General features: G+C 40.0%; 1 protein-coding gene across 1 annotated transcript; it reads right to left on the bottom strand.

The window, feature by feature from the left end:
• Positions 1-13,236: 13,236 nt before the first annotated feature.
• ISYNA1 (inositol-3-phosphate synthase 1) lies at positions 13,237-89,754 on the bottom strand. Its single transcript, XM_044053845.1, has 12 exons — positions 89,663-89,754; positions 89,457-89,550; positions 80,396-80,528; positions 76,230-76,391; positions 75,074-75,203; positions 59,777-59,970; positions 55,068-55,217; positions 38,143-38,358; positions 35,209-35,373; positions 34,365-34,478; positions 18,469-18,686; positions 13,237-13,871 (listed from the first exon to the last, which is right to left on the bottom strand). Exons 3-12 carry the CDS (start codon positions 80,507-80,509, stop codon positions 13,676-13,678), a joined length of 1,659 nt encoding a protein of 552 aa, XP_043909780.1. The 5' UTR covers positions 80,510-80,528; positions 89,457-89,550; positions 89,663-89,754; the 3' UTR covers positions 13,237-13,675.
• Positions 89,755-144,179: the final 54,425 nt, after the last annotated feature.

Raw genomic sequence — 144,179 nt, forward strand, 5'->3', positions numbered from 1 at the left:
TAGCCAAAGTCCTATCCTCTGAAATCTAAGTGGAAGGTAATAGTAAACTCTGCTTCTGATCCAACTTCCTCAGATCTGAGGACCGAGTAGGCTCAAAAGGGGTCAAGGCAGATAATCTGGGTGAACCTGGATCCAAAGGACATAATGTCCTTGGCGTAGGCCCATACGGATCCAAGAGGCCTTTTGGATCTGCTGGAGCTGAGCCTGGTCTGGGAGCTAAGGAATCAGAAGATTTAGGATTTTTGAAGGAGGTTCTGATGACACCCTAGAGTACTTATAAGGGCACTTCTTAGGGTCTGAAGCAGAACTTGGTATAGCATGTTTGGGGGGGTAAACCCCTGGAGAAGAAAGCAAAGAGGGAGTAAGGATCCCTTTGAGAATCAACTTGTTTTGCCTATCTGTGATAGCTCTCGGGTTGAACCACTCACAAATAGCACACTGTGACTAAGTGTGCTGCACCTAAAGAGTAAACACATCTATCATGTGAATAAAAATGTGGAATTGTATGACCACACTCCGTACACCTCTTAAATCCAGCTGGCTTATCTATAGCAAAAATTGTACTAAAGGGGTAAGAAGAAGAACAAGAACCCTAGAAAGTCTAGTAAGCTAAGAAATCTTAGATGACTCTACCACTAAGAACACTAACTATAAATTCTACCGCACTACCCTAACTATAAAGACTAAAGGAACTATACAGAAAGTAGGAACCACAGGGAACCTTAAAAGCTAAATAAACAAAACAACTCGAAAGACTACAAACTATTGCAGGAAGGGTAGCCATAACACCAGCAAAAGGCTCTGTATGTGGGAGAAAGAGAAAGTAATAATTATAACAAAGTGACACACACATTTGTAACTAGCTGCTCAAGTACTGGACAGCACGTCAAACGCAAATGGTGGCAAATGAGATCTGGAGGGAGCTGTGCTTAGTACAGGGGATTATGGGTAAGGGAGGAGCTTGAGCCTGTAATCTGAAGTCTGTAGAAGGCAGTCGAGTCAGATCAGAGGATCAGATCTGTAACCCAAGACTGAATCAGTGCGAGACGGACATCAGATCTAGAGATAAAACATGGAAATAGTGGCAAAAACTTAAAAACCCTTCAGACCTATTGAGATACAAACAGCTCTATAAGACTAGTATCCAAAGACAAAAAATATTTAAAACTTCAAACAAACCACAATCAAAATCCCCCAAAATGTTGTTAATCTACAGGATCACTTCTAAGCTATGGTACAAAAAGCAACCCATGTCTCCACCATGATAAAACAGCAGAAGAAATAGCCACTCTTTTCAACTCACACTTCATAAAAACTCAAGTGCAAATCCCACTGGAATAGCCACCTTATCACATCTCTCTCCATCCCCACCCTCCACAACATCACTTCAGATGTAACAATAAATCCCTCACCCACATTCATATTTACTACAATCCCAACTTTTACTATAGATAAACTACTTCACAAGCTAAAACCCAGCTTTAACACAGCTGACAAACTTCCCATTGAGTATCTAAAACTTGCTGCAGAAGCTATTGCCTACCCTGTTAGTATATTAACATGTCCATCCAACAGTCATATATCCCAAAACTTTAGAAACAAGCTTTTATTCTTCCCCTTCACAAAGGAAGAAACTCGACCAATATCTCTAACTACCAACCCGCAGCCATATTGTGTCCCATTTCTAAACTCCTTGAAAAATGTCTACACATGCAATTTCTGCATTTTCTTCTTAGTAACCAAATCCTATCTCCAACTCAACATGGATTTAGACCAGGTCTTAGTAATACAACTGCCCTAATATCCTTCATGGACACAATCAATAAAGCTCGAGAATTAGGAAAAATTGTATCCAGCCTATTTCTTGACTTATCAAAAGCCTTTGATATAGTATCTCACTCACCATTTCTTTCTCAACTTTCAAATACTGGTCTATCACCTCCCTCTTTTCGCTGGTTTTCCAGTTACTTATCAGACAGACAACAAGCAGTTAGATGGCAGAATTGTTTATCTCCATATCTTCACACCCCTACTGGGGCTCCCTAAGGTTCTATATTACTGTTTAGTATATTTACTAATCACCTTCACTCTTCAGTCAGGGGTCTCTCCTACAATATGTGGATGACTCTACAATTACATACTCTGCAGACACTTCATCAGATCTTCAACAAATCACTCAATCGACATTTACCTCCACAGAGACATGGTTAAACAAGGTCTCTTATTCCCAACAAAACCAAACTTATTACATTTACCCCCAAGAAAAACACCTCCATTAACAAATAGTTCACTATACTTTCCCAGAGTAACACAAAAATTGAAGTAGTCACACTAAGCTGCTGCTGCTTCTTTTTCTTTTGGCTACTCCCATTACGGGTCACTACATTAGATAATCGGTTTCCATTTCTTCCTGTCCTCTGGATCTTGCTCTCACACCAACCACCTGCATGTCCTCTCTCACCACATCCATAAACCTTATATTGGGCCTTCCTCTTTTCCTCTTACCTAGTAGCTCCATCCTTAGCATCCTTCTCCCAATATACCCAGCATCCCTCCTCAACACGTCCAAACCAACGCAATCTCACCTCTCTGGCTTTGTCTCCAAACTGTCCAATCTGAGCTGATCCTCTAATATACTCATTTCTAATCCTGTCCATCCTCGTCCCACCCAAATCACACCTTAACATCTTTAACTCTGCCACCTCCAGCTCTGACTCCTGTCTTTTCATCAGTGCACCGTCTCCAAACCATATAACCTAGCTGGTCTTACTACCATCTTGGAGACCTTCCGTTTCACACTTACTGGTACCAGTCTGTCACAAACCACTGCTGACACTCTTCCCCACCCCGCCTGCACTCTCTTCACCTCTCTTCCACACTCACCATTACTCTGAACTTTTGATTCCAAGTATTTAAACTCATCCACCTTCGCCAACTCTATTCCTTACAGCCTCACCATTCCCCTGTCCTCCCCTCATTCACACACATATTCTGTCTTAATCCTGCTGACCTTCATTCCTCTCCTCTCTAGGGGTCTCCTCAACCTGTTCTCTAGTCTCACTACAAACCACAATGTCATCCACAAACATCAGTTCACGGGGACTCCTGTCTGATCTTGTCTGTCAACCTGTCCATCACCATTGCAAATGCTCAGAGCTGATCCTTGATGAAATCCCACCTCCACCATGAATGGATCAGTCACTCCTATTGCAGACCTCACCACTGTCACACTGGCCTAGTACATATTGTTTACCACTCTTACATACCTCTCTTTCACTCCCAACTTCCTCATACAATACCATAACTCCTCTCTATGCACCCTGTCATATGCTTTCTCTATGTCCCCAAAGACACAGTGTACCTCCTTCTGACCTCCTCTATACTTCTCCATCAACACCCTCAGAACAAACATTGCACCTATAGTGCTCTTTCCCGGCATGAAACCATACTGATGATCACTAATCACTGCCTCCCTTCTTAACCTAGCTTCCACTACTCTTTCCCATAACTTCATGCTGTGACTGACCAATTTTATCCCCCTGTTGTTACTACAGCTCTGCACATCACCCTTATTCTTAAAAATTGGTACAATACACGTCCCCGCTCCTCAGGCATCCTCTCACTTCCCTGAACTTCGCCTTAGTTATCTTTTTTCAACTTCCACCATTTGAACCTTGGCACTGCCCTCACTCTCTTCTTCTTGATCGCCAGTGTCATACTACACACCATTCTATGCTGCCTAACTACGCTTTCCCCTGTCACCACTTTGCAGTCTCCAATCTCCTTCAGAATGGCCCTCCTGCATAGGATATAATCCACCTGTGTGCATCTTCCTCCACTCTTGTATGTCACCCTGTGCTCCTGCCTCTTAAAATATGTATCCACCACAGCCATTTCCATCCTTTTTTGCAAAATCCACAACAATTTGATCTTCTGCATTCCTCTCCTTAACACCATACCTACCCATCACCTCCTCATCCCCTCTGTTCCCTTCACCAACATGCCCACTGAAATCTGTGCCAAACACCACTCTCTCACCCTTGGATATACTCTCCACCACTTCATTCAACTTGCTCCAAAATATTTCCTTCTCATCCATCACACACACAACCTGATTAATGTTGGTAGTGCATATGCTCCGCATCACACCATCAATTTCCAGCTTCATAAACATCACCCTATCCAGCATGCATTTTACCTCCAAAACACTCTTGATATACTGTTCCTTCAGGATAACCCCTAGCCCATTTTTCCTCCCATCCACACCATCATAGAACAATTTGAACCCACCTCCAATACACCTGGCCTTAATCCCCTTCCATCTGGTCTCTTGCACACACAGTCAGTCACACTAACCTGCTAGGAGCACTAATTGATGAGAACCTACACATACAAAACATAAAAAAAATTCAGAAACTAGATATTCTATATAGGCATTACAAGCATAAACATTGAAACATTTCCTCTCTCCTTCCACTAAACAAGTACTTGCTATACCTACTTCACTCTGTTATCTACGTTGCTCCTTTGCTTACTAACCTACTATCCTCCCTAAAAACTAAACCTAAAACATGTTATAACTAAACTGCAACCTTTGCAACAAATGCCATACATTCTACCCATCACTGCACATCCCTAAGCTCACTTAACTGCCTTGAGCTCCTACACTATCTCGCCTATCTGCAGTTACAGCACACAAAATAATTTTCAGACCCTCAGCCTGTCCTGCTCTAAATAATTTACCCAATATCTTCCAAACAGACCCCTTAGATATGAAAAAGAGCACCTTCTGCAAACCCACCAGCCCATGCTTCCTGCTGGTCAATTATTTACTCTTGCAAAAGCCTGGAATGCCCTTCCATTAGCAATTCATACCACTCAGAGTCATGCTTCTTTCAAAACCTCACTGCGTCAACACCTCTCTACTAACTGGCACTGTACTTGTGGTAAACCTTCTCCATCTAGAACATGACTTATATTTTCCTCTTGCTTATATTCATATTTTCTAACTTTCTTTACCAAGTAAATATCCAGAAATACATCTTAGCTACACATGTAATTCAAAATCTTGGTCATCATATCCTTCTACTATGTTACTTCTTATAATCTTAATGTATTGCTAATGTTTTTCCTGTGCTTTTATTTTTTTTATGTCAATCTTATATTGTTAAATCCTGAGATCATACTACATTTTTGTGTATTTTTTTAAATTGTTAATTTTTTAAAACTGTAAATTCTGATTATTCTATGTTTTTATGGAGCTTTTCTACCCGGGCCTCCACTGAAAATGGGCTCTTCATGGACCAGTTGGACTATCCTGGTAAACAAATGCCAATAAATAAACTGCGTACTTTGTCATATTTAGTTGCATGCAACACACAGATTAGTCAACATGGCCAAAGAGCCTAACTAAACGGAACACAAGACCAAGGTATGCAAGGATTAGCTGTAAAAACAACTTGAGTTTCTCCATCTTCATAATCATACAAACAACCTTAGGATCCAGTCCACAGAAACTGGGCAAGCATAAGTACTGATTCAGGGTTGTGATGAGCTCTTAAGATATGAACCAGTCCTGATACAAGGTGCAATGGGCTCACTAAAGCTTAACTAGTCATAGATATAAGGTGTGGTGGGCTCAAGAAATAGGAACTGGCTCTACCTAGAAGGTGAGATGGGTTCACTAGATACATATAAAGTGTGATGGGCTCAGATACTAACCATCCAACATATAAGGTATGATGGCCTCACTAAATACAAACCAGTCCTAGAAACAAAGCTGGGATGGGCTTACTAGATAGGAACCTGTCCTATATATAATGTGTGATGGACTCACTAGATATGAAATTGTTCTACATATAAGATGTGATGGGCTCACTACAAAAGAACCCATCCAATATACAAGGCGCAATGGGCAAATACAAATGACTGCTGATGGATGGCCTTCCTATTACAATACACTCGGACTCCCCAGTGTTCTCTGAAAGAACAACTGAGTATAGGAACCCAATGTGGCAGCAAGTGTCAATAAAATATCACATCTTTTAGTATTACACACAATGCTCTCTCTTATCAAGCAGACAGAAATTGACATAGATATCAACAAACAAACTACACAATACAGTATCTTGAAATGACACTTTCATTTTTTACTCAAATCACACAAACATCAATAAATAGCTAGACAGTATGCTATTTGTATCTTGAATTTATTTTTATTACATTTCCCAACTTTCAGTAAAACACAGTAAGTAGTTACAAATTACATTGTCTATATGCTGACATCAGCATCATACTTTAAACTATACACATCTTCAGGTACAGACAGCATTTATTTCATATCACAACTGACTGAGTACTCCTTTAAATAAACACATTTTACAACTGTAAAGTACTTTTGCAGGGAATCTACAAGACATATGTGGAAAAAACGTTCTCTGTTACAACTATATTGTTCTGTTTGTGGAATGTCCTTAGGCATAATTTCACAACCATCACATTTAACTATGTCTGCAAAGTAGGGCCTTTTCTGGCAAAGTAAACATCCTAGTAAAATGGAAATGTTAATGAGTCTTTGAGAAACAGGAGGCCACACATGTAACTCACAAGTCAGTGGAAGTTAAAGAAATCTGCATCTCTACTGATGGGCTAAAGATGTAGTGACGCATTATGTAGGAGAGAGAGACAAGTGAAAAGTTACTGATGCACAACCAACCTATGACCAGTGAGAATAAACTACAATAAGTCATTGAGCCCTTTGTATTAATAATCACTTGAGAATAATGAAAGTTCAAGGTGGCAGTGTAACACCCCCCCCAAATACACAAACTGCTACACACGGGTGCATCAGTGTACTTGTCTGGAGCCCAATACCCATGTGTCTGGAGCCCAATACCCATGTTTCTATAGTTCACAAAGTTCTTTCTAAGCTTTATGAACTAATTTCTTTACTGCCCTGTAGCTGACGCACTTGAGAAAATACAAATCCATTCCTGTAACATGTGTTTGCCAAGGAATAATTTGATAAAATAAATAAATAATAAATAAATAAAATAATTTGCATGGGAATGGGAATATGGCAGCCTTATTTTCCAATCAAGGAAACCAAAGGTGGAATCATACCCACTACGTTCAGCTTGCAGTTTGTCACTAAAGTTAAGACCACTTCTTTGTTAAACTTCAGCTGACTCCAGACCTGCCACCTCACCACTTACATTCTCTACCTACCGACAAGAGGGGAATAAATCTTTGTGACACTGCCATGTGACCAACTAAAGTGATAGATAAATGGCCAGTCCCAGGAAATGTACTGCTAATCAGTCTGCAGATAACATAGAAAATGTGTTGGTGCGGAAATAATGAACATCAGGATCACAGACTATAGCACAAGTGTTTCAGATATGGTACATTAAATGGTTCTGGATACAGAATGAAATTCCAAAACAATTTCTGAAAAGTTAACATTTTACTGATTAGGTCTCATGTGCTTTAATGCCACATTAAGGATGATTGCTTATAACAGAAAAGAAATGGTTTCACTTCAAAATGTCAAAAATTCATAAGATCTAATTTCAAAACAGCAAGACCATAACATCGAAAATTCAAAATATCTAAAACTCATAATAAAGAATTTCACAACATTGAAATGTTACAGTTTATTCTGTTAATCTGTATATAGTGTTTATTATGCCACTCTGTACGTGTTTTTAGGCCATACAGGTAAATGATTTAGACATTATGTGTACATTCTTTATGGTGATCGTGACATAGTGAGGTTACGAAATTAACTTTTTCTCCATTGTAGTGCGATCTGGGAGTTGGCATTATTAATTTACAGGGTGTGGGGGGGGCCCACTTGAGGGGCTTGCACCCCTGCAGAAACGTAGTAAAAAAAGTGTTTTTTTTTTCATGTGGTGTTGTTATAGGTGGAGGGGATGTTATTTATATTTGTTTTGTAGTTTTCAATGTTGTGAGATTCAATGTTATGAGTTTTAGATGTTTTGAATTTTCGATCTTATGGTCTTGCTGTTTTGAAATTAGATGTTATGAGTTTGACATTTTGAAGTAGAACCAAAAGAAACACCTCTTTTAATAATTAAAAAATTACAAAAAAATAATCATTATGTATATACTGACATACACACATGCAAATACATATGTGCATAGGCAAAACTACAGTTACAGTAAGATTATTGTTTAAATGCCCAAGTACTGCTGAATACCAGATTGGACTCTGATAACTGCAAGTGCAAGGAATGCTGATTTAGCGATCCCCACATGCAGAAATAATGTAATGCAGGTTTACAGCAGAAAAGACCAAATTAGTTAAACCAGTCTGCTCACTGTTTTTCATTTTCTATAAGCTAACTGCTGCTAGGTAAAATTGTTAAGCATGTATCTGCATTCACTGTCCTTCTAGGATGGTCTTTCACCTTGTTTAAGTCATTCCTGTATTTACACACCAGTTCAGAAGTCACACTTTGGGGAGGCCATTCTTCATGTCCTTATTAAAAATTTGACTTCTTTACATGAACTATGATGCCTCTTTCCCATATAATACCAAATACAGTGTTACTGATTAAAATTTGAGTAAATTGTATTTATAGTTGCAACACCAAACAAGTATTTGCCCCCATCAACACAGAAGGAAAGATAAATGTCATAAACAGCCATGATTAAAGGCCTATTTCTGTACATCTGTATGAAAGTACCCCTTTAATCATGGCTGTTTTTGACATTTATATTTCCTTCTGTGTTGATGGGGGCAAATACTTGTTTGGGGTCTTCTGCAACTATAAATACAATTTGCACAAAAAAACACTGCATAAAAACAAAGACAGACTGCTAACGAATTACACAATTCAATATCACCTGACATAAAGATACAAAATACTGCCTCAGTTCTTCAGGGTTTTGCACAGACACGTCCCCTACCCTTACACAGTATTAAAACTTTAGGCTGCCAAATTTTACCAACATGTTTATAACAATGACATGTTTTGCGTAATTTTATTAACTTTTTAATGTTTCATAATTGCAAAAATGAATTATAAATATCTTTAAACAGTGTAAACAACTATGTCACATAATCCTTTGATAAGTAAATATATATTTATGTGTGTGTGTATATACATACATATAGACACAATGTTTTGTTTGTATAATGTGGTTCTTATGAAGTAGGATGAAAGAAGTAAATAAATTGTGTGTTGGTGTTCACAGCCTCCACTACTTCAATGCTACTGGTGTGGTTTCAAGTACTTTTAGTGCTGTAATTGTTTCTCCTTTTTTTGTTTTTTTATCCTCTAAACGCCCCTTATTTGTTCTAACCGAGGCTGTGTTATCTCAGAGTAACAGCATGCTTTCTTTTGAGCATACTGCTGAGTTCTCCCCATGCAACCTTGAAGTCAGGAGTTCCTCCAACCTCCACCTAGATAAAGGGATGCAGGGAGGCTTGATCCCTGCAAAACGAAGCAAACTTTACTATGTTGCTAAATTCATACGTTTGAGTCTTTCGGCTTTTCCCAGTTAGGGGGGGCCACAGCGGAACTCCGGTCCACTAATGATTGGTAGTGGATTTTTACGTACCAGGTTACCAGCCCTGATGCACAACCTTCAATGAATGCCTCCACACAGAAGACGCTCTAGCTGGGAATTGAATGGGACAACGTCTTGCTGTGAGGCGACAATGCTACCGCAGCACCACCACGGCTGTAATGCTAAATTCATAAGTATGAAAAAAAAAATTCTGTTACTTTAGTATGGGTTAAGGCACTTGAGGCATACCATTAATCAGTTTTATGCAAATATTCTGTTTACTGAAGCAAGAGATTTGCTAAAACAAATAACATTTTCTGCATATGAATTTCCTGTCATGTAACCAAGCTTCAGGATAGTTTTTTTTAGTTCTCAAACCGATTAAACTTGGTGACACATTCAGTATTTTCATATTTTCTGCTTGAATAAATTAATTTCATCCAAGTATGATTCAGTTTTGCACACATCCTCAAATCCCTTGCATGTTATTAAAGATGCCTCCTTCTTATACTTACTTTCTGCAGATGGATGTGTAAAGTTTTCTTAATGCCCTTTAATGCTTTCAGAAGCAGATAAACCTTCAGATTCCAAAACAATCTGCAATCAGAGCATGAAACTGCACGAAGTCATGAGTCACAACCATTCTGTGACTGACACCTGGATGCAGCATGTAGCATCATACCCCAAGCACAAACTATTTTAGCATCTCAGAAAATGACATTTTGTAAGCATACAACCACATGTGCCTCAGAAAGGCATAAAGTCTAGTGGGAAAAAGTATTTGCAAGTCTGTTTTTTTTAACTGTCAACAATATCCTTTACCAGATTCATGCATGCACTAAATTTGTTGCGTCAGGAACAGATTCAGAATTACCAGTACAAGAAACAGAATGAATAACCTCTCTTCTCTGCCTCACCTATCAGCAACATTAGTTGTGTACAATACTAGATGATAAAGTCTCCATGGGCTACCCGTTTTGGTCTACTCCATTACATCTATTCCATTAACTACTATTGACATCCTCAAAGTTTTTTTCCTCCTTACCTGCGCTTCAGATGTGTCACCATTCCTGATTACACAGTGCATAAGGAAGGGGACAAAGGGACAGTTTACATATATGTTGTACGAATCTAACAGAAAACTAAAAAAGTAGCGTAATAAATTTGTGAAACCATTATTATGTTAAGTATCTTACTTGTTCAGCTTAACATTTAAGACATTTAGTTTTCACAATTTGCCGCCATAGCCTGCAACTCAGCAAAGCCAAGTCTAAACGGTATGCAAACAAAGCAAAAAGGCAACACACCTCCTCTTGGATGTGAAACACATTGCATTGTATTTTTTCAGTCAAGCTCAATTTCTTTACTCAGTATGCTACTAACCATCTAGCTTTAGAACTGTTACATTCAGTTAAACATAACAGACTACTATCTTGAGATTTCACTTTCCTGCTGCAAAAACAATCATATACATGAACAGATGATGATATACAGAAATCTCCCTCTCATACAGAAATATAGATCCTGGAAACAGGACAAGCAGCAGAAAAAACATGAAATCTAAGCAACATGTCTGATGCATAAAAGAGTCTTCAGTAAATATACACAGTTACTTGGCATGTGCAAATTCCACTGACCACCATCAGGGATGAGGACAATTTCACAAACTACCACTACAATTTATATAACATATGAACTAGTGCAAAATAGGTTTGCCCTATATAAGTAAACAGTTTTCTGTGCAACACTTCAGCCCCTGTGCTTCAGACAATGGTTATTCTCAGCTGTGACACCACAAATGTCATATTTTGAGGTCACAACGTCAGAACCATTTTTTTTGTTTTGCAAAAATTAATGTCTTCTACCTTCTAGTACAGTCTGAGATAAAATGATGTCTTGATATTCAGCCTAGGTGAAATGAAAGAGTCACCCCAGCTGTGCATGTTTAACTATGAATATTTAACTGCATATCAAAATAAAACATTATAAAAAATTACAATACACTTAAATTAATTGCATATTCTGACATACAAACTACTTCAGAATTCACTCAGTGGAATATTAACAATGTTACAACCCTGTAAGATACTCCTCGGTCATGGGTGTAGCCAGCAATTTGTATTTTGTACTTGTTTGTATTCTAATTCTGCACCACTAACTCAAGTTAAAAAAATGTACTCATCTCCAGTAGCGTAGCTAGGGTGGGGCAAGAGGGACAATTGCCCCAGGCGCAAAGTACTGTAGGCACGACCAGCCAATCCTGATCTCTCTTTAATGCAATAAGAGCATTTAAAAGCAGATATTGCATTTGCTGTCAAATGAACATTGTAGCTCTCCATGTGTGGTCTAAACTGTAGCAAGTAGTTTGCTTTTTTTTTTCTCTCAACTAAAACCTAAGTACTGCAGCCCTATGTGCAGGCAGGGTATAAACTGCAGCAACTGTCTGCTACATTTGCAGCAAGCGAGTTTTTTTTTTTTTTTTTTTTTGTTAAAAATGAAAACAAGAGAGTGCCATAGCTCTCTGTGCAGGCAGGGTATAAACTGTAGCAACTGTCTGCTACAGTGTAAAAGACTGTTTTTATTTGTATTTTTTTTAAATACAATAAGTTGAAGGAGAGTTGTGGCAGGGCACAACAATGGGACCTGTGTGTGTGTGTGTGTGTGTGTGTGTGTGTGTGTGTGTGTGTGTGTGTGTGTGTGTGAGATGCATCTGGCCACCTGTTTGATATCTAACTATACTAAGCCAATTGTTACACTCAGCTTATTACAAATTTTTGCTCTTCTGAGTGGGTGGTGGTGCTGGTTGAACCAGCTACACTTCTGCTCACCTCAGTCAGGTTGTTGCCCCCTGAAGTAGAAAATGAAGTAAAGTTTTCTTTGTTTTTCAGAACTGATGCCCTGCTGGCACAAGAACACAGTACAAATGGCAGCTCTAAAATCAGGGGATTCAGTGACTGACACCAGTGCTTGATGGGCTCGAGATAGATTGCTACAGGTCTGCCCCATACCTCTCAACCTCTTAGAGCAAGTAATCTGGACAAAGCCATAAGTAAGAGGGACAAAGTCCCAAAAATAGGGACAATTTTTAAATATTGCTCTTAAAAACTTAGAAAGTTGATAGAATAACAGGTTTTACATTAGTAAAAAAATTCTGAAAGATATGAAGTCTGAGACTCAAATTTCTGTCATTAATTTATAACTTCAGTCATTAATAATTTACGACTAATTTGCCAGAACACCACAATTTTATTATAAAATGGACCAAACTGAGACCAAAATCTGGACATTCTGAGAAAATCTGTACAGTTGAGAGGTGTGGCTCTTCCCTCTTGTGGACTGGTAGATGCTGGCACTAGTTGCTTTCAGGGATCCTTATACCTAGTATTAATAATGATACCCAGTGCAAGGGTGTACAATGGAAATATGGCATCACTGATTACGTAGTACCCTCCCCCTGCGCCATCATTCAGATTTGTCTTACTTCCATATGTCCCATGCAAGGCTGTACCATAGAAATAAGACAGCTCTGAATGATGGTGCAGGGGGTGGGCATTACATAATCAAAAATGTGTGTGGCTTTCACTGTGATGGTCCGAGTAGCTGTTCTCGAGTCATGGCTAGTAAAAGTATTCTTTAAAGACAGGCCATCAAAAAGTTAACCCCCACCTGCATGAGAGGGTCTCCACATGGACTGATGTTGGGTGTAGGTTATCCTGGGGGGGGGGGTATAAACAGACCAGTAAGATATGTAGCACTATAAGGGTCAAAGCTTACAGAGGAGACTCAGACAAAACAAAATTTCTTGTGATGACAAAAGCCATCCTTAAATTTTAAGTTCTACATCTCTAGACAAATATTGATGCAGTCAAAAGACATTATATAGTATCTAATACTTCTGCTACTATTCAAAATGGAAAGAGCAGTGGTTAAATTAAAGGAAAATCATATTCAGTCAAGCAGTCCTCTGCCCATAACCCCCAAAAAGGCTACCCAAAAATCAGAGTACAGAATTCCTGGCTACATCCATGCCTTTGTTACATTCTAAATATAAAAAATACATAAAACAAATGTTTCACATCTTATCACATTGGGTATCCGTTATCAAATATGCATAAAACTGCAAAACTTTTTTTTCCTTTCAGTTTTCAGGTTCAATGTATCCATGTGAGTGTTGTTTAATGTGATTTGTGTTGAAATAGCCATTGGAAATATCGGAAACTTTCTTTCCAATAGGGCAGGTAACACCATTGCTTTCTCTTTTTTGCAACATGAAGCTTCTCTGCATCTTATATTCCAGAAGCATATGATTCTGTGGAGGAAGTCCAACACAAGCCCTGTCAGAAGGAAAGCAGACAAAGACAATATCTTAGCACTTTGAATCTAGCACCAGCCATGCTTGAGATTACATATTTCCTCATTAGCAAAAAGTCAGTAGAACCACAGACGTTTCATTAACTAACTGGGACAAATGCAGAACAGAAGCCAGCAACATCAAGTATACTCAGAAAACATGAAGGTGTTTTTCTTTAGGTTTTGAGTAGTGAGCAGTGTGTGCGCCAGGTTTTTAATAGTATACTACACTACACTTGATCTTGGCCAAAAGGTCTAAGTGAATATGACAGCTTGACTATGCAGAAAAGTTAACATACTCCAGATTAAGAAAAGTGTGGGCAATGCAGCTGTGTGTGTGTGTGTGTGTCTGTCTGTCTGTCTGTCTGTCTGTATGTATGTATCTCTAGGCAAAAGGGCAAATCTGAAATGAACAGATTCCAGCAGACAGCCACAGGTACAGAAGGTTTCACTGTTTCAAAGAACAAACAACTTGTGTGAAAAAGCATTTAAGTGTGTGATAAATTACATCCGTAACAGGAAACATGCTAACACAGATTAGACAGTTGTGTCACCTGATGTAAAAACTCCCATGTACTAATACAGTCAGTAGATTTTGAACAAATCATTTGTCCTGGTTTTGACAATGAAGCCATCCCAGCCCTCAGTGGTGGGAGGGGGCATTCACAGAAAATATTGATAGTGCACTACTAGTGCTTCATTGTTTAGCTCTAGTAGCACTATGACACTAAGAAGCAATTCAGACAGATGAAAGAGTTGCATGAGAGCAAAAGCTCATAAGCAACTCATTTGCATGTCTCTGAATCAAATACAACACAGTTGGAGTGAACGGAAATACTGCGTTAAGTGCTCCCTGCACAGGCACCTACAGAGACACACATGTACACACACACATTCTACATGACTAGGGGACATTCAAACACATGCACATACAAATCCAACACACAAACACACATACACACACACAGCCTCACAGTACTTACCTGCTATGGCAATGGGTGTACACTTTAAAACAGCTGCATTCAGTCTGCACTGCTCTACATAAAGTAGCATTGTACAGCTGTTCTCTGAATTGCACTACACTGCTAATTTGATCACGGTATACAGCTCCTGGGCAGAACACATGGCTAATTTACATTAACTGCACCCATCAACTCCTGCATTTGCATGTGATGAAATCTAGCAAGACTACCTGCTGCTGCCTTTATACTGCTGTAGCATTATAGTAGTCTTTGAATCACTCCCTCCATAATGCACTGAACAATCCTGCTAGAATCAGGATTTTATAAAACATTATGCACTTTTAAAAAATTCTCTGTGTTCTAACATTACTCCACAAAAAGCAGTGCACACAGTCATCATGCCACCAGTGTACTGCAACATACACCTCCAAACCAGGGGTGCACCAAGCAAAGCAAATTGCATTTTGTACTCACAAGTCCTTAGTGTTAACCCCCACCCCTTGGAAATATGTCACCTAAAATTGTACATCTCTCAAAATGCTGCTGCCAAGTACTTAATAAATGCAAGTAACATTTTCAGCGGCTCCCCCTAAAACTATTACAATTTTTGTTTTTAGATTAGCAATATTGCATTTATTGTTAAGTGCATTCATTTAGACAGTAGTAGACATCATATGACCAGAAAAAAGTCATGTTGATATGATGCTCCGAAAAAAATGTACTCAAGAGTACAAAAAGTATATCTGGCTACACCCCTACTCCCAAATGGGTAAAAAAGGCACAACTTCAGTGTTGCAGTGATCAATAGTGAAAAGGGAGATTACAAATCAAAACTCAGTAAAAATCCTTTTAAAAGTATTTTACTAATTTTACTAGTTTTACCTAATTTGCTTTGGTTGACCAGAGAGCACTAATCCACATGGAGCTTTTAGCAGATGGAGCGTGGGAGCACTGTTTGATTAAGCAATGCTCAGAGTCACACAGTAAGCAAATGAAGGCTGAGGGAATCCCACTAGGAAGTACAGGAATCAGCACATTGACAGCTCATAGCCTTAATCCTTTAAAAATATACACACACACACACACACACACACACACACACACACACACACACACACTAACTCAAGACCGCTTTACATCACAGAAAGGAAAAATTCTCCAAGATACTGTAACCTCAGTCTTCGGACACAAAACTAACTATTCAGTTTTGTGACCCTACTTCTGAGTGTCTGTCCCTACTTCCTCTCACCCGGATAGTATCATGCTTACTTTAAATTTGTTTGGTATGATAAAGCCAACAAATTCTAACACTCATTTCCTTTTTACTATCAGTAAACTGCATGCTTCCATCTATTCTTTTCAAGAAAGTGCCACAGGTCCAGTATGACCTCCTGTCTACTTCAAGCTACTGTTTGCAATTTATCCTCAGTAGTAGACAGGTCACCTCAATGTACATCTACTTGGTCGTTAGTATCTTCTGTCTTATGTGGGTAAATGTGGTACTAAAGGTGCTATCTAGCAAAATTGCACTAAGTTAACAAATGATTACCCTTGCTTAATAAGCAAGTTAGACACCATGATGGTAAGGCAGCTATCATCTCTTTGGCTAGAATAATGTTTTTCTGCTTTCTGTTTACAGACCTCAAATGTCCTTCAACAACAGCACAGCGTACACAAGTACATAAGTGACTAATGTGTCCAAGATCATTCTCGTTTTATGAAACAGAATTCCCTCTGTGACCTGCAGTACAGCAAACTTCAGTATAGCATCATCCTCAATGCCCCCTAGCTGCTCCTGAAATGTAAACCTATACATGGGACACTCAGACCTTCTCCCATTCTTCACTTCTGGCTCACCTTCCAGAGTTCTGTCTGTGACAGGCCTCATACACACCCTGCCTCTATCCTTCAGGCTGACCATCTTAGATTTTAGAAGAATATAGTAAATCAGCCCACATTACCATGTCTCACCACCTACAGCCCATGCCTTTTCCCCCTGTTTATTTTTTCCATTTGTACATATTCCCTTTCACCTTAAGAAATCTGTTTTCAATGCCACAGCTGGGACACAGAAGCATAGTTATTCAGATGACATTAAAGTCCTGAAGCACTGACTCAGTGAGACAATGTTGACATTCAAAAAGAAGCAGATTAGATACAATTCCAAGTAAACTTCACATGAAAGCTTGTAAAGTTTTGATACCCACTGTAAAAGTATTCATTATAAAGTAGAATAAAAACGTTATGTACTCACCATAACGTTCCCTCTGTGTTGTCTATTTTCATTCCTCCTTAACTGATTTGACGCCTTGGATCCAAACCCATCAGTTGAGGACGAATGAAAATCGACAACACACATGGAACGTTATGGTAAGTCCATAACTATCTGATGTTGTAAATTTTAATTCCATCCTCGACTGATGGGACAAAGTCCCCAGCTACTTAGAACCCCTGGGTGGATTCAAGGAAGGATATTTCTGAGCACCATTGAGCCAAAGGATGCTCTACTTCTGGATACTAGACCCAGTTTATAATGCCAGATAAAGGTGAGCAGTTAATAAAAATACCTAAACAATAAGACATGACAATGTCTGCAATACAGTGGACCAATCATGCCGTCCAAGTACATTGTTAGGCACAATGAGCAGCCGAGTGCCCTGGATTGTATAAGAAAGGACAGATACTGCAGTATGAATACCACATACTGTATTATCTGCACTCCAGATCCTCTTACTGACATCTAACAAAATGTCACTTAAAATACAATCTACTGAATTCAATTGGAATTTCAATACTTAAAAAACGGTCCTTTTTATTGAAACAGGTTTTTATTCTGATTAGAAATAGATGGTTGTCTAACAGCCTGATTTGTCTAATGTCTTCCTTTCCAAATGTGGTAATTTATTGTGTGTTATTAATATTTAATCATTACTATAAGTGCATTAGTCTTAGAAAGCTACTAGTCCAATTTCTGTATTAGCCAAGATACTGTAATCAGTACTTCATTAAACATGTGCCAAGAAACTATTTATATAGGTCACATTTACAAGAGTAAATATATGGCTGCAACGTATTTGACTGAGATGAGCTAAATCTCACATATTTCTGTAACCATGCTCTTCTAATAGGATAAAATCCACAAGCTTGTAAACAGCTACTGACATGTTAGCACAGACTCACCCACTATTAGCTTACTCTGCAAATATACACACTTTTTGACAGTAAGTGATTTTTGAAAGACTTTCTGAAGTGGAACACTAACTTAGTGCAGCATGTCAGGAGTTACATCTGCACCTGTATTGCATTAGGAATAGCAGTTACCATGACCCTTGGTTTTGATAAATGCAAAAAATGCCACAATGAAAGCTACTCAGGGGATCCAAGATCTCTCTCTCCATCTATGGTAACTTATTCCTGTTAACAGTATGCATGGTTCTTTATGCAAAAATCAAACAGCCAGAAAGTTGTAGTTAACTTTCACAGCTGACCTACTTCAGTTGTTAAATTACTAGAACTGTAGGCCTGTACTAAAACAAATTCCCAAGCTCTCTAAAAATAAGAAAATACACATCAGCCTAATACTAAACACACAACAGCAATTAAGGGGAGTTTGACATACCTCAGTATGTTTTCTATGCAGCTCCTTTGTCTGAAAAGTGCATTTACAACTGGAGTCCCATTTGGTACAAGAGGAGCTTTGCACAGGAAGCTGAGGATAGACAATATGCTGTGAAAGGTCTGAAATTTAGGGTCGGACTCAGTTTGGAAAGTTATCCTCTGGCACAGTTCTGTTAGGATGACTAAATCCAGGATGATGGGGCTGGCAAGCAGCGAGTCCTGTTGGCAAAAAAAAAAAATAAATAAAAAAGACAGATGTGTTAAAAGATTTAACCAAACTAAAACAAGAATCTATATATCAGCACCACACAATTCAAATGGAATCAAAGCTAAACTATTTGTCTTTATGCCCCCTTTATCAATAGAAAACAGAAAATGCTAAGCCCTGATACATTAGGTCAGTGAAGGCTGTAATAATAAAAATAATTTGTTATTAAAATAGTTCTACACTGTAAAAAATACAATTCTAATACCATTTTTGTAGGCAGAGTCATCACTGAAAAGGAGTCAGGAGGTTTAGCCCATTTACCCAATTATCAGAAAGTGCAATCCTAGAACACAGTAGTGCCAAAATGAACATAAACTTATTCTGGAATGGTTTTAACTCTTAACATTAATGAGCAACTCACCCAAGAGTACTTCAGCCAAAAGGCAGCTTTAAAGGTTCAATGAGTTGCCAAAGTAACAGAACCTCAGAACACAATGCCAAAACTTAGGATTGGAAATTAACTTCAGTTACTGGAGCAGGTTCAATAGGAATGAAGCCTGATGGAATGTGTCATGACAGTTCACTTTTGAGATGCTGGGGGTGGACAGTATAGGCCAGGTAATACTACCTTAAGGATCTGTTACACAGGCCAGAGGACTTAGCCTCAATGATGCCTTGTCCATGTACCCAAGAAAACAAGTCAGTGTGTGTTATTGCATGTATCGCTTAGAAACAAATATAGTCATTGTAAACCACCTTTACTGTAACAAGCTTCAATCCAGTGCTTAGGGCTTGAATTTATGACCTACTAAGAAAGGTGCATTTCAGCTGAGGAAATTGTGAACAATTGTAAAAACCTATTCTAAGGACATGAAAGTCTATTGCATTGGGTTTATTACTGAACACTTTTCCTAAAATAGATACCAAGTGGTTCATGGCATGAATACTGGGTTAAAACAGAGTAAAATGCAGTTTCATGCCAGGTTTGATCCTAAACCTCCAAATAAAAAGATAATCCATGATGTACACAACTGTAAATCCCTGAGCAGTCTACCTTACTCATCTCACATCGCAACAAGTCTTTCTTAGATCTGTATCATAAGTGTGGCAGCTATCTAAACAAATTTATGCCTGCATTCTAAGTTCACTTCTGAGTAACTAATGGAGTTATGGATCTCACCATTAAGGAAACTACTGCCTGAAAGCATGATTAACTTGTTTAATCAATATACCTTTACAAAGCCTCAACCCAGACTTTTCAGACTAAATTTATCAAACTTAAGACAGAAGTCTCTCTGATATATGGTTTACTCCAAGGCATACAAAAAAAAAAAAAAAAAAAAAAAAAAAAAAAAAATCAGTAAATTACTTGCTACTAATTAACAGATTAAGGCATCCAGTTTATGATCTGGCTCCTGTGGCCTGGAATTTGGCTGGGTTACACAGCAAACACATTACAGTGAAGGTCAGAGTTATCGGAATTGTTTTAAATAGCTGAAAGAGTAAATCCCTCAGGGTTCTTCTAAATCATGGCCAATTACATGTAATCTACTTTTGATAATACTAAAAGAAAGAAGGAAGTCTAACATCACTAAACATTCTAGACTTGAAAAAAAAAAATTGTTGTGGTGAACAACCATGATCATAAAGCAAACTAACATATCTATTTCTGTGGAATCTAGCCTTTAATAAATCAAAGGGTAAAGTAATACATTTAGAAAGCAGTACATTGGAGTTTAATTCTTAACTACTCAATAAAAATACAGCATTAACTTTTGTAAGCTGACCAAAAATTATGACAGTCTTTTTTTGGATTTTTAAATACTGTACAATCACTGCCTGATCAATTATAAATGTTAAAATGTTTATTTTTTTATGTATGCGTATACATTATATATATATATATATATATATATATATATATATATATATATATATATATATATATAGATATACACATACACATATATTTATTAACCAGGGTAGAGCTCTATTCCAAATGGACCCTTTTCAGGTTCTTCCCAGGAACAGATGTGACAAAATACAAAATGTATCTGTATATCAAAAAAGCATAGCAAGTATGCAATAACACACAAAAATGGCATTACAACTGAATGTATACAGCAATGTTAAGAAGAAAATAGGCCTGGTGAATATAAAAGATAGAACTATGCCCTTGAAATCTTACATCTATGGCATAAAGTAAGCAGGATGAATATTTAAAAACACTCACATGCATAAAATATGACCAGGTACTCTTCACTTTGCCCCTCCCCCCCTCCTTCACTTATACAAAGCCTCATTTGAAATTATTGGATTTTAACTTTGCAGTAAGAAAAATGCATAGAAAATGGAAAAAAAAAAAAAAAAAAAAAAAAAAGAATTTTGGGTTCTGGCATCTGTTACATAAACATATGCTAAGTTACATCTGGATTCAGCACAGACTTGACAGAAGTTTACCTGTGGGCTAGTCTCATTTTTGATGCCATTAACTTAGGCTACAATACCAGACTTGTACACGGTATGCTGCACAGCTATTCTTTAGTGAAAACAGCAAATGCACGCTGTATGCTGCACAGCTAGTATTCGGTGAAGCACCACAGATGCACACTATGCTGCACAGCTAGTCCTCGTAAGCACCACAGATGTACACTGTATGCTGCACAGCTAGTATTCGGTGAAGCACTACAGATGCACGCTGTATGTTGCACAGCTAGTCCTTGTAAGCACCAGAGATGTACACTGTATGATGCACAGCTAGTCCTCTGAAGCACCACAGATGTACGTTGTATGTACAGCTAGTCCTCTGAAGCACCACAGATGTACGTTGTATGCTGCACAACTTGACCTCTGTGATGCACCACAGATGCACTCTGTATGCTGCACAGCTAGTCCTCTGTAGCACCACGGATGAACACTGTATGCTGCACAACCTAATCTCTGTGATGCCCCACAGATATATGCAGCTGTATGCTGCAGAGGTAGTCCTCTGCAACAAATCACAGATGTATGATTAATCAGTGCGAGTGGCACTAACAAGTAGCACACTCTCCTTTGGTGTTAGAAGACCATAAGGCTGTGGGTTCTTTTCCCACCCTAGGTGATTGGCTTGTTGACACTGTAATGCAGCATTAGGGGGAATGCTGCCCTCCTGAGTATGTCGTCTTTCAGGTTAGATATTAAACCAAGTTCTCATCTGTTTGAAGTGGTCGTAGCTCAAGTGGGTATAAAAGATCCCAAGGCACCCATCAAAAAGAATAAGGGAATTTTCCTGATGCCCTGGCCAAATTTCCTCCTAGTAGTACAAATAGAACGTTGGGTCTCCCCTGAAGTGGCCACTAGCCTAGTGGGACTAATTTGGTCATTACAAGGATAAACAAAAAAAAAACGCTGTATGCACAGTTAGCACCTGTGAAGTACTACAGTTACAGACAATATGCCACAGTGTAGCACTAGTCATGGGTGAAGTAGCACAATTACCTGCAGTATGCTGCAGGACTTAACAGGTGACGAAAAGTCCAGTAACACACAAACTCTGCAAGGCATAAGTAAAGCTGCCTAACCTCATACAGTCTGCAGCAAATCTTCAGTTATTTGTGTCTCCAAAGGAACAGAATGTACTCTCCTTGAAGACAGTTGTACCATAATTAAGCAAGATGCCCACTTTGTGTGCTTTCATGCATAACATAGATGCTTTCACATACACATTTCTGATGATTCAATGGCCACATTCCTGGCTGTAGGCACTTTGAGTTGCTTTAATTTTTTTTATTTTTCCTAGGTCCATTCATAGGTTCATACTAGGCTATCTGCCCGAGGGCATTTACAAGCCTAGCCCATCGTTTTGTGGCTTACGCCACCCCTTTAGTATGGGGAACTATACCCATTATTTTGCTGTGCCTCTATCGAGCAGTGACACTGAGGTAATCCCTGGGGTATATCTGCGATCTCCCATCCATTGGTCAGGATTTCTCTTGAACAAGGCCAGCGAGGTGCTCTGCCTCACATATACCGGGATTTTGTTCCACAGCATAGGGAGTCTTTGGGTGATGAATCTATCCCTCCAGCACGTCCTATTAATAGCCGTGTCGAGGTTTAAGTCTCCCGCCCTTGTGGTTCTGATGGATCTAGATTTTGAGGTGAAGCATATTCATCAAATCTGGGTTTGACATGGCCTTGTATGTTAGGCAAAGGTCACCTCTGAGCAAGCGGTAAGCGACTGAATAGAGCTGGAGTTCTTTCAGTCGGGCAGCATAGGACAGATTTTTGAGACCCTTTATCCTTTTGGTGAGGAACTTTTGTGGCCTCTCCAGCTGCTGCAAGTGTCGGGTCAGATACATTCCGAATGGGGCATTGTACTCAATCATTGGTCTGATGAGTGATGAGTAGAGGGAGACAATGACCTCCCTTGATCTAGATGAGAATCCCTTCATGATAAGGTGGGCAATGTAGAAGGTCTTCCTAACTACTTTAGCTACATGGGTGTCGAATGACAGACTACTATCAACCTGGGTCCCCAGGTCCCTGATAACTTCTTCTGTGCTCAGTGGATTGCCACCTATTTGGTAGCTAGGGGGAACCTTTTTTTCCCGAAGGGTATGACTATGCATTTTTTGGCATTTAACTTTATGCCATGGCTCTGGCACCAGTTATCTGTTTCTGTGAGACCCTTCTGAAGGATATCTGTGTCAGATGTGTTTTCTACTATGGCGCCCAGTTTGCAGTCATCTGCAAACTTTGTCAGCCATAACCCTCCTGTGTTTGCTTGTACTTCGGAGAAGTAGATGCCAAACAAGAGTGGGCCCAGGACTGAGCCCTGTGGGACACCACTTGTGACAGGCTTTGAGTCTGACATGGCGCCAGCAACTCTGACCCTGTGGGTTCTGTCACTCAGCCAGTTTGCAACCCATCTTGTGATGTATGGGTTAATATTTAAGCTGATGAGTTTTTCAATGATACCCGAGTGGGGTATTGTATCGAGGCCTTCGCCAGATCGAGGTAGGCTGTATGGACTGCCTTTCCTCATCAATGGCTTTGGTGACTGTTTCAAAAAGTCAACCAAGTTTAAAAGGCATGATCTGCCTTTGACAAAGCCAAACTGGGTTGGATCCAAAGTCTGCAAATTCCTATGTCTTTATTTATGAGGTCCATTATGATCCTCTCCATGGCTTTGCAGATAAGGCTTGTCAAGCTAATGGGCCGGTAATTTCCAGGGTCGGTGGAGGCACCGCCTTTGTGAAGTGGGACCACAGTTGCAGTGCGCCACTCCCTGGGTACGTATCCAGAGGTAAGACTTTGATTAAACAGCTGTCCTAGCTGTGGGTTTAATTCCTCATTGAGTTCGTGGAGCACACAGCCGGGGACACCATCAGGTCCCATGGATGCTGTGTTTTTTGCTTTGGAGAGAGCAGTTCTCACTTGGGCGTTGGAGATGTTTGGGGGCTGCAATCATTTGGTATAGATATCTCTCCTTTTGGGGGGGAGGGGGGGGAGAAGTTTGTACTGAACCTGTCAGCCAGTATGTCGGCAATGTCCGTAGGATCAGTAATCTTCACATCATTTTGAACTAGTTCTGAGCATATCTGGGAGTTTCCTCCCAGGTTTCTAACATAGCTAAAGAAGGCCTTATGATTGTCTTTTGAGTCTTTAGCTATTTTTCTCTCAAAATTTGCTTTGGATGATTTTATGAGAGCTCTTAGTTTTTTACTTATAGTGATCAAGGGTGTCTTACCTTTTAAGGATTTTGCTCTATCTTGTAGTAGCTTCCTCCTTTTGTTGTAGAGTTTGTTTATGGCTGGGGTCCACCAGACTGGACGCTTGCCTTTGGTACAAAGAGTCTTTGTTTTGCTTGGGATTGCCTTATCCATGCAGTCCTGCAGGTGCTGGTAGAAGGCATTTGTAAGTGATTCAGTGGCATGTGTACTGTTTTCCGCCAGCTCGCGGGCCTTAAAGGAGACCACACTAGTCTTTAGAAGTGTGAAGTCGGCTTTTGAGAAGTTCTTTACTGTGGTCTTTTATTTCAGGTGGGGTGGGATGAGGACCTCCAGCGAGATTAGTTTGTGATCTGATCTCACCAGTGAGGGGTATACTTCCGGTGTTGAACATTGTGCTCCCATGTTCGTGATGATGAGGTCAAGTATGTTATCTCCTCTTGTGGGGATGGTAACTAGTTGTTCCATGGCATCTGAGTTTATGAATTCCAGGAACTTTTGGGCTAGGGTGTTTGGGCTTGAGTAGTGTTCCCAGTCTATATTAGGGTAATTGAAGTCACCTAGTATGATGGTGTTTGGTGATACATTTATCCCCTCTAGTGTTTTCAGGAAGGCCATGTGAGGTTCCTGAGTTTGTGAGGGTGGCCTGTAACATGCTACAATTTGCAGAGCAGTCTTGCCTATGGTTAATTGCACCTGGATGGTCTCCGATGCATCGTGCATTGCAACCAGTCTTGAGGTGTGGGTGTCCTTGATGAATATGGATACCCCCCTCCTTTCTTGGTATTGTCCAGATTTTGGGGCCGGAACGCATGATATGAGGTAAAACCTGATAGTGCTGGGGTGCTCTCAGGAGCCTTGAACCAGGTTTCTGTCACAGCACAGACATCGATGTTCTCCATACTGAGAAGGGCCTCGAGTGCGTGCATTTTGAGATTCAGACTTCTGGCATTGAGCAGCATTACCCTTAGTTTTTTTCCTTTTGTGTTCTAGGGTGGTAGGTTTAGAATTTGAGCCTTGCCTAAAAAAGGCACTATGGGGGTGGCAAGAGCCTTTGCCAATATCTGGAATCCCAGGGTGACAGGTGCAAGCCGCCCCTTAGCAGCGTGGCTTGTCCAGCATGTCATCCCAGGCAGACAGACACTGGATCCCCTTTGAATGACACCAGTGTTTAAGCCAATTGTTAAAGCTGATCATCTTATCTCTGTATTGTGGCATCATTCTTGGTGAAGGTAGGATACTGCTCAAGGTCAGGGTCATACCTGCATGGGCTACATAATCAGAGAGCTCCTCAATGTCTCTTTTCATGTAGTCCAAGGAGGTACGTCTCAGGTCGTTTACACCAGCGTGGACAATGACTGAGTCGTATTTGTACCTGCTGTTGAGAGACCCGAGTGCTTGCGTTATGTGGCGGATTCTAGCGCCTGACAGGCGGCTTACTGTGACCTTCTCCTTACTCAGTCTGGTGAGCGGGATGTCAGTGTGTCTGACTATGGAGTCACCAATGACTAGTGTGTCTGGCAATTTGTTTGGCCTTAAGGGCTGTGACTGTTTGACACTCTGACTGTGAGGTCTATGTGTTGCAGGTGATGTGTTCTGAGGTGGTGGTTGTTTGTGTGTCTGCTTTGGTGGCCTCTGCTGTTTTGGTAGATTTTTGATCAGAGCCTCCGAGTATGTCTTTGTGTGTTTATGTGTATGATTTGAGGTTGTGATGGTACTATGTGAGACTGGGTCTATAGTGTGTGTGGTAACCTTCTCCTCCTGACTGGTCTTGTCAGTCCTATGTTGAGAGAGCTCAGCCTCCAGTTTGGCTGTATAGTTGCATGATTTTTATATGCCTGCATTTATGTACAATGAATCTCAACTGCCAAGTGTCTTACCATTCTGTCTTCATAACTTCATCTTCCTATTATTACGGGTACCCCGTGAGTGTACACAACTCTGCTGCTGCAGTAGTGAATCATTAGGAAACTGCTGAGCACAGGAATGTACTAAATCAAGCACTAGGCCTGGGAAAAGACATACTAGTGTTATTCTCCGTCACGTTCACTCTCGTTGAAATAAGGGTGCATCCACTCATCAAAACTTCCATGTTTGTCTAGTGCGCTGCCTGAAAAATGCCAATGACTTTTACTGATCCTGCTCTGGTGCGTTTTTCTCCTTGGCTTGCCACTTTGGAGAGTATTTTCCCCATTTCCCTGATCTGGAATGTTTCACATGCAATCTGGAGGTTTGTTGGGATGCATTCAGTGTTAAAGCAGTCTGAAAATATGACTTCTCTTTATACATTTACCCTTACATCTGACCGATATGTCAAAAAATTACAGACAATCTCCAGATGTTCTTCATGTTTCACTGTTGCAGTCATTACATTCGGGTAATCTGCTGGCAGGTTGCCCTCAGTCGGCCTGAGTTCCAAAGTTTTGGGTTCTGCGTTGGTTGCCGTCTCCTCTTCCATGATATCAGGTTGTCAGGGGTATAAAACAAGCAGCTGACACCATTTTCTTTCGTCTTTCTTGCTGCGTGGTATCCGAAGCAGAAGCATTTCGCAAGTGCCGGTCGGCCGACTACTGAAATAACTGAGTTTGAGTTTCAAAACCGAAGTCTTCATTAAAGCGAAGTACCCCATTGGGGAAACTTTTTTCTTGCTCCATTCCGATGTCAGAAAAATTTAATAATTGTATTACTTGCAGGAAGCAAATACCTCATAAGGATTTCCATTTAGGATTTCCATTTATACTGTATTCCTTGCCTAGGCCCGGATCACAACGTGCCTGGCTGTCGGTTTTGTGCTAGATTTAACCAACGCACTATTAAGCGTCAGTATATTTTCGCCTCAAAGTATTTCGGAAACAGATTTAACTACCCAGAAGTGTCGTCGGATAGCAGTCCGACTACTGGACTACATAAAAAATGCAAAGAAAAGGACAGAGAAGAACATTCGAGGTCCAAAACTGACGACGAAGCTTCTCCTAAGCCAGTCGCCGGTACCCAGTGAGGCACTTTCGCAGCCCCCGATACCCACAACTTTCGAGTCGCAGGCCCCTACCGACACCCATGTGGAGTTGGGCATGCAGCGAGATACTCAAAAGTATTGGACCGACGGATGTATCCCCTCGGATAGGTCCGGAGCCGCTGAGCAGGCACCGGCTTCTGAGGGTGTATTCAGGCCTCAACATTTGTATATCAAACCGACAACAGCTGCAAAGCCAAAGACTAAAGCAACTTCTAAAACTAAAAAATGGACGCATGAGCCACGTGCACAGGTCTCTATGCCTAAAAAACAGATTATCAAAATGGATGAAGACCTCATTACCTTGATCAGAGGTACCCATCCCCCTCCAGAAAAGAGGCCTAGGCAAGACACTGACTATGAATCTTCAGATCAGGTTTCTATTTCTTCTGATTCCTCTTCTGATCAGGAATTATCTATACCTCCCTATGAGGATTCAGATGCAAAGGAGTCTATACCATCTGCATCTCCTCCTGAGGATTATTCATTTGGAGAAACTTTGCATACTTTGAGGGAGCATTTTCACTGGGAGAGTCAAGATTAATCAGAATCAAAAAAGGGCTCAGGGATTTCCTTCTCCTTCAGCACAGGCCTTTAGCTATACCCCATTTTAGACATTGTGGATGATGCATTTTCAGAGTCAAGTTTGACCCCCGATTCCTTACCTCCAGCTCCCAGCAAGCCTGACAGATATTACAGGGTCCCTGACTCACACAAATTTTTATTTGGAAACCCTGCTGCTGATCCTGAAACTATTTCACAGGGTCCAAAGGGAGTAAAAGCCTCAACAGCAAAAATCCCACCCCCTCTGACAGAGATTCAAGGGCACTGGATAGATGGGGAAAAAAGGTTTAGACATCGCAACCTTGGCAATTAGGGCCTTAAACTGCCAGTTTCATATGCTAAAATATCAACATGTTATGGGATTGCTGAAACAGAAAATTGTTGATTTCTGAATGTGCAGAAAATAAAGAATTGCAGGAATTAGTGCATGCAGCTGAACAGGTTGGAAAGCATACTTTGCAATGTGGTTTTGATTCTTTAGAGGCCTCCTGCAGGGCTGCAGTTACTGGATGTGTGATTAGGAGGCATGTCTGGTTAAAGGAACAAAATTTGCCTGATCATGTTAAAGCTAAATTACTGGATGCACCTTTACAGCATGATACTCTGTTTGGTATTAAGGCAGAAGAGGTTTTAAAGAAAATGGAAGACAAAGCTAAGGCTATGCAAACTAAGACTTCTTACAAGTGCAGTCACCAAGATTCAGTAGACACTGGCGGACAAAAAACTGGTCCTTTCCTGTGTCAGACAGAGCTCAAAGGGGTAAATCCAGACGCCCTAAGGGTTCCAGATACCAGGCGCAAGATTCATACAGGTCAAAGCAATGGGGCGCATCCACCTCCAAAGCTGGAGGAGATAAAGCACAAACCTACAGAACACAGTCCCAATGACTTCCCTCTGCCTTCATCAAGCACTTATCTTTTGGTAGCACCCCTAGGGGGAAAATTAGCACTTTTTGCTCAAAACTGGCAGTTAATAACCCAGGACAAGTGGGTGCTAAACATAGTATCACAAGGATACAGATTCCATTTCCATACTCTGCCAATGGCAAACGGTTGGCCAGATCCGCCAAAAAATCAATGTGTAGAGGCACAGAAACAGGTTACATCCCTCATGGATATGGGAGCCATTCAGCCAGTACCAGAACAGGAAAAAGGACAAGGTTTTTACTCAAGACTGTTCTTGGTACCCAGAAAGGACAAGGCCAGGTGGCCAATACTGGATTTATCGATTTTGAACACATACCTGGACATTCCAAAATTCAAAATGCTGACTTTGCAGCAGCTGCTGCCCATGCTGGACAAGAATGCTTGGCTGGTGACTTTAGACCTAAAAGAGGCATACCTGCATGTCCCAATAAGGCAATCATGCAGAAGATACCTCAGATTCAAGGCTGGCTTAAATGCATTACCAATTCTCTGCACTGCCCTTTGGCTTATCTACTGCGCCTAGGGTCTTTACAAAGTGCCTAGCACCAGTGATTGCATTTTGCAAACAAAGTATACAAATATATCCTTACTTGGACGACTGTCTCATTCAAGAAGAGAACATGGACATTCTTCTTCAACATCTGGCATTTGTGAAAAAGGCTTCTAACATGCCTAGGGTACACAATAAACGAAAAGAAATCATAACTGGTACCCTCTCAAAAGATAACATTCCTGGGTGCAAGCTTGACTACAACTGCCCAGATGACTTTCCTCACGCCAGACAAGCAAAGGCAATTGACTACTTACTTCAAACTGATGGCAACAAAAACCCAGTTATCTGCAAGACAAATTCTGCAGGCTTTGGGCTTCATGGCATCCTGCATCCTATTGATTCCATATGCAAGACTGTATATGAGGAAACTTCAATGGTACCTAAAAAGTTTATGGAGTCAACATTGTCACAGTCTGGAAACAATGATTCCTCTCATTCCCTGCCTACAACAGGAATTTCTATGGTGGGCAAAGGCATGTCAGCAAAACATGCGACGGCCCTTCACTCTACCCCCTGCCAGTCAAACCTTAACAGACGCATCAGATTATGCATGGGGGGCCCACATGGTGGGAAGATGCATTCAAGGCATATGGTCCCCAAAACAAATGCATCTACATATCAACCAGAAAGAGATGCTAGCTGTTCAAAATGCCCTGATAGCCTTCAAGGACTTACTTCATCCAGGACAACTACTGATAAAGACGGACAACACCACAGTCATTTGTGACATAAACCAGCAGGGGGGCACACAATCATATCCCCTTTTGCAGATTAGCCATGGCACTGTGGGACACAGCTTTGACTTACCAAATACATCTTCAAGCTCAATTTCTGCCAGGAAAACAAAATACTCTGGCAGACGACTTAAGTAGAAACCTTATGGATCCTCACGAGTGGAAACTAGATCCACAAGTCTTCAGCATGATAAAGAAATGGGGGAGCCCAGACATAAATCTATTTGCCTCTCCTCAAAATTACCAATTGAAAAAATTCTACACAAGGACTTGTCACAGACAAGCATGGAAAGTGGACGCCCTATCCTTCAGTTGGAAAAACCTATCAGTTTACGCCTTTCCTCCTCTGCCTCTTCTTCCCAAGGTCCTCCTAAAAGTCAGACAAGAGAAACCAAAGATGATACTAACTGCCCCGGACTGGCCCCGCCAATACTGGTACCCGGTCCTAAGGAACCTGTCAATACCCAGCTTGGACCTTACCTCAAAGATCTCAACTGTTGTCCCAGCAAAACAATCAGATCCTGCACAATCAACTCCAGACACTGAACCTGGCAGCATGGCTGATCATACAGTTATACAAACAACACCTCTCAGTAAAGCTGTGATGGATGTCATTTTGGAAGCCAAAAGGCCTAGTACTAGAAAATCTTATGCTGATAAATGGAAGAGATTCTGTGCTTGGAATCAAGCACAGGGAACTGATACAACAGAACCAAATATTCCTCAGATATTACAATACTTGACTGAGATGCTTGACAAAGGCCTATCTTTCTCATCAATTAAAATCCATGCCTCTGCCATTTTGTCTCATTACAATACGGAGCCACCAATCTTTTCTCATCCTTTACTAAAGCAGTATCTTAGAGGAGCCAAACATTTAAGGCCCCCTAGAAGATCACCATTACCTGCATGGGACCTCAATTATGTGTTGGAAAAGCTCACCCTACCTCCATTTGAACCAGCTGCTACCGCTGATATAAAGTTCTTATCATGGAAAACAGCTCTGCTACTAGCAATTACATCAGCAAGAAGAGTCTCAGAGCTACAGGCCCTCATGGCTGTGGAGCCTTTTATCATATTTTACCCAGACAGGGTGTCTGAGGACAAATCCTACTTTTATGCCTAAGGTGGTTTCCAGTGTGGCTCTTAACCAAACAATTCATCTGCCAACCTTTTATCCAAATCCGCAGAACAAGGCAGAGAGAATTCTGCATTCCTTGGATGTACACAGACAGCTAAGATTCTATTTGAGCAGGACTAAAGCTCTAAGAAAAACTGAGCAATTACTACTGTCATATGCTGCAGGATCAGAATGAAAGGCTATTTCAAAGCAGACTATTTCAAAGTGGATAAGCCACTGCATTTGTTTCTGCTACTTACACCATGGCAAACCTGTGCCCAAGGACATTAGGTCTCATTCCACCAAAGCTGCAGCTACTTCAGCAGCCTTTCTCTGAGGAGTACCAAAAGACATTCTAGAGGCTGTTACTTGGAGTTCTGTTCACACTTTTAAAGCATTATCATTTGCCTCTCTACTCCAGGGCAGACTTTGCCACTGCAGTTCTGCAGGGCCTTATAGCCGCACCTAATGCTATTTAACTCCAGCCTCCCATCCATAGCTTTGGGATTCTACCCAAATGTAATGACTGCGACAGTGAAACACAAAGAACATAGTACAGTTGTGTATACTTACCATAAATGTAGATGTTACGAGTGTATTCACTGTTGCAGTCCAGGTTACCCACCCGCCATCCCCTTTTCATTCTGGACTTTATCTTTCCTTCTCTAGCTTCTACAACCTATGTGGTGTATTTGCTTGTAGATGAAGGTAAAGTTTGTATTGATGCATGTACATATAGTTTTTACAGATATATATTTTAGCCACCTTATTGGGGTCACCTGACATCTGGGGCAAGAAAAACTAAAGAAAATGGCGTTGGCAGCTTGTTATATACCCCCTGACAACCTGACGTCATGGAAGAGGAGACAGCAACCAACGCAGGACCCAAAACTTTGGAATTCTGTCCGACTGAGGGCAACCTGCCAGCAGATTACCCGAATGCAATAGTGAATACACTCGAACATCTACATTTATGGTAAGTGTACACAACTGTACTTTATTCTTCGGTCAATAAATAAGCATTAAAACTAGACAGAGTTTTTGTTTGCTGTACGTTTAGCAGCAGATGTAATAAAAGAAAACTGCCAGGTATGTAAAAAAACTCAAAGCCCACCACTTATGCCAGAACGAATATTGTACTTAGACCTACTATTTAGGCCTACTGTCCTCCAAAATAAAGTCCAACACTCATGCCAGACAGAATGTTGTATTCAGATCTGCTGCTCTCCAAGGCTGTTCATCTCTAGTCTTGTCAGACATTTTGTGATGTCTACTCAGGACTTTCTCCCTTTAAGGGACAAACCTAAAACACAAAAGTCAGGTAAATATGCAAGGGGCTAGCAACAACCACTTCAGGAGGTGTGACTATCAAGGCTCTACAAAAAAGGCAAAAGTAACCACATGGCCATCAATACTAGTTGTACTAACAGCTATAATACACAAGGAGTAAACAAGGGTAATTGTCATCACTTTTCCTAGCTTCTGGCACCTTGGCAAAGAAGTATTCCAGGGAGTATAAATCACAAAGTTAGCAGAAAGTCAATTAAAGGGCATTCAATAAAAAACAACTCATCATCAGATAATATGTAAAAATTAGCCTGAAAGCTCTGTCCCAAAAGTCATTGTGATACAGACTCCTGAGGGCTGATCTCTGTTAGCTTTCCAAGTTATGAATGACCCAGTACTCTGAATTCCACCTAAACAGAACAAGTGGTAAAGCAAACACCTACTCTAGAAACTTAAACCCACACTATTTCATTCATATTACATCCATAACACCAGATGGTGTGACAGACACCAAATGTATTACCCTTTTCTGGGAAAGGCTTTTACATACCCAGCAGGGTGCTTCCCTGGCAACCTTTAAAATCATTCTGGATGACTGGGTGTGTGACTGCAAATTTCCATCAGGAAATTTGGAGAGTCTATTTAATAGGGGACATTGCTAGTCTCCCACCAGTGTTGGGCAATGTGGCTGAGCTTCACAGCCTCATCTAGCTGTAAACTTAGTAAAACCCATTACATTCTGAACTTCTAATCATGTTCCACATTCATATCAAATTGTCTCAGCATGCCAAATATTAAAATAAACATACAGTCTTTAAAATCCAATAATTGTTTCAATGTTTTATTTCTTCTAACACGCTGATCAATTTTTCTAACATTTGACTAGTTATAATTCCTACAGATCATCCCATCATCTTATCAGAAGCCATTAACCCACAGGGTAGGTCAGAATAGTTTTAAAGTCTCAAACACACACTGCTTAGAGTAGTCCAAGAAGCTTACGAGCAAACCTGCTAGAGCAAAAAAACAAATTATCTGATGTCTGTCTATTCCCAGTATCTATCAGTTTGTAGTATGGCAGTTTATTAAAAGATAAATTAGTAATGTGCTTGTAATGAGAAATAATGCCAAGGGCAATGAGCAGATTACACCTACATCGGCCAATACATTCCTGACAGATGCTTCATTCAATGAAGCACGGATAGGAGAGAAACACCACCTCCACCACCCCTAAAAAGTGGTTTTGTCACACACACACCCTCCAAAACATACAATCTCCAGGCTTGTGTTGTTAGATCCAGCATTAATCATAATCCCCTCTGAGCTATATAAAACGTGTCAGAACCATATTTTAGTTATGGCACACAGACATATTGGCCAGCAGTGCACCTACCATTCCAATGAAATAAATGACATGCACAGTGTATACACTAGGTACAGGAATGGCAAATATACCCCTTTAAGGCTCTCAAAGGCAAGAGTTTAAATGAATACCAATAGAAAAGTTCAAAAACAGACTATTAAAGCAAGAACACGAGTGCTGAAGCAACAGAGAACCTGATCGAGCAAAAAACAAATTATCTGGTGTCTGTCTATTCCTTTAAATATGTCAGCTGGTACAGGTGCCCATTTCTGGGGCAAAACACCACTTTTAAAACTCTACATTTACATATAACCAGAAAGCAATGTTTTAGCACCTTTTAATAAGTGACTCCAGCTGGCCACCATCCATCTCAGCTATTCTGGGTGAGACATGTAAATTATTAGCTAGCCTCACATACCTCGCATGTGTTGTGCAGCACAATAGTGTTGGTGCCTCCCATCATGATTTCAGATGTATATTCATCCATGGCTCGTTTACTGTCACCCACATAAGGGACATACTTAATTACCACCTGGGGGAAAAAAAAACAAGAATACCATGCATAAACAAAATGCTCACAATCAGTAGAACTTATCTTTTAAGGACTTAATGAAATCTTTCCTGTCCACACTGAAATGACATCATTTAAGACAAAACACTAAAGACAAAGAAAGGATTATAATAAAATCCTTGCTAAAATAAATGGATACAAACAGCTTTTTAATTTTTTGAACTTTGTTAATTTTTAGTATACTATTCAACACTAAGGTTTCTAAATAAGTGTAAACGGAAGGAATGTGAAAACAAAGGATAAGCAATTTCAGAGAGCATTCAGAAAGCCTTATTCTATCAGATAGCAGTTACCAGGACCAAACATGCACACAGCTCAGGCTTAGCTATCAGGGAGAGATATGCCTACAGCTCAGGCTTAGTTACCGGGGCTAAATGTGCACACAGTGTGGGCTTAGATAATACAGCCAGACTGGCAAACGGCTCAGGCTTAAACAGGGCCAGATATGCATACAGCCCAGGCTTAGTTCTTGGGGTACACTTGCCTATTACCCACACCTCCTTGGTCAGTGACAAGACAGGTGTCATACTGTTCCCTTACTTATTATATATGCAGCATGTATCTCATGCCACAGCTGAGTACTAATTTCCCTGGATCCCAGTATGTAGCCAACATTCAAGACAGTGGAAAGCCTCATATAACCAACTCAAAGTGTGAAGTGAAGAAACACAAACTGAAAAAAGGCACTTACACAGTGGTCAGGTTTTTCCCCAGGCCTGTACAGGATGGGATTAGATTGTACCATGTCATCAACAACATTACTCTTCGAAATTTCCTTTGAACGGAACTGTGCAGGTGCTGACAGGTTCTTACCATCATTGTTTCCAAGGTGATTGTAGCTCACAATAGAGGTGGTCTGTAAAAGAAACACAGTCTTACAAACAGTCTAGCCTCTACAGTTAGACAAAGGCAATATGTGAAATGCAATCTTGCAATGTAGCCATTTTATCTCTCTACTGTGTTTACTACGGCAAGCATGGCGTCAGAAAAAACATCTTAGAAGGGCAACTGCCTTAAATAAAAGTGGAAGTGTATAATCATGCAATATCTAGGGGATGTGGTGTAAACTTTATCATAATAACTACCATTTACTGGGTACACAAATCCATAACAAATGCAGCCTTAAATATGAAACTGTCTTATGATAATGTGCATCCTAATAACTGTTGTTACCAAGTTATACAAAGTAAAGGGAATTCAACGTAGCTGCTTTTAGTGATGATGTCACACAATAATTGGTGAAAATACTGAACTAAGTCACTGAATAATAGTGATCATTTAGACACTCCAGACATGACTGGATATTGCATATTATCACTAGCTGGACCATGAAAAGACTCTGCTGTGCATCATTTAACAGCCCAATATTAGAAGTGATATCACTGCACAATAACACAGACCCAAGTGTGCTTGTACTGTAATAATTACTGTAGATACAGTCTGTATACCCGCCATGTACAAACAGTGTGCAAAGATAACCATGAATGTTCACTTTACACCATCATTTAACATACAGCTAGAGTTCTGAATTCCTGTAGCATATCTCCAAAACAGTCAGCATCCTCTCATAGCTGGAACAGAATTTTGTCATCATTCCATTCAAGAACTACATGTTTTGCTATATGTTTCAGTGACACATACACAAGGATGATTACACAGTATCCTTTTTTACCTTCTGCCAGTGATGTCACTGGCCATGTGCTGTGCAAAAAACACTGAGAAAACAAAAAACACGAGAGGACCAGGGAAATGGAGGACTGGTGGTGATGCCTGTTTAAAAGGAACCCCCTCACTCATAAAAGCACTTAGAATGTGTGTATTAGTGTCACAACCAACACTTTTTTATTTCCAGGAATGGGTTACATTACCTGTCTAAAGGAATCTCTCAACTACGTCGCTTAGTACATCTGTATTAGTACAACATCATACAAATTATCATTTCTGTACCTCGTCTACACTCAAGGCTTAAGGAATAAAGAGAGAGTTCTGCTTATGTATGAAGATTGCCACAAGGTTTCTTTTGACAGCAGCTTCGAATGACCCCTATCTTATAAAGTGACATTTATCTAAGCAGGTTGGTGAAATGGATCACTGGGTCTCCCTTACAGTCACAACCTATTTAGAGAATGAAAAGTTAAACAAAATGATACAGTGGTGGACATACTTTTAAGTAATCTTATTTGCTATGTAAACAATATTAGAACTACTAAAGACTGACTCATGGGAAATCACTCGTGTTTTTTCAAGTACTACATAATCACTGCACTGACTTACTATTAAATGAAGCCTCACAGCCAGTTGCAGAGATAAACAAGGCTTCTGTTAGTAACAGATATTTCTGAAGACAAGATAAAGAAAAAAAATTATATATATATATATATATATATATATATATATATCTTAGGTTAAAGTCTTAGTAATAACATATCAAACCCTGCTTACATGAGGCACCCGTGAAATTCAAAAAGGTCAGTGAGACTAGGGTACTGTTTGTTTCCAAGGACTTTTTTTTCTTTCAAGATCTGATAAGAATTACCTATACAAGCATTTTCTTCATTACTGACGTATCCTGAGCATGTGTAACTGCCTCCCATCTAGGCAGTCTGCAAAGAGTAGAGAAACTAATTTATTTTTAAACAAACTGCATTACTGCTCCAGTATCACTACCAGGCTTGTACGCTCTAGTTTCATTGTGGCAACAATTTCCCTACTGCCAGCACCATCCCTACTCTGTTCATTTTTCCCTTAAATAGTACAACAGATGCGAAGCTGATCAGAGCCACTACAAGAGTCTGGAACAATGAGAGTGGATGGCATCTCTCTAGCATTATCATTAAAGTAGTGCCACAGTGCAGGTCCTGCTTGTATATGTACCTTACAAAAGCAGGCATCACAGCTTTGGTGCCGGTCGATTTGTCGAAATTAGGTCAACTGAATGGTGCCAGTCAATTATTACTATTTTTAGGGTACAAAGGTACTACACCCTCACACACACACAGTGTGGATTGTACCACCCTATTTATAATCAGCTCTGAGGTCACCATAACCTGAGAGAAAGGATGTTTTCTCTTTGCCACAACCACCACCAGAGAATTAAGATTCAGTCAAGTAAACAATATCTGTATTGCATGCATCTTGATACAAACATAAGTATGTACGGTAAGGGTTGCTGTCTATCCTACAGGTAACATTGGCACAACCAGAATCACTCCTCTAAGCATGGAAAAGTTGGCCATTGTTTGTGCAATTCCACCCTTCTGTGAAGCAGCTTGCTTATTAAACTAAACTCACCAGTATCATAATCAGTAAAAAAAAAAAAAAACTATACTAAAAGCCCACTTAAGGAGCTGGAAAGAATCTTTATGGATAATACCTTGAAGTTCCTCTTTCTCAATACAGACTCATTTTGGAAATAGTACTTAGGTTGCAATATGTGGACTATATCCCATGTGGTTGCTTCATATAACACTTGGCAAGACACACTTATTCGAACAGTGACAAAGCAGGAATGCAGATGGACAAAACTCGTTACTCTTCCTTCAGTTTGTTTGCATTTTTTAGCAGCTGAACTAAACGCAGTTCACCATCCATTTACAAAAGAATGCTTAGAAATTAACTTGCATACCTTCAAACCAGCACTAACAAGGAAGTCCACCAGAACAGATTTGAGTTTGGTCTGTCCTGACTTGAAATCATCTCCTGCGATGAACACCTTGTGCTTGACAGCCAAATCAATAACTCCTGGGACAAAGGTATTTTGAGGTGATCCGTTGATATAAGCACAGCCCTCTTGGATGCTTGCCACAGCAAACATCGTAGACGGAGATACCTCCAATCCATGCTAAGATGGGAAAAAAAAAAAGTCCATTTACAATAAATCTACCAATCTGAGGAAATTCTAAATACATATCTGTCAGGAAAAGTAACCAGATCTAATGTTTCTTGCTATGTCATAAATTATAAGGCATGAATACCATAACATGATTTTGTTTACAACAGCTTGAATTCAGAATATGAGCACATATGGTGTAAGAACAGAAATATAGCACAGTTAAGCACATTAATCACATCTGTACTGCATAAGTGCAGCAATTTAAGGTACATAAACAGCTCTTTCTGTAAATGATGTTATGATTAGAAATACAGGATCATTCAAAAAAATGGAGGTCATGCAAACATGTGACAAAGCACATCATCAGTAAGAGATGAGGGGTGTGACACACACGGAAGAAAGTTGTAGGATCATACCTCTCATGATTCAGGAATACAACTATAATTTTTACTGCTCAGAGGTTAAAAGTTATGAGTGGGTTACTCATATGAATAGGAGATGAGAGGTGTGTTGTACACAAGAAGTAGTAGTGGGCAGTAGCGTAGCTAGGACAGAGTAAGAGGCACAACTGCCCTGGATGCAAAGTGTTGAGGTGCGTTTAACTGATCCCAATCTCTCTAATGCAATACCAGATTTTAAAAGCCGGTTGCATTTGCGGTCAAACCTGAGAGCTGCAGTGCTTGGTTTGTGGTCTAAACTGTAGAAACTGCTAATACAGCAAGCAGTTTGTTAACTAAAACCCGAGTGCTGTACTGTGCAGACAGGGTATAAACTTTAGCAACTGATGCTACATGTATAGCAAGCAGTTCGTTACAGTTTAAAAAGAAAAATTGTTTTAAATGCAAACACGAATGCAGTAGCGCTTGTGCAGGCAGAGTATAAACTGCAGCAACTACAGTTTAAAAGAATACTTTTTTAAATAAAAGTTGAAGGTGAGATGGAGGCAGGACATAGAAACAGGACCTGAACAACTGTGGGAGGGTGGAATGTCGTGCATCTGGCCATCTGGTTGGTGTGCCAGTAGAAGTAATGTTAGTTTTTTTTGCACTTTAAATTAATGGAAGAGCTGGAGGGGAGAGCTTTAACTGTAATAAGCTGAGTATTGTGATTGGCTTATTACAGTGAAGTTTTTTTTGGCTATTCACTAGAAGAGCTGAGGGTGTGGGGCTCTGGTTCACAGCACCAGACCATGGCATTGGATGAACCAGCTACCCTTATGGTAGTGGGTCATGTGCTTATTATGTGTCATCAAAACAGCAGGCAAATGGTGGACAAAAAGAAAAAGAAAAAAGTCCTCCGATTCTGAAATCTCTATTCACCTTACTGTATTATGTACTCACCCTCCCCTTTGGTGACTTCTAATGAAATCTCAAACTGAACTGAAAAACTAACTACTCAAGCGGACAATCAGCACAATGCCATAAAATCAAATCCATCAGAACAGCAGGGACTTTTACAATCAGCTACAATTCCTCTCCAGATAAAGAATGTATCAAAAACTATCGCCATGTGGGAGGCAAAGCTCCTTCTAAACACTCATGTAGACAGCTATGTCCTTGTACTCTCATAACCATTTTAACTAACTCCAAGGTTGCCAGCAGTCACAGTTAAGTTCTATCTTATTTGATGTTCACAGTTTGGTCAACTGGTTTGAACCAAATTGGCTTTGGTGAGTCATTTTTCAAGTAACTGTACAAATATCCTTCACGGAAAACCTGACAATATCATCTGTTATTCTAACTATGCCAACTCTGACACACAAACTAGGAGAAGAAAAACCTGGCAAACACAAAAAAATCTTCTCTAACACTTTGCTACCTTGGAATTGGTATACTTACAGTACCACTTGCCTTCACAAAGAAAAATATTTTACAGATAAAACAAACCTACATCCTGTAGGTAGTATACAAAACAAAGCATAAGCTCAACCAATCATGCTTTCCCAAGACTCAAGAAAATTATTCCTTAACCCTAACAAAACCAAGTCATGCTTTTTGGCATCCCTCAAAAATCTAAAATTTATACCATCAGACTTAGAAATACAGTACCATAGCAATACCTCCCCTCAGAGACAACCATGTCATTCTAATACCTGGGACTCTGGCTAGACCAAAACCTGAACCTCCAACTTCACATCAAAACACAAAATCTAAACTCAATCTAGGCATAAATGATCACCCTCTTCCTGGCCACAGCAGGAGGAAAAGCCAGATAAAGGGAATACTCCTAGCTCAGCTTAAGTATGGACTCCCAGTTATCACAACATCAGTGAAAACTCTGAAAGTGCTACACAGACCACATCCAAACAAAACATGCTGGTTTGTTTCACTGGTACCTACATGCAACCACCACCGCCATTTTTTTTTTTCAAAAAGCTCTCAGGCTCCCTAACCAACAGACTCAGTTTCTTCTTGGCTCCCTCCTGTTTAAACTTTTGAACCAATACACCTTCCCTTATGCGACTGGGAGACTAACTATTCAGGAAGGGGAACCTATAACCCTCAAGTGTCCAACTACCATGCTCCCGGTCTCCACTTCACCAAATTAACAAAAAAATTACAACCTAAAAACAAAGTCCCAAAATCTTCTCTATGAAGTTTTAGCCCTGTCTGCCTTGACAGTTACCTTCACAACTACACCTTCTCTGCTCCTTCTTTCCTCATGACCTTACTGACCTTACTGCAGTCGTAGGATCCCACTTCTTTCTCTTCCCTTTACACAACTACACCTTCTCTGCTCCTTCTTTCCTCATGACCTTACTGACCTTACTGCAGTCGTAGGATCCCACTTCTTTCTCTTCCCTTTACACAACTACACCTTCTCTGCTCCTTCTTTCCTCATGACCTTACTGACCTTACTGCAGTCGTAGGATCCCACTTCTTTCTCTTCCCTTTACACAACTGCACCTTCTCTGCTCCTTCTTTCCTCATGACCTTACTGACCTTACTGCAGTCGTAGGATCCCACTTCTTTCTCTTCCCTTTACTTCCTTTGGCTGCACTCAAGCTTTCCGCTTAAAGATCCATCAGGATTGACAGAGGCTGCCACAGTTAACTAATATTTGAACAATGCCCACCATCAAGCTCATACGAAGAACCTATTTTAACAAATTTTAAATTTTAAATCTTGCAGTGTTACTTACACCAATGTTTTGTACTTTACACGTGTTTAACATTTTTATATTATGTTGATCTGTGTATTTATGTGGATGTTTTCACACAGGGGCTGAGCCTGAAATAGGCCTAGGATGTATCAGTGCTCTACCCCAGTTAACAAATTTAAATAAATAAAATAAGAAAAATCTTTCAGCTACTAGCATTCATTGGTACAGTACTCATTCACTCACTGCATGATGGTTCCCAGACAACCACAGTGTTGATTCTAACAGTCACACACTTAAAAATGTACTACTTTCACCAAGCTGCTAGAACTTTGTTGGTTGTTACTACCAAAAGGCTTCTGCAAAGTTAAATTTAAATGCATTTTCTACACAAAATGCCAGTTATTTCAGTGGCTATTGCCTGTTGATATTTAGAATGATTTCCAGGAGAGTTCCACTTCTGCCCATTTACACAACCATCCAAGGTCAATGAACATTTCCATCTTTTCTGACAAAAACTTGAATATATTATGAACCTGACACATCAACTCAAAGTTATGCCTTAGCAGTATACAGAGAATAGTTTTATGTGGTCGATGTCATATAAACTGTTTCATAAAGTGTGAAACAGTAGTTCTGCTTAAGACTAAAATTAATGTTACGACTGTGTGACAATAGGATAGAAACAAACCCAGAAATTACAGGTTCACGGAATTATAGCCTCTCACCACTGCTACAATTACTGCATGTTTACAGTATTATATAACTGATAAAGTTATGCTGGAACCACAAAAGCAGGACTCAGTACATGAACAATAATAGACACAAAATTGTACAACTATGGCAATAAAGGGGTGACCTGCCTGCCTGGCTAAATGCAGAACCTCTACTTCCTTTTGTCAGGAAAACCAAAAGAAGTTTCAGAAAAAAGAATACATGAATATTTATATGATTCAAAGGAGGAGATCAATGCTCTTTACAGACACACGTTAGAATGCAACACAGAGGGATATTTTTTTTTGCATCTTAGAAGATGTCCCATCTGTCACTAGGGAAGATCCTTGGGAGCGAAGATTTAAGATCAGAGAACTTGCCTTATAGCTCAATATGGATGTAGGAGCACACTCAGGCCTAAATGACTGTAATTCAATTGGCAGCTTATTAAAAATGACAGTTGCAAAGTTAAAGTATTTTAGTAACAGACTTGACACTTTTAAAAAGTTATGTTCTTACCAGAACGTTCCATGTGAGTTGTTCATCTCGCCTTTGTTCTTACACTCCCTCCCACCTTCCCCCTCCCATTTCTGGAAGAACGGGTATGACTGGTGGCCTGGTTGGTCTGACTAGTGTCCTTCCTTTCAGCCAGGATATCTCCTGGCTAATTGTAAATAACTATGTATATATGTACATATTGTATTTTTGGTGCTTAGTTGTATTTTTTTGTTGCTGGGTTCAGCAAACTAGATCTGGGGTTGGTAGGAGAGCATCATGGGATAGGGACTGTGCTTTGAGCTACTCAAAGATCTTGAGCTTGGAAAGCAGCCGGCTCTGAGCCAATGGTTTGGCTCCGTACCCACATGTAAGAACAAAGGCGAGATGAACAACTCACATGGAACGTTCTGGTAAGAACATAACTTTTTAAAAGTGTCAGTCTGTTACTAACTTTGTTCTTACACATGGGTACGGAGCCAATCCATCAGGGAGTGTAAGAACAAAGGCGAGATGGAACAACTCACATGGAACGTTATGGTAAGAACACAATTTCTTTATGTGAAGTTGTTCAATCGCGCCGTTTGTTCTTACACATGGGTAGCGTCCCAAGCACCCTACTCCTGAGCGGCTCACGGCAGTACATTCCTGAGAAAGGTGGAACCAAAGGAAGCCCTGTCCACTTTGTAATGAGTGATAAAAGTATGAGGTTTGGACCAAGTAGCAGCTGCACAAATGGTGTCCCAAAGGTAAACGGGCTGTGTGAGCGAGGGATGTAGAAACAGCCCTGGTAGAATAAGCTTTCACTTCATGTTCTAAAGGTTGGTTAGCTGAAGAATATACAAATTTTATACAATCAGAAAGCCATTTAGACAATGTAACTTTGGATACAGAAAGACCCTTCTTATTATCTGCATAGGAAACAAAGAGTTGATCTGATTTCCTAAATTCCTTTGTTCTGTCCAAATAAAACCTCAACTGTCTGTGAACATCAAGCTTATGTAACATGTATTCCAATTTATTGGAATGATGTCTGAAAAAGGTGTGAAGCTCAATAGATTGGTTTAAATTAGTCTTGGAGCAGACCTTAGGAAGAAAGGTAGGATTTGTCCTGAGAGAAAGACCAGATATGGAGGTTTGACAGAAAGTGCATGCAGTTCAGAAATTCTGCGCACCGAGGTAATAGCCACCAAGAAAATTGTCTAAGAAAGAAACTTCAAAAGACAAGATGACTCCGGCTCAAAGGGGAGGAAGCATAAGTTGAGACAGCACCAAATTTAGATTCCAGGGAGTAACAGGATGTCTGATGGGTGGCCTAAGGTGATGAGTCCCTTTCCAAAAAGCTTTACATAATCTGTGGGACATAATGTTTAGAACCTTTGCATCCCACATGAAAGTTGGATATAGCAGGCAATTGAACCCTTATAGTAGCAGCTGCCGCACCATCGTGAAAAAACGAAGTCAAGAATTCCAAAATACTATGAACAGGAGTGACATAGGGATCAATATTATGCTGAGAAGCTAAATGAACAAATTGCTTCCATTTGCTGTTGTACAGTTTCCTGGTAGAGACTTTATGAGAAGAAACTAGAATATGTTGTACCGCAGAAGACAATTTATATGACCTGGCTAGGTTGGGAAGTGGAGCAGCCAAGCTGTCAGTTTGAGGGAGAAAAGAGAGGGGTGAAGAACTCCCGACGAATGAGTCAGAAGGTCTGGCACTGGGTCCAGAACCCAAGGTTCTTCCACTTGGTATTGCTGAAGGAAGGGGAACCATGTCTGCCGAGGCCAAAACGGGGCTATCAGAATAACAGTCCTTCCCAAGCTTTTGGCTTTCTGTAAGAATCTGGGGATCAGAGGAGTTGGTGGAAAGGCATACAGGAGACCCGAGGGCCAATTGTGTATGAGCAAATCTCTTGGGCTGTCCCCCGGTGGAGGGTACAGGGCAAAGTAGCTTCTGCATTTGGCATTCATCGGGGATGCAAAAAGGTTGCAGCAAGGCTGGCCCCATCTGCGGAATATCATCTCCGCCACTTGTTCTTTGAGGAACCACTCGTGATGCAACAGAATGGCTCTGCTCAGTTTGTCCACTATCACATTGGATGACCCCGGAATGTGCGTTGCTATCAGAAAGCACCTGGTGGATACAGCCCACTGCCAAATTCTCAGGGCCTCTCGGCATAAAGGGTAAGAACTGGTTCCCCCTTGTTTGTTCATGTACCAGACTACCGACATGTTGTCAGTCTGTATTGCAATAGTCTCTCGAGGTAGAGAGTCGTGAAAGTGTTGCAACGCTAGAAACACCACTCTCAACTCTAGGACATTGATGTGCAAATGGGATTCCATCTCTGACCAAGTGCCTTGGACAGTTCTTCCCTGAAACAGCCCCACCCTATCAGGGAAGCATCAGTGGTCACAGTGGCTGGGGGGGGGAAGAGAACAAATGGGCAACCTACCATTACCTGGTGGCTGTTCAACCACCAAAGAAGGTCCTTTTTGTAAGCATTTGTCAGTAGAATCTTGTGTGACATTGGAAGCTGTTGATAAGACCACTGTGTGAAGAGTAATCATTGGAGTATCCTCATGTGCATTCGTCCCAGAGGAACCGCTATGAGTGTCGCTGCCATGGTGCCTAACAGCTTCAGAACCTGGAATGCAGGAACTCTTCTTTCCATTAACAAGTGGGACACTTGACTTTGTAGAGAGATTATTCTTGCTTGAGGCAATCTGACCAAGGCGGTGGTGGTGTCTAGATCTGCTCCTATAAAAGGAAATATGCTGCGATGGCAATAAAGCAGATTTTTCGAAATTTATGGTTATGCCTAACTGGGAACACAGGTTGATTGTGTAATCTCTGGAACGAATCAGTTGATGCCTGGTGGTGGCGGTGAGGAGCCAGTCGTCCAGATATGGAAACACGCGGAATCCTAAACGTCTCAGGTGAGCCGTGACCACTGCCATGCATTTGGTGAACACTCTGGGGGCTGTGGTGAGACCAAAGGGCAGTGCTCAGAATTGGTAGTGACTGGCCCCCAGCCAGAAACGCAAGTGATCTCTCGATGGTCTGGCCATTTTGATGTGGTAGTACGCATCCTTGAGAGCTATAGAGCACATCCAATCGCCTGTTTCTAGAAACGGTAGTACCGATTGAAGCGTGACCATCCAGAACTTTTCCTTTTTGACAAAGGTATTGAGTTTGCTGAGGTCTAAGATGGGCCTCCAGTCCCCCCATTTTCTTTGGAACTAAAAAGAACCTGGAGTAAGTTCCAGATCCAATCTGGTCTGCCAGGACTGGCTGGATCTAGCAGCTTGTGAATTTCTATGGCTGCTTGATCCTGCAGACTGGGTGGAATGTCTGGGACTCTTGTACGAATAGAAGGGGATTCTGAAAAGGGAATGATGTATCCTCTGGTAACTATGCTTTTTACCCAAGAATCTGATGCAATTCCTAGCCAGGCGTCTGGGTATAAAGCCAAGCGACCCCCGACTGCCTCCAGAGCAGGACAGTCGGTCCTCCACTCAGGAGCTCTGATAGGGCTTGCCAAGGAACTGCTCCTTGTCACCCTGGTTTTGTGGACCCCCTCTGCCGCCTGGGCGGTGTCTACCAGTATAACCCCCTCCTCTGCCCCTGGAGGGGGGTTCACTACGTGCGTTTTGGAAAGCTCCTCGGGGTTTCCGGAACCACATTTTTCCACCTTTCTGCCCTTTAGAGTATGGTCTAGTAGGGGTGGAAAAACAGACTCCTACGGCAGACAGTCTTTCCCTCCTGCTCACACCTAGTGAAAGTATCCTTGACTTTGGGCCCAAACAAGGAAGAGCCGTCAAATGGGGTGTTGACAAAGGAAGACTTGAAGGCTTTCGCAAAGGAGCATAAGCGCATCCAGGATTGTCTCCACAGAGACATCGCTGAACCTGCTGCTTGGCTCAATCCATCGGCTGCAAAAGAAATGAGCCACATGGACGAGTTCACAATAGAATTAAGGGTGTTAAGTTGCCTTCTCAGAGACAGTATCACCTGTGTTGCCCTGTAGAGTATCTCCAAGCTCTTTCAGGAGATCTCATTGAAGATGGGTAAAATGGGTTAAGTAGTTAAGCGATCTCATTGCAAATGTTGCAGAACTACAGATGCGTTTCCCATATATGTCCATTGTCCTACAGTCTCTGTTAGGAGGATGGACAGAAGAGGTTTCTGACATCTCTTTCTTGGTGGCCGCCACCACCATGGCATCAATGGGAACTCCCCTAGTAAAAAAGGACCTGTCTTGGGGGGAGGTGATAAATTTGTTGGGTCTCCGAGGGACCGGTTCCATGGAATCAGGAGACTCCCACGCCCTTCGAGCGACCAAATCCATTAATTCGTCAAAGGGCGGAGAAACCCAGGAGGTGGAAGGTTGATGCCTTCAGGAGCACCAACTCATTCTCAGTAGGGGTAAGGGACTGCCAGTCGCCCCTCTGCCTTAGTATTTCCAATATGTCTGCAACGAGACATCCTCTGAGGGGGACCGTGGGGACCCTTCTGATTCCTCTAAGTCAGTGTCTGATGTTAAGGATTCCTGAGGGGAATCCAAATGCCTCCTCTTGCACACTCTTCCTAGGGACCTCATCAGTGGGGGCATCTGGTGAAGTCTCCGTCGAGCAGGGGTCACTCAATGGGGTCACCTGAGGCTCTGGGTCTCGACGCTTGGTAGGAACCTGTGATGTAGACAGAACACGGCCCTTTATAGGAGGAAGAGGAAAGATCCGAAGAGGTACAGGTCTTTGCAGACATGACCCTCCTCATGGCATTGAAGGCACCAGTGTCTTGGCCCAAGGAGTCCGCCAGTTCGGAGGAAGATGGCAACCTCCCCGGGGCCAAGGCCACGGGCTGCAAACCAGAGGACGGAGCCAAGCTCATCTGCACCAAAGCCCTGAGAGGGAGAATCAGAACCGAAGCCTCAGTTAGACTCCCCCCCCCCCCGGAACCAACAAGAGAGTGTCGGCTCCGAGATTCTTCGATCAGAACTGAAGAAATCAAGGTCGACGGGGCCGAGGGCACTGGAGCAGGCCTCAGCTCCGAGGGTTCCACAACTATCAGATCTTCTCTTTCCGGCTCCGAAGGCTCGACTAGCCTCGCAGGAGGAGTCGAACTCGTAACAGGGAGGGTCGCTGGCTTCGGAATCAGTTGAGACGAAGCAGAAAGCAATTTGGCCAGAGCTGGGTTCTCTAAGAGCATCTGCACCACATGGTCCACATTGATGTCCAAAGGGGTCCTGGAAGAATGGGTCGAAGGAGCCGAAGAAGCCACCGACCTAAGGATTGGAGACTTCAACACTTCCAACACCGGTTCCAAATACTGGGATTTGGCTCAGAGATATGAGTTCGGTGCACGGCTCCGAAGACTGAGGAGTCGGCGACTGAGTCTTTCCAGAGGTGCTTGGAGCCGAGGACCTGGGCTCCGAGGACACCTTTGAAGACTTCCACCCCTTCGAGGACTTGGAGGTCTGGTCAGTCTTGTCCAATGCTTCCTGAAAGTCTGGCTTTAACAGCCCTCTATCCACCTACTTTCTTCACCTTTCTAACATAACCCTGCCGCTGAAGGAGTTGCAGATAGAGCAATCCTCTTGTAAATGTACCGGCCCCAAGCAATACACACAAGAAACATGATTATCGGTAATGGACATTTTCTGCCCACAGTTACACCTCTTAAACCCAGACTTATGTTTTTCAGACATGACAGAATCAAACACAAATTATCAGATCCCTGATAAGATACATCTAATAACAGAATTATCAAGAAAGTTCAATCCCTGAACAACAATCTAATAATATTAATTATATAAAACGAGAAAGTTCAAATCTCTAAAACAGAAAGAAAAATATCAATAGCAAGTTGAACAACAAATCTAACTGTGCACACTATGTGACAAATAACAAGGGGATAGGGAAGCAACCTGACAGAGCCCTGTCAAGTAAAACGCTAACTAAAAAGGCCAAAGGCCTAGGAGCAACCGCTCCAACAATATAAACACTGCAGTTAACTCACTGAAATGCAACTAATATCTGTGATATGTCTAAATAACCTATATCAGATCCCTGATGAACTATATCTATAGAAAAAAATTGTCCAAAGACAGGAAAAAAAAAAAAAGATTACTGGCCCGAGCTTCTCCGAAGATCATGCGATCCATTGTAGTGGCAAACTAGATCTGAGGTTGACAGGAGAGCATCATGGGATAGGGACTGTGCCTTGAGCTACTCAAAGATCTTGAGCTTGGAAAGCGGGCGGCTCGGAGCCGATCCCACGTGTAAGAACAAATGGCGAGATTGAACAACTTCACATCTATGGTTTTATGCCACTGAGAATTTTCTAAAAAGAGCTTTTATTACCATTATTTTTGCTTTATTTATAGTCTACATTGTTTTTACTACATGTTTTTCTCGGTTTTAATATTTTAAATGATTTTTAATCTGGTGCCTTTAAATTTCAGTTGCCATGAATGTGACATGATTGTTCCTTTGTATAAGTGTGTGTGTTTGCAAGCTGTACTCAGTTCTGAAGTCCTTTACCTGGATGAAAGCACTAAACCAGCGATTCTGAAACTGTGGTCTGTGGACCCCTAGGTTCTGTATGATGAATTTTAGGGGTCCGTGGAGTTACATTTCTCACTTCAGCAGCGACCGACCACCTGTATTAACAAAGAAAACAGACTTCCAGGTCTTCCACGTTTGCAACTAACCAGCTGCTTGCCCTGCGCTTTTACAGAGGAATAAGTAACCACTTCCGGGTTTGCGGCTGACGCAGAACAACTGCTTGCTTGACCTATGTTTTCTGTCTGGCCTTTAGAACTTGAAGGGAAATTTAAGTGAACTGTTACTTTCCTTCCAGTCAGTTAATGTGCTTTTATGCTAGTTGGTTCCTTTTTCCAGTATGGCAGACATGACTGAGATGATCTTTTCAAAAGACCCTGAAGTTTGTTTTTTTTTTGTAAGGCTTGAATAGAAATAGTCTGTCCACTGTCCAGATTTTTGCCTCACAGTTTTGGTCGGCTTCTCACAAAATTGAGTTTTCCTGGCAAATCGATGGCAATTCATTGAGGACTGAGGGACTGAGCTTTAGACGTCATATCCTTCAGAAAGAAAATTCGTAGTAATGCACAGCTTTTTGCTGTGTGCACGCTTGTAAGAAGTCGGTAGTATGCCCCTCAACTGTACAGATTTTTGCAGAATGTCAATATTTTTGCCTCATAGTTTTATTGGTCAGTTTCTCATAAAATTGTGCTTTTCTGGAAAATCATTGAGGACTGATGTCAGAAAATAATGGCAGACATTTGAGCCGCAGACTTCATATCCCTCAGAAAATTCATACAAATGCAAAACTTGTTTTTCTATCAACTTTCTAGGTTTGTAAAAGCAATGTTTAAAAAGTGTCCCTATTTTTGGGACTACGTTCCCCATTTGTGGTTTTGTCCAGATTTCTTGGGCTAACCAAGAGATCGAGAGGTACAGGCAGCAATGTTTTTAAGTGGAGAAGTTGTAGTCTCATAGCACATGGCCTTGTCTGTGGGTGTGTGTTTTAGAAGGAGAGAGGTGTGTGTGTGTGTGTGTGTGTGTGTGTGTGTGTGTGTGTGTGTGTGTGTGTGTGCAAGAGAGAGGGAGGGAGGTAGGTGTGTGTTTAACTGGGAGGGAGGCAGGTAGGTAGGTGTGTGTGTGTGTGTGTGTGTGTGTGTGTGTGTGTGTGTGTGTGTAAGAGGGGTGTGTAAGATGGTAGGCAACACACCCTTCAGCTCTCCAGGTTTTTGCAGAATGCCCAGATTTTTTGCCTCATAATTTTAGTCTGTTTCTCATAGAATTGTGTTTTTCTGGCAAATCATTTAGGACTGAAGTCATAAAGTAATGCAGACATTTGAGCTTTAGACTTCATATCCTTCAGAAAATGTTTAGTAATACAAAACTTGTTTTATTAACTTTCTAAGTTTATGTTTGTGTCTTTTGGCTTTTCCCGTTAGGGGTCACCACAGCGGAACTCCGGTCCGCTAATGACTGGTAGTGGATTTTTACATACCGGGTTACCAGCCCTGACGCACAACCTTCAACGAAGGCACACCTCATTCACGTATGCCTCCACACAGAAGACGCTCTAGCTGAGAATCGAACGGGACAACGTCTTGCTATGAGGCGACAACGCTACCGCAGCACCACCACTTTCCAAGTTTATAAGAGCAATAATTAAAATAATGTAGTTTCAAGTGCATTTTCAAGGAATTGTGAGCTTCAAGGGAAGAGAAGTTTACTGCTGCTCATGCCAAGTCTGTTTACAATGTGCAACTGTTTTGTTTAGCAAATGGTATCACTACTGTGGTACAGAATTTTAAAGCAGTGTTAGTAGCACAATAGGTAGCATACTTGCATTTTAATGCAGAAGGCTGTGGGTTCTACTCCTACACCATATTGATAGATTGCTGATACTGTGTTGCATTTTCAGGGGATGGAGTGCTGAAGTCCTGAATAAGTCCTCCTTTGGAAGAGATGCCTAGTAACTATGAACCTGGTTTTCAGTTTTCCATCCATGCAATATTACCAGCTTACTATTTTTTTAATGTAACATAAGTAGGCAATTTATTCTTCAAGGGCTGCAGGCACTGAATTTGTAGAAGAAACAGTGAAATATAAAGCTGTGTTAGCAGCAACCTTTTCATTTGTTACAAATCTGTTTAAAGTGTAATTATTCAGATTTACTACTGCAGAGATTGTGCAAAATGACTGATCTTGGTGGATTGTAATGGCAAAAGTTTGAGTGGCCTTTTATGGTTGAAATGTTCTGAATTGAGCAGTTTTGTCATTATTGGTTCATATGTTTTGTTTTATTGCTTACTGGAAAAAGGAGCAAAACTACACATTTAAAACACGCTCTACCAAGTGGTGCTGTATTATACAACGGATAGAATTTAATTATTGTGTATTAAAATTTAATTATACAATCAGGGAGGTAAACCAAAGAACTTTTGCATGGTCCTAAAAATGTTCGCAAGGGACCCATGCTTTGAAAACAGCCCAAAGCATAACTTTAACTCTTTGGTTCTTGGTTCCTACAGTTATGCCTTCTGATTTGGTTCATTGTATAACTGATCACTAGCAGAGGTGATGAGAAGTCATGTTGCAACAATACTGCCTGAAGAGAGGGTGGTCATTTTTTATCCATTCTTACTACGCACATCTGCCGATTTTCCAGAGTAAATCAGGAAGGAAAAGAGGATTAACACTTCAAAACACTGCACAAAACTTTATCACTTCTATGAAACTTAAATAAACTGCACTGCTTAAAAAATATGATGTATACAGTATGAATTTATGAAAACACAAATGAGTAGCTAAACGTAGGAACGACTCATTTCAAAGTCAGATTTTTACTTGTTGCCCCTTGTTCTCATTTCACACTTTCCTGCCTGGCCTCCTTATGTTCTTATTCACTTCATATCAGTTTATCAGTTTATACTGCCCTGTCCCTTGTCTCATATTGCAATCCCCTGGAAGTCACCATCTGGCACTGACAAATGCTGGTCTTATTTTATGTGTGTGTTTGCAGATAGAATAAAGGTTTTTTTTTATATACACTCCCATCATGTATGCAAACAAAATCACTTCAGTCTGACAAATTAAAACATTTCCTAACAGTGAAGCTATCACTTCAGTTCTGGCACTTCTTTAGTCAGTCACCGGGAAGTAAATGACACTACACTACCCATTAGATTTAGACAAATTACATTTTAAGACATTGTGTACAGCAAAAGTAAATACTTCATGCATAAGGGCATCATTAGAGAAGAGCCACACAGCTTAACTTTTCTTACTGTATGGTCAGTGAAACCAGAGCCAAAAATTGTATATGTATAGAATCTCTCAAAAAGCAGTAGTGCAGACAAACATTTACTGGCATATGTCTGAAGCAACTTCACTACTGTAAAGGTACTTTGTAATATACCCCATTCTGTTAACAGAGTAAGTTTCACAGGATAAAAGTCCTGTAATGGAGAAAGCCACACATAGAAAAGCCCTAAACAGCATTAAATTTATATTGTGAAGATACCACTACTACACTTGTATGTAGGCAGGGGAAAGATACCAGATGCATACAGAATAATTTCAAAACTTTTAAGTGCATTCCTGATGAACAGGTTAGACAGAAGTCTAGAATGCAAACAGTTTCAATGTTTACAGAGCATACAGTTGGTGGTGACCTGCAAGACAGGTGCAGCGTAGGTCTGTTTGTTTTTACAGTAGTCTTAGTATTGCGGCTTCTGATGTAACTAAAGAAACACAAGACTTCCAAAAGAGCACAAAAGGACAGCAATATCATAAAAAGCCAGTCGGTAGTTTATGGCAAATACTTTACATATGTGGAACTATTCTAACTTTTTGAAGTATCCAATTACTAAATGCGTACCATTCAGATTCAAGGAAGTTATTTTTATCCTCTGCTCCTCCCCTAACTGACCCATAACAAAATATAAATGCCCATTCAACATGCAGCTATGCCAGCATCTCTCTCACACACACACACACACACACACTCCTAACAAGGAGGACATAACCAAGATTTTCTTTAAGTTACCCTGAATGACTGATAGCCATTTCACTCCGTCTTTAGTAAATTCCTGCACAGAGACCTCTGCTTCACCTTTAAGGCAAGGAAGGACCTTACAAAACATGTAAGAACTCTAAAAGTAATAAAAAAGGGGAGACATGATAAACACCTTTTTACTCCACTTTCATGGCAGAATAACTCAGGCACTGGTTTAGCAATCATAGGTAAACAGGCAACTGCTAATCTGGGAAATCTCAACTCAAAGGTGAATGCATAAGATGAACTCATACAAGTAGATGAGGAAACAGGTTCAATGGGGCAGACTTCAGAGTACTGAGGAGTTCAGCAGTTGTGAACATGTAACTCTTCCACAGACAAGAAAATTCATACAAGGGAAATGGACGGCTGTTCAGGAGTTGGAATAGAGGCACCACAAGGAATTACAGACCAATGTACTTCAGCTCAGTCGAGGGGAAACCAAAGAAAAGGGGTGTAAAATTCATGGGTGCCAAAACCTGGAAATCAGGATATGGAAATCAGGATATGTACATGCAAGACTGTATTCAATGATTTAGAGGCTCCAGATATGGTCTACCAAGTTTAGTAGGGCATTTAATTCTGCCTCTACCTCCTTAACAAAAAAGGAAGACTTTTGAAAAAACTAAACAGTTTGGAGGATAAAAAATAAAACAGTCATTCTGGCAACCAGCAGAATGGAGGTCAAATATCACATGGGGGTACTAGTCAGTGGCAAGCAAGTTATCACGTGAGGGTACTATTGTGTGACAAGTAAGGAAGCAAGGTATCATAAAGGGGTATGGCTCATGCCCGAGTGCCATTTCTGTAACACGTCACATTAGAAGTGGATTTGAAACTGCACAGGAAAATCCTGCAGTCTGTGCTTAGCCAACTACGTTTTCTCCTAGTAAAACAGGAACTATTTAGAGACCATAAACACACCCGTGAAAAGCAGTAAGGTCTATTCCCCAAAGAACACAGTGAGTTAACCTAAAGTTTGGGAAACTAATATTGATGACAGTAGTGACAATAAGGGAACTATTAAAGGCAGTCATAAAATAAGTTAAAGCGAATTTGTACAAGTATGATAGGCCTTGCCATGTTGGAGAATTTTAAGTGTATAAAGACACCTGTGGAAATCAGTAAGGTCTGCTCCCCATGGACAAAGGGTTTTTATCTAAAGTATGGGAAATTAATATAGATAGCATTAGTGACAATAAGGGAATGGTTATAGGCAGTCATGATTGAAGTTAAGGCTAATTTGTATAAGTAAGATAGGCCTCTTCATGTAGGAGAAGTTTTACGTAAACAAGAATAGACACCAAAACTACAGTGAATAAATTGAGAAGTCAGTTGGAAACTAGAACAAGAAATGAAATTACAGCGCACATGAAGATGTCACTGAACTATGCTAGAATGAACCATGGAGTTTAGGACTGTGAATGAACTAGAGAAACTCAGAAGTACAGAGTCGAAAAGAAATTCAGTATAAACTAGGCTGTTCAAATAGCCAGGAAGAAGAGAGCTCTCACTTGCAAGCAGATACTTTTTTCACAGTAGTCACTCACACCTTGAATTAACAGCATCAGACAGACTCAGATGAGCCCATGGACCTAAATCAGCTTAAGTATTTTGGACAAATTGTTAACGGTTGACTTTTTATATTTCAGGATTAGATGCACACCCAAATTCCCAGGGAAGCAAAATAGGGAGAGACATAGAATCTGCTGGCAAGACTGTCTAATGTTCAGAGCTCACTTTTCAGCATTATGAAAACAGAAGTTTCTCAGCACTAAGTGTACACACAAGTTCTGACGGTGGAATTCCTTACCTCAATTGCACTGAGTAAGTTCTCAGCAGTGTCATGGATCCCAGGAACAACATCGGTAAAGCGCTCTGTATTAGCAGTCCACAAGACAATCACCTTATCAACGCCACTCTTCTTCTTAAAGTCACGTATGTCCTGGCGAATCTGCTTTACCTATTAGAAAGTATATATACATCTAATCAGAGACAGAGATAAATTCACTGGTGCTAATTTAGCTGTTTAGCATGATTGCCAAAATACTTACTTTAAAACATGCGATCTGCTTCACTGCATATATCAGACATCTCTTTCACAAAGTGACTTGACTACAGATGAGATAAAGCCATGATACATGATACATATATTTATGTATTAAAATAAAAATAACCGGGTAGCAAAGGATAGGACTCTACCATAGCTAGGGTGGAGTCAAAGGGAGCTGTGAAAGTGAAAATCTAGGATTGGTAGCTCAACTGCACAGCTGAAGAGCACTTGGAAAAACTGGTTCCACTAATGAATCAAAAGTCTTGAACAGACAGAAGTAAATACTATTGCAAAGAGCAAAACAGTTCAAAGTGTAGCTGTGCAGTTTTACAAACTAATTACAAGTTATCACTGGCCCAGTACAGGTTAGAATTATTGCCTCACATCCCCTCACACCTCTTGGTTCTTTGATTTGGCTCCTGGTTGGGATATCTTCGTGTAGAGTACACGTCCTTTCAGTGTCATTATGGAGTTTTACTGGATGTTCTGATTTCCTCCAACATCTCAAAGACATGCCATCTTGCTTGTAGGTGTGAGTACACTGTGCCAACACGTGTATGCATCCAACAATGAACTGGAGTCCAATCCAGGAAGTTTCTTTCTACATTACTTCCACTGCTTGTTGGGACAGGCTCTAGCTCCCCAGCAACTGAATATTAAACAAATCTCAGGGAACAAAAGCTAAATTTACAAGCCATTTAATCAGGTTTAGCATGCCCAAAACCAGTGGTGCACAACCTTTTTGTGGGGAGGGCCACTACACGAACTCTTAATGCATCTGTGGGCCACCTCAAAACATAGTAAGTCGTTAAGAGTTAACAATACGTACAGGTTACTGGCATTTTTACTTAAGACAACAGTCATGAAATTGCCCGTTTTCTACATTAACTTTGCGTTTAACTTTATTCTGGCTTGCAGCCATGACTTATTACAAACTTTTGCAGAAAGTTACTACTGTTTACAGACTACAAGTTATAAACAAAGAATAGTTACTTCCGCAGCTAAAATTAGAGGTGTGCACAACTGCAGTCAATTAGGTAAGCAAGCATGTGCTGCAAAGCTTAAGGCATAGCATTTTTCACTTTTTAAAAAAAGTTTTGGTTACTCTCTGGGGGCCAGATGGTGTTGCTTCGTGGGCCGGATTTGGCCCTGGGGCAGGACTTGCTGTGTGCACCACTGCCCTAAACAGACAATCCTTTACAGCTTCACCCCAACAATTGGTCTCACAAAGATGATAAATCATCTCACATCTGACCAGATGGGAAATCTATTCCTCCAAAGATGAAACAACCATCCTCTCACCCCCAATTTCTGACTCAGGATAACATTATGGGAACAAGCCGGTGATGGTAAAGTGGCAACGGCGAGAGAAAGAAAAGAATATTGAACACCTGGTGTTGCAGGTGAAAACTGTACCAGTGTAAGGTCAGAGTATGTCCCGTTAATATTCTCCTACCTATGAACTCATCTTGCCAAAAAAACAGCTAAATTCTTCCTTTCATTTTGTAGCCCCCTACTCCAATGGCACTTGTGTTTATCCCTGTGTGCACCCATAATACCTACTCATGTTTAGGTGAGCCCTGCAACATAAAGAACTTTGCATGTTACGCATTACAATACAGCTAACTATACCTAATCCAATTAACTGTACTAGCAGACAAACACTAAAAATGTTACTATGAGCAGTTACGATTTAATTAACCAGACAATTCTTCCAGGCTGTCCTACTTGTGCCCAGTGGACTTACCCAGTTACTGCGTATACTAAAATTAAAAAAAGTAAACACAGTAAACAAGATTTCCACCAGCCAGTATTCTATCAAGCAGAGACTTCAGTACAGTTTACTGATACAAGACACTACCAAAGGGCTTTGGCTGACTAAGTTTGCAGATGACTAGAAACTAAGAGCAGCCATTCTGCAGGAAGGCTGGTCGCAAAGTGATTTGTGTCAAATTTATGGTCTGAAAACTAAATACCAAAAAATGCATTACTATATCTTTTGGGATGTCATCTACTCCAGTGACCTACCACATTGATAAAACATCCCTAAAAGTTGACCTAGCTGTTTGGGATTTGGGAACATGTGGATGGTGACCTAATTTTTGATTAACATGCATCTCTGCTTGTTAGAATGTCCTTCTATATTGCACAGCTTTTACACAAAAAGGAGTGTGTCTAGGCCTAGGGATGTCCCCTTTACTCAGCCAGTCACTGAATATAATGATCCCTTTGGCATGCACTGTCCAGACACATGTAACAACTGGAATGCCTACCTTACTAAAAGGAAACAAGGCCTAAACATGGCCTATACGGACAGACTCAGTCCCGTCACTATACTTGTCATCCTACAGACTGCCAAGAGGTGACCTGTGTCTGGCATACAAGGCATCCTCCAAACCATCACTGATGGATTTACTGCACATCAGCAAGTTAACTAGCATCAGAAATACTCTGATAGGGTCTAAACCTCTTCTGCAACATCAAAAGAATGGTTTAGAGAGACAGATACATGACGCAGAGGATACTGCTGCTGTAGAACAGACTCCCCATCCACATAAAATAAAGATTATCCCTGTCCATTTTCAACTGCACCTTAGATCTATGAATGGGAAACAAAAAAATGTACCATAGAACTGTCCCCTGTAGTACTAATGGACAGAGACAGCTCCTAAATGTTTCATCCCATGCATGGGTCCCATCAAATTATCCATGGTATGATCCCAGTTATTCTTATTCAGGGTAATATACAATTGTCAACTATGGGAAGGGTAAGGTCAATCGATAACCAAATAGGCTATATTTCAAGTACTAAAATAGAAAATGTATTTTATATATATATATATATATATATATATATACACACACATACATACACACACACACATATATATATATATACACACAAATATATATATATATATATATATATATACACACACACACACACACACACACACACACACACATACATACATACACATATACACACAGACATATATATATATATATATATACACACACACACACACACACACACACACACACACACACACACACAAATATATGAACCTATGTTTTTTTTCTCCCTCATGCATCACCTCATGGGATGGAATTCTATTGAGCTACTATTACATTGTTCCTGTAGACACATCCAAGAGCGGTTGGCTGAGTATGGCGCTACAAACTTACACAAACACTGACTGACTCTACTGTTTAAAAAAGGTTTCAATCTGTTACCAGAACTGCTTTACCAAGATCTGTCAATATCAAAGGCAAGCATGTGTTTTAGATAGTTCACTGTGGGCATGGATAAAATGCAGCTGGCAAAACCATCTCTATGATACCGCTATTCATTTACTAATTTCTGAAAAAGAAATTCCCCATTTATTTTTTATCAGAGAATAACTTAAATGTTACCTTAATTACTCAACATTTTGCAACACTTAAGAGAAACTTTCCCAGAAATTATTTTGTTGTAATGAAACAAACACTGCTGAAGTAGGTTCGCTTCACTGACTTCTGAGTCATAGGAAAGACGGAGTCAGTCCTGCCACTCAATGTGTGAAAGAGAAGCCAATCCCGAACAGGTAGCCTGCTGCAGGATAAGCACGCTCTTGTGCACACACACAAACAAGCTTATGACTATTTGCAGGATCATTAGCTCACCTACAGAACCTCTTTGGGAAATGAAAGCAAACTACAGCACTTGTAATGAAAAAAAATAAAAAGGCAAAAGAAATCGTGAACATGGGGAAACAAGCAAACTGCACAGAGAATGCTACATAATCAAGACATGAACTGCAGATCCCATGGTAACAAGGCAAAACTAAAACAGTCACCGTGTACCCTGATAACACTTAATCCACCTAAAATCAACTCTGACAAAGAAAATGTCAGTCATTGTTGCTGTCATATTCTACTGTGTGAAATGCAAATGCACAACTTTTTCATCTATAAATGAATAACACGCTGCACAGAATTTTCCAGAGTTCTTGTTACAGCATCTTCCATTGTTTAAAGGGCCACACTCGCTCAGTGCTCCCCAAATTCAGCAAGATTGCCACGTTAGTGCTAAATATAACAGTTCCACTGCAATGACATTAGGCTTTAATACAAAGAGGAAGCTATGTGGCATGTGAAGATCTCTAGTTTATAATGGATACCCCAGTTTTAATAATGGACAAAAACATTACGTATCAAAGTAAGAGCAATTCTTACATTTCCTCTTCAACCCTCATGAATCAGGAAATAGCAATATTTAATACCCCATTCTCAGGTTTCTGATAAACTACTTCATATTACTTTGGAAAAGCAGCACACACACCAACTAATACAGTTCTAATTAGTTTTTCCACCACAATGCAGCCTACCAAACTAGCTATCAGCTACAGAAGATCTCAGAAGTCCCTTATAAAAGCATAGTTATTGATTCTCATGGGTCCCTATGAAGATAGTTATTTTCCAGTTACCTGTTCTGCTTTGGTTCCATGGATAACATTGGTAGCGCGGTCTTCCTGGTTGGCTGCAATGAATTCTGGGATGTAGACTGAAGGCCTCGGAACCATTTTCTGCATGAAAGGTTTGAGTTGTTCTTGAAGCTGCCAGTCAAGGACCTGTGCTCTTTTCATGGCATCAGCCAAGTTTAGAGAAGAAATATCCCAGCCTTAAAAGAAAAAGGAACATTTGCAATTTGCAGTTCCATCACGTGCTCATATACATGCATACATTATACATACTATATAAATTTCTTTAATATACAAATACTAGTTACTAAGTGGCACCAAACAGTGGAAACTAAATTAAAACAATTATGCTTTCATAAAATGTCTAGTAGCTAAAAAATAATGTTCAAAAGTTAGGATTCAGATTCTGGACCAAGAGAATATTTTAGCACAATTATCTGTTTAGATTTTTACAATTTCCCTCAACAGAGCTAATTTTACAAGAGAAAGGAGGAGAGATCAACCAAAACTGACAATTCACCATACATTTTTCCAGTTGTACAATGCAGATACTACAGACAAACCTTGCATGAAATGCTGAAGTCCCCATTTACTTGAAGCTAAACAACTTCTAACTCTATGTATGTTTTCCTGAGTCTCAACTGGAGATGGGCTCTGCCCAGTAAGGCCAACCAACCCAGTCAATAAAAATGTACATAAATGAACAAAAAAAAATATAAAACCTGGTAATAATCTGAGATTTATTAATGCAAGTCATGGAAGAACGAGACTAAATGAGCTGAACTATAGACTTACATATACTTAGTCTGACACTGAAATTTCTCAGGATACTCCCTTGTCTCCAAGGCATGGAAATCCTGGCATTGCTGTATATCTTCAGGGGGTGAGGGGTGCAGGAGGCTTGCCTCCCCTGCAAAAAAAAAAAAAAAAAAACTTAAGAGAACAGTGCTGTTCAACATTCACTGTTCTCTTGTATGTTTGTAATTCAGTGTCCCTCACTTTTGAGTCTCAGAATTACAACAGGGAGCCATAACACCAAGTACAGCAGTAATTATGCATTCGGATCAACGGAATTAGCTGGGCAACACTGCACTCACTAACATCACCACAAAACACACTGAACTGTCACCATCATCGATTTCACAAAATAATAAAACAATTGTTTTCATTGGGGGGGGTCAACTCTGCACCCCTCCAAAAATCTAAACATGCAAATTCTGAGGTAGCTCTATTTAGGGGGTAAGAAAATTACCCTTTACACCAAATGTTTAGCCACATCAAACAATGTTTAACTAGCATCCCCTCACCATTTATAGCAAAAATACTAGAAAAACTAAAATTTGTTCCTGAATGAACTAAGCTTTTCTAAACACTTTGCCAATAGGCCAAAGGTTTGAGGAAACTGATGTCATAGAATGGTGTATTAAAAAGGGGGGGGGGTACACATATAGATATATAAACCATATCCAAAGTCCATAAAAAACTTGGAACCCTATACAGCTGCAATATATATATATATATATATATATATATATATATATATATATATATATATATATATATATATATAAACATAAAAATTGGAACCCTATACTGCTGCAAATCTATCTAACCAAAAACACCAAAATTACTATATCCAGAGCTCACCTTCTCTCTACATTGCTTTATGTATCCCCTGTATTAACAAAACTTAAGGTAGACCTACACAAATTGTCCATGTGCTATAATAAAATAGCTAGATTTGCGACCAGCTCTAATTTCCACTCACACCACTGTCACTCACTAAAACCATTAGGTTGGCTAGAACTCCCCAACTTACTAAACTATAAACAACTTACCATGTACCACCCAAACAAGATTCCTAATCTCTCAGGCTTACTCAACTTTCACAATTCTGCTCGTCAACTAAGATCCACAAACAAAGCCCTTCCTGAAGTAGCTAAGTGTAGATACAGTGCTGGTGCATCCCTCTACTCCTACACAGTTGCTAAAATCTGGAATTCCCTTCCACCAGATATCAGATAGCAAAACAGCAGTCCCATCTTTAAAACCCAATTAAAAGCCCACCTCAGTCTCATCTGGCAATGTACCTGTACTAACCATGGCTAGCCCTACTACCACCATTCAGATAAATCTTCCTCTGGCACTACTGAGGTCAAACACAGAAAAGAAAACTGCCATAATGAATTGTAATTTTAAATGTATGTACTGCATAAAGTATTACTGGACTTTCTTACTCAAATACATTACATTTTCTCTTTTACTACTGTACACTTCTGTAACTTCTCATCATACTATGCTATGATATACTACTGTTTGCTCTATTAATTTGTAGTGTCTCTGACTTTTGTAGTTTTATCATGTATGTGGAGCTTTTGTATTCTGTATTTTTTTTTTATAAAAGTGTCATGTATGTGGAGCTTTTCTCCCCGGGTCTCTGCTGAAAACGGGCACCTGATTTCCCAGTCAGACCAACCCAGTAATCAAATATAAAATAAATAAATAAATAAATGTAAACTTAGATGCAAGTAGCACAAACTCTGCAAAAAGAGCAGCTTATGAATCAAAAAGACGGATCGCACCAGCTGCAGGCAAACGTTTTATTGAAAACAGTAGTGAACGCTTGTAAGTGCTTCACTTACAAGCTTTCACTACTGTTTTGAATAAAACATTTGCCTGCAACTGGTGCAAGCAGTCTTCTTGGATTCATTGGTTTGTTTACCTTTTTGCTGTTTAAAAAGTGCAGCTTACTGCTTCACCAACTCATTTTGCTCAAATTAGTAAGCACATACTGTGAGAAATAACACAATGGGTCAAGTGACAGTTTGTATCTGCAACAAGTACGCAACATTCTATATTGTGAGAAATAACACAATGGGTCAAGTGACAGTTTGTATCTGCAACAAGTACGCAACATTCAAGAATCAGCATAGGCTACTGGAAAGACCACTGCCTACGGGAAGAATTACTCAACTGCTAGTCTGCCACTCTTATTACAGGATGGGAAATGGCTGAACTTACTGTGTGGTTAATAGCAGACAGCATGGAAGTGTCAGAGGGAACAGGAAAGTAGGATCATGGGAGACTGTACACTGTCACTGCATTTCACAACCATAGTGGCTGTCCAAAAGCAAGCACCCCCCACCAAGGGGCATTACAGGGATGAAATGTACCCTCCACAATCATGGTACCTAGGCCTTGCCAGTATCATGGGGGGCAGGAAAGGCATCTTTTATTTCAGAATCACTGCAATGTTAGTAATGGAGAAATGGTCTATAAATCCAGTACAGGGAGTCACATCTTTATTTAGCAGTACGAAAAGAATACCACTATAAAAATTAAGGCAAATGAAGGTTATGGGAACATATTAATCAAAAAAAGACATGCAAGTGCATAAAGGAGGTGGGAGGCACAGAAAATGTACGTTGTGGTTGGGTGATGCTAAGCAGGACACATGGAAAAGGATAGTATAATGCTTAACCCAAATATACAAGTTACAAACTATAACAAAATAGCAAAATTTGCTGCAAACCATAAAAATATGTCATCACTTTGCTGCAATGCACAAGCTTAAATGAAAATAGAGTACAATATCTTGAATAAACGTGTTAAATGTCCATCTGCAAATCACCTAATTCAGAAATACTTGCCACCTAGACAAGTGAGATATCACAATTAGATCTTACTAAAAATACAAAAATCAAATAACCGTCACGGGGATGCATTAGTTGTTCTTTCTATAGAAAAAGAAAATTAAAATTTGATATAAATTTAACTTCGGCAAGAACTAAACATTAAACGTTTTCAGAAACAGCTACAATCTATCAAATGGTCAACTGATCTGCTATTGGCATGTACCACCATAATTTCCCTATCTTACTAGGAAAGCTCAACAATTCCATTATTTCAAATGACTCTTTCCCTTCTACAATACATTATCAAATGTTCCTATCCCTTATTCTGCCTTGTCTAAACTCATTCTTATCAACCTACCTCTCCTCACATCTCTTCCTATCTCCCAAGTTTCTCCAGGTCTCTTGAATCATCTGATTTTTTCTACTTCTACTACGACAAAGTAATAGGATATCTCAAAATAAGTGTTTTTTCATACAGGTGCAATCTCTCCAGCACCCCTGAACATATACACCAAGTCTACAATAACACAACATTGTGGAAGAAAGAAAAAAAATCCTCAAAATGCAGCACAGCACTCTTAGACAATTTGTTGTTTCACTTTAACATGAATAATCAAGTGATTTCCAAGACTTTATAAAGGACACACAAGAGCCATTTTCTCCTGGCTAACCACCTGGCTTCTCCTAACTCTTAAGTAGGACTTTCCCCTCCCTTGTCTCTTCTCCCCATAAGTTTTCTCCTTACTTCCACAAATACAATTTCACTCGCCTCTCACCAACATTTCCTCTAAACTCATAAGCTTCACCTAACACTTCCATTGCTAATTAAATGTCACTCGCCTCTCACCTACATTTCTCTAAACTCAAGTTTTTCCTAATTCTTCCATTTCTAACTATATTCATCTATCCTTTTCTCTCTGCCATATCCTCCAATGTTTATTTACTTGCATTTGTTTACCAGGAAAGTCCACTGGGACAAAGTGAACCCATTTTCAGTGGAAGCCTGGGGAAAAAAGCTCCAACACAAGTACAAACAATATACATACAACAAAAATTACAAAGTTTTTTTTTTTTTTTTTAGAAATTCCAGAGAACTGCAATAAAGCATTACAATTTAGAAATTGCAGAAAATTACAATACATGTACATGCAAATCAAGAGTACAAAATTCAGTTGTTAATATATTTTATTGGATGACAACTGGTTATGTTGGGGTATGGGTGACAGGACAGTTATATTTTCATTCATGAAATAAGATTCCTATAGTTAGTTTAGCATATTACTGAAAGATACAGTAATAAGAGGCATTTATAGGACAGTATATTAATGTGCAGCAGTGAGTGTGATACAGGAATAACAGGGAATATTAATGTGAGTAGAGTACAGCGGAAAAGCTAGGAGGTATAGTTATTTAGGTGGATGAACATATTGCTTCATTATAGTGTACCCGTGGGTGGATTAGGTTAAAAGTAGGTTAATAGTTTTGTACAGGAGTTCAGGTTATAGAGTTGACAAGAGGTGTAGGAGCAGTGCCACTAGGTGGTGAGATGGTGTAGAGACCTTTTGAAGGAGGAAGCATTGCTAATTGTTCTGATAGATGATGGGAGCGAGTTCCAGAGTTTGGCTACAGTGAAGGAGTAAAGTGTTTGACCAGATGGAAGTTTTGTTTTTTCTACCGGTGACAGAAATTGGTTTTCGCATCCGAGAGGTCTGTTGGGTTGGTACAGAGTTAGCACAGAGGAGAGGGCTAGGCAGCTTGAAGGCTTACAGATGATTTTGTGTGCTGTAGTTAGTTGTAAGTATGTGAGGTAATGTGGACGTTCAAGCCAGTTCAATGAGTGGAGAGAGTACCAGTGATGGGAGGAGTATTTTGCATTGGTTGCAAATTTGGCAATTTTATTGTAACAAGTAATTTTTGTTTTCAGAGAGGGCTGAATGTTGGTACGGAGGGGAGTGCCACAGAGGACGGAAGGTAGGAGAAATGTTGAAGCAATGGTTTAGAAGAAAGGCTTAGGAAATGCTTATGCCTGTAGGGAGTGCCCAGTTTTGTAGGGTCTTTTGACATTACTGTGGATGTGCACATCAAAAGTTAGGTTTTCATCTATGGTGATCTCTAAAAGTTTTCAGTAGGAGACTACTTCTGATATTATTATTGAAAGCAAATGGTGAATTCAGACTTGTTTAACAGGTAGTTTTTTTTGGGGGGAGATGAATAGTAAAAGCTTAGCTTTGTTGGGGTTAAGGGCAAGATGGCTGTTAATCATCCAGGTTTCAGTGGATGAGAAGGCATCTTGGATAAGTGATTTAAGTTCAGATGTAGAGTTGGCAGTGCGAATAATTGTTGAGTCATCTGCATATTGTATTACTGACCCATTTGCAAGAGAAGAGTGGAAGTTATTAATGAATATGTTGAAAAGAAGGGGCCCTAGTTTGGAGCCTTGGGGTATGCCTGTAGATGTATTTAGAAAAGGTGAGTACCATTTGGTGGATTGTTGTCTACTTGTGAGGTAACTAGTGAACCAATATAATGGGGGAGGGGGGGACCACCACAATTAGGTCAGTTTAGTGAGACGCAGAGAATGGGAAACCGCATGGAATGCCTTGGACAGGTCAGGGAAGAGTGTGGATACAAGTCTACCAGAGTTTTAACCTTGATTTACTGTTTCTATGAAGGATATAAGGGCTGTTCTAGTGCTATGCCTGGACCGGACACCGTGTTGGATAGGTGAGAGAAGTCTGTTTTGGAGTAGGTAGTTTACACGTTGGGAGTGTATACATTTTTCAAGGATTTTAGATACTGGAGAGAGTATGGCTATTGGGCGGAAATAGGAAACATCAGTATTATTGCGCTTTATGTAGTGGGAGAATGTATGCTATTTCATGTAGTGGGAGAAAGTATGCTATTTCCAAATGGTAGGTACATAGGACTCTTGGACAGACCAGTTAAGAAGTATGCTTATTGAGTAAGAAATAGCTTTGGCTGCAATCTGAAGATATTCAGGAGGAAGGTTCAGGGGCATTAGTCCCTGGCTTGAGCAGATATCTTGTTATAGTAGAGGTGGATATAAGGGAAAAGGTAAAAGCGGGAGTACAGGAGTTGTGTGGACTGTTCAGAAGGTGATGGGCTGGTACTACTGGCAGTCTGGGGAAATGTTTTGAAAGGCTGGCTATACTTTCAATGAAACATGTGTTGAAGAGGATTGCTATCTCAACTGGTGTTTTTTTTTTTTTCTAGAATGGGACAGGGATTATTCTTGGTGCCAGGGATGAAGAGAGAAGAAACAGAGTGCCAGAATTTTTTCGGTTTTGTTTATAATTGTTTTGGAGGCCGAGGCAGTAGTTTCTTATTAATAGCGTTTTGTTTAGTTACGAAGTTGCCTATATTGTAACAGGTCTGATTGTTTTTTTTTTTTTTTTTTTGGGGGGGGGGGGCTTGCCATTTTTTCCATATTTTATCCTTGGAATTCATGAGCTGCTTTATGTTTTTAGACAGCCAAACGGCATGATTTTCTTTTACTCTTTTGCTGTAGGGTGGTCAGTCTGTTTAGAATGGAGAGAAAGGCTGAGTTAAAGAGCTCAACTGCTTTATCTAGTGGAAGAAATTTTAGTCTGTTCCAAATTATGTTGCTCAGAGTTTCACAAAAGTTAGTTGGTTCGAATTTGGTTAGATTTCTAACAAGTTTATATTAGTGTTGAGTGGGTATAGGAGACAACTTACATACTACATAGGCAGGTAAGTGGTCACTAAAATTACAGGGTATGGTGCCTGCTGAAGAGATTACTGCGCTGGCCAAATATCCTTTTTTCTTCCAAACTGATACGTACACCCGTTTTCCATCCTTTCATATTTTTAAGGAAAAAAAAAAAAAAACAGCCACTCCTTAGCCAATATCTGGAACAAATTACCTCTGCACTTACGTTCTATTACCAACACTAAACTTTTCAAAAAAGAACTAAAAGCCCACTTGCAAAACTCATGGTCATGTTTATGCCATGATCAACCAAACTTTAACCTCTACTAATTACCTTCCAACCTCCTACAGCTCTTCTAACATGCTAAACTATTATTTTGCCTCCTACACCTTATATTTTTCCTTTGCTTTCTTCTCTTACACTACCGAACCTTGTAACTTCAGATTTGTATATAGTATCATTTTCGCCTAACTTCAGATTTGTATATAGTATCATTTTCGCCTATCCTGTTTTACTATAAATGACAGTCTGACTATTCATAGTACCTGTAACTCCTCATAGCTTTGCTGAAGTGTGCCAACTGTATATATTTTTAATGTCTTTTGTTCATAGGTTCATACTAGGCTATCTGCCCTGGGGCAATTATAAGCCTAGCCCGATTCTGTATGGCTTACGCCACCCCTTGATTTGAGTATACTGTGCCCCTTTTTAAGGTTTAGTTTACTGTGCCTCTGTCTAATAGTGACACGGGAGTAATCCCTGGGACAAACCTACGATCCCCCATCAACTTATCGAGATTCTTCTTGAAGAGATTCAGTGAGGTGCTCTGCCTCACATGAACTGGAATTCTATTCCAGAGCGAAGGGAGCCTCTGGGTTATGATCCTGTCCCTCCAGCAAGTTCTATTTATTTCTGTGCTGAGGTTCAAGTCCCTCGAGCGTGTGGCTCTAAGGGATTTAGATTTACTGAGGTGGAGCATGTCCATTAATTCTGGATTTGACATAGCTTTGTATGTCAGGCATAGATCGCCTCGAAGTAGGCGGTATGCAACTGAGTAGAGCTGGAGGTTTTTTTAACCGAGCAGCATATGGCATCTGTTTGAGACCCTTGATCCTCTTGGTGAGATACTTTTGGGGTCTTTCCAATTGCTGTAGGTGTCGGGTAAGGTACATCTCAAAAGGGGCATTGTATTCTATGATGGGCCTGATGAGGGATGAATAAAGGGGCACGATTACCTCTCTTGATCTAGATGCGAAACCCTTCGTGATGAGGTGGGCTATGTAGAAGGTCTTTCTAACCACTTTGGCAAGGTGGTTTTCAAAGGAGAGATTGCTATCAACTTGGGTCCCCAGGTCCCTAATAACTTTCTCTGTACTTAATGGGTTTCCGCCTATGTGGTAATTTGTGGGCACATTGTTTTTGCCAAAGGTATGACTATACATTTTTGGCATTTAGCTTTAAACCATGGTGCTGGCACCAGTTATCTGTCTCTGCGAGACCTTTTTGAAGGATGTTTGTGTCAGCTGGAGAGTTGATTATGGCGCCCAGTTTGCAGTCGTCTGCGAACTTGGTGAGCCATAGTCCTCCCACGTTTGCCTGTACCTCAGAAAAGTATATACCGAACAAGAGTGGTCCCAGGACAGAACCCTGTGGGACGCCACTTGTGACCGGTTTCGAGTCTGACATGGCTCCAGCAACTCTCACTCTGTGGGTTCTGTCTTTGAGCCAGTTTGTGACATAGTGACATAGGGGTTTATATTTAAGGTGGCTAGCTTATCTATGATGCCCGAGTGGGGTATTGTGTCAAATGCCTTTGCAAGGTCCAGATAGGCTGTGTGGACTACCTTCCCTTCATCTATGGCTTTGGTCACTGTTTCAAAGAAGTCAACCAGGTTCAAAAGGCAGGATCTGCCCTTGACAAAGCCAAACTGGGTAGGATCTAGTGTCTGTAGGTCCCCAATGTCTTTGTTTATGAGCTCCATGATGATCCTCTCCATAGCCTTGCAGACTAAGCTAGTCAGGCTTATGGGGCGATAGTTTCCAAGGTCCGTAGAAGCTCCACCTTTGTGGAGTGGGACCACTGTTGCTGTACGCCATTCTGTGGGCACATATCCTGTAGTGAGGCTGAGATTGTATAGCTGTTTTATTTGAGGGATTAGTTCATGTAGGATGCAACCTGGGATGCCATCTGGTCCCATGGAAGCAGTGTTTTTTGCTTTGGAGAGGGCAGCCTTCACCTGAGCATCTGAGATGTTTGGGAGGCAGCCCTCTGCCGGGATAGATACTTGCTCTTTTGGGGGGGAGGGGGTGGAGAAGTTTGCACTGAACCCGTCTGCCAGGATATTGGCGATGTCTGTGGGTTCAGTGTATTTTTTGTCGTTTAGAATAAACTCAGAACAAGTCTGGGAGTTGCATCCCAGGTTTCTAACATAACTGAAAAAAGCCTTAGGATTGTCTTTGGTGTCCTGTGCAATTCTCTTGAAGCTGGCCTTGGAGGATTTTATGAGGAATCGTAATTTTTTGCTAGTACTGATCAGAGATGCCTTCCCTATTAGGGATTTTGCTGTATCATGTAGTAGCTTCCTCCTTCTGTTGTACAGTTTATTTATGGCAGGGGTCCACCAGACTGGACGCCTGCCTTTGGATGATTGGATTTTGGTTTTGTTTGGGATAGCATGATCCATGCATTCCTGGAGATGTCCGTAGAATGCATTTATATAGGATTCTGCAGTTTGGGCTGTAGTTTCCACTGGTCCTGGGGCCTTGAAGGATTCCACTTCGGTTTTGAGAAGTGAGAAGTTCGCTTTTGAGAAGTTTTTCACTGTGGTTTTCTGGGCTGGGGGTGGGGTCGGGATGTGGACATCCAGTGAAATTAATTTATGGTCTGATCTTACCAATGAGGGATATACTTCTGGTGTGGAGCATAGAGTCCCCATGTTGGTAATGATCAGGTCTAGTATGTTGTCCCCTCTTGTGGGAGTGGTGACTAGTTGTTCCATAGCATTTGAGTTTATAATTTCCAGGAATCTTTGGGCTAAGGTGCTGGGGCTTGAGTAGTGTTTCCAGTCAGTGTCTGGGTAGTTGAAGTCACCCAATATAATGGTGTTCGGAGAGATCTTAATGTTCTCCAATGTTTTCAGGAAAGCCGAATGGGATTCCTGACTTTGAGAAGGTGGTCTGTAGGATGCCATAAACTGAAAAGCAGTCTTGCCCACTGTTAGTTGCACATGGATGGTCTCCGATACTTCGTGCAATGCCACTAACCCTCCTTTGGTGGTTCGGTCCGGGTTTTGGGGCCGAAAAGCATGATATGAGGTATAGCCTGGTAGTGCTGGGGTGCTCTCTGGAGCCTTGAACCAGGTTTCTGTCACTGCACAGATATCGATGTTCTCCATACTGAGGAGAGCTTCAAGTGCGTGCATCTTGAGGTTAAGACTTCAGGCGTTTAGCAGCATTACCCTTAGTTTCTTGTTCCTTGTGCTGTCTATGGGGGTGGGTTTGACTTTTGAGCCTTGCCTAAAAAAGGCACTATGGGGGTGGCAAGAGCCTTTGCCAATATCCGAAAGCCCAGTGGTGACAGGTGCAAGCCGTCCCTAGCGAAGCAACGTGGCTTGTCGAGCATGTCATCGTCATCCCAGGCTGACAGACACTGGATCCCCTTTGAATGACACCAAAATTTTAGCCAATTGTTAAAATCGATCATTTTGTCTTTGTACTGTGGCATCATTCTAGGTTTGGGTAAGATGCTGCTCAAGGTCAGGGTCATACCAGCCTGGGCTACATGATCAGAGCTCCTCTAGGTCTCTTTTCATGTAGTCCAGGGAGGTACATCTCAGGTCATTTACACCAGCATGTACAATGACGGAGTCATATTTGTATTTGCTTTGGAGTGACCCGAGTGCTTGCTTTACGTGTCGGATCCTAGCACCCGACAGGCAGCTCACTGTGACCTTCTCTTTATTCAGCCTGGTGAGCGGGACGTCAGTGTGTCTGACAATAGAGTCACCTATAACAAGAGTATCAGGTGTGTTATTCAGCCTTAAGGGCTGTGGCTGCTTGGCACACTGACTTTGTGGGTTATGTGTTGTGTGTGTTTTGTTTTGAGGTAGCGTTTGCTTGGATGTCTGCTTTGGAGGTCTCTGTTGCTTAGGTAGAGCCTCCGAGTATGTTTTTGTGTATTTATGTGTTTGGTTCGCTGATGTGGTGGGACTATGTGATACTGGAATTGTGTTGTGTGAGGTTACCTTCTCCTCCTGACTGGTTACACCAGTTTTGAGATGAGAGCTCAGCCTCCAGTTTGGCTAAATAGTTGCATCTCTCACATATATTTGAACCTATTTGGAGGAGGAGAGGGTTGTCGTGTACATGAGACAGTTGTAACATTGCCTCAAAATTCCCTGATTCACCAGCTGGACTGGAGAGGAAACCATTGACTGACCTTTGGACATGCTAGAGTAATAGGGAAACTGAATTTAAGACGGACCAATAGAGGACAGGGTAATCGTAGAGAGTATAAGAGTAAGTAGTGCTTATGGTTTAATAGTGCTAACTTGTAGGATTAGCTAATTGGACCAGTGAAGGGCCTTAGAATGAGAATATGGTGTTTAAATTGAGAGATAGAATAGGGAAAAAGTGAAGAGCAGACTTTGTGGAGCCAGGAATAGTTTAAACCCAATTAGGCGGCGCTTCCCGCTGTTGCGCTATGCTCAAAAACGCGCAAAAGAGGGTTTTAAGAGAGGAAGATGAAGGAGTTTTGGAATTGACCCAGAATGGCCAATAAAACTACAGTTTCAAGTCAGTAATCACTCCCACAGGGGCAGGTAGGCTGCTCAATGTTTTTCACTGCCACTGATCAACAGAGAGACTTTCCTTTAGCCAAAGCAAAAAATGGCCTCACAGAAACTTACACAAACAGTTCAAGAACAGCAAGCCTGTAACTGAACTTTTTGAAATCTCAGAAAAGTGGGAAAAAAAGCAAGATTTTTTTTGTTTTTTTCAGAGATTGTAAGAATGTAAGTGTGTCTAATTAGAGTGGTGCATCTACTATATGGTATGTGAAATTTGCTTTACTGGTGCTGTTTGTATCAACTCTGTATATTAATGTTTACTGTAATTATCTTAACTGGAACGCTTTTGTAATTTTTTGCTTAATCTGGAGCTTTTCTCCTCCGACCTTCCTTTTTAAAAGGGCTCCCCGCACAGACTAACCCGGTCAACAAATCTAAAAATAAATACAATAAATAATATAAGTATTAATTCATTTCTTTCTGTGTCCAAATTGTAGGAATGTATATAGTGTGTACAACTATTTACAATTACTACTGCATAGTCTTTCTCCATACCTAGTGAAGTTAAACATTTGTTTGCTTGGCTAGCTAATAAGCTACATACTGTTATTATAGAGATTCATAGGTAAGTACTAGGCAATTGGTCTACAGACCATTTTAAGCCTAGCCAAAAAACCCTATTCAAAATTTCCCCTCTAGCCTCAAGGATGTCAAGACAAGATAGACTGGGAGAGAAGAATTTGAGGCTGCCAACTCAGTTATCTTGGTTTACCTTGAAGGTGGCAAGGGTGCTACTCTGCTTGGCATGTAGTGGACGTTTGTTCCAGAGGTGAGGGACATGTTGGTATATGATCTATCACACCAAAGTGTCTTAGTTATCTGATAAAGGTTTAGTTCCTTTAACTAAGTATTTGATCTACTATTAGTTCTGCAAAGGAATAGGAGATCAAATAGTGTTGTATCTCTCATGGCACAAAAGGCTAGACATAGATAGATCTCCATGGAGCAATCTGTAAGAGACCGAGTACAGGGAAGGGTTGGCAGGGTCGCCTGATTAAAAAGATCAGTGGCCTCAAAAATTGTAATTATGAATCTCCGATGGCTCTCAAGTTGTGTGATATGTTTAGATAAGCAAGTGCTTAAGGGTGCATTATAGTCAACAATGGGTCTGATAAGTAAAGGGGAGTCCAGGCTTCTTTGTATCAAGTGGATATGCCTTTGGACCAGATAAAATGCTTTCTGAACTACTGGGGTGAAATGATGGTCAAACAATATTGAATTAACAAGAGTACCCAGATCCCTTACAACAGTGTCTAGAGTGGTGCATCTACTATATGGTATGTGAAACTGTTTACCAAAATGAACTAAACTACATTTTTTATATTTAATTTGAGACCACTGCCCTTGCACCAGTTTTACAATTTAACATGGTCTCAGCTGAAGACTGAATAACAGCCAATTTACTGTCATCTGCAAACTTAATTAATCATAGGCCAGAAAGGCCGGCTGATGGTCTGAGAATATTCCAAATAGGAGAGGGACCAAAACTGAGCCCTGTGGTATACTACTGGTAACTGTTTTGCTTTCAGAAGTGGCACCTGCTACTCTAACCACATGGGCTGTGTCAGGCAACCAGTTAGCTATCTATCACACAATATAAGGATTTATATTCAGATTTACAAGTCTGTCGATAACACTTGCATGGGGAAGAGAGTGTTAAAGGCCATGGCCAAATCTAGATATGCTACTTACTGCATAACCATTACCCACTGTTTTAGTTATTTTTTTCAAAGAAATTAACGAGGTTAAAGAGGCAGAACCTTTCTTTGATAAAGCAAATTGATGAGGGGCCAAGGCTGAGAAATTTTCAATGTCCAGATTAATGAAGTCTGAGATAATACGCTCCATCCATGCTTACATGAGGCTAGTGAGACTAACGGGTCTCTAGTTAACAAGGTCAGTGGCTATTTAAGTATTCCCTGAAACTTATCTCCCTGAAATTCCACAAAAATCTGGTTATTTTCACTTGGTCTATCTTTGTATGCAAATAACTACATGCATGTATAAATAATGACCATAAGTTCAATCATGTTATGCAGTAAGGAAATGCTGGTCAGTAAAGATTCTGGAATAGACTTCAGAGAGGACATCTTTTCATTGCATGTGCAATTAGGCCGATTTCTACAGTCCACAGACTGGAAGAAAACTGGGCAGGCAAAAATAAGGTTACACACTTACATTAATTAAAAAAAGGCATGCACTAACTGGGGTAAGACAACTAAGGTATGCATCTATCATGACAGATGAAAAGGGGGTTGGGAGTGAAATGCATCCTACTGCTTGACAGCAAATGGGAAAGGAGGCGTTAAACACAAGTAAAGAGGGAAGGAAGGGGAAATGAGCGCGAGTTGAAAGGGGACAGTTCAAGTTAGACCATGGCAGGAACCAAAAATGTACTGCCCAAGACAGCAGCACAGTGCAACTCACAGGGAGCTCATTACTGCTTGGGACAAAAGAATCAGTGAGAAAAGGCAGAGAAGAGACAGCCAAAGAATTTGATAGTAACAAAGTTAACTGGCTACCCTCAGTACTTGAAAACAAATCAAAAGATCAATTAGCATCCTGTATGTTCATTCAGGCATGTTTTGTCAGTTGAGGAACAGAAGGTTAATATAGCATTAAAACAGGATGGCAGTACTAATTTATGTTAACTGTAAAGTAGTATTACCTCACTGAAAGCGTAGTAATTTGCACCATACACAAGGTAAGCACAGCCGAATAACAGGAAACCAAGAGTGAAAGAGGAATCATGCATGACCCTTACTAACAGAGCACCTTTAGTTAGTACAGTTCATAACCCAAAACAAGCAGCAAAGGAAGTAAGTATCCAGACGTCAGCCTCCTATTCAACACAGCATCCATTAGTACTGAACAAGATTCATGCAGACTCTGCAGCCTGCAATACTGAGACATCGGCTTCTGTTACAGATACTCAAAAATGGTAGTGTCCTAAGAACATGCTTATTTAAGAAAAATTTGGTTCAACTTTAGCAAAAAAATAAATAATCAGAACAAAACCGAAACGGATCTTACTAAAGATTATTCTAGTCAATGCACTTGTTATACCTCTGCTCTTTTCAAAGTAACAAGCTAAAAATGATGGATTTTAAAAGAACGGTGACTGCTTACCATCAAACACAATATCATTTGGATGCACCATAGGCAGCAGGTCACGGAAAGGAATGTAAACATCACTGTCGGGGCCAGTGCCCAGACACACAGTGGAACTCTGCAGCAATGATCCATAGTAATTTGCATGCTGTTACAATAAAAAGATAATAGTAAATGAAAACTTGATAAGATATAACCTTGCCAGCAGACTAGGTTGTTAAATATTAAGCTGAAATGATAGGTTACAAAAGTTGCAGAACTTCATTTTTTTTACATCTGCCTTTGCCACCAATGACAATTTTAAACTGGATTCCATCAGGTAGGATTATGTCTTCTCATCTCTACAGTTTACCCCGTAACTGGGATTATGTCTTCTCATCTCTACAGTTTACCCAGTAACTGGGATTATGTCTTCTCATCTCTACAGTTTATCCCGTAACTGGGTTTATGTCTTCTCATCTCTACAGTTTACCCCGTAACTGGGATTATGTCTTCTCATCTTCATTTACTTGTCTCTTTGGAGTAGACAAATCTCACCTTTTGCAGTAAAGGAAAAAGAATGGAGAGGAGATCTCCCCAGTATGCAAATGGCTATACATAAGGTAATTCAGACCATGGAGCTACTGCTTCAGGGTTCTGGTTCCCACAACTACAGGCTTCACTTACTCTGTCACTCAACTCAGTCTTTCAGAATTGAACAAATTTGAACTTGGACCCAAGTTTCTTGAATTCACAATGCATGGGAATTCACTTAAATGGCATTCCTTTATAGCCAGTCCAGACAGAAATGGTCTGTCAAAGGCAAAAAGCCTGTCTGCCCCCCCCCCCCCCAGTCTACAGGTGACAGTCACAACAATCGTTTAATGGCAGACTATAATTTTCACACTGTTTTCCAAGGTATCAATGTAAATAACTTGTTGCTGCTTTTAAAACAAAATAAGCAATTTGACAGCCTACAAGGTGTTATAGTGATCACAATGGTTGTAATGATAGCTTGTCAATATCAAGCTTTTTGGCACCCCCTACAAGATGATACTCAAGGCAGCTACTCCCTCTTATCAACCCTTTCAATGGCTCTGAGTTCAGGGAAACCTACCTGTATATTGCAGTGGCTCAATACAGCTAACAAGTGCACCTGTTAATAAAGGCGCATGTATCCAGAAAAGTAAATTACCTTTTCCCCAGTTCGAGTCATCCAGCTAAGTCTTAGCTTATTTGCCAATACTGCCGCTGTAACTGTAGTGCCATTGTTGCCTCCCCAGCCAACCAGCATCACTCCCAGCTTGGGAACACTCCTTTGAGTGCGGAACACAAATCTTGTTGAATGTGGTTGCACCTAAAAATAATGAAAAATGTAGTTACAAACTATATTCAAAACCAAGAAGAGTGAACTTGGTTTTAACGCAAAGGACTATACACATTTAATCATGTACAGTATGTCATTTACAAGCAAAACATCTTCCAACCAGATATGCAGACTTGCTTAAAGCAACACTAAAGACTATTTAGCCATCCCCCAAGCAAAATCCTGAGGGAAATGAAAGCACATCTCATTCTATAGTGAATGCTATCAAATACATTTTACTTCAAAGAGTTATCTTTTAGCATTTCATTAATTTCTGAGTAACTTAAAATGACCACACCTGATAATAGATTCTGCATGCAAAGGGTACAGACCAAGTGTAATTTCTCAGTTCTAAAGTCTGCATGTACCGGAGAGAAGTGTGTGGATCACTTACTGTAGTAATTAAGGATTGTTAGTCTATTCTACCTACAACAGATGGATCCCTTAAATGACAAAACGTTACAATGTTTCAAAATCAGGTCAACACTTCTGATAAACAAAAAAGTTGTACTTAATGGAAATGCAGACAATCCTTGGCACAAATTCAGAAAGCAAAATGCCTTGTTATCAATCTCTTAGAGCCATGATAGTGAATAGAGGCATTTTCTGAATGTGGAGTATAAAGTAAAGATCCTGAAATTAACAGAAGCAAGACGTCATACGGCAATACTTTACTTTAGAGGTGTGAAACATGCAGCAAAGTCCTTGGCTGAAGACACATTTAACAGTTCTTAAGCAGAAATAATACCAAGTATTACTGAAATGTTCAAGCCACAAAGCAAGCGTATTTAAAAACTCCAGTTCATTTACTGCACTATAAATCAGCAGAAATGAGGCAAAACCTTCAGTTGACCACAGTGCTGGAAAATTATAAAATGACACTTGCTGATGCCCTCTTCTGCAATGTGGTGGATCTGCTATAGCACAACTGTCAGGCACTCTATTACATTTAATACAGTTCAGAAAAAGTCTCAAGTTGTAGACAGCTGCCTGGCATACCTGGTCTGGCCATTTTCCCCACTTTATTTCAGCATGCATCAGGCTTCTGAACCTTATACGTCCTGTTCAAGTACTGTCTCCCATTTGGCAGTATAAGGGTAAACACTAACTCTTCAGAGTAATCAACTCTAAGCACTAGTTTAAAAATGTGCTTTGTAGTCCTCATCCCCTGGGTATTGCCTAAAATATCTAGCTACTTCCTTCTACACATTCTAAAAGTGAGCATCTCAACACAAATATGTACAAACAAGCTAGCACAGACACACACGGCACATTCATGTACACCTACACACATACAAAAACACATGCAAAGTTCTCAGGTCCTAATCAGAAGAAGAATATTTATACATTATTATGCTGAATTTAAACTCTACCCCTCAAGCTTGGGTTTCATATGTACAGCACAGCACATCACTGAAACCCAGTATTTTTTCTCCATGAGAAATCAGTCATTCATTGCAACTGTCACCCCAGCCTCTCAATGAACATGGGATTATGAGTTGTTGTACTTGACCATTCCCCACAACTGCAAGTAAAATCTAGGACACTGCAGTATGAGTGGAGGTCAAGAGGATCCATACATTCATGAAATCCCTCTACCAACTCTGAATCCCCAGAAAGACACTGCATGCAGAGAAATACATAATTTCTGTAGATCCAATTTTTAGCTATTTCCATCCATATTTAAGGTATATATTGCATGCACACACACCCTGGGCTGCCAACCCAATGCACGAGATTCCAAAAGACTTCCTCTCATTTAAGTGACTTATCCTGAAGTAAGCTTGCCCCAATTCTGAAAGACTTGCTCTTGGTGTAAGTGACATACTCTGGAATAAGGTCTATATACAAAGCAGGCTTACACTAGGACCAGATTCCAAAAGACTTTCTCGGATTTAAGCAACTTAATGGATTAAGTCACTTACACTGACAGCCACGTCTTTTGGAATCGGGATCAACATCTCAATATTTTCTATGTCTAGACACATGACTGAAGAAAACACCATTAAGCATTCACTAATAACTTTAAACAACCAGCCTTCATTTTTTACATTTCCAGAAGCTTATTCTTCCTTCATCTGTCTCAAGCCTCATCCCATCATAGAAAGCATTAATGCCTGCTACCTAGTCACTTTTTAAATAAGATGCATTAGCTATTTACAATAACTGCCATGCAAAAAAGACTAAACTGCTGGAGCAGACACTACTCTTAATATTACATAAAACAATGTTTTATTCCATTAATAAATACTGCTGTATACACTTTACCTTGTATTTCTGATGAAGAAAAACATCAAGTAAGTAGACATATTAACAGAAGTCAGTAGAAAATAAGTGTGTAGCTTCCCATGCATAATACAATAAATTTAAACATCTAATGCCCACATTTCCCCATAAGCATAAAACACATAGCAGCAAAATTACTTGTATACTCTGTGAAATAAATAACTCTAAACATATAAAATAATCTGCTTACCTTTCAGATGACACCAGGCTTTGTATACTACCAGGGAAGTGGACTTTGTTGAGGTCTGTTTTATTGTATTACAGTCCAAATTCCCCTCCTCCCCTTTATATAGATGCAAAGAAAAATATACAGATTCCTTTATAAAATTACTCTAAAATTTAAAACATTCATGGCATAACCAAAAGTAACTAAAAAAGTCAGGAAACATTATGGAGGGATTCCAAAAAGAGCTCAACCCTTATCCACATTTATGACCATCCTTTTACTGGATATTTTGCCACTTCATATTCAAGCTTACAGATGGCTTAATGCAGACAATTGCAGCACTTATCTACAGGAGGAGAGTTAAACAGAATCCTCAGGTATACTGGCAAGGAGTGCGGAGTTAAGGGCCCCTGCCTGTTTTAGTCAGATCTTACCTGTTTGAAATATACTTCCTTCTCTCTTTACAGGTAGAACAGCAATGGAGATGTAAATTAAAATGATGTACTGCAAGTTCTTTGATGACTCTGTCTTCTGAAAGGACTTGTGCCCAACTATTTCCCAGTGAGTCACAATGCCCGTATAAGATTTTTTATCCTTCCCTCAAACAATTATTAATTCAATTTTATTTTACCATCTCATATTAGAATTACAGATATGTATTGTCTTCATTCTAAGCGACAACATAAATATAACAGCTAATAACACTACCGTTTCAGCTACGTGTAATTCACAAGAGGCATTTACAAATGACACTTGCTATTTCCACATTTTGGATAAAAACGTAGCTTACACTGAAACAGACAAAGGGTCTAGCCAATCTGCAGCTTAGCCCTTGCAGCAACTTAATATTTCCACTTTTATTCCATCCACCCTCTGTTGGTTTAAACAGACACGTCCCAAGTGCCATTATTTCAACTAACCTGTTGCAGCCTCTCTATCTTCCCATGAATTAATGCTTTCATATATGAAATCCAAGTGTAATTCTTTCTACCTATCCAATAAATCCATTCTGCCCGTGAACTGCAGACCTCTCACCCTTGCCTTCACTTTCTTATATGTCCAGACATGAAAGACCACTCATCTTTTCAAAAGTGAAAATTCCCAGTCTCTGTAGGCAGATCTCTTTGCGACAGCTATTTCAGCCCCCTTATTTCTGAAACCTTCCTGTTTCCTGATGCTATTGTGCTCCCCTATCTGCCTTGGAAATCAACTCTCTCTCTTTCATTCACCATCTCTCCCTCTCTCTCACTACATCATTCGGACTTATTACCAGCTTAAGTATGAGAACAGCATAGATTGCTCCTTTATGGTAGTTCTTGTTTCCATGACCTCACCCCCAACTGTGCTCATGACACATTTGTGTCTAGCACATTCTACCCTACTGGACAATGACTGCCTTTAAATGTCCTGCCCTGCTATTACATTCATGTTGTATTAAATCGTGCATTATTAACTGTAAGACTTTGTGCATTATTAAACAAGACTTAAGTGACGTGGGCAATGATGTACAATGAAAATAGAAATGAAATGTAAACACAAATACCTTGACATGACCATTTTCTTCAGTGACTTCACTAGTCTGATAGGTATAGTTTGCCTCAATGTAATCAGTAGTGTATTTCACATCGGGACTTTGAACAAAGAACTTTTCTGCCATCTTTATGATTTTTGTTGGCCTGCAGTTAGGAGGAAAAAGAAGAAAAAAGAATTGTAAGTATTAACAAACTGTTTAGTAGTAAATCAGTACAAGTGCCCATACGACAATGGTCTCACTTTTTGCACACTACTAAACAATGCCCTCCCCAAAACATTAAAATGCAAAGCATTTCCATACCCCATATGCCTTTCAGATCAAACACTCTACCAACAATCGACCACACAGTGCAATTATCACTTCCTAGGAGAAACAGCGCAAACTCAGTACACTTCATGTGTTTTTAATGACAAAAAAAAAATTGATAAGGAGCTATCTTGAAAAGAGTCCTCATTTTATAAACAGCATCTACACACCTTCTGGTGAAAACTTGAGGAAAATAAGGCTAAACTGCTGTTTCACTATTGTTAAGTAGATCTTTCTGTTTCAGTTTTCTCATTACAGAAATTTTTTTCAGCTTGATTTGTATAATTTGCACAGAAAAATGCAATCTACTAAGTTAAGATGTGATCTCAAGGTGAATTTCGTCATCCATGTCTCAAACGCATAAACTTCTACTGCAACCCTGGTGGATTAGCGATCTAAACTGCAGACTAATGACTGGATTTGATGAAAGGTTATGCAAAGGTTAGGTGCACACACTGCTGCCCTGCCCGCAACTGTGTGGGAATGGTAACTGTAAACGGCAAATGATTTGGCAGTAAATGCCATCTCCAGCCATATTCCTCATGATACGTGTGTGTGTGTGTGTGTGTGTGTGTGTGTGTGTGTGTGTCTCTCTCTCTCTCTCTCTCCCAGAGTGCTTTATTTTCCAAGGAGAGTGGGAAGAGGTTATTGTCAAAACAGGTTATGACCTCAATGACAAAATGAAAATTTAGCATCAGACCCCATGTGTGTGTGTCTCTCTCTCTCTCTCTCCCAGAGTGCTTTATTTTCCAAGGAGAGTGGGAAGAGGTTATTGTCAAAACAGGTTATGACCTCAATGACAAAATGAAAATTTAGCATCAGACCCCATTCAACAAGCATCATGCAATGCTGTGTACTACATGTATTCTTTTCATTCTATACCAGCGACTTATCCATAGATGGTAACACCTTCTTTAAAACTGGAAACTTGCTTTATGTTGCATCTGACATATCTAAATTATGCAATACCTTCAGAAACCTTTTTTTCATAACTGCCTGGTTCAGGAAGCACTAAATCAAGGTTTATTAGACCAAAAGTAAAGTGATACTGTTTGGTAATACGTACAACCTTAGACAATTTTTGCATGAGCAACTGCCTAGAAATTACTCAGGCCCAGGTGGTCCAGTATACATAGCTAGGCTATATGACCAGTGCACCTCCTGTGTCTCAATCTGAGTGTTAATGCAATTGCTAAAAGATCCCAGTAAGGTTAAATGTCAGCTCTAGTTAACAGGCTCTTCACTTCTGAAGCTGGAATGTCAGAGGAATGATAGTGACTGACAAGCATTATAGGCATGCAACAGGGACAAGTATGGCCTTACACCAACTGGCCCAACAGGAGGCCCCACATAGGTTATGATAGAATCATTATGTTTTACGTGATCTACAAGATTTGCACGGCAACCATTACAGCAAAGTGCAAGGCATTTTCCTACTTTAAGTCTTGCCTTTGCAGCAGCTAGGAATACTGCTGCTGGATTAGACTACATTATCTGTCATTATCTTCACTAATGGCTTGTCTTGCATTATTAATTCTGCCATATCACACCACTCATTTGGTTCTCAGGGTTAGCTGCTTGTGCCCTCAGAGTAATCGGTCACTACTGCTGAGTGCTCAATGGGGTTTTCAACCCAAAACTAAGACTGGATTAACCATCTGAATTTGTATATCAATCACTCCAGTTATTGCTGCAGAAGAGAACACCAGGTTTAATTTAAAGACTAGACAATGGCTTTGCTTTAACACGCACACGCACCAGAGACAATGATGTGAGACAATTTGATAGAATGCTACTGGCTCAATATTTTGGAAGAGATACACTTACTGCAGTTGTAGAACTTGCATACAGGAGCGATATAATTCTAGGTAAGTGAAACATTAGGTAGGTGTGTTTAGTGGAGGAAGGCAAAGGTGAATTAAAATATGCCTCACCTTGACTAAAAGAAGGAAACCGTAACGTTCTCTTTACATTCATGTGTGTTTCTTTAAGGCATTCCGATTTCCTCCCTCTTACCAAAACTTTCTGCTCAATGGCTACTCTAAATTATCCCTACGCGTTTCCTGTGTGGCCTGGGCTATGGCTAGAAGTTATCTGTAAGCATTAGTTCAGTTATCCAGTTTAGTAAATAGGTAACCAAATAAAAATTTACTTTCAGAAATAAATAGCTGAAGTGGGGCAGAGTGTGTGCAACATTGCTTCTAAGCAGAGACCTGAGATGATTATTATTATTATCATTACAGTGTATGGAGCAGTGTAACTACACAAGTATTTGGAAAAAGACAAATCAGTTAACTACTACTATAGAGCATGACCCAATCTTAACAAATGTTGAGCACCCCCTACTTCAGTTATTAATGTCAGGTCTTGTGCTAGGCAGTCACATCTGCCAGTACTGACCAGCAAAAGACAGTGGCAGAAAACACACACACACACTTGTTTCTGCCTGCTCTCCATACTGATAAGGTGTATCTTCCTCTTATAAACTTGGGAAAGTAGCTAGAATAGCAGGATGTATGTTCACCTGCATTTTCTGAAGGATACTCAGTCTGAAACTCAAATGTCTATTGTTTAGTGACTTCAGCCCTCAGTGATTTGTCCAAAAACCAAAGATTTCTAAGAAGCAGACCAAATATTTATGGCAAACATGAAGGAAGAAAGGGGTAATACGAGTTGAGAGTATGTAATAAAAGTTTAGAAAATGTTCAAGCTCTTTTTGATCCCCAATCTCTCCACAGCCATTAAAAGCCCATCCAAAATAAATCTGTCCCACTCTTCCTAGCACCTGAGGACACTGGGCATGGGGGGTGAAAGTTGGGGACTGCGATGAACGAGACGATTTTTACCATGATTCACATTTCAATTCTGCTTACCTCAGAGTAACATTGCCTGCTCTTGAAGTTGTCTACATCACTTCCCAGAGGTAGTGGTAGGTGCACCATGTTTAATTTACCAAGACAGATTGACAGTTTACTTACTTCTGTTTAACATGCTTTTGACAAACTATAAGCTAGTACAAACATTGGCTTGTTTTTCATATGCAGTAAATACATATATGTCTGCTACCCAACTTGAAATTATCTTAAATCCAGAAGGCCAGCAGGTAGAAGGGGTTAGGTGTGTGTGTGTGTGGGAGGGGGGCAAGGGATCAGCTGGGGGGAGGAGCAAACAGAACAGTCCAAATTGGTTCCAACAGTTGCCAAGGCCAGCCCTGGCCAGGCACCTACTAATAACTGTGCTAAGCAGAGGTGGGCGAGCACTAGGGCTTTCCTTCCAGTGAGCTAAGCCATACTTTACTGATTATTTGAGCAAGGTTACCTATACTGAGGCTGAAGATATAGCCAACCTATTGGCCAATAAATTCAGCTCTAACCTTACCCCTCTCTCTCTCTCTCTCTCTCTCCTCCAGCTGTCCCTTGAGATATAACTGAAACTAGCTAGCCTCCAGCTATCACACAAGACCAAGCCCTAAAAGTGCTATCAAAAGCTTAAAATATTAAATAGCATGAAGCAGCCCCCTCCCAACTACACTGTTCAATGTCAGCCTCCGTACAGGTTTTGTACCAAGTGAATGGAGAACAACTACAGTCATTCCCCTGCATAAGCTAGCATCTTCTACAGAGCCAGAAAATTACAAACCAATAAGTCTGACCCACCTCATATGCAAAGCCATGGAACTAATCAATAAAGACATAGGGAACCTCCAAACACTGGACCCATCTCAGTTTGGATTCATCAAGGGCAGGTCATGCTTACTGAACGTTTTTTTAAAAAGATCACCAAAGCAATTGTTGAAGGTAAAATGGTACACACTGCATACCTCAACCTGGCTAAAGCTTTTGACACAGTCCCTTACGCAGGCATAGAAGAACGTCTATAAACTGGAAATAAACTCCTATGTCAGCCTTTGGATTGCCAAATGTCTCACAGATAAGACACAGGAAATCAAAATAGGGGAATTTACCACCACAAAGAGACCAGTCACTAGTGGAGTCCCCCAGGTTTCTGTGCTGGGACCTCTCTTGTATGGCATTTAATTCTCTGAAGTAAAAGCCAGTACTATAAGTGCTCTGGTTAACTAAGTTTGCAGATGACTGCACCACAGGCACAGTCATTGAATCCCCACAAGATTTAGCTACCCTGCAGGAAGTTTTGTCCCAGATAAAAATCTGGTGCCAAATCATAGACGGAAACTAAATGGTAAAAAATGTCCCATTATTGATGGATTTACAGCACATTAGTAAGTCCAATGGCATCACAAATACTTACTCTGTGGATCTAAATCTCTTCTGCAACATCAACAGAACAGCAGGCCACTGTGGTGCAGCAGTTAGCACTGTCGCCTCACAGCCAGAGGTTCTCCGGTTCGATTCTCGGCTGAAGTGCCTTCTGTGTGGAGTCTGCATGTCCTCCCCACGTTCGAATGACGTTTAAAGACATGCAGATAGGTACGTGCATGAATGGGTGTGCCGTCATTGGGCGTCAGGTTGGCACCTCGGCACCATAAAAATCTACTGCCAATCATAAGTGGACTGGCGTTCCGCTGTGGCAACCCCTAACCGGGAAAAGCTGAAAGTCATTACTAACATAAACAGAACAGTTTGGAGGAACAGATTTATCTGACAGAGGATATCACTGATCTGGAACAGACTCCCCGTCCACATAAATCAAAGCTCATCCCTGTCAATATTGAAGCCCAATTTGGATCTATGGATGGGAAACAAAATGTACCACAGGATTGCCTGTTGTACTACTGATGGGCAGAGGCAGCTCTTAAAATGTATTATCTCATGCATGGCTGCCTCAAATTATGATATAATCCCAGTTATCACTAGAGATAAATATATAATTACGGACTACAGGACGGGTAAGGCCAATCTAACACCAGATGGGATAGGTTAATTCAAGCACCAAAAGGGAATTTGGCTAGGCTTAAAATGGACTGAAAGGGCAGATAGCCTAGTACTTAACCTACCTATTGTATCATATGGGAAGGTGCAGCCAGCAGTAAAATGGAAACATCTACTCAAGTGCACCGATTTTACATTCAGTGACATTATGTTTCAATGGGGTGGGGTAGCAGCCTCTTCCCCATGTAAGAAGGGATGTACCTGTGCATGAACAGTTATGGACAGACCTAATTTATTAAGTTAGCTTCATGATTAGCATGTTCAGCTGTGGAGAATTTGATGATTCACAGTAAATTAGTTATCTTCATGAAGCATTTACTAGATATACACATATTTAACGTTTATTCACATCGCACTGCTCATAGCAGGCACTAAAGTAAATAAATCACTTCATCGCACTGTTTAGGCACAGTAAGTAAATGAGTCAGTCAGAAAAGCTAGTTTTTTTTTGTTTGTTTCCATAGATTTTTAAAATAATTTTTACTTTACAAATAAGTGATCCAATACATCACTTTTAAGTATGCGTGAACAAGTCCTAGCCTCTCAACCAATCAGGGGCACTAAAACAGTACTATTAAACCGAGACACTGACTTATTAAGAAAACGTGAATTAATACACATTTTCTGAAGTAAAATAAGTCTATCAATACTTATAAAAGCGCAATTCCCCACCTCTTCTCCAAAAGTCACCAATTTTAGAGAGGAATTAAGAGGGTCACAGACAAAAGTGTAGTCAAAACCCGGAACACGATCACTTCATACGTAATTTACTTTATTTTCTACGGTGATCTGCTCATTTTGCAACGTTAAGTTGCGTCATTAATGGGCGTGGGAAACAATAAGGGAGGACAGAGGGCGGAGTTTGGTAAAGCACAGCCAAGCGGTACTGTAAGTTTAAAGCTACAGACAGGAATGGGGCGATCGCAGGTAAAGTGTTATGTAAATCGTGGATGCATTTACAACAACAGTAATAGGGAGAGTGCACTTAGATTATGTCGGCTACGGATGTACTCATCAACAACCATAAGTGGGTGACTAGCTTGTACGCAGGTGTACCAAATCTTCACAGAGCACTGGCTTAAGTTAACAGCCACTCCATCCCTCTAATGCGTTGTGTCCCACGATTTAAAATTAACTACCTCCACGCCTCTCGAAAGTATAGTAAATGGCGTTGCATCTGTCACTGCCCAAAACCAGTACATCTGAGAGCATGCAACTCTCACCCTCAGTCATCGCAAAGGACCGAGCACTTTTTTCTGACAAAATAAAGGCTCTGTGTTGCATAAACTTCAACTGCTTCCACTTTTCAATATAACGTGGAAACGTCTCAGACGCAAATACAATTTTCTACAGCAATTGCAGGATTAGGAAAAACTACTGTGATAAATGACTGCAATTTAAACTTTAATTTCTTTATGTCGCGTAATATTTTGCACACCACCGAATGCAGTATGTTTGTAGGTGTCTTTCGGCTTTTCCCGATTAGGAGATGACACAGCGGAATTCCTGTCCGCTAATGATTAGCAGTAGATTTTTACATACTGGCTTGCCGGGCCTAACGCACAACCTTCAACTAAGGAACGCCCATTCACGTATGGCGCTACACAGAAAACGCTCTAATTGAGAATCGAACGGGCAACGTCTAACTGTGAAGCAACAACGCTACCGCAACACCACCACCGCGGTATGGAATATGCAGTATGACAACATAAAACTAATGGAAATAACCTCTCAAGTGTACCTCCTTACGAGGAACGTACCTCATCTGGGGTCTTAAAAAGTTCACGTTCCTCAAAGTTCCACAATGAAAGACTGTCACACATTCAGTGTTAGGATTTTTTAAGTGAAATCAATTGTAAAAATAGATATGAATCATATTAATTAATTAAATGATCTTTATAAATAAAACCAGCATATTTTAACCATCCTGTGACCTTCCTAGTTGAAGTTGTTAGTAAGCCATTAGTATGTGTTCCACATTTTGCCCATTTGTTCCACATTATGAGGGCAAGTGTTCCTCATTTTGGAGATGGAAGATTGAGAGGTATGGAAAACAAAAAAAAATCATATCTTTTCCTTATAGATAACGCGCAAAGACTAGCCAATTAAAAGCCTACGCTTCTATGCCTGTTAGGTCATATACTGTTCGTGCGAGCTCCTATTGATAGCCCACATTGTCTATGCTCAATCCTACCTCTGTGCACTAATAAACACCGAAAAGGATTTGCTCCATGATGCATCGAGCAGCCGTTTCCAGGACAGTGCATAGAGGACGTCACCCTCTTCATCTAGCTCTTAACCTATTGCTCAGAATTGGGGGCAAAGCCAAAAATAATAGGGAGACAGAATCCCCAAATCAGGAACAACTTTAACTATTACTCCAATACTCTTATCTGAGCAATAAAGGTGTACGAAGGTCTAGTCCGGCAGTAATGACTGTCTGCAGTCCTCTGTGATTAAAAAAAATGTAATGGGGCAGGGTAAAACACGAGACAAAATCACGGGCGTTGTGCAAAACTGGATAGAGCTGAAAGGTATGTCTGCAGTAATTGCCCTCATGTGACAAAGTGTCATCAATACAGTGCCTGCCACTTCTGACAAATAAAAATGATTCCGAATCCCAACAGCAACTGTCAGAAACACAGTCATGAGCTGAGACCTACTGAGGAAATGCTCCAGAAGCCGCATCTGCACTCAGAAATGTGCCCCACCCTCGCGATCTCTACACCCGCCACCTACTGCTAAGCAATGCACTCAACGACACTTACAGTATCCCGTCAAATTCCATATTTCTCAACCTCTAAGCACAATAAATCTGGACAAAGTGTAAATTAATGGTGAGGCACAGAGGCCCAAAATATGCGCATATTGTAAATACTGTTTTTATAAACTTAGAAAGTTGCTAGAATAAAAGGATTTTTGTTATGCATTTTCTGAAGGCTATGAAATCTGAAATTCAAATGTATGTTATTTACTGACTTAAATCCTGACTGATTTGCCAGAAACCACATTTTCCCAGGAACAGGTCAAAAATATGAGCCAAAAAAATCTGGACATTCTGCGAAAATCTGGACAGTTGAGAGATACTCGCAGATTGTCCAGATTACCTCTCAACTGTCCAGATTTTTTGCTCATATTTTTGGACTGTTCCTCAAAAAAGTTGTGTTTTTTTTGGCACATCACTGGGATGATCTGAGACATGAAGTCACAATATAATGACATACATCTAGTTTCAGACTTAAAATCCTTCAGAAAATGTATGTTAAAACAAACCCTGTTACTATAGCAACTAAATTTATAAGAACACTATTTAAAATATGTCCCTACTGTTGGCTGTTGCCCCCACATTTTATCGGGGTAAATCCAGATTTCGTGCACTAAGAGGTACCTCGTGTATTTCGGGGTCACCTACCAAGACTAATTTCACTTTACTGACAAAAGAAGGCTGTGTCGTGGAATGTTGGTATTCATATTATACCCAAAGTCAAATATGGCTAGTATGTTCCTCTAAAACATCCCATCCTTTACGCTTTCTGGTGATGCGCAGAATATAACCGCACAACTCAATCAAGAGTATCATGCAAAAAGAAAGCCGTTGATATAGCAACGTGATACAGGCCGCTCATATTACACAGTACAGTAATGAGATTCCGCCGGCCGGCCCCTCCGGTGTATGCAATTCATAAGCATTCAGATGTTAGCAAACGCACACTGCAGTCCTAAAAATCATCCACTGCTAACTACTTGCAAGTTCACTCCAGCCTCACAACTGGAGATGGTGCACGTTCTTGAACCCTGCTACTTCCTCACCAAAGCTATTGTACTCTTCTTGCTAAATATTATAAATGTCATACCTGTTGCAACTGTTATTAATTCACTTCAAAGTGTAATACGACCTCGCTCGAACGGTTCACAGTCTTGAGCCCAGAGACACGCAATCCTTGCACACTGCAAAATATGAAGCCAAACATTAAAATATATTTATGATATGCAGCTAATTGCCTTCACATTATTTTAATTTATTTAGCAACATTCTTCTACAAAGCTACCTAAAACTTACCTGCACCACACTGAAATATACCGAAACCAAGACTCTTCCTTAGCAATAGTACAACAGCTCACCCTCGCCGCTTTAAAAGGATAGTTCCTCGTGTTTGGCCCCGCCCACAGTAGCCGTGGTCTGAATAAGGAACAATGAAAAAATTCCATCACGCCGTTATCACAGGATATCTCCTGAGGTCTGGGTGAGCATCTTGCAGCTTAGCGTCCTTGCACTTCTGGAAGGATCTTCGTTGCGAGAAAATACTGGTACTTTTCCATCACCGAGGATGGGATGCGGGTTGGGCGGGGCTGTTGTTCGCAGGAAAAAGTCTGACCTGTGCTCCCGAAAGCAGCCAAATTTGTACAGTGATTGTGTGAGGACGGAGAACAAATTTAGTTTTAATGTCTTAACTGAAGTTCTTTGGCAAGCAGTCTAAATGGAATAGGGTTGGATGCAGATTAAGAGAAAGACTTAATTGTAATGAGAAAATGACAGCAGTTACTGCTACTGGGTCACTTCTTTTGTGGTATTGTGCTTGACAAGGAAGGAAAAGGGGTAACAAATGATAAAAATAAACATAGTCATCAAATGCAGCAGTGATTCAACTATTTGTGAGGTACTGAATATAAACCTCTCAGCCTCTTAGAATAAGAAATCTGGACAAAGCCATAAATAATGGGGGGGGGGGGGCAAAGGATTCAAAAGCAAGGACACTTTGTAATTATTGCTCTTACAAACTTAGAAAGTTGATAGAATAACAGATTTTGCATTAGCATGGATGTTCTGAAGGGTATGAAGTCCGAAATTCAAATGTCTGTCATTATTTTCTGACTTCAAACTTTAATTGCCACTGATTTACCAGAAAACCATAATTTTATGAAAAACAGACAAAAATAGGCGAAAATCTGTCTTACACAGTTACACTTTAAGTGTAATTGGTAAGTGTGCCAGATCTCCTAGTGGCACTAAAAATCTTTTAGAACCAGTACTTATGTGGATTCTTCTTTCGGCTTTTCCCGGTTAGGGGTCGCCACATTGGATCACCTATTTCCATTACTTACTATCCTCTGCATCTTGCTTTGTCACACCATCCACCTGCATGTCCTCTCTAACCACATCCATAAACCTTATCTTAGGCCTTCCTCTTTTCCTCTTACCTGGCAGCTTCATCCTTAGCATCCTTTTCCCAATACACCCAGCATCCCTCCTCAGCACATGTCCAAACCCACGCAATCTTGCCTCTCTGGCTTTGTCTCCAAACCGTCCAACCTGGGCTGACCTTCTAATATACTTATTCCTAATCCTGTCTACCCTCGTCACACCCAGTGCAAATCTTAACATCTTTAACTCTGCCACATCCAGCTCTGACTCCTGCCTTTTTGTCAATGCCACTGTCTCCAGCCCATATAACATAGCAGGTCTCACTACCCATTTATAGACCTTCCCTTTCACTCTTACTGGTACTCGTCTGTCACAAATCACTCTTGACACTCTTCTCCACCCACTCCACCCTGCCTGTACTCTGTTCTTCACCTCTCTTCCACACTCACCATTACTCTGAACTATTGATCCTAAGTATTTAAACTCATCCACCTTCACCAACTCTACTCCCTGCATCCTCACCATTCCTCTATCCTCCCTTTCATTCACACACATATATTCCATCTTGGTCTGGCTGACCTTCATTCCTCTCCTCTCTAGAGCATATCCCCACCTCTCCAGGGTCTCCTCAACCTGTTCCCTACTCTCACTACATATCACAATGTCATCTGCAAACATCATAGTCCACGGGGACTTCTGTCTGATCTCGTCTGTCAACCTGTCCATCACCAGTGCAAATAAGAAAGGGCTCAGAGCTGATCCTTGATGTAATCCCACCTCCACCTTAAACACATCTGTCACTCCCAATGCAGATCTCACCGCTGTCACACTACCCTTGTACATATCCTGTACTACTCTTACATACTTCTCTGCCACTCCCGACTTCCTCATAAAATACCACAACTCCTCTCTAAGCACCCTGTCATATACTTTCTCTAAGTCCACAAAGACACAATGCAACTCCTTCTGACCTTCTCTGTACTTCTCCATCAACACTCTCAGAGCAAACATCACATCTGTAGTGCTCTTTCCTGGCATGAAACCATACTGCTGATCACTAATCATCACCTCCCTTCTTAACCTAGCTTCCACTACTCTTTCCCATAATTTCTTGCTGTGACTGATCAGTTTTATCCCTCTGTAGTTACTACAGCTCTGCACATCACTCTTATTCTTAAAAATCAGTACCAAAACACTTTTTCTCCATTCCTCAGGCATCCTCTCACTTTCCAAGATTTCATTAAACAATCTGTTTAAAAATTCCACTGCCATTTTTCCTAAACATCTCCAAGGTTCCACAGGTATGTCGTCTGGACCAACAACCTCTCCATTCTTCATCTTCTTCATAGCTATCCTTACTTCCATCTTGCTAATCCATTGCATTTCCTGATTCACTATCCCCACATCATCCAGCCTTCTCTCTCTCTCTCTCTCATTCTCTTCATTCATCAGCCCCTCAAAGTACTCCTTCCATCTGTTCAACACATTCTCCTCACTAGTGAGTACGTTTCCCTCATTATTCTTTATCACCCTTACCTGCTGCACATCTTTCCTAACTCGGTCCCTCTGTCTAGCCATGACAGGTCCTTTTCTCCCTCCTTAGTGTCCAACCTTTCATACAACTCTCTATACGCCTTATCCTTAGCCTTTGCCACCTCTCTCTTTACCATGCACCCCATCTCCTTATACTCCTGTCTACTTTCTTCATCTCTCTGACAATCCCACTTCTTCTTCGTCAACCTCTTTCTCCGTATACCCTCCTGTACTTCCTCATTCCACCACCAAGTCTGATTGTCCTCCTTCCTCTGTCCAGATGTCACACCAAGCACCAACCAGTACTTATGTGTAGAACGTGCCTATGGCTCAGCAAGCCACACATCTGTTTTTGACTCCCGAGTATTAGAAAATACTGGAAGCTTAGCCTCATAACCAGGCAACTGCCCTTTGCAAGACTTCCACATCTCTCAATTGTCCATATTTTTGCTGCATGTTTTTGGACTGTTCCTCTTAAAATGTGTGGTTTTCTGGCAAATCATTGAGAGTTGAAACTTCTAAAAATGGCAGTCATTTGAGTTTCAGACTTCACACCCTTTAGAAAATGTTATTCTAATAACTTTCTAAGATTATAAGAGAAATATTTAGAATCTGTCCCTATTTTGGGGACTTTGACCCCCTCATTATTTTTAGACTTTGTCAAGATTTCTTGTGCTTAGAGATTAAGTATGAAGATATGCCTTCTTTGAACATGTATATCATATGAACAAATGTTATATAAAAATAAGTGGAGATATATAATAAATAAAATGTTTTAGAGCAAAATATGCATCTGGTAACAATGCATTATGGCATGAAATAATAGATGCAAAACGTGTACTGTAGTGAGTGTTGATCTTGGTTGTTGTTCTTTTTCTTTCAGCTTTTCCCGGTTAGGGGTCGCCACAGCGGAACTCCAGTCCGTTAGCGATTGGCAGTCGATTGTTATAGTGCTGAGGTGCCAGCCCGAAGCCCAACCTTCAACGAAGGCACGCCCATTCACGCATGTCTTTCGAATGCCACTTGACTGCGGGGAGGACATGCAGACTCCACACAGAAGGCGCTCCAACCTAGAATCCAACGGGAGAACCTCTTGCAGTGAGGCGACAACGCTACCGCTGCATCACCGCGGCTTCATGAGTCTTGATCTTGGTAATAAAGTAAAAATAGTTCAATTATATTATCTGAAGGAATGTCCTGTCCTACAAAATCTCACATTTCAATAAGAAAAGTCTCACTTTGGGCATCTGAAATGTTGAGAGCTGTAATGGATACAATGCATTACTTAGAGCTATAGTAGCAATTCCATATTTGTGAAAAGAAGACCAAATTGTCTGTATATATCTGAGGCTATCTGGCCCCTGGATGTGATATGTGAAGGTTCTCCATTTCTGTCTTTAGCTTGTCCTTACAATTATATACTCCTTTACTCATTCTTTTTACTGCTGAAATGGACTTGACACCCCATCATCTTAGTCACCGAATTATTTCTGACCAAAACAAATGAGTTTGAGGCCAGTGCTGCCATACGGACTCCAACTTCTAATGTACTAAAAGCAATTACTGTGTAATCAGCAACTGGTGTATATAATTTACTCCAAAATTATTGAAAATAGCATTAGGATGGTCTAAAAACCTTGTGTACTACTCTAATTTCCCAATGAGCTGTGCCTGTTTCATGCCCAATATCCCTAACCATAACCAGACTTTATTTACTATTTGTTCACCAAGTAGGTGGGCTCCATTGACCCTTTTTAGCCACAATCCAGACTCAATGAATAGCAATACACATATAAAGTACAGAATACGCATAGAAATAAATACATAATTAGGAAAAAAGCAGGTCACAGCACATAAAGTCTAAGTACTAGTACTTTATCAAATAAAGTTACTAACTAGTACAAGAACACTGGCAAAAGACCGAGTTCTAAACAAGAGTTGTGCACATATACACAATAGTGAAACACATCAGATAAGGTTTAGAGCGATATGTAAGGATTAAGGACTTTCTGACCTTCAGTTCTTGTGCTGCAATATTCACAGAAATTCTTTAAAGCTAATTGCTGTGTAAGTAAACTGTATAGGTATTTGACTTCCATCAACCTAACTTTTCCAGAGAAGACCCTGCCCACTGAACAGGTAAAGCTGCACCTATTCAAAAGCATTATGCTTTATTATTTTTATTTTTTTTACATTTGTTAATCAGGTAGGTGGGATGGTCTGAGGACCATTTTCAGGCACAACCTTGGCTCAGTGGGAAAATATAAAGTACAGGCAAAAACATGTATTTCAAAATACAGAGTAAATACAATATATTGCAGTGTTATGAACAATACAAATACATATAAAGAGGCAATAGAAAACATATACTCATCTGATAATCAAATACGTGAGAGATGTTGTTGAATTAAAATGAGATGAAGTGTATATAAGCCAAATCTTCAGAAATAAAAAAGTAAACAATATATTTTTTAATGTCCAGGCTACACTCCCCCACTGCTTTGCATAACACTGCCCTTACTTGATAAAAGGAACATACTGTTGATGACAGGAAAAATGGGGTCCTTGCTTATAACCCCTCTTGCCTGATACTGACTTAAGGCAATATGTATATCCCAACAACAACCTGCTGGTGGCCGTAATCACACCGGTTGTTCCTTTGTCTCCTGATTTGTTCTAGGCCTGCCTCTGCCTAAGTATACACTGTAACAAAGGGAGATGCTGCCAGCACAGCTATCTGGAATAGCTACACAAATAGCACTTTATAAGCACTTACACAAGTGCATGGATCATGCTATCCCCAATAGAACCAAGATGATATCCTCCAAAAAAAGGAAGCCAATCGGGTGGTCCTCTGCCATTAACAAACTCTACAACAGAAGAAAGAAACTGTTGCAAAAAAGAGTAAAATTCCATGACTGGAGTTACTCCCTGGTAAACCTCAGTAAGAAGCTGAGATCCCTCATAAAATCCTCCAAAGCTAGTTACGAAAACAAAATAGCCACTGACTCTAAAGACAACCACAAAGCATTCTATAGCTATGTCAAGAATCTCAATGGCAACACTCAGATCTGCTCTGTTACAGCACAATGGCACTAAATATACAGAACCAACTGATATTGCCAACATCGTGGCAGATAGGTTCAGTGCTAACTTTACCCCCCTCTCAACCCCTAGAGGACCCATCTCTATACCGGAAGAATGCAAAGTTCCTGTAATCATGGCTGCACAGGTAAAAGCACACTCTCCAAAGCCAAGAACACAGCATCCATGGGACCTGACAGTATCCCAGGCTGCGTTCTACACAAACTACAGAATGAACTGGCACCCTACCTAAGTACCATGTTCAATCATAGCCTCACCTCAGGCTTTGTGCCCACTGAATGATGCACCACAACAGTTATCCCACTCCACAAAGGGGGAGCCATGACAGACCCTGGGAACTACCGCCCCATTAGTCTGACAAGCCTGGTCTACAAGGCCATAGAACGTATCATCATGGAACTCATAAACAAAGACATTGGTAATCTCCAAACTCTGGACCCTACCCAGTTCGGGTTTGTAAAAGGCAGATCATGTCTCCTAAACCTGATTGACTCCTTTGAAGCAATCACCAAAGCTATAGATGAGGGTAAGGTGGTTCACACAGCTTATCTAGATCTCGCCAAGGGTTTTGACACCATCCCCCACTCTGGAATTATAGACAAGCTCACTAAACTATAAAGCCATGTCTCTTCAAGAGGAATCTTGATGAGTGGATGGGAGATCGTAGGTTTACCCGGCTATCACTAAACTAGGTATAAATCCCTATGTCACAAGATGGGTTGCCAACTGGCTCATGGACTGAACCCATACTGTGAAAGTAGCAGACTCCAAATCCAAGTTCAGACCAGTGACAAGTGGAGTACCACAGGGTTCAGTCCTGGGTCCTCTCCTGTTTGGTATCTACTTCTCTGACGTACAGGCTAATGCTGAAGGTCTTTGGCTAACAAAGTTTACAGATGACTACAAACTAGGAGACATAATCAAAACTCCTAACGATGTGGACACACTACAAAAGGGCCTCACTGAGACATATGCCTGGTGTCAAAGCCATGGCCTGAAGCTCAATGCCAAAAAGTGTATTGTCATCCCCTTTGGTAAAAACTCTGTACCCATGAACTACCACATAAGTGGTAGTCTACTTAATGCCAAAAGTGTGATAAGAGACCTTGGGACGTAGGTGGACAGTAATCTCTCCTTTGATAATCACATCACCACAGTGATCAGGAAATCCTTCTATGTGGCTCACCTCATCACAAAAGGTTTCTCATCCAGAAAAAAAGAGGTAATTGTTCCCCTCTACTCATCACTCATTAGACCCATTATAGAGTACAATGCCCCTTTTGGTATGTACCTCAAAAGACATCTACAACAACTGGAAAGGCCACAGAAATACCTCACAAAGAGGATTACTGGCCTCAAACAGATGCCCTATGCAGACCATCTCAAAAAACTCCAGCTTTACTCTGTCGCATATATCGCCTACTCAGAGGCAATCTCTGCCTAACATACAAAGCTATGTCAAACCCAGAGCTGTTGGACATGCTTTACTTAAAGAAATCCCAATCCCTTGAAGCTACACGCTCTAGGGACCTAAACCTTGTCACCACAATAAACATAACATGCTGGAGGGATAAATTCCTGTCCCAGAGACTTCCCATACTCTAGAACAGACTACCTATCTATGTCAAACAGAGCTCCTCATTAGCACTCTTCAAGAAAAATCTTGATGATTGGATGGGAAATCGGAAATTCACCCCAGGGATCACTTCTGTGGCTCTGCTTGACAGGGGCACAGGAAAATAATTTTCTTGGGTGTCGAAAGCCAAGGTACCTTTTTGGCTACGCTTATATAGGCCCTAGGGCTAATAGCCTAGTACCTACCTATGAACCTATGATCAATGAATTGCCTATTTTCAACTTAAGTGGACATTCCTTTAGTACTGATGAACTTAGTGTTTTGTCTAAACGATTTTCCCTTATTCCCTGTAACAGAACTGATTATAGTAATCTAATTACAGATTTTAAAGTATTTGTTGCTAAATTAAATTTCAGATTAATTTTACATGATGTTAACATTAGTAACATCACTGTAAAAAAGCCTAGCTGTTACAATCCACCTTTGCAGAATACCTTACAGTTTTTTGCTAAAACATGTAAAAATAATTTCAATTCCATAGTCCACAGGAAGTCTACATCTAAATTATTCAATCTTAATGTGAATGAGCACCAAGCTTTGCAGTCATTAAAACAGGCAAAGCATTTAAAATTCATGAAGGCAGATAAGGGGTGTGCTATGGTCATCATGGAACAACATACTTATAAAAATGACGTGGAAAATATGTTATCAGATCAAAGTTATCGTAAGGTCAGTCATGAATTTGTTGTGAAAAGCTTTAAGGCTATTGATACAAAATTGTTTGACATGTTTAACAATGTTTTTTAAAGATATAACTTTACGATTATTTTACTGTGGATCAGCCAGAACTGTGGAGTATATTTGACATCTCCAAGATCCACTAAGACAAACAATGTCCATCTTTTCTTCCCATAGTTTCATGTCCTAAACATAAGATGGTGACAGTCTGTAGGTACCGTGATGAGATTTTGAACCCCTTAGTACAAAAAAGTACTTTTTATTTAAAGGAGTCCTGAGATTTTTTTCATCGTTTGAAGCAATGCAATTTTACAGGTGAAGAAACATTTCTGGCTACTATTGATGTTGTAGCATTATACACGAGTAATGAACAGTCAAGGAATTGGTTTTGTTAAATCATCTAATTTTTGTGAATTGGATCATTTAACAATTCATTTGGATGGATCACTATTAGATATTGTATTAAAGAACAACTTTTTTCAATAAGATCAAACTTTATAACGGCAAATTTCAGATGTGGTTATGGGTGCAAACGTGGCACCTGCATTCCCCAACCATGTCTTATGTTGGTGGAAAACCAATATTTTAACAAAATTACCATCCTTCCGGTATGTATGCTTTTATCATTGTTACAATGACATTTTAATTTTTATTTGGAAAGGAGGTGAAGGCATGTTCAAAAATGTTATTACTGAAATGAATCCCAGTATTACATGGTAGCTTTTACTTTAAGTGATATAGGGAAACTATTAACTGTTTAGATGTCAAGACTGAAATGGATATTGCTGAGTGGAAATTTACAAATTCTATTTTTAGAAAAAATACATTTAGAAATAGTTCCTTACATTCCTGCAACAACCATCCCAAATTTATGAAATTAAATATTTTCAAGGGAAGTTTATTAGAGCTAGCCATTTGACTAGCTCAGACGAAGGTTTTTTAGATGAGGTGCAATTCATTACACAGTTGTTCATAGGTTCATAGGTAAGTACTAGGCTATCTGCCCATGGGCATTTATAAGCCTAGCCACAGAGTGATGGCTTTCACCTCCCCATTAGATTAGTAACCTGGACCTCTGTCAACAGGGCTCCTGAAGTGATCCCAGGGTAGAACTTACGATTACCCATCCACTCATCAAGATTTCTCTTGAAAAGGGTCAGAGAGGAGCTCTGTCGAATATGGATTGGGATTCTATTCCAGAGTGAGAGGAGTCACTGGGACAGGAATCTATCCCTCCAGCATGTCCTGTTTATTGCTGTACATAGGTTCAAGCCACTAGAATGAGTGATTCTGAGGGATCTCGTTTTTTTGAGGTGAAGCATGTCCATTAGTTCAGGGTGTGACATGGCCCTATAGGTCAGACATAGGTCACTTCTGAGAAGACGGTAAGCGACTGAGAAGAGCTGGAGCTATTTTAGTCGTGCTTCATAGGGTAATTGTTTAAGGCTCTTAATCCTCTTAGTGAGGTACTTCTGTGGTATTCCTAGTTGTTGTAGGTGTCTAGTGAGGTACATCCCAAATGGGGCATTGTACTCTATTATGGGCCTAATGAGTGAGGAGTAAAGGGGCACAATCACCTCCTTGGATCTGGATGAGAAACCCTTTGTGATCAGGTGTGCCACATAGAACGATTTCCTGACCGTTTTGGCTAGGTGGTTATCAGAGGAGAGCATGCTATCTACTTGGGTACCCAGGTCCCTAATTACTTCTTCTGTACTTAGTGGATTCCCATCTATGTGGTAGTTTGTAGGTACTTTGTTTTTCCCAAATGGGATTACTATGCATTTTTTGGCATTTAGCTTGAGGACGTGATTTTGACACCAGATGTTTGTCTCTGTGAGACCCTTTTGCAGGATGTCTGTGTCAGCTGGAGAGTCAATTATTGCACCCAATTTACAGTCATCTGCAAACTTGGTTAGCCACAGTCCCTCCGCCTTTGCCTGTACTTCGGAGAAATATATACCGAACAGGAGGGGTCCCAGGACTGAACCCTGTGGGACTCCGCTTGTGACTAGTTTAGAGTCAGACATGGCGCCTGCCACTCTTACCGTGTGGGTTCTGTCTGAGAGCCAATTGGCAACCCATCTCGTGACATAGGGGTTAATATTTAAGCTGGTGAGTTTGTCTATAATTCCTAAGTGTGGGATGGTGTTGAACGCCTTAGCGAGGTCCACATATGCTGTGTGGGCCACCTTCCCTTCATCTATGGCCTTGGTGACTGTTTCGAAGAAGTCGACAATGTTCAGGAGGCAAGATCTGCCTTTAACAAAGCCGAACTGGGTGGGGTCTAGTGTCTGGAGGTTCCCAATGTCCCTGTTAATGAGCTCCATGATAATGCATTCCATGGCTTTGCAGACCAAGCTAGTCAAGCTTATAGGGCGATAGTTCCCAGGGTCAGTTGTGGCACCGCCTTTGTGGAGTGGTACGACTGTTGCTGTACACCATTCTTTGGGTACATAGCCTGTAGAGAGGCTGAGTTTGAATAGTGATTTGAGATGTGGGGTTAGTTCATTTTGAAACTTGTGTAAGACACAACCTGGGATAGCATCTGGTCCCATTGATGCTGTGTTTTTGGCCTTTGCAAGGGCTGTATTTACTTGTGTGTCTGAGATATCTGGAGCGCCACATTCTTCTGGGATGGGTGCTAGCCCCTTTGGTGGAGAGGGAGGGGTGAAGTTTGCACTGAACTTGTCAGCCAGGATGTTGGCAGTGTCGGTTGGTTCAGTGTATTTATGGCCATTATGCACTAGCTCGGAGCATATCTGAGAGTTTGCCCCTAGACTCTTGACATAGTTAAAGAAGGCCTTGTGGTTATCCTTAGAGTCATTGGCTATTTTTCTTTCGAAGTTGGCCTTGGATGATTTAATGAGGGAGCACAGTTTTTTACTGATGTTAATCAGAGATGCCTTCTTATTTTGGGATTTTGTTCTATCTTGCAGGAGTTTCCTCCTTCTGTTGTAAAGTTTATTTATGGCGGGGTCCATCAGACTGGCTTCCTCTTTTTGAGGAGTTGGTCTTGGTTTTACTTGGGATGGCTCGGTCCATGCATTCTTGAAGGTGTTCATAGAATGCACTTGTAAAGGATTCTGCCGATGGGTCATCATTTTCCATTTGATTGGGAGCTTTGAAACTTCCCACCTCTGTCTTGAGGAGTGTGAAGTTGGCTTTAGAGAAGTTTTTTACCTTGATTTCCTTAACTGGGGGGGGGGGGGTGGGATGTGGATGTCCAGTGTGATTAGTTTGTGATCTGATCTTACCAATGACGAGTTTACCTCAGGTGTGGAACATAGGTTCCCCATGCTGGTGATGACCAGTCCAGTATGTTGTCATCTCTTGTGAGAGTGGTGACCAGCAGTTCAAGGGCGTTTGAGTTTATAAACTCAAGGAAGCAATGGGCTAGGGCATTTGAGCTTGAGTAGCTTTCCCAGTCAATGTTTGGATAGTTGAAGTCACCCAGTAGCATGGGGTTGGGTAGAATCTTTATACTTTCTAATGTTCTCAGGAATGCTGCATGAGCGTCCTGAGACAAGGTGGGAGATCTGTAGCAAGCTATACATTGAACAATCAATTTACCCACTGTCAATTGCACTTGGATGGTCTCAGATTCTGCGTGCTGTGCTACTAACCTGGAGGTGTGGGTGTTCTTGATGAATATGGACACACCCCCTCCTTTTGTGTTCCGGTCCTGGTTTGGGACCTAAAGGTATGGTAGAAGTTATAGCCTGGTAGTGCTGGGGTGCTCTCTGGAGCCTTGAACCAGGTTTCTGTCACTGTACATACATCGATTTCTTCCATACTAAGGAGAGCCTTGAGTGCATGCATTTTGAGGTTTAGACTTCTGGCATTGAGCAGCATTACCCTCAGTTTTTGTTTATTATTGTTGTTTATGGAGGCAGGTTTGTCTTTTGAGCCTTACCTAAAAAAGGCAGTATTGGGGCGGCAAGAGTCTTGGCCAGTATCCGAAAGCCCAGGGGCGACAGGTGCAAGCCGTCTCTGGTGAAGCAACGTGGCTTGTCAAGCATGTCGTCCCAGGCTGACAAGTACTGGATCCCCTTTGAATGACACCAGTAGTTTAACCAATTGTTGAAACTGATAATTTTTTCTTCATATGCTAGCATCATTTTGTGTGAGGGCAGGATGCTAATCAGAGTCGGAGTCATACCAGCCTGGGCTAATGGTCAGAGAGCTCCTCCATGTCTCTTTTCATGCAGTCCAGGGAGGTACGTCTCAGGTCATTTACGCCAACATGTACAATGACAGAGTCATAATTGTACTTGTTGTGGAGTGACCTGAGTGCATGTGTTATGTGGCGGATTCTGGCACCCGACAGGCAGCTTACGGTAACCTTCTCCTTGTTCAGTCTAGTGAGTGGGACGTCTGTGTGCCTGATGATAGAATCACCGATTACTAGTGTGTTATTTAGCCTTAGGGGCTGCTTTTGCTTGGCACACTGACATTGTGACGTATGTGTTACCTGGTTTCTGTTGTGGGGTGGGGGTTGCTTGGGTGTATGCTTGGGAGGTCTCTGTTGTTTAGGCAGGTTCTTATTTAGAGCCTCTGAGTATGTTTTTGCGTGTTTCTGAGAGTTGTTTTCTGGTGCAGCTATGGCTGGTCTATGTGAGTCTGGTAATGTGGTGCTAGTGTTGCCCTTCTCCTTGTGACTGGTTGATCCAGTCGTGGGTTGAGAGAGCTTAGCCTCCAGTTTGGCTGTGTAGCTGCATCTCTCACATATGTTTGTGTTGGTTGGGAGGAGGAGGGGGTTGTCTGTGTACGAGGCAATTGTAACATTACCTCAGGATGCCCAGATTCACTAGCTGGACCGGTTCCTAGCAAGAGGTTGTCCTTCCACTAAACTTGAAAAGACAGCCACATTTGTTACTGACTACAGATCTGCTAGGTTTCAGCCTATTTTAGCTAAAGGAATTACACCTAAGGTAAGATAAAGACAGGGTCTTATGACAAAACAACTTTCCCTTTAAATGTGTCCACAGACTGTCATGCTGTTAAAGTTTTATTTGTAATAACTGGAAAATTATTCAGGGAAATTTTGACCTGGTACATATAATCGGAGATGTCTCAAATTTCGTTTTTAAAAAGTCCTCTAATATCAAAACATTGTTAGAACATGACATTGGTAGGGACAATAAAAACTTTTTTTTTCTGTATCTGGGACTTTTAGCTGTGTTCATTGTAAATAATGTCGTTTCATCAGTAATGTGAGCACAGTTTCTTTTTAACATCTTAATTGCACTGTTTCTTATGGATTTAGATACAATTGTTACAATTTGAATATTGTTTATTTAGCAGTATGCAATGTCAACAGTTTAGAAAATTTCAGTTCATTTTAAAACAAGTTGATTCTAGTGGCTTTCCTAATTATTGTAACAATTTTTGGAAGACCGGGGAGTTAGATGGCAGATCAAGTTGAGGGCAGATAAGCCCCCTGGTCTGAATGAAAACATCAAAATTAAGTGTGTGTTAAAGTATAAAGTTTTTTAATGTCTCAAGCTTTTTTGAAATAGATTAAAGGAATGGTTTCTTATGTTATTGTACCGGCACTGTGTTTTTTTTAACAATCAAAATTAAGTGTTTGTTAAAGTATAACTTTTTTTAATGTCTCAAGCTTTTTTGAAATAAATGAATGGAATGGTTTCTTATGTTATTGTACTGGCACTGTGTTTTTTTTATCAACATTAAGATTGTTTTAGAAATGTATTTTTAACTGGTATTGAAGTTAATAACAGCACGTTGTATTAATTAGCATAAAAAGTTATTTTGTTTGATTGGATGTTGATTGTTGTGGGCTTATGTTGTCCTTTTAAAAGTGCACAGCATTTTAGAGATATTTCTGATGAAGTTCCTAGAGAAAGTTGGGACAAAAGCTCAATCAAGTCTCCGTTTTGTTTTTTGTTTGTCTCTTTTGAGTTCCTGCGGACTTTTGAGCCATTTTACACCAAGGTTTTGTGTTTATTACTTTTATTTCCTTAGGTTCAGTGTTCGTTATTCTGTCCAAAGTTACCAACTAGTACAAGAACACTGGCAAAAACACTGAGTTCTAAACAAGAATTGTCCACATATATACGATAGGGAAACACATCCGATAAGGTTTAGAGCGATATGTAAGGATTCAGGACTTTCAGATCTTCCATTCTAGTGCTGCAATATTCACAGAAATTCTTTAAAGCTAATTGCTGTGTAAATAAACGGTATAAGTATTTGACTTCCATCAACTTAATTTCTCCAGGGAAGACCCTGTCCACTGAACAGGTAAAGCTGCACCTACTCAAAATGAGTATGCTTTATTTATTTATTTTTTACATTTGTTAACCAGGTAGGTAGGCTGGTCCAAGGACCATTTTCAGACACAACATGGGCCCAGTGGGCAAATACAAAGTACAGACAAAACATGCAATTCAAAAACAGAGTAAATACAATATATTGCAGTGTTATAAACAATACAAATACATATAAAGAGGCAACAGAAAAAATATATACTCATCTGATAATCAAATACATGAGAGATGTTGTTGAAATAAAATGAGATGAAGTGTATTCAAGCCAAATCATCAGAATTATAAAAGTAAACAATATATTTTTTAACGTTCAGGCCACACTTCCCTACTGCTTTGCATAACACTGCCCTTATTTGATAAAAGGAACATATTGTTAATGACAGGAAAAAATGGGGTCCTTGCTTATAACCCCTCTTTGTCTGGTATTGACTTACGGCTATATGTATATGTATATATATATATATATATATATATATATATATATATATATATATATACCGACAACAACCTGCTGGTGGCTTAGTCACCCCAGTTGTTTCTTTGTCTCCTTATTTCTTCTAGGCCTGCCTATACATACGTATACCCATCATCAGTACTATATGTCTCTCAAATGTAGCACTGTCGATGCTCTGCTTTCTTATTTGGTTGTACTAGCTTTGCCCAGTAAAATAGGACAGCCCTTGTCTGGAGTTTTCTGTTTCTGCCTAGCCCAACCCTTTAGCGTGCTCTGTACTTGAAAGGACATTGATAAATGCCCCCATCCCTTTGCTGTTTGAAACCAGTTTAGGGTAGCTAAATTAATTCTGACATTCTTTTAGCTCCATCCTGCTTCTATCACCACAATAAAATATGCAATGATATGTGCTATCTATCTATACCATGCTGCCTTCCATCTCAGAGATATTCTAGTCTCTAGAAAATGATGTATTACCTTTTTGTACACGGCCTTACCAACTTAGTACTGCCAAGTGAATACTGCCTTTCCTGCAGTATCACCTGCATTTAACATTGTGATTATATATGCTGTAATCAGTTCACCTGATGTAGATCATTGCTCTAACCCACCCCATCCCCAATCATGCATGCTTGGTCTTTGTAGAGTGTTGCACCCCTGTGTATATGTACTTGGGAAGTTAACCATTAGTTGCCATTTTGCAAGTCTGCAGATTGCCCTGCTTTAACAATTTGACTGCAGTAATTCTAACTTGAATGCTCTAATGCTCTACAGTGCTGTTAAGAAACGAGCTGTAAATAGTAGTACATCATAAGCATGTAGGCAGACTTCTGGCAGTGCTGCTGTTACATTGTTTAATGTAATCTGGGGCTATTCAGTCACCTCTTACCAGGTATACAGGAGCATAGCTTTGCCAAACCCTTTAACCTACTCTTTGTTTGGAACGCCTTTGTTGGGTCTTCTGACCCAGTGCTTTCTGAAAGCAGCTTATGGCAGCCCTGAATGCTGGCCTTCTCCAGCTCTGCCTTCCTTCAAATGTTGTGATAACACCTCTGATAACATGCGCTCTTAGCTGCTTGACAGAGATAGGTCATGTTGCTGGCCACCCCTGTGTGCTCCTGATTCCTACTAAGCATTGCACTCCTTTCTTATATAAAATCTATTTCTTATATAAAATCTTCATGTGTGCACTTAGGAAGTTATGAATCAGCTGCCATTCCTGTTTTTCAAGAAATTCCCATAGCTAAGACAGCACCTGTTTTGGCACCAGTACCATTTCCAGTGCCGAAGTACTGAATCAGGCCGACTGTTAAAGGGAAAGTGAGTCAGCTAATTTTTACTTCATACCATGGGCAGAACTACATTCAAGGGTTAACCACACCAAGATTCATTTCTACTTAATATATTCATCACCCCTTTGCCCCAGTTGAATGTTTACTATGCCTACCACTCCTATGTCAGATCTGAGGTTGAAACCATTCTTTACTTATTCCCCACATTGTTCCAGCACTGCCACTGCTGGGAAAAATACCTTCCCGATACCTACCTAATCTCTGTGGCTGATTTCTCATGGCTGTGTGCCACTGGACCATCTTCCAGTAAACTGTCCTTCAAAGGGTATCTGTCCTACCAGATTAATTTAGATATCTGCCATTTGCCATGCCGCAATCCTCTGCCTATACCAGTAGCACAGAAGTCATGAATGAAAAGTAAGCACACCTTGGAGACCATCCACTTATTCCTTGAGACTCTACTTCTGTGGTGCAGCTCAGCATGATCCGCTCCTCAGTACTAACCTGTGCATGAATGATGTTCTTACTAGTATTACATGGCAGGTAAGCCTTGCAGCTCAGCATGATCTGCTCCTCAGTACTAACCTGTGCATGAATGATCTTCTTACTAGCATTACATGGCAGGTAAGCCTTGCAGCTCAGCACGATCTGCTCCTCAGTACTAACCTGTACATGAATGATGTTATTACTAGTATTACATGGCAGGTAAGCCTTACCATAAAAACAAATAATGAAGGCAGTTTGCTATGTTATCAGCTCCTAATACTTGTACTACAGCTCAATGTAAAAAGCACTGAATTTCTTGAATAATGTGCAGACTTTTTGAACACCCCTTGCTTCTCTCCCTATAGCACAGCTCTCCAAATTCTAGACAAATCAACCATAATGTCCCTATAGATGGGTAATTCACAACATGTTGACTCAGTACCGGCCTTGGCCGTGTGTAACCCTTTACGTTCCTGCTAGACTTTCCTCACTGTTCATTTTTACCAGGGTTCTTGGTAGCTCTGTATTCTGCTGCAGCCAAGAGTAAACAGTTTATCCAAATAATAATATATATCCTTATTACTTAGCATCTGGGTCCAAAACCTCAGGCTTCTGGTGCCTTGCAACTTGACCTATGCCCTACCATTTTTATAACAATTTATTTATCATAACATAATCACTAAGAAGCAGTCCTTGTGCTGTTCTGAATTAAGCATCAGCTGTGCTGGTGCAGACAAACATCCAGATAACATATGGTAGACTGAAATAAAATGTGTCATTGACAGTTAACTGTCCTCTACATTTCAAACAGGCTAAAACTCAAATGACAATACAGCAAACCAGCATCACCAAACAGCAAACAGCACATGAAATCCAACAGCCACATTTCCATAACATCTCTATTAAGGTGGTTCGACACGGGAAGTGAAAACATTTTCACCTTCAACAATTATGTTTGGTGATGTGAAGAAACAATGAAGTGCACGATAGGGTCTATATTATAGTATCAAAATTTTTAAACTTCGAATGCTATAATATCGACCCGGTTTTGTCAAAAACTGAAAATAGCGAAGCCACGGAACTTCAAAATCTTACCTAGGGTAAGATTTTGGTTCTCCGTTCCATGGCTTCGGTATTTACTCTGCTGTGGTGGGAAGGTTACGGACCGAGGTAAGGTAAGTATGCGAACGGAGGTTATGACCGGGTTAAGGTAAGTGTGGGAACGGATCGGGGTAAGGTGAGTGTCCAATAGTTAGGGACATTAGGGTTAGGGAGCTTGTAAGGTGAATGTGCGGTAGTTAGGGATTTTAGGGATAGGGAGCGGGTAAGGTGAATGTGCAGTAGTTCGGGACTTTAGGGTTAGGGAGCGGGTAAGGTGAATGTGAGGTAGTTAGGGACTTTAGGGTTAGGGTTGGGTTAAGGTGAGTGGATAGGTAGTAGTGTAGTGTTAGAATTATGGTTTTGTTAAGTGTATGTGTGCGGTTTATTTATTTTGGTGTGCTTGTGTTGTGTGTTTGTGTTTCGGAACAGCAAATTTTTTCCCTGGGAAAAAATTTGCAGTTCTGAATGTTCGATATTTTGTGGTGTAGATATTTTAGGTACGATGAAATAACACTATATATATATATATATATATATATATATATATATATATATATATATATATATGGGTTCACTACTAAATATAGAAATTCCACAATCCTGAGACTCTGAAAACAGAGGACCAGAATCTCGAACTAAAAAAAAAAAAAAAAAAAGTAAAACACAAAACCAACTATACTAACATTTATGCAGGGGGGCAAGCTTCCCTGCACCCACCACATCTCCAACAACTTAAATATACCAACTCCAAGATCGCACTACAGTGGAGTGAACGGCCGCACTGTATGGCAATATACATTCACTATTTTTGAGATTCTGCTCGTCGGTATTCGGAGTCTCGGGATTATGGAATTTCGATATTTAGTAGTGAACCCATATATATATATATATATATATATATATATACACACACACACACACACACACACACACACACATGTATGTGTGTGTTTATTATAATCAACATTTGTGTCTTTTCATCAAACACCAAACATTTAACATAAAATACATACTGTCAGTTTATTTTTTGCTGCATCTCCTGATTTGACTATTGAGCTTGAGCACAGATGCCTAAAGAAGTTGATGACAGCTGGCAATGTCCATCGCATTATTCCACTTAATAGACTCAAATTTCTTTGCAAACAGGAATCCAGTAGGCTATAATGGAGAGGGTGTTGCATAGGGTAAGAGATGGGACTAGGTGGAGAGAGGGGTGTGGCTTGGGTCCAAATCCCAAAATTGTCTCATATTGGGCCCCACTGTTTTTAAGACTAGTCCTGCTCACAATGCTATGATGCTTAAATAATAAATAATTGGCAAACTGGTTGAACCTGACCACAATTTCCCTGTTTATTTAGACCTAATAGATGAGCATGTTGTCTCTATAGATACTTTTAATGGAGATGAATTCGCCAGAAAATATCAGTAACATAGCTTCTACAATAGACCAGTCTTAGTTGGTGGCCCACAAGACTATACAACAGCTTTTGGGTTAAATATGTCTACTCTGAGGGAGGATAGCTTTGTACAATTACAGCCAGATGGCGGGAATAAAAAAGTCCTGCTGTTCATGCTCCCTTGTAACTCACACAAATTAAATGCTGAGCACTCTTAGAACATATAGCTAAATTACTTAGCAGCAAAACTGAGATCTGCATCAGTAGAAAGCTTATCCTTGTGGTCACAGTACGTAATATTCATGAGGGTCTGTCTTACAGACATCCTTAATGTTCTCAGCAAGTGATACTGTGAAGCAAAAAGCTAAGCATTTAGTTAAAGTGGTACTAAGTAGCAGACTATGCCCTGTTAAACCCAAATCTAACTATCCACATAAACACATAAACTGAGAGTGTTATAAAAGTGTGTGGTTCTGACTGAAGATGTAAAGGCTCACTTACACAGCAGTGTTAAATGTGAAGAGGCTCACTTACACAGCAGTGTTAAATGTGAAGAGGCTCACTTACACAGCAGTGTTAAATGTGAAGTCTCTCTCTATGTTTAGAGCAGAGAAGATACCTGGCAATGCTTTACAAATGATTGTAATAATCACCCCAAAACCATCTTTTTAGTTTGTCATGATGATTGTTATTATGATTTTAAAAATCTCAAATGACGTTTTTATGCCCAAATTGTTTGACAACACTGCTTTGTAGTAATTTCACACAAATGCTTATATGCTGTTGTACCATGTGCTGTGCATGTAGGTTGTTGCATGCACTAAGGTACTCTTGAAAGGAAACTGATTCATTAACTGTGGCATTTATTGCAGTTTAGATACCTGTTACATGCACCACAAAATCAAAATTGTAACTAAGGCAGGGCAAAAAACATTATTGCCCTGGGTGCAGTCCATTACAGGACATCATCGGCAGTTGGTGCTGCAGTACTGACCATCATTTAAGAAGCCTCAGGTAGTACTGTGTCTTCTTAAATTAACAAATTTAGTAGTTTAGTGTGTTAGTAATTATAGAAATTAGGTTATGCCGTTACAGTTACTAGCACAAGTACTAAAATGTATTCATTTAAGAAGCTGTAGTATCACACAGGGCTTCTTAAATGAATACTACATTGCTGGTACCTCACTTGTGCCCTAGCTCATCTCAGCAACTTGCAGATCTGCTGTTGGTAGACCATGGTCTTCATCTTATTTTTGGGAAGATTTATTTTGGTTGGTTTTCATCTCCAGGAGAACTTCTTATTTATTGGTCCCCAAATTTGGGCTGGGGGGTTCCAGTCTAATGCACTGCCCGGGATGCCAGATAACCAAGCTATGGCTCTGCAGAAAATGATCTGTAAATACTGGCATTTGTCTTAATTGTGCAGACTGTGTGGTAACTCAGAAATAGCCAAGATAATGTTTTTTAAATAGAATGTCATAACTGTTATGAACCCAGTCAACCCTTTGAGCCTCAATCATGCTGCATATAACCTCTAAAGCATCCAGTCTATACAAAATGATGCATATAGATTTATACCTATGAAGGCGAAGGAACTGTATATTTCAAGGGCTTAACTGTGTTGTGACCTTTCTCAAAATGTTCACACATGCACAACAAAGCTACAAATTTTGGGGTGTGACATGATGGGGACCACTGACAATCCACACATAATTGTCTAGATTTACTTCCACAGCAACTCATATAGTCAAAAATTATACAATCATTTACTGTCTTTTCATTTCTACACTTTTCTGTTAATTGTGATTCGAGTTCCAGTCAAATGTGATTTGATCAAATTATAAGAATCCACACACATATATATATATATATATATATATATATATATATATATATATATATATATATATATATATATATATATATATGGGTCCCCTTTACATGGTTGACATTTCAAAATGTCAAAGACCATATGGCCGAGACCATATGATCGACTTTTGAAATGCTGACCATACGGACCTGGCATTTCCGTACAGTGCGGAATGGAAAGATTTCCATCTTCCGCACTGTAGTGCGATCTTGGAGTTGGTATATTTAAGTTATGGGGGGGTGCAGGGGTGCTTGCCCCCCCTGCTAGCATTATTAAGGTATAGTGTTTTTTTTTTTTTTGTTCTTTACATGTTCGACATTTCAAATGTCGATCATATGGTCTTCGACATTTTGAAATGTCGATCATGTAAAGTAGACCTATATATATATATATATATATATATATATATATATATATATATATGTGTGTGTGTGTGTGTGTATGTATATATATATATATATATATATATGTGTTTGACAGTTTTGGGAATGTCAAATCAGCATTCTGGCCTTGTCAAAGCCACAGTCTATTGACAATAAAGCTTCTTTTTTCCTGTTTTACCTACTAGTACAGACCGAAAACTAATATTTACTTTATGCCATACATGCTAAGACAGTTCAACAGATTGACCCCTGCAGTCACACCAATGACCAACCTAGAAAGTACATGATACCTAAGAACAGTACCTGATGCTACAGAGGTGGTATGAGGTGGCAGTAGTACGTGATGTCTGGAACTACCTTAATTAAAGGACAGTACCTGATGCTACAGAGGTGGTATGAGGTGGCAGTAGTACGTGATGTCTGGAACTACCTTAATTAAAGGACAGTACCTGATGCTACAGAGGTGGTATGAGGTGGCAGTAGTACGTGATGTCTGGAACTACCTTAATTAAAGGACAGTACCTGATGCTACAGAGGTGGTATAAGGTGGCAGTAGTACGTGATGTCTGGAACTACCTTAATTAAAGGACAGTACCTGATGCTACAGAGGTGGTATGAGGTGGCAGTAATGCGTGATGTCTGGAACTACCTTAATTAAAGGACAGTACCTGATGCTACAGAGGTGGTATGAGGTGGCAGTAGTACGTGATGTCTGGAACTACCTTAATTAAAGGACAGTACCTGATGCTACAGAGGTGGTATGAGGTGGCAGTAGTACGTGATGTCTGGAACTACCTTAATTAAAGGACAGTACCTGATGCTACAGAGGTGGTATAAGGTGGCAGTAGTACGTGATGTCTGGAACTACCTTAATTAAAGGACAGTACCTGATGCTACAGAGGTGGTATGAGGTGGCAGTAGTACGTGATGTCTGGAACTACCTTAATTAAAGGACAGTACCTGATGCTACAGAGGTGGTATGAGGTGGCAGTAGTACGTGATGTCTGGAACTACCTTAATTAAAGGACAGTACCTGATGCTACAGAGGTGGTATGAGGTGGCAGTAGTGCGTGATGTCTGGAACTACCTTAATTAAAGGACAGTACCTGATGCTACAGAGGTGGTATGAGGTGGCAGTAGTACGTGATGTCTGGAACTACCTTAATTAAAGGACAGTACCTGATGCTACAGAGGTGGTATGAGGTGGCAGTAGTACGTGATGTCTGGAACTACCTTAATTAAAGGACAGTACCTGATGCTACAGAGGTGGTATGAGGTGGCAGTAGTACGTGATGTCTGGAACTACCTTAATTAAAGGACAGTACCTGATGCTACAGAGGTGGTATGAGGTGGCAGTAGTACGTGATGTCTGGAACTACCTTAATTAAAGGACAGTACCTGATGCTACAGAGGTGGTATAAGGTGGCAGTAGTACGTGATGTCTGGAACTACCTTAATTAAAGGACAGTACCTGATGCTACAGAGGTGGTATAAGGTGGCAGTAGTACGTGATGTCTGGAACTACCTTAATTAAAGGGATAATTTTTTTCAGGGTATGTCAAATTGTACTTCAAGGGAAACAGGATTTGGGTTACCTGGCCTGGTGTACTAATGAAAGTAAATTTCATCAGTATTATGTGAAGGAGGGTGTTGTTTTAGATGTTGCAAACATAAAATATGATTCTACCAAAAGACAAATTTCAAATGTATTTTTAAATTTACTATGGAATAAGTTTGGGCAGCATCCAGATTTGTTAAATGCATCTCTCATCACATCTTGAAGAACTGTATCAGTCTTTTTTCACAGACCAGTATAATGTATCAAGTGTATAGTTTATTAACAATGACTCCACTTTGGTACAATTTAAGTGTGCTGATAATCCCCATGCCAGCATGACCAACGTTAGTGTCATGATAGCAGCTTTTACCACTGTTTGTGCCAGACTTCACTTATGCCATTTACATGAACAAAAGGAATGCTGCCTCTACTAAGTAATGTGACAAGGAAATCTTGGAAACATGGTGCATGTATATGTGTCAGTTCATGCACAGGCATGAACATCAGGACGATAAGAACAATCTAAGCCTTAAAGGATTATTGCACAATTAAATCTGCTTTTTAACCAGATTAAAGAGTGGAAATGGGAGTATAGGACACTAGGTAAAAAGGTAAAGCAAGTAGAGGAAAGCACGTAAGGAAAACAGTTAAGAAATGAATGTGAAGAGAAAGGCTGTCTCTGTAACTATACAGACATCTACATTCTCCAGGGTGGGAAAAGCTTGCAGGGAGTGGAGTTTTGTATATATATATATATATATATATATATATATATATATATATATATTAAACATTCTGGGTTGGTTTAGGTATGTCCGATAGTTTATCAGGTTTGTCAATGCCTAAAAAAGGCACTAGGGGATGAAAGAGGTTTTAATCAATATTCAAATGCCTAGAAGGGATGGATGCTGACCATCTTTGGTAAAGCATCATGCTCTGTCAAATCGTATACTCCCAGGCTGACAAATATTGCACTGTCTTCAAATGGTACCAAAAACTAGGCTAATTATTAAGATTAATTACTTTTTGTTCTACTGTGGCATCATCCTTGGAGATGGTAGAATACTAGGCTCATACTAGCCTGGGACACATAGTCCAAGAGCTCCATCACGTCTCTCTTCATACAGACCAGGGAGATATGTCTCAAATCATGGACTGTGACTCAGTCATACTGTTACTTGTGGTTCAGTGACCTGACTGTGTGTGTGATCTGGTGGATCCTGGCCCCTAATAGAGAACTGACTGTAACTCTCACCTTGCTCAGCCTGGAGAGTGGGACATCAGTGTGCCTCACAAATGAGTCTTCTCTGACCTAGATGTTGGATTGTTTAGTGGTCTGCTTTATGGGCATAGATGCAGATACATTGTGAGATGAGGCTGAATGTGTCATGGTTGATGTTGCTTTGGCACTGTGTTTTTGAGCTTGCTAAAGGTATTTATTGTAATTACTACATGGGGAAGGCTTTGAGGTTTTGGGTTAGGTAGATTACTATTAAGAGCCTCAGCAAATGTGGGTCTATGTTTTTGTCCTGTAGTATGCATGGCAGGTATTGTGTTGTGTTCATAGGATCATAGGAGGTTACTAGGCTCTTGGCCCTGAGGCCCGTATAAGCCTATTCAAGAGTTTAGCTCATGTTTACACAAGTCAGTACCCGATGCCTCTGTTCAGCAGGGACATGGGTGGAATCCCAGGGGTGTATTTTCTGTTTCCCATCCAGTTATCCAGGTTGTGCTTAAAAAGGGGTAAAGAGGTACTCTGCTTGACATGGAGAGGGAGTCTATTCCACAAATGGGGGAGTCTCTGGGACACAAATCTGTCCTGCCAACAAGTCCTGTTGATGTCACAGACCAAGTTGAGGCCACACATGCACGTTACTCGAGTGGAGCTTGACTTGCAGATATGCAGCAGTCCCATCAAGGCAGGGTCCATGATCACCTTGTATGCCAGACAGAGGTCACCTCTGAGGAGTCTGTATGAAACTGAGTAGCTTTTAGCCTATCTGTGTATGGTAGATGCTTGAGGCCCTGGATTCTCCTAGTGAGGAACCTCTGTGGTCTCTCCAGCTGCTGCATGTGCTTTGCAAGGTACATGCTGAAAGGGGCGTTGTACTCAATAATGAGCATTATAAGGGCAGAATACAGGCATGTTATGACCTCCTTGTCCCTGTATGAGCTACCCTTATTTATGAGGTGGGCCATGTAGAAGACTTTCCGTACAACGGAAGCAACATGGTGGTCAAAAGTCATGTTGCTATCAAACTGGATGCCCAGATCCCTCACGACTGATTGCGTTCTTAGGACATTGTTATTAATGTGATAATTTGTGGGACGTCACTCTCCCCAAAGGGGATGCTGTTGCATTTTTTGGCATTCAGCTTGAGGCCATGTTTCTGGCACCAGTCATTTGTCTGAGTGAGACCCTCTTGGAGGATGTCCACATCACTAGGGGAATTGATGACAGCACCCAGCTTGCAGTCATCTGCAAACTTCATCAGCCATAGCCCACTGGTTTTGGCCTACACCTCAGAAAAGTATATCCCAAATAATAGAGGCCCCAAGACCAAACCCTGGGGTACGCTGCTTGTTATGGGTCTACTGCTTGAGGTGGCTTCCCCAATTTTGACTAGGTGGGTTTTATCAGTTAGCCAGTTTGCTACCAATCTGGTAACATGTGGATTGATGCCTAGTTGAGAGAGTTTATCTCTTATGCCTGAGTGGGGAATAGTGTCGAAGGCTTCGGCCAGGTCAAGGTAGGCAGTGTGCACCATCTTCCCCTCATCCATGGCTTTGGTGACTGTTGCAAGTAAGTTGATCAAATTTAACAAACATAACCTCCCCTTGATGAAGCCAGACTGTGTGGGATCAAGTGTTTGGAGGTTACCAATGTCCTTGTTAATGAGGTCCATTATAATCCATTCCATGGCCTTGCAGATCAGGCTAGTTAGGCTGATGGGTCTATAATTTCCTGGATCAGTGGACGCTCCACCTTTGTGCAAAGGGCTGACAGTGGCTGTCCTCCACTCAGCTGGGAAAAAGCCGGTACTCAGGCTTTGGTTGAATAGGGTGCCTAATGGTGCTGCAAGTTCCCTCCTGAGTTCACGTAGGATGCAGCCTGGGATGTTATTGGGTCCCATGGAGGCTGTATTTTTTGTCTTTGAGACAACAGTGATGACCTGTTCCCTAGATATAAGGGTAAGGTAATGGGATGCCCTGATCTACTGATGGGGGGACAGAGGGGTGAAGTTTTCACTGAAACTGTCAGCCAACAAGTTTGCTATATCTACGCCATTTGTATATGTGGTGTCCTTGACCACCAGTTCTGAACAGATCTGGGTGTTTCCTTTGAGGTTGCAGACATATTTGAAGAAGGCCTTATGATTGTCTCTAGTAGATGTGGTCAATCTGGACTCGAAGTTTGCTTTAGAGGATTTCACTAGTGCTCTTATTTGCTTTTTCAGGCTAAGGAGACATTGCTTCCAATTGGGCACCTGCTCCTTCTTGGTCTTGGACAGAGATTCTTTCCTTTTGTTATAGAGTTTATTTATTGCAGATGTTCACCAGACAGGTTTACTCTTCCTTCCGGAGGATGATTTTTTCCTGTCGGGTATTCCTGATTCCATGCATCTATATAAATGCTCGCATAGTGCTTTGGTGTAGTTTTGGATATTGGTGCCAGTTCCTATGGGGGGGGGGTGGGGGGGCTGTGAAGCTGTTTATACTTTCCCTGAGGAGGCTGTAATTAGCTTTGGAGAAGTTTTTATGTCTGACCCTAGCTAGCGGGGGGGGATTGGGGAAGGTGGTGACTTTGAAAGTGACCACTTTATGGTCGGATCTAATCAGGGAGGATGATACTGTATGGATGCTGCAGTGGTTACTCATGTTGGTTAATACCAAGTTGGTTAATACCAAGTCCAAGATATTATCACCTCTTGTGGGTGTATCGACTAGCTGGTCCAAGGCATTTGCATTGACAAAATCGAGGAATCTCTGGGCATTTGTGTTCTGGCATGAGTAGTTCTTCTAATCTATGTTTGGGTAGTTATAGTCACCCAGGATCAGGATAAAGGGTTGAATCTTGATAGATTCGAACAGGTCCAAATAGGCCGATTGGGCATCTTGAGTCAGATTTGAAGGATGATAGCTAGCTATGATTTGAGTAGGGGTCTTGTCAATGGTTAACTGCACCTGGAGTGTCTCCTGTACGTCATACTGTTTGACCAGCCTGGAGGTGTGTATATCTTTAATATATATTGAAACTCCATCTCCATTGGCTTTACTGCCTGCAGTTTAGGTTCTGAATGTATGATAGGATGAGTGACCAGGTAATCTGGGATGCTTTTGGCAGCTTTGAACCAGAATTCTGTGACTGCACAGATGTCAGCATTTTCCAGGGTTAAGAATGCTTGCAATGAGTGCAGTTTCATGTTTAGACTACTAGCGTTTAGCAGCATGACCTTTCATTTTTTTTTGTTGAAATTTTTATGTTGGTAGTTTTAACCTCATCACTTTTCCTAATAAAAGGTACTATAGGGGAGGGAAGAGCCTTTTCCAGAAGCCTAAAGCCCAGGTGAGACAGATGCAGGCCATCTCTGGCAAAGCATCATGGTCTGTCTATCATAACTTCCCAGCCTGTCAGGTACTGGATCCCCCAGGAATGACACCAAGAAACTAAGCCAATAGTTAAAGTCAATCATTTTCTGTTTGTATTGAGGCATCATTCTGGGTGATGTCAGAATGCTGCTTAAGGCTAGGGGCATACCTGCCTGGTATACATAATCAGTGAGGTCAATCATGTCTGTCTTCATATAGCCCAAGGAGGTACATCTCAAATCATTCACACCAACATGGACTATGACAGAGTCATAACAGTACCTGTTGTTGAGAAACTTGAGTGCGTATGTGATATGGCAGATTCTGGCACCAACAGACAACTAACCATGACTTTCTCCTTATCCAGCCTGGTGAGAGGCACATCTGTGTGTCTCACAATGGAGTCTCCTATAACTAATATGTTGGGTTTATAGTGAAGCCTTAGTAGCTGTGAGACACAGGTGTGTGGACTATGCATGGTATGTGGTGTGGAGGGCTGTAGAGATCACATATGTTTTTGCCTCGGAGGTGTCCTTTGTTTGGATATGTTTATGTTGAGGACCTTCCGCATAAGTGGGCATGTGTGTGTGTTGTGTAGGTTTGCATGGTGTTTGAGGTGTATTGATTGTGTTGACAACCTTATCGGTGCCAGATATACTGGCTTGAGAGGGAGAGAGCATGAACTCTAGGTTAGTAATGTAATTGCATCTCTCACAAATTGTGCTCCTAGGTGGTAGTAGTAGATAGTTGTCTGTGTACACGAGATACTTGCTGCACTGTCTCAGGATGCCCATATCAACCAGACTGGTAGGAGAAACTGTAGGCAATTGTCCATCCATATTTATCAGAATCTGAGGAAGAAAGGCCAGGGAGAGCTAAGGGGTGGGCCTAAAGCCCAAGTGCTTAAACCAAAACTAAGAGGCTTAGAATAACACTTAACAATTTAGACAGGCTATAAACAAGCAGTAATAAATGCAACAGAAAAGTTACAGTTGAGAGAGAGTGGAAAGGGAAATAGGAAGAACAGAAGATAATTCAAGGTTAAGGGCTAAGGGCTTTGGCCTTCCCAAATTATCTTTGTGTTAGGTAGAATGAGCTAATGAGATGAGACTGCGAGGAGTGTCCCAGATCAAATTTACAGTAGGGATGGGCAACTGCAAAAGCCACCAACTTTAAAAACACAACAGCAGTTGAGTGGGAGGGTGGGAAAAAAATTTGGCCACAGGTCAGCACATATATAAATGCAGATGCAAATAAGACAGATAAGTAAATAATTCAGTTGAGCAAAAAATAAAAACAGTGCAGAACAGTGAACAGTTAGATAAAGTGCAAAAAATATACTTATCAGCTCTATATTTCCAGATTGTTTGAGAAGCACTGTCAGTCAGGCACAAGGAGCCTCTAGCAATGATATGCAGAAATTCACATAAAGGTAATATTTTTATACCAGCAAGATAAAAGCCAAGCCTTGAGACAATCAGATAACACAAAAACTATTAGACCAGATTTTCCAGCTGGGAATAAGTTCACTACAGGCTCTCTATGAAATAAAACTTTCAGCACAGATCAGGAAACAAAATTCGGCCACAGGTCAGCAAATATATAAATGCAGACAAAGATAAGACAGATAAGTAAATAATTCAGTCAAGCAAAAAGTAAAGACAGTGCAGAACACCGAACAGTTAGATAAAGTGCAAAAAATATATTTACAGATTGTTTGAGAAGCACTCTCAGTCAGGCACAATGGAGCTTCTAGCAATGATTCTTCAGGGTTTCTGACAAACTGTTGTGTGCTTGTAGTGGCTGTATGTGACAGCCTTGCCTCCACAGACAGTGTATAATTACATATCTCACATACTGTACTGGATTGTTTAAGAATTAGGTGGTTGTCAGTAAACTTGAGACAATTTCTACATTGTCTCAGGATGCCCATTTCTACCAAGTTAGCTACAGATACAGTAGGATGCTTCCAGGTACATTTGTAGTGGGTTTTGAGGGGATTCATATTAAGGGATTCTCTGCCCCTCTTTGTGCAACTACTGTGCAGGGACAGATTTTCTAGGGTGCTAGCTGGGTAAGAAGTACATTCTTAGCTTTGTGTCACGAAGCAATGCTCCTGTTCCTGCAAGCCCAGTGCTTTTCAAGAAACTACTTACCCAGAAACACTTTGGGATAGTTCATAGGTAGGTACTAGGCTATTGGCCCTAGGACCTATATAAGCCTAGCCAAAAAATGTACCCTGGCTTTCGCCACCCAAGAAAATTATTTTCCTGTTCCCCTGTCGAGCAGAGCCACAGAAGTGATCCCTGGGGTGAATTTCCCATTTCTCATCCAGTCATCAAGATTTTTCTTGAAGAGTGCTAATGAGGAGCTCTGTTTGACATAGATAGGTAGTCTGTTCCAGAGTATGGGAAGTCTCTGGGACAGGAATATATCAATCCAGCATGTTCTGTTTATTGTGGTGACAAGATTTAGGTCCCTAGAGCGTGTAGCTCGGAGGGATTGGGATTTCTTTAAGTGGAGCATGTCCAACAGCTCTGGGTTTGACATAGCTTTGTATGTTAGGCAGAGATCGCCCCTGAGTAGGTGATATGCGATGGAGTAAAGCTGTAGTTTTTTGAGATGGTCTGCGTAAGGCATCTGATTGAGGCCAGTAATCCTCTTTGTGAGGTATTTCTGTGGCCTTTCCAGTTGTTCTAGATGTCTTGTGAGGTACATACCAAAAGGGGCATTGTACTCTGTAATGGGTCTAATGACTGATGAGTAGAGGGGAACAATGACCTCTTTTTTTCTGGATGAGAATCCTTTTGTGATGAGATGAGCCACTTAGAAGGATTTCCTGACCACTGTGGCGATGTGATTATCAAAGGAGTGACTACTGTCCACCTGTGTCCCAAGGTCTCTTATCACATTTTCAGCATTAAGTAGACTTCCAGCTATGTGGTAGTTCATGGGTACACAGTTTTTACCAAAGGGGATGACAATACACTTTTTGGCATTGAGCTTCAGGTCATGGCTTTGACACCAGGTATCTGTCTCAGTGAGGCCCTTTTGTAGTTTGTCCACATCGTTAGGAGTTTCGATTATGACTCCTAGTTTGCAGTCATCTGCAAACTTTGTTAGCCAAAGACCTTCTGTGTTAGCCTGCACTTCAGAGAAGTAGATACCAAACAGGAGAGGACCCAGGACTGAACCGTGTGGTGCTCCACTTGTCACTGGTCTGAAGTCGGATTTGGAATCCGCTACTTTCACAGAGTGGGTTCTGTCCGTACGCCAGTTGGCAACCCATCTTGTGACACAAGGATTTATACCTAGTTTAGTGAGCTTATCTATAATTCCAGAGTGGGGGATGGTGTCGAAAGCCTTGGCGAGATCTAGATAAGCTGTGTGAACCATTTTACCCTCATCTATGGCTTTGGTGACTGCTTCAAAGAAATCATTCAGGTTTAGGAGACATGATCTGCCTTTTACAAATCCAAACTGGGTAGGGTCCAGAGTTTGGAGATTACCATTGTCTTTGTTTATGAGTTCCACGATGATACGTTCCATGGCCTTGCAGACCAGGCTCGTTTGGCTAATGGGATGGTAGTTCCCGGAGTCCGTCATGACTCCCCCTTTGTGGAGTGGGATAACCGTCGTGGTACGCCATTCAGTGGGTACAAAGCCTGAGTTGAGGCTATGATTGAACATGGTACTTAGGTAGGGTGCCAGTTCATTCTGTAGTTTGTGTAGAACGCAGCCTGGGATATTGTCAGGTCCCATGGATGCTGTGTTCTTGGCTTTGGAGAGTGTGTTTTTTACCTGTGCAGCCGTGATTATAGGAACTTTCCATTCTTCCGGTATAGAGATGGGCCCTCTAGGGGGTGAGAGGGGGGTAAAGTTAGCAGTGAACCTATCTGCTAGGATGTTGGCAATATCAGTTGGTTTTGTATATTTAGCGCCATTGTGCTGTAACTCAGAGCAAATCTGAGTGTTCCCATTGAGATTCTTGACATAGCTATAGAATGCTTTGTGGTTGTCTTTAGAGTCAGTGGTGATTTTGTTTTTGTAACTAGCTTTGGAGGATTTTATGAGGGATCTCAGCTTCTTACTGAGGTTGACCAGGGAGTTCCTCCAGTCATGGGATTTTACTCTTTTTTGCAACAGTTTCTTTCTTCTGTTGTAGAGTTTGTTTATGGCAGTGGACCACCAGATTGGCTTCCTTTTTTTGGAGGATAACATCTTGGTTCTGTTAGGGATAGCATGATCCATGCACTCATGTAAGTGCTTATAAAGTGCATTTGTGTAGGATTCAGCAGTCATACCTCTATTGTCCATCTGCATGGGTGTCGTGAAGTTTGCCACTTCTGTCTTAAGAAGTATGAAGTTGGCTTTGGAGACGTTTTTTACGATGGTTTCCCTAACTGGGGGTGGGTCGGATCTGACCAATGAAGAACTGACCTCTGGTGTGGAACACCGGTTTCCCATGTTGGTAATGACCAGGTCTAGGATATTGCTGCCCCTGGTGGGGGTGTGAATAAGCTTGATCCAAGGCATTGGAATTTATGAATTCTAGAAAACGTTGAGCAAAAGAGTTGGTACGAGTAGTTTTCCCAGTTAATGGTGGGGTAGTTGAAATCGCCCATTATTAGGGTCTTGGGTTGTACCCTAATACTTTCCAGTGTATCAAGAAATGAGGAGTGGGAATCCTGGGGCATGGTGGGGGGTCTGTAGCAAGCTACAATTTGGATTGCGGTCTTGCCCAGAGTTAGTTGCACTTGGATAATCTCAGATGCATTATCCTGTGCAACTAGCCTAGAGGTGTGCATATCCTTAATGAATATGGACACGCCTCCACCTTTAGTGCTTCGTTCTGGGTTAGGTGGCTGAAAGGTGTGGTATGAATTGTAGCCTGGTAATGCAGGGGTGCTCTCTGGAGCTTTGAACCAGGTCTCTGTCACTGCACAGATGTCAGTGTTCTCCATTTTAAGGAGTGCCTCAAGTGAGTGCATTTTGAGGTTTAGACTTCTAACATTGAGTAGCATTACCCTCAGATTTTGCTTGCTTGTACCTGTTATGGTGGTGACTTTGTCATTTGAACCTTGCCTTAAAAAGGCACTATAGGGGTGGCAAGAGCCTTAGCCAGTATCCAGAATCCTAAGGGTGACAGGTGCAGGCCATCTCTGGCAAAGCATCGTGGTCTGTCGATCATGTCATCCCAGGCAGACAAATACTGGATCCCCTTAGAATGACACCAGAAGCTTAGCCATTTGTTGAAGTCAATCATTTTGTCCTTATACTGTGGTATCATTCTGGGTAAATTTTTATTGGAAATTTGAGATTCCAAGTGCTGAGTCTATCTAGGGTGCTGGAACTGCCTTTGTACAATGAGCAGCATCATGCAAATGTAATGACCTTATACAGGCAGAGAAACTGAGTAAGCAGACAAAATAGCCCACTGACCAATCACAAGAACACACATGAAGCTTTACTTTATGATTCCCAAGCTCTGAACAGATCAGGATACCTTCTACAGCTGCTAGAGTAAAGACTTAACCTTTCTTAATGCAAAATCATACAAGAGTAAGCCCAATGTGCAGAAACTACAGAGCAAGCAACAAATTAACCAGCAAACACTTCCTTGAAAAATGGGTACAGTGCAGAAAACCAGCAGTTAGGATCAGTGAATACAATGGCACTTAATGATAAAGTGCGAAATACAATAAATAATCTGGCAATAGAGCTGCAACACACTTAACTAAAAAAAGTGCAAAATATCAATCTACAGTAATTGTGTGTGCTGGGATAGCACTGGATTAAAGCAAAGTACTCAATAATCAGTGGCAACAACTTTATACAGGCAGAGAACTGACTAAGCAGACAAAATTGCCCACTGGCTGATTACAAAAAAAGAAAAAAAAATGCACTTGAAACTTTATTCTGTGATTTGTAAGCTTAGAACAGACTAGGCTACCCTCTACTGCCACTACAGTGCAGCCCTAACCTTTCCTAATACCTTTAAGGCATGATATAATGAGTTGTCACTGATGTCTAATGTTCCCCCATGCAACATCTTTCATGCTGCAAAACTGCTGTTCTCTGATTTTTTAAGTGCCTTTAAGGCTTGATATTAAAAGATTTCCTTAGTGTTTAGTGTTCCCTCGTGTTGAATTATTTTCTCATTAGTCTAGAGGAGTTTGAAAGTATGATAGCCCCCAACACACATTCACAAATTCAGGCATACACACAAACACACACCTCCTCCCCTCACCCAATTACATTCACAGGCACACTCATCCATTCAACCTATACATACACGGACACACAGACACACAGACACACACAGACACACACACACACACACACACACACACACACACACACAAATCTATCCTACCTATCCCACTTTACTGCCCCCTCCCAGGTAGACACAGACTCGAATACACACACACACACACACACACACACACACACACACACAAATCTATCCTACCTATCCCCCTTTACTGCACCCTCCCAGGCAGACACAGACTCGAACACACCCACACACACACACACACACACACACACACACACACACACACACACACACACACAAACATCACCACTCATACCTATACATACACTCATACATGCAGCCACACACATGAACACATATAAATACCCAGCACTACATGTCTGCTAAACTCCCCAGCATTTACCTCTATCACAATTGGGTGAGCACAAGCTTTTGTCTGTGTTTAATAATGCAGGCATCTGATGTAACATATGCAGGCATTTGTGGGGAGAGAGCACATGGCTGATTTGCACAAGCCAGTCTCCCATAATGTCTCATTAGTATTTATGGAAGACCATAGAGACAGGCCACCATGGTGCTACATAATGCCTCATTAGCATTTGCAGTAGGCTACAGAGACAGCACACTGAGGTGCAGCATCATGAAAGGCTGTCTCTGGATCAGAAATGGTTACCGCAAGGTGCACAACAGGCTTACCTCGCAGTAACCTTTCTGAATGTGGCACACTATCTCAACCTCGAAAACCTGCATCAGCTCATTGAACCAAGAAATCATCCTTTAAAATACCCAACTCGCTAATATTTTAACTTGCCATGTTTAATTGTTTTTAATCATTTTTGAAAATAACATACTTGTCTTGTCTGAATCCCTCTTTAAAATATCAGAATGAATGATATTTTAGTTGTAAGTTTATGAAGTTTCCTTTTTATTGTTTAAAAATGTACTTTTGTCTATTTTCTGAATCCATCTTCATTATTCATTACTGATATTTTAGTTTTTTTATTGTTTTAAAAACATAACTTTGTCTCTTCTGCAAACAGCAATTTGCTAAATAATTACTGTAATTAAAACAGGGCAGTGTCTTTTGTGGGCACTTTAAAATAAACACATCATTATTTTGAAAACAATAATATGTTAAAAGTTTTCCTGGTACATAGTAGTGGTGCAGAGGATAACACTCTGCTGTGGAGCTGGGTGTGTGCTGATGGCACAGAGTTCAAAACTACCCCCTTCACTTTAACTTCCTTTATTTTCTTTTCCAAGATATAAGGTAATATGCAAGAGCATCCCTGGTTTTTAGTGGTAGTGAACAGGGCCAAAGCTCTGCTGAAGAGCTGTTTCCAAGTGCCAAAGGTGCAGAGATTAAATGTTTTTAAGTGCCTTTAGGGAGCAATATAAAGAATATCCTTGGTGTCTAGTGTTCCCCTGCCCCACATCATTCATGCTGCAAAACCTTTTCTTTTAATTCTCGAGGTGAATTTCTTGGCATCCGTGTCTCAAATACATAATAATCAGAGACACGATCATAGCCCTCTATAGTAGTAATGTTTTCAAATAATTGTTTACAGGATTAGCAACAGAAACAAACAGTTCCACTATACCAAATAATTTTGGAGAATATCAATAGCAAAACAGCTGTTGAAGATGTTGTTGATGATGACATCGTTATATTTATAAGGAAGCCTGTGGCATGTATTCCCGAAGACTAATGGTAGGATTTCATACTCTATAACATACTTGTAACGCTGCAGTAAGTGACAGTGCATCACAAAGTCAAGCACCTGCTGAAATTCCACTCATGTTTGCAGAGGAGGAAAACCCATGCACCTCTTCACCAGTATCTCCAAACCCAGACAAACACCTTCAGGATGATGACAGACATTCAGAGGCAACAGTGTACATCTCATGGTTCATTTGATGTTGAGCTACTGTGAAAGTGAATGTTTATCTCGAAAGGTTGCAAAAAGTTATACATAAAGAACAGTGAGGAGAGGACACTACAGCTGTGTGCATTTCATCCCTACAGTGGTGGTACTTAAAAGCTCAGGGAACTGTGGAAACAAATCTATATCCCATAGCATGAGATTGCAGTCATTAGCACCAGTGCTCTATGCATTAATATTCTTACAGCTGGCAGTTACCTACAACTTTAAAGTAATAATGCACAGGTATTCTGGGAAACACTAATTAGAAAATTACAAATTAAAAGATAACTAGATTAGCAGCTAACCTGCCATATAAAGCTCAGTACTGCTGTGCAATAAGTGCTGTCAGATGGTTAGAACTCTCACATCAACTAGTCCATACACATCTTCTAATAACCCATAACATAGTATATAACCCCTCTACCTGCCCTTCTGTCTCCTCAGTACTTCACCACTATCTCCCTAATCACACTTGCACTCTCAAGACATAACTCTGCTTGAAATCTGTAAGCCAAAAGAAAGTATGGGACAGAGTCTATACTCACACTGCATAGACATACATGGAAATCTATCCCAAATTAAATCAGAACTATATCTAGAAAGGCCACAGAAATACCTCACAAAGAGAATCCATGGCCTCCAATACCTGTCCTATGTGGACAGGCTCAAATCACTATCACTCTACTCGGTATCATACAAATTGTTTAGAGGTGATCTGCGTCTCACCTACAAGGCAATATCAGACCCTGCCCTACTAGAGATGCTCCATATCCATAAGTCTAACTCCTTGTGCATTACCTGTTCGATAAGTCCTAATCTAATATGTGACATCTGCTGGAGAGACAGGTTTGTCTCCCAGAGACTGCCCCGTCTCTGGAATAGACTTCCCATACATGTCAAATAGAGTACCTCACTGACCCTCTTCAAGTGCAACCTTGATAAGTGGATGGGAAACCACAAATCTGACCCAAGAATTCCACCTTTGCCCCTCATTGACAGGGGTGACAGGTGCTGACTGAGGGTTCTTATTTTTGGGATAAACTCTTGGCTGGGCTTGTAAGGGCCTAAGGGCCATTAGCCTAGTAACCTCCTATGATCCTGTGATAACCTCCATGTATTTAAGCCCTCTTACAAAGAATTTCTTACTAACTCGCAGCGATGCCTATGCACCTCGCCTTAAGATTTGCATCAACAAATACTTCACATTCATACTAAGTGCTCATCATACTATCTATCTGTACTTTTCAAACCTGTCCTCTCCCCATTCTTAGGGGGGACGGGGACTTGTATCTACATATATATATATATATATATATATATATATATATATATATATATATATATTGACTTTATAATCTCAAAATGCTGAAATATCGAATTTCAATATCTCGAGAATATAAAGCCGAAAACTCACAAACCCGAAAACCAAAACTGCAAAATTCAAAACCGCGAACGGCAACAAAACACTGCACCACACATACAAACACAAATACACCTACCTTCCGACACTACAACAAAGCAAACAACATACATGAACACAGCAAAACAAACACACACACACCTGCCCTTCCTGTAAGCAGGAGGCAAGCCCCCTTGCACCTCCCACACCCCCGCTACTTATATATACTAACTCCGAGGCTGCACTAAACACCAAAAACAGAAAACCCACCACCACACATTCTATACCCCCCTTGCACAAACACATCACATACATACAAACACCACCACTCTCAACACTGACGCACTCACACTCTTACCTACCTACCCTAACCCACACCTAACACTCCCCAACACACTTACATACACACAAACCCTCCCCAAAACCTTTAAAAAATGTAACACTTACCTAACGTGCCATCAGTACCATGGCTTCAACATTTATGGGTTCGATATTCTGCAGTTTCACGCAACTGCAGATTCGACAATTAGGTCTCGAAATACTGAAATTCGACATTTCAGTATTTCGAGATTCCAAAGGGAACCCATAAATATATATATATATATATATATATATATATATATATATATATATATGTAAAATTTTCTAGCATAATAGGCTGAACTAATACTTTTGTATATACTTAATGTCATATTTGTCATTTTTTAAATTTTCTGTTAATATCACTAGTCATACCTCTCAGCTTCTCTGTGCAAGAAATCTGGGCAAAGCCAAAAATAATTGAGGGACAAAGACTCAAAAATAGGGACAGATTTTAAATACTGTACTTATAAATTTCGAAAATTGCTAGCATAACAGATTTTATGTTAGCCTGCATTTTCTAAAGGATTTGAAGTCTGAAACTCAAATGTCTGTATTTTCTAATTACTTCAATCCTGGGTGGTTTGCCAGAAAACTATACATTTTATGAGGAGCAGACCAAAATAGGAGGCAAAAATCTGGAAGTTCTGAGAAAATTTGGACAGCTGAGAGGTATGCTGTATCTCCTCATACTTTATCGTATCCTGCGTGTTCCACTGTCAAATTGTATATATGTGCGTGTGTATACATACACATCATATATGTATATATATATATATATATGTGTGTGTGTGTGTGTGTGTTACTGTCTAACTCTCTGGAACTTTTGTCACCAGGTCTCCACTGAAAATGGGTATTTATCATGTAGTTGGACTTTTCTGGTAAACAGATGCCAGTAAAATAAATAAGTAAAATAAAATGAGAATCCTGCATTATAAACAAACACTGTTGGTACTTCACCCACACACTACACAAAATGATGATATTTTTTGGCTCTGAACTCACAAATTATTATATATGACAAAGTACTTCAACAAACAACTTACTTTAATCATAGAAAAATTGCATAATATAAAAATAAATTGTATATTTTCCTTCAAATGCAATTTATATGAACTCATGAAATACTGAAATAACAGTTTTACTAATAATACTGCATGGCCATTCAGTAGATGTATACTTATGTACACCACTTCAGCTGAATGTATTGTGCAAAACAGTTAAAATTTGTCATTTTTTCTAATGAAATGCCTTACGATATCACTGAACAGGACTCAAGCATGACTTTTACAAACAATTTTATGAGTAACTTTTCTGAACTAAAATATAATTATTTTAAAATGAGAGAAAAGGTCAGATGAACAGTGACAGTAGACCATGTACCACCCAGCATAGCACACAGACATCAGTGCATGCATCAGTTGTACTCTGTATGTTTTACAAGAAAGGAAAGACTTACCTGAATGTCATTGTCCATAGTTCTGCACTGGATGCTGCCTCTTTTACTGTGCACCCATATGCCATGCACGAGCTGGATGCATGGGGTCCCTTACTACTGCTACCGGCTGGTCATCATTAGTAGCAGTGGGACTGGAACTGGTAGCTGCAGTGACAGCATGGGTCACTTCACCACCAGATTGGTGCATTATCATGTTGTGCAGAATTTAATATGCAATAAACATCCTGCATGCAGGAGCTGGATCATACAGAAGGGCACCTCCAGACTCATCCAAGCACCTAAAATGGCTCTTCAGGAGGCCAAAGACCCTCTCAATGACAGTACAAATCTGTGACAGAGATATGTTATGTGTCCCTTCTGCAGCTCCACTTGGATATCTCTTTTGTTGTCATGACCATCTCATGGATCCAATGGATATGCAGCCTCACCTGAAAGATAAAAAAAAAAGAGAGAGAGAGACAGAGACATAGAAAAGCAGGGGGAGACAAAACAAAGGAAAAGTGGTTTAATATTCAGCAATACATTTCATCAAGGATACCTACTTAAATACAATACAAAAAAGAAAAAACATATATTTTTCCACTTGCCAACAGCATGGTCACTGTGCACTCTACCATGCAGAGAGATGTGGTAAAGTGAGGTAGTATGCTAGATATGGGGTTCATGTGCACTGCCAGGATGCAGGGCAGAGAAGTTCATGATGCACCCCATGTATCACACACTATCTGGCAATTAATGCAATGGTAGCCCTTCCTATTGTGGTACCATCACCTCTCCCCCCACGTGGACCAGAAGGGGCTATAATTGCAACATGGGTATAATCTCTTGCACTGAGCACCTCAGGGAAATGTGCCATTCCATGAAAATAACATGTACTCCTGAATCAGTCCTGTCAAGGCAACAGGAAATAGATTTACTGCTCTATACATGACAAGAGTACATCCAAGGACTGCTGCAATACTTTCATGGCAGAAACCTGTGAGATCCACAGTGTGTCCCCAGTCTGTCTCTGGAAGGTCTCTGTGGCACGTATAGTGAGAGCTATACATACCTCAGTGTCCATAGGTATAGGAAAACAACACATTCCTGCAGTACCCCTATAGGGGTCATACAACCCCACTAAGACCCTTATAATATCACTGTCCACACTGAACCTGACAAATACACCCTACTTATCAAAGTTATAATGAGTTATCCTCTGCTTATATCTCCACCTTCTTGGCCAGCAAGTACTACTAGGTGCAGGTGGGTTTAGCTCGTCTAAGACAAGTAACTCATACCTGGAGATACCAAGGCTAGCAGCAAATGACAGCATTTTCACAGATTGCAAAGACAGGATAGGTTAGACTCCTCTTTGCATGACGTATCTACGAATAGCACAGAAAAGCAGAGGAATTACAGTATGAATCACAAATAGGTAAGAGAATGTTTCATTAGCATTTACTGATTTACATATTTTTTCATTTACATCTCATTATGACTTCACTTGTTTAGGCTTATTTATGGCCACTGTGAATTAACTTAAGTGGTTTCTATGATTTGCGGTTTAGCTGTACTCAGTCGTGGACAGCAATGAAAGCCTTAATGCATCCACTTAATGACAATGAATACTACCCTCTCTGTTTTCTCGATATACTACAAAAAGAAAGACTAGTCATTACGCGCACACACACACACACACACACACACACACACACACACACACACACACACACACACACACACACACACACACAAACTGTTCTACCTGATGACCCAAAATGTCCCTATATAATCAGTTGATATGTACAAGGGCTACTGGTTGTACTCATGAATATGTAATTATTTAATCGATATTTATGACAAGACTGCTCGGGCATTAACAGCTTTACATAATCTCACAGGTTGCATAGACAAATTGTTGAGCACATTCATGAATGCATAACTGATTAGTAAATACATAAGGCAAAATATTTTTTACTGTGTTCCTGACTTAACTATAATGTTATTCTTAAAAGATGTAATGTAATAATTTGTCTTAAAATCAGGTCATTAGTTGGAATAATAATACAAGCAGTATGTTCTTGGAAGACAAAAAAAATCTCCACAAAAATGTGCCTGACTGCATGAACATTTATACAGAACAGATGTGAAAAAATGAAGTCTGTTGATAGCTACACTGTGTCAAAAAATGGGAACACAAAAACAGGAGCAATAAATTTCAAATATACTATGAAAATAATATATATATGTGTGTGTGTGTGTGTGTGTGTGTGTGTGTGTGTATATATATATATATATATATATATATATATATATATATATATATATATAAAAGCACTACATAAAAAGGCTTTATTGTTACAAGATGTAGACTATATAATACCATATACAGTATTATAATTTATGTTAGCATTTAGATCATTTGTTACTTTATTCATTAAAATATCCTTTGTTTTATCTTAGATTTCCTGTTGTACTTTGTAAAAACAGTTTTAGAGATATTGAAATAATTTGAAAGTTAGCTTAGTCAGTTTCTAATTAAACTTTGAGATCAGTGTATCAAAGTTTAGTGGCAGTAAAACTTTACAATATTTTATATGTTAATTTTATTTTTTCTTACCTGTTCTCTGGCTCAATCAAGTTTGATGAAAGTGTAAATAAATTTGATAAGGTAACAGTAGATTAGGCACCATTGCATGAAGAATGTTAAGGTAAAACTGTCTTAAATAAATCACATGGTAAAAACATTAAACACATTCTCAATTAATATTAATGGACTAAATAATGTCCAGAAAAGATATGAGGAGATTCATTAAGTACTATGACATGTGCACCTCTATGTACATGTCACAATACCTTTACGAAATTCAGCAACCACCCTTTCAAGGTGCTGCACAGTTCTCTAACATGAAGACGTGTAACAGCATGAAGGGCTGGTCCTGTAGCCATTGTGAATGCCAATTAGGCATTTCAGGGAACAAGGTGTATGCTAATTAGCCAAGTATTCTGTCTTCAGAACCACCTCCTGTAACGCATCTACACAGCTGAGTGATTCAGGAAAATGCTCAAGCATGTAGATCAGCATAGCCATCCATACCACATTGTTGTACTAAATACAGCCAAAAGGCCATGTTCAACTGCCTAATGTGAATGTGATGGGGGAACTACTAGACACCAGGGATTACTCTTAAAGTGCTATAGTGGCAGCAATGGCAGTGTAGAAACTGGGGTGGGGAGGATGCACTAAACATCTGAGAATACTCTTTAGAGTGCAGTAATGGCATGCTATTATAATGGGGATTGGAATGGGGGAACCACTGGACACCAGGGATAACATAAAAATTGACATGCTTTAATGGCACTGACATCATAAAGGGGATTAGGGGGTGGGGGGACCACTTGACAACAGGGAAGACTCATGGTGTAAAGTTCTGTACTGGCATCAATGGAAGTATGGGTATCAGAAAGAGGGGGACACACCACACCACCAGGGCCTAATACATACCACTCATAATAGCACTCCAACTATTATGGGGTGGGGAACCATGGGAGGGCAGATAGGATAGAGGTAAGGACTATGGTGTATGTTTATGTTTGTACTTGTGGGCATGAAAAAGTGATTGGGGGAATGCCACCGCCCACATAAGCAGCAGGTTACTACCATGACATGGAGATCAGCAATGATGTGCAATTTGCGGAAGTAAATGCAGTTCAGAGAAATGCAAATTAGCCGATGAAGTCTTATCTTGTTGCAGCTAACATGTCTCTAAATCACAAATGGGCACACTGTGAGAGATGAGCCTTTCTAGTACAAACTATACAGTTCATGCTAAGCACTTTAATAAATTCTTGGGATGCTCTAAGTAAATACCTTCAAAGTTAATGTTGCATTTATACAATAATTGTAGATAACTGAATAAGATTAAGATAGATTCACTATAATCCATGATATAGCAAAATTGAATATATACACTAGCAACTGCCTTCTGGCCACCTAGTCTTGGTGATAAACATGCAAGAGAATATGTGGTCATTTTTTAACTCACATAAAAGGAAGCGTAATTTTGGGAATAGATTTTAATTGTGTACTAAGTAAGTATTCTATGAGTGCAATTAAATCAACTAGCATCTCCACTACAGTTAAAGTTTTAAATAATTGGATATAATTAGTTAACATAATATATTTAAAACAAAAGAAAATTAAAAAAAACTCTTTACATTTCACTCATTATTCATATTTCCTTGGTTCTATAACTGCAATAGATAGAATATTTATATATAGGGATCTAAATGAGAAGGTTAGTAGAATAACATGTCCCATATGAGATTATAATTCTTTAACATTTGCAGTAGCAGTAAATAATAATAAGCTACCAATATGATACAGAATAACAGCATATATTAATTACTAAAATTAAAAACAATGGTTTGGAGAAATAAATACTTTTTTGTTTTAATTTAATGACAAAGAATGTATTGGTAGAAATACAAACTTGGATACTTTAAAATAGTATGTGTATAAGAAATATGCATATTAGATATGACATAAATACAAAGAATGGGACAATGAGGTGATAGACATAAAAAAATCACAAAAAAGAGAAACAAATTAGACATACTGAAACCCCTAAATCACAATCATAAACAAATACTTGATTATGAAAAGGAAACAATGCTGGAGAAATTAAAACTCATGTAATATATTATCAATCCCAGACGATTACATAAATTGAACAACAGGTCAAAATATTATAAAAATGAACCCAGATTAGTACTATTAAGTGTTGAGAGAGTAACAGAAATAAAACCGACAGATAGATATTTAAATCAAAGAAAAGAATGAAATGCAGCCAAAAAATAAAGAAACTTAAATTATTTTCTGGCAATAATATACATAAGAGGTTATATGAGGATGCTAACGATCTATTAACAAAACAGTTTAGTAGAGCAGAAGTTATGCAACAAATTACAACAGAATAAAGCTACAGAGATAGATGGATTAATTACCAAAGTTTAATAGTTATTCCCAACTAAAGCTGTATAAGTAATAAAAAATGTAGACATTAATGTTCAAAATAAAAATGATATTACAAGATCCTGGAGATTTTCCACAATAACACCAATATTAAACACAGATAAAGATTCTATTCATAGTGCACCTTATTGTCCAATCACACTGTTAAAATTGGATTATAAGATGTTTATGTTACATACCTCAATGGGATAAGAATAAAATCTCACACTTGATTCATGAAGATCAAGTAAGATTCATTGTCAATAGACAAGCCCAGAGCAATATAAAAGGTATATTAACAGAAATAGACTATGTAAGAAACAAGAATGAAGAGACAGCAATGATTAGTTTAAGATGCAGAAAAAAATGTTAATACCATAAACTGGGCTTATTTATTTATATTTGTAATATTAAAAAAATTAACTTTCCCCAAACATTTATAAAATTATTGCAGATTCTTTATAATGATAATAAGCCTATGTTAAATTACACCCTTATCACTCAGAAGCAGTAAATATTAAAAGGGACACTAGATGAGGATGCACACGGTCACCTATACTTTCCACTCTTATGGAACCAGTAGCTAACATTATAAGAAACAATACAGATATAATTGGGTTTAAGATAAACAATCAATACACATCATAGATACTAGTCATCATAGATGATATTTTATTAACACTTACCAATATAGAATCTTTCTTTAAAGAAGCACAGAATAAAATTAAAAACTTTGGTGATATTTCTGGACTGAAATGTAATAGTAGTATAAAACAAAAATGTAACACTACGAACCCAAAATTAAACGTATAAAAGTTTTAAAAGAAAAATATAATATAGATATTGATGAAAAAATAAATTATTTAGGATGAATAATAACATTAATGATATAAAAATAATAGAAATAAACATAAAATAATACAAGAACTAAATCAAATAGTAGACAAATGAAACAAAAAACTTTGATTAAAATTATCTGATCATACAGATTGTATAGAGGTGATCTGTGTCTTGCCTACAAGGCAATCTCGGACCCTGCCCTACCAGAGATACTCCATATCCGTAAGTCTAGCTCTTCATGCATTACCTGCTTGAAAGGCCTAACTCTAATATGTGACATTAACAAAACCTGCTGGAGAGACAGGTTTGTGTCCCAAAGACTGCCCCGTCTCTGGAATAGACTTCCCATACACATCAAACAGAGTATGTTGCTGACCCTCTTCAAGTGCAACATTGATGAGCAGATGGGAAACCACAAATTTGTCCCAGGGGTTCCACCTGTCTCCCTCATTGACAGGGGTGACAGGTGCTGACTGAGGTTTTTTGGGGGGATAAACTCTTGGCTAGGCTTGTAAGGGCCCCAGGGCCATTAGCCTAGTAACTACATATGATCCCATGATATTATTACCAAAAATCTTATATTTTATTCAATTAACAGCTAACTACTCCTAAAGCTTAAATTAAGAAAAGAGAATAATGATAACCTTCTTCTGGTATCCCAATAAGCCAATAATAACTTACAAAAACTAATTAAAACTTGGAATAATCAACTTCCAAGATTTTTGAATATGGAAAGCTATGTTATGTCTTCTAGTTTTAAAACTATTATATAGTGGTTAAACAGTGAATATAATATTAAAAATACATTTACAACTGGTTAATATTAATAAATCCAAAATAATCAAGTTAAATGAACGGTTGATATAAAATAAGCTTTTGTTATCAATATTTAATTGCTTTCTATATAATATAACCAATCTTTTTGACCCCATATTTCTGCAAAATAAACTAAAGACTATTAAAACTACACATATAAACACATTAAATTAAGAAGTTGGTTACTCATTAATTTTCATTTGGAAGTGACTATAGATTTAGAAGAAACAGCAAATGAAAACATAATGTTACACTTGGGAGAAAAGAAATGCTTAACTTGGTATAATTGTATGGAATGAGTAAATGTTAAAACATCTGACACAATAATGTAGGAATACAATATATCAAAAGGAAGTTGGATAACTGTACAAGCCATAAGAGAATGCTTAAGAGAATTTGAAGCTTTTCAGACTCCACCTTAAAAAATACCTAAAATTATTTGAGTGCATACATGAGGCAATTTATTCAGGCAGTAATAATAAATCTATATTATTTAACTTAGATAAAATGATGAGAAAAAAACATTAATGTTATACTTTTAGTGTATCACAAAATTGTTATTTTGAAGAATATTTACATACATGGACATTTTTAATAGGGCATTTTTGACTCCACTTAAAATATGTGGAATCTTAAAAAAATAAACACTGTTGTATATGATGGAGATGCAAAAACAATAAAGATGCAGGTTGGGAACATATTTTTGTTAAATATAAAAAGCTTGGAATTATTAGGAGTAAATGCACACATTTAACTAAGTATTACAGGCAGACAATTTTTAAGCTTATGGAAAATATGATTTCATATAATGTTCATGAGTAAATGCTAATAATTATTCATTTTTTGGACAATATTACCTATGGCAAGAAAAATAATAACAAGAAACTGGTTAAAAGAAACACAACTATATTTATAGAATTCCTATTGCTCTTTGAGGAAGTCCATGATAAATTGGAAAAATAAATAAAAAGAAAAAAAAATCAACTTCTATCCAAATGCAACAGCAATTTTGGCAATATACAACAATGGTGTATCATTTTGCAAACAGAAGCATGATTTGTACCATGAAATTACTTCCAAATATGTATGCTTGCTTTTCCATTTTTTTTTTTAATTTTTATTTCTTTATTTATTGTTACTTTCGATGTTACAACCAATAAAAATCTTTTGAAAAAATAGACTAAATATAGTAACCCTCAAAAAAGGGATTGCTTTCCATACCTCATCTACCTAAATTACTCACTCCAAGGTCACAGTACCTAGGTATAAATTAAATATTTAGACTAGAGATCTGAAATATAGGTCTGAGATCTTCATGTGCTGTCACTAGCAATATACTGGTAATTAAAACTAGGATAATTTAATAATCCTAGATTCAACCATCAACGTTCAGTAAAATAGTTAAGAAGCTACATTTTAGAAACTCTACACCTCCCTCCTACTTATCCTTGCTTGCAGAGACTTCAGGAAAAGAAAAAAAATTCAGTCAGGGAAGAAGAGTCAGCCATGGTTACATGACATGCAGGCCACACTTTAGATAGGTATGGGATTAGCTGATCTTAATGGTGGGGCCTGGCATTGAAGACTAGGGCAATTTGAAGATCAGGAATTTAGTCAGTTATAAGTTACAAGGAAGGCTAGAAAGGAGTGCCCATATGGTGTGCTATCTGTAATTGTGTTCTAGACTTAATTCTGATATTGCTATGTTGTTAGACCATCTGCCACAACATAAACAATTACATTCCTAGAAACTACACAGGATACCTCTATACAGGTGGTGGTTTTGGCATTTTCAATTTTGATGACATTAGTGCTTGAGGGTGGTCTAAAGTCCATGCCTCTGTGTAAGATTAGCTTAGAATGAGTCTAGCAGTGATATGAAAGCATATATCAGAATTTACAAAAAGATGCTTTTACAAAGAGACTAGGTTCTAACACTCTATATATAATGGAAAGCAGATTTAGCAAGATTTAAACCTCATGTGCAAAACTTAAATTAAGTCCTAGAAGAAAGCTTATTTTTTACATCACTTGTCTGATTCTTTTTTACTAGGAAAACATAAATGAATTATGATCTATATGTTACTTAACAAGGCAAGCTCTAGTTCCTCAGCCACCCAGACTAGGATATTTTATTTTTTATTGAATAAAAATGAATGAACACATTGAAAAATAATTCCATAATCATCCATGCAGCTCTCTCAACTGTCCTTATTTTAGAAGAACATTAGTATTTTCAGACCCTATACCTAATGTACCTATTTGTAGAGGTATATGCTGGTTCTCAGGCTTGATTTACCCCTTCACACAACTTTCAGAATCCCCCACATTGCATGTGATTTTTAAAGCTGTCTAATACAAAAAAAAAAAAAAAAAAACAGACTGTATGACCAACTTTCTAGTGGTACTAATAATTAAAAAAAAGAGGACACATATCTTATCTGCTTTTTTCAAAAGTAAAAATAAATGGCCTTGTGTTGTAGAATTTTGCAATACATTTAATTGAAATCTAATGATTTTACACTGTTTTATAACTTATGTTTTTCCATCATTGTTGTCCCTTTGTGTTTTTAAACGTGTTTCTGAGTAGTATCCCACATTCCTACGGCAAGAAGGAAGAGTTATGTGCTATTTGGTATTCAAATTTTATGCTAATTAAATGTCCATATTGTTGGCTGGATGTAATGTCCTTAATGAAATTATAGTGCATGTAGCCATGGCACAGAGGGAGCCCTGACTACCACCAAAGATGACTTAGGAACAGTTAGTGACCTGGACAATGGAGAAGCCATCAAGAGTAACTGGGATCCAGGGCCTGATGACTGCATAACCATCCTGGGGGAGATAGGTGGTCCAGCCCACTGCAGTGCTGATGCATTCTGGGAAAGAACTGTACAGCTAGGGACATGAGGCTGGAGTAAGAAAAGAGAAAAGAGAGAAGAAGGAAAGTAATGAAGCATGAGTGTATGGAAAGAAAGGGGACAACAGTACAGAAGGGAGTGAATGAGTAGGAGAAGTGAAATAGGAATTAGGGAGCAGAGTTGTTGAGGAGTGCTGGATAAAGAGGATAAAGGTGGTGTGGGAAAGAATGGTAATTATTTTTTTTTGTGTTGCTCTGTTTGAAAATATTATATCTCCTGACACATCCACATTGCCACGTTACTCTTAGTTCTGATGTTACAACAATGTAATAAAGGTATGTTATACTATATTAATGATATCCTGCATGCAAATAGGTCATTGCAGGCCAGGCATTTATAAGCTACCTCTGTCCATAAGGGACAGGGGTACCAGACCTCGTGTAAATTTCCTATTCCCCATCCACAGGTCTGGGTTGTACTTAATTGGGTAATAGATGAACTCAGCTCCACATGAATGGGAAGCCTGTTCCATAGGAGTTGCAGTCTCTGGGACACACATCTGTCTCTCTGGCATGTTCTGTTTAAATCACAGACAAAATTCAGGTTCTTAGACCTTCTATTTCTGTTACTGTTTGACTTGTGAATATGCAGGAGATTCATAAGAATGGAGTTTACAGATGCCTTGTAAACCAGGCATGCATCACCCCTCAGCAATTTATAGTAGACTGAGTAGAGGGAAAGGACTTTAAGGTGCTCTGCATAAGGTAGGTTTGTTACACCTTCTATTAGTTTTGCAAGGGACCTCTGAGGTCACTCTAGTCACTGCATATGCTTGGTCAGGTACATACCAAAGGGAGCAATGTACTCTATGATTGGTCTGCTAAGAGCAGAGTGCAGTAAGATAATGACCTCTTTGGACCTAGATGCCATGCCCTTACTTATAACTTGCACAACATAAAAGTATTTCCGCACACTGTGTCCACATGGTAGACAAAAGTAAGGCTACTGTCTACATATGTACCCTGACCCTGACCACTAGGCCAACTGTTAGGGGTGTATTATCAACATGGTAGTTAGCAGGGATGGTTGACTTCCCAAAGGGTACAATTATGCATTTCCTGGCATTCATTTTAAAACAATGGCTTTTGCACCACTTGCTAGTCAGAGATAGACCTTCTTGAAGAATGCTAGTGTCTGCAGGAGTTGATATTAACCCCCAGCTTGCAATCATCTGCAGACTTAGTCAGCCATAAATCAACATTTGCTTCCCCTTCAGAAAAACAGATGCCAAAAAGGAGGAGGCCCAGTACCAAGCCCTGGGGACTTCACTAGTGACTGGCATCTTTGTGGAGGTGGCTTCTGTATTAGAAGTGGTGGACAGGGACCTGTAAGTTGCAGGGATATGGTACTAGACCCTGTTTATGGTGAGTTGCACATATATGAGTTCCAGTGAGTCATATACTTTAACTAGACTGAAAGTGATGTTGTTTTTAATATAGACTGAGACTTCTCCACATTTAGTTTTCTCTTGTGCAGTAGCTGGTCTAAAGGTGTGAATGGCACTATAACTTTGCACTACTGGGGTTCTCTCTGTGACTTTAAACCATATCTCTGTTACTACACAGATGTCTACACTCTCCAGGAAGAGGAAGGCTTGCAGGAAGTAGAGTTTCTTTTTAATACTTCTAACACTAAGCAGTACTACCTTCAGATATTCCTTTGTAGGTTCAGTTAAGTTGGGAGGTTTATTAGTTTGGCATTGTCTAACACAGCACTATGGGGTGGAAAAAGTCTTTGTCAATATTCAAAAGCCTAGAGGGGATAGGTGCAGACCATCCCTGACAAAGCAGTGCGGTCTGTTAACCGGTTCTTCCCAAGCTGTCAAATATTGTACCCCCCCCCCTTGGTCTGACACAAGAAGCTAAGCCAATTGTTAAAGTCAATCATTTTCTGTTGGTAATGTGACATCATCCTTGGAGAAGGTAGTATGCTGCTCACTGTTGGCTCATACCTGCCTGAGACTCATAATCAGTGAGCTCAATCATGTCTCACTTCATATAGTCAAGGGAGGTACATCTCAGGTCACTAACACCCACATGGACTATGACAGAGTCATACTGGTACATGTGGTTCAATAATCTGAGTGCCTGTGTGACTTGAATCCTAGCACTAGAAAGGCAGCTAACCATGACTCTCTCCTTACTTAGTCTGGTGAGGGGGACATCAATGTGCCTCACTATGGAATCACCAATGACCAGGAAATTTGGCTGCGCGTTGGTTTGCCTTAAGGGCTTAGCAGTAGAGGCACTAGACACAATGTTACTATGTGTAGCTGTGGGTGGTGCTTTAACGGATTGTTTATGTGATGGCTGAGGACCCTTTCCTTGATTGTACTGTGCAGGAGGTCTTAGTGTTTTAGGAAGGTTACCTGTAAGTGCCTCAGCATAAGTAGTTTTATGTGAAGGGCCTTTACCCTGTGCAGTTGACATGGTACAAGTGTCACTGACAACCTCTATAGATTAGTTTTGGTTGTATGAGAGTTTTGCCTCCACATTAAAGTGTATTTACACCTCTCACATTCCTTATCTGTTTTATTAAGGATAAATGGGTTGCCACTGTACATGAGACAATTGGTATAATGCCTCAGAATAACCATCTCAACCAGACTGGCCACAGACAGAATCAGGTAATGCATATTCATGGCTACTGATCATACCTCTCAACCTGGAAACATCAAAAATCTGGACAAGGCCCATGAAAAATAGGTACAAATCTGTATGCTAATTAACATCTAATTTGCATACATAATTACATAACCCCACCCACTCCGGTGGAATTGTGGGATACCAACTTTCAAACACAAACCGAAGAACAGATGACCAAAATATGGCACCAGAGTCCCCCTGCAGCCATTCCAGTATCCCATTACCTGGCTATTTCACCCCATTTACCATAAATACTAATGTGTGCATACTGCTTTACTTCTACAATGATTATTTGGATTTTATTTTTACATTTTGCAGCACATCAATGCACAAACACTAACAGACATCTGATAAACAAAACAATGCTGTCTCACAATGAAAACAGACTTGGCATTAAAACTTCTCTGCCCTTGAAACTCGCATTCATTGAAACAGCATTAAAACCGTACCACTTCCAAAAATAATGCATCTGGACAGTGGTGGATAAAGATTACCTTTGGGTGTTTTCAAATCATTAGCCCCTTGCACACAAAACAAGAAACATACATGATGTGTTCTTTTCTTTGATACACCTTCCTGACTTTATTAAGTTATATTCCTTGTATAATACAGCACGCTTGTTAGACAGAGCACATTTTAAATTTATTGTTTGAATGAACATTTTTTATAGTAGGCTGTACTGTAGGCAATGAAATAAAATGCGTGAACCAATAATTACAAAACTGCCCAATTTAGAACATTTCCATCATAAAAGTCTGCTTCCACACCCAAACTATAAATAATTATAAAGAATGACTTAAGGAATTATGGAATCATTTTTTTAATATATCCACTACTAGCATGTACATTTGCTTAAAAAACTTACAGGGAGCCATTTTGGTGAGTTTTGTGATTGTGCATGTGTATATGTAGCTAAGCAATTCCATGCATGTTGACAATTTCATTGAAATGGGCTAGGAATGAAATGGTCCGCAGTCACACTACCATGTACTTTTTGTTTGTGTACATGTATCTGAAGAAGGCAGGAGGGCATTCAGTGTGATTCCAGTCTGCTACTATTCTAAGACATTGTGTCATTATCTGCTTCTGAGCAGTATGTTAACAATTACAGTATCAAAAAAATAAATTAATCACATATTTCCTATAATTCATATATGCTGGTATATCCAATTAAAAGCCTCAATTTGTAGTGTAAGTAAATGCAAACTAAAAAAATGAATGAATAACAAAACAGCTGTTTAAATAAATTATCTGAATGCTAGGAAAATGCTTTAGGAATTATGCCAGTTTTATTTTCCAACAGAAATATAGGAATATTTTAAAATCTTCAAGGAAAATCCTTATATCCTTCAGTTGCTCTTTCCCCTGATTTTTCCATTTATTTATATGTATGATTAAAGATTTATTTTTCTGTGATGTTTTAGTTACCTGCTTGCATTATTTATTGCAATTTGCTGTGAGAATGTGAATGTTCAGTGAAATACACAAATAATTATATTCTGCTTCTCCAGACTTCACTGACTTATCTGAAGCATTAAATAGCAAAAATCAATAAGGAAGAGGACATAGAACAATGAACATGTAGAATATCTCAAGGCTCACAAAAGCTGGAGTTCAGATCTCATTTACAGCACATTTTATTTTATTTATTTATTTTATTTTACATTTGTTGACCGGGCTAGGACAACTGGATACATGTTCATTTTCAGTAAAGGCCCGGAGAGAAAAAAACCAAATTACATAGTTAAAGCATAATGCAATTTTCAATATGCTAAATTAAATCTAAATTAAGCAAAAAAACACAATATATTAGCAACAAATTGGAGAAACAGCTCCAATACATAGGTGTAGCCAGGTGAGAAAGAATACAATACATTTTTCATTCAGAACCAAATTTGACAATTTGATTAGCCTAAAAACTTCTTAAATAAGCAAAATTACAACAGGATATCACTGAGAGGTAGAATATGGAGATACATAGGGGTATGTCTGTTAACAAGTTGTTAGCTGAATGCCCTCAGCGAAGAGCATAACAGATGAATCAGAGCTGGTAAGGAAAAAGGGAGTAGAAGTATTTTATTGAAACAAAGAGTTTAAGTAATTTTTGTTACTAGAAAAAGTCAGAAACTTGCAGGGTGATACCAAAAGGTACAAAGGAAATTGGTAAGAGTAATAAGGACATAGACGTGATAATCAAGAAAGAAAAGCAGGTCAGTCAGGATTAGTGCAAGGGCATTGCCACTGGGATAGAAGGAAGGTTCTTAGTTGTTTCTTAAAAAGGGGTGTTGATGTAAGTGATGTAAGATCAGATGGAAGTTTGTTCCAGCTGGTTCCAACAAAGTTAGTAAACAGGCACATATTCTGTATTGAGCTGTTTACGTCTGGACTCTGGAGCATTTGTCTGTGGTGTGTAACATAACTCATTGTTTCATATTTGTCTTTGTAGATGGAAAAAGAACAGTTCCTCTAGCAGAAAACCTAAAATGTTTGACTACTAATGAACTCAACATTCCTATTATAAGTAAAGGAATTAAAGAATGTGGATTTCATTTTCTGTTTTAAATAGAATTTAAACTGGATTCATTAATCTGTTTAGAGTTGTCAGCACGTCTGCGTACATGCGATTCCTGGAAGCATGACACTACATCTGGAAAGTAACTACTGCTGACGTATCTGTGATTATCGAGGCACAACATTTTTAATTTATAATCAGAGCTTTTATGCTCCTTCTGGAAAACAGATAAAAACATTCCGCTATTAAAAGCAGGAAAAGCCTATTGGAATGAAACCCCAAATAATGTAATCTCTAAACCAAGGTATTTCTAGCAGTGCTTTCTCAATTACTGAATGCATGAAGCAGCCAGTCTACGATTGCTTTCATAGCTTGTTTCTTGCCTGCCTTTGTTCTTTAAATGACTTTATGTATATTTATGCAAGCCCTACCCAGCTTCTGTGACAGTTAATTAGCAGCATTTCTCTTCAGAGCATATATGTTTGTCATCCTTTATTTTTATCATTTTACACATTACATTCTTTTCTATCTGTGCCAAAGTTTATACTGGCGCAACATTTCATACTAGAAGCTAACATCAGCTCCGACAGCGTGAAAATTCAAAACATAAAAAAAAAACAAAGCAAAAAAAAATCAGAAATGAAGGGGTGCCACTCGGGAATCATGGCGCCCCTTCATTTGGACCCCAAAACTCAGTAAAAAATGAGTAATTTGGTATGGTTGGGAGGCATGCTACTGATCTACTAGGGAGGAGTGAGGGAAATTTAAATATTGAGTAGGTCAATAACATGGAACTTGATAAGCAACACTCACCTATGTGCAAACTAGATGCTCTAGTAGTTTAAAAAATCTGTCTAGACAGTAAAGGTATTTAAAGGGAAATTTACACTGTGAGAGATTTGTGTCTA

This window comes from Protopterus annectens, chromosome 13.part0 (assembly GCF_019279795.1).
Source record: "Protopterus annectens isolate FY-2018-M chromosome 13.part0, PAN1.0, whole genome shotgun sequence".
In the NCBI taxonomy this organism is placed as follows: Eukaryota; Metazoa; Chordata; order Ceratodontiformes; family Protopteridae; genus Protopterus; species Protopterus annectens.

Excerpts from the sequence above, each read along its gene's own strand:
- ISYNA1 (XM_044053845.1), bottom strand. The coding sequence starts at position 80,509 with ATGGCAGAAAAGTTCTTTGTTCAAAGTCCCGATGTGAAATACACTACT. Across the intron at positions 38,359-55,067 it reads ACTTACTCAGTGCAATTGAG|CATGGATTGGAGGTATCTCC; the intron begins GTAAGGAATTCC and ends TTCCCATCTTAG. Across the intron at positions 34,479-35,208 it reads GGGAAAAACCTGACCACTGT|GTGGTAATTAAGTATGTCCC; the intron begins GTAAGTGCCTTT and ends TTTTTCCCCCAG.